Here is a 108749-nt window from a genome sequence, read left to right as displayed (position 1 = left end):
TTATACTAATTTCTTGTTAAGTTGCTCATTGCCTTCTTTCCATTTGCACAAGTTTCAAAGGGTTAATGCATTCATGCTTTTTTCTCTGAAATGAGCAATATTGCATAAAGGAAATACATAATAGGATGCTTTTATTTTTTGTAGGCCTACTTCAAGTAGACTATGAATACTTTGGTACTTTTAAGCCTACAATTTGAAATGCAGGACTTTTACTTATTACATAGTTTTTTTTTACATTGTGGCATTTTGTTTTTTCTAAAGTTAAATATCGAAGTACTTCTTCCACCACTGGAGTATATATGAATAGCAGATGCGGTAATGATGTGTACTGTGGGCCACACAGCTGGCTTGTGTAATTTCCTCACATTCTCCTACATTTCCCATCAACCCTTGCGGCAGGATAAACGTAACTAGCCGTTGCCAACAACTTTAAACAGCCCTTTCGGAGCCTGTCAGCGGTGTGTCGCCTGGCTGTGCTGCTTCTTCGTTTTGCCTGAGACCTGGAAACATGCTGTCCTTCGCTTTTAGACAACTCACACGGGTAAGGGTGTCTTTACAAAGTGTTTCTGTGTCATGGTCTTATTTACGGTGTGTTTGAGTTGGGTAACTCGGCGTTTCTGTGCGGTCGAACTGTTTGCTAGCTCAGCGTCAGTGACTACAGTCATGGGGGTTTAAGTTGCTCACCTGTGCGTTAGCAAGTCACAACATTAAGGTATTTTGCGACAGTTAACCACCAGCTGTCGTTTCCATCTTGCTCCTGTTGCTTTTATTGACGTCTTTCGTGGTCGTTGGTTAGCTGATGAGCTAGCAGGCTAGCTGTCAGTGCAGGTTACATAGCTGCAGCTGCGTAATGATGCAACAGCAACTGCTCCGTTTCATCATGTGGGAAATCATCACCGCAGTGAAGTCCGGCGCCTTTCTTTCTTTTACACGCCTTTTGTGCTTTACAAGTTTCTGTAACTGCATACAATTGTTCTACAGTCAATTAGCATCACAGACGCTGTTTTTTTTCACTTAAAGGGGTTACATGAGTTCAAGTGAAAGACTCAGCCACTGTAACTATGCAGACAATGTAAGATGAGGTTAAAAGACAAAGATACACTGAGGCCCCTCAATAACGTTCAAAGTGCAAAATGAGGCTGAAAACTGCTTCAGGGGCCCCAGGAAAATATTAACCTCACACTGTTACATAATTATGCAATAGATAAGTTTGTATTTTTGTTAAAGCGGGGGTTATTGTTTCAGCAGGGTCAGCAGATTATTGGCTATTGATTTACTACATTACTACCTTATACACCTAGTTGCCAGTTTATCAGATAACTAATATCAGAAAACTAATGATGAATACAAATAGGCTATTGAATCTATGCTAGTTAATATAAATGATTTGGGAAAAAATGTTTGAAACATTTGTAAGTGTAACAAATAATAATTCAACAGCACCACAGTCTGAAGCCACCAAAATGACTAAAAACGTGAATGAACCAAATCCAACAAAAACTGAACATTATAACCTTTAAGTATTCATTGCAATGACATAAATGGAACCTTAATCTCCAGTGAGCATCTTTGACGCCCTGCTAATAATTTAACTTCAACATTTTATGGCTTATAGGTTGCTTATAGGGTTGCTGCGATATATTGGTTTTAAGGTATACCGTGATATGAAAGTTGACAGTTATCATACCAGGTACATTTGCTTCTCTATGATATAGGGGAAAAAATGCTGGACAGAGAATCTCACTTTTTTTTAAAGTTATTTTCAAAAGGGAGACTCTTTATGCCTACTTCCGTTAGAAAAAAATGATTCAAGACTTAATTATAGTGATAAAACATTTGTTTAAATAAATCAGAACCTTCTGTTTTTATTTCTTTAGGGGTCATTCTGACTGATAAAAATAATAATTCTGTGATATTGTGAAATGGCAATATTTTCTGAGACAGTTATCGTACCATCAAAAATATCATACTGTTACATCTGTAGTTGCTTAACTACAGGACTGCATTGTGCAGTGGATTGTACCGTCTAAATTTTATGTCGCTTCCCACTATAGTCTGCACCAGAAATACCAGTCAGGTTTTATTATGATTTATGTCATTGTGTTCAACCAATGAAAATGCCATTGTAGTGATAAGGCATGTTTCCAAAAAAATTATTTCCCTAAATAATATTGTTTTCAGCAAATGTTAGTTGTTAACGTTAGGCTATTCAGTGAGTTGTGATGTTTGGTAGGATGATGTGCAATGTTAAGAAAGCTTGGTGTAAGTGCCACACATTTCAGAGGTACGTATGGTGATTCATGATTTTAAATGTATTTTATATAGCCTACTGGAGAACATTTAAACTTTACAGAATTACATCATGCTTAATGACTGTTTTCCGAGTGTTTACTTACTTGCAGGAAGTCGACTAATTTAAGGTAAAAAAATTCAGTTAAAATGTCAAGAGAATTACTTTTTCTGAAGATCCCTAACATGCATTTTGTTTCACATATTAGTTGCCCAGTAATCACATTTCAAAGTTAAAAAAGTTAAATTATTTGACAGCTCTTTTTTTAACAAGATGGTGAGACATTAGGGTGATGGAGGTGTTTGGGGGAAAAGTTCGTTGAGGGCTATTAATATCCTAATTCTGAACTTTATGAAGTGACCCATTTTGGAGGAGATAGTGCAGATTTCATGTAGTCTCTCAGAAACAACTAGGCTATGCCAAGATTGTGCCAGAATCTTGTGGCATGCATTCAGACCTAGTTTTATAAGTCACTGTCAGTGTGTTTGAAGTTTCCCATTAAACTGAGTGATTCACATGCTTGCATGCTTTTCCTGTTGGTGGTAATTGGTTAAGTGTGCATCTTCATTAGATTTCAAAAGATAGCACAAGACTCTTATTTCTCTGTGGTTAAGGCACACAGTGTCCTCATGTGATCTGTATATGAGAGATAGATTTCAGTCCTTGTGCAGTTATTTCTTGTTGCTGTTGACATACATTTTTTATGAGGACAGATTTTGGACTGGTGGTTAGAAAAGGGGAGCTCAACTTTTCTGACTTTTCTGTCTTAGAGAGTTGGTTATCTGTTGCTGTGGCCATTGTTTTCAGGATTGCTTTGGCCGTTATAGGGTGTTTTCTAAATAGGCTACTTGCTGCAGGCAATGGATTCCAAAGATTCCAGTTAGTCAATTAAATAATTAATCAACTCTAATCCCATTAGAGAAACATTTCTCCCAGCACTAGAGGCTATATAAGCAAGGTGCTCCGTTGTTACTAACTACAGTACACATGAAAGTAAGAGCGCAGTGATGTTTGCGACATCTGAAATAGTTGTATGTATTTTCAAACAAAAGTAACGAGAGTTTAAATACAGGTTTCCCAGCAATACACTTACAAAAGTTTTTCTAATCTCCTTTCTTGAAATGGCTTAGAAGTTTTTTCGGTGTCACTCTGAACACAGCCCGTTTGGCTTCATCACCTCCCTCACTGAAACCACAAGAATTCCAATTTAATGCTTTTGTACACAGCAGTTTTTGACATAACATAACACCGTCCCAGCAGAGTTATTCTTCAGCTATTCCAATTCATTTTTATTCATTTAACAGAAGCATAACAGGATATTTTCCAGGCCTGTTTCACAGCTTGATCTATTTTTTTCAGATCAGGGTTCCCATGGATCCTTAAAAAGCACTGAATTCGTTAAAATAGAAATAAGACTTTCATTGGTATCAAACTTACTTAAATCAGTCTTTCTAATTTTGAAAAGGCATGGGAAGTAGGACTTATAAATTATCCTTTTCTTTCATTGCATTGTAAAATCTGAAAATAATTGGTAACATCTGTTCTTTCAAAATTACCATATGCCACTTGCAGGATAGTGGAACCACCAACACTTGAGTTTTGTTTCCACGTGGGATGCTCAAAGAAGAGGATTCACTTTCTGCTATAGCTAGTTGTCACTGTAACCTGGATGATGTGGGGAAGTGCAGATTCAACATAAATTGGCTATTCAACCAGGAAATGGCAGCAAAAGTCAATACACAGCTCTATGTATTTTGTGTGAAAAGTTTTTCAAACTGTGCACGAAGGGAATCAAGCTAGTGGAATCCTAGATGCAGAGTGAAAAAACACGATATCACAAAGTAACTCTGCAACAAACACCAGGTACTTCCAAGTTCTTTTCTACCCTCATCTAAGCCGTGCGACAACATTTTTTTAAGTTTTATAATAATACTAATACTAATAAGCTTTACTTATAGAGAACTTTTCATACAAGGAATGCAGCTCAAAGTGCTTCACAATAAAATATGCAACACAAAAAACAAGATTAGACAATCAAAAGACAGTGGGTAATAAATAAGGTATAAGTCAAAGTTAAAAGTACAGAGACCAGCAAGAACAGTAAAAATACTAAAAAGAGAATTGATATAAAATAATTTAAAAGAATTTCATTAATTAAAAGACAGTTTAAAAAATTAGGTTGTCATTTTAAAATGTTCACAGAGCCTGATTCTCTCATAGTTATAATAACTATAAGTTTTATGTTATAAGAAACATTCTGGCAAAATTGTCTCTTTCCCTAAATAATAGGCTTTTGTTAATGTTTTTTATTTTTTTCTTCAATGCAGGTTATTGTAAAATTGTCATACATTCATCTCTGAATGGCATTTAAAAAGTATTAAAAGTCTTAAATCTAACATGCCTTAAAGCAGTATTTCACCGATATAAAGAGAGTCCTTGCATAAAACTAGGATGTCTATGCAGTAGATAGAAGCAAATACTTTTGAAATTGGTGCTACATGACCAAAAGGAAACAGAGAAAAAGGACACCTTTGCTCAAAAGGTAGACAACCTACAACTACCAGAATGCCCTGCACCATACCTGACCAGTGAACGCTGCCACTCGTGGGTGACTTAATGCGTCCCCGTCTATTTGAAACAATAATTTGGCAGCCATCAAGAAACAATCTTGAATAACACTTAAACTGTAAGCTAAAATATGTCAGTGAAAACATTCGAGGCAAGAAATAAGCAACTCAGTAACAGAATCTTTGTTTGTATTTGATCAGCACTGCTTAGTTTTGACGTTTGATCACAGTTTCTCGGCCCCTGTTTTACTGTGCAGAAAGTACTATGGCACCCACTTCCTGTTCATAAACTCCTGCTACATGGCATTAAATGTATTTATAAAAATATTTGAGGCAAGACATATAGGCATTATTGTAATATAATCCTGATATATATTCAGCTCCGTGTAGTTTGATTTGATTCCTTGATATGCTTTTATACTGTTTGTGTCCGCTGCAGCGGCATGGTTGGCTGCTATACAAAAAAGTACAGCCTGTAGTTTGAGCAACAGTCCAGATACCATCAGGGTGACGTGTTTTGCATAGATTTGCATCATCTGGGAAACGTTCGATCTGGGGGGTTAAGTTGGTTGGAAATTGACAAAGTATCCCTTTAAAGGAATATTCCTTTAAGATGCAGAAACCCTGATTTTACAGTGAATTCAACAGAACATTGATTTTCTCTCCTTTTATTGGTGAGATGATAAAGTGATAACACTTTATGACTCATTAAGCTGTGGCTCAAAATTGCTTTCAGGTGGCCCAAACGAGATTTTACAAGCAGAGAAGTATTTCTATTTGTGATTGAACAAACCATACTTAACAGAGACAATGAGATATTAGTGGGAACATCCAGTCAATGCCAACATGACAGGTCGCAGCATGAAGCTAGACTGCCTGAGACGCCAGGATGCGAAGAGTAAAGCTCTTTCACCATCATTACCATCACCACAAAATGTATCGTTCCACCGCCAACACCTCCTGAAGATTGGCTTTGTTGCTGGCATTGGTTAAGTCTCTGATTGTCACCCTGACAACCCTTTGACCCGTATAGAGTGGAGTCGCCCTGGACTCAGCCTCCGTCCCTTCACGCCTCTTCACCCCATCCAGATTTCTCAGTCTGGTGTTATCTGGACTGAATCACAGGGCAATTTGTAACGGACAGCCCTGCTATTAGTCAGTGACAGAGAAAGAGGCAACTACGTGTCAGTCTGACGGATGCTGCTGCCCTGTTGACACTTCTTCTCTCTAACCTTACATATCTTCTTTTTTTCCTTCCCTGTTTCTTCTCTCTAGTCTCTTCTGTTTTGTTTCTGTTACCTTGCTGATTGTTGTTTGGTATAGCCTCTGATGGACAGCAGTCATCTGTAAAATTGACTCGCCTCAGGAGCTGCTTTAGGAAATGGGCGAAAAAATGGGCGAAAAAATAATACCGAACGAGGATTAATGAATTTTCTTTCTTCCCCTTTCTTCTTCGCCGCCATTGGTGTTTGGGCACAGATGTTTGACAGGGAAGGTAAACTGCCAACAATTACCTTATCATTGTCACGCAGTTGCAGTGCATCTGTGAGTCTGCCATTATTGCATGCTCGGCACTCAGGTTGATGTGGCCTATCCCACCCCTTTTCTCACAGCACAGTTTTCGTCAAGTTCACCTTCAAACGACAGCATCATCTGTCGCCTAAAAATAGTCCCACTGTGACATATTTGCTGCTTGCATCTTGGCTCAGATTTTTCCTCGGATCAGTTTATTTTGTGTTTATTAATTAATCTCCCGTAATGATCAGGGATATGAGGCAGGAAAGCAGAGAGGCAGACCACAGGGATTGACCCGTGTGCTGTTTGTGTAACCCTTTGGAGCCAGAGAAATTTGGTTGAGTTGTTTAAAAAAAAACATGGGGAGAGAAGGCAATAACAGACTTGGTAAGAACTGTCCCACAAATTTAGATAATTAGATTTGAAAGAATATATATATATATAAATCTATATTTATATTCACTCTAATTTATATATCTGATCATATAGTTATAATAATTATGTTATGGAAAAACATATGGCCATGTTAAGTTGCTCATTTTCTTCTTCCCAAAAGAAATCTAACCAATTTGCTCAGGTTTCAAAGGGTTTGTTGTGAAGCCCAGTGCTGTCCCGTTTGGACGCCATGGAAGTGATACCCATGACAAGATGAAGTATAAAAAATGCCACATGACTGCTACTTGGCTGAGTGTGCATAACAGCGAAGGGTTAAATGACGGGGACAGGACGAGAGTGGGAAAAGGAAAGCGGGGATGAAGGTGGAGGCAAGGAGGAGGATGGGGGAGAAGCACCCTTGTCTGTTTTGCAGTCATCAGTTGCGCTATAACCGTGGCAGCGTTGGCTTGCGTTCGGTTTTTCTGCCACTTCTTTCCCCGGCCTCGGTGGGTCCCAGCAGAAGCGCAGACAGCGAAGGACAGTTCCCGTCAAGATTTAATGACCCGTGTGATTTCTCAGCGAGGAACTTGTCCTCAGAGGCAGCCCGACCTGTCTCCCTAGGCCCTCATCTCTTCCAGAACCCAAAGGGGGGGCCCTCTCCCCTTTTCCACCATCAACACTGCCACCAGTGACAGAAGGCCAGAGTAGAGACTGTTAGAAATCGGCCATTAATGTGCCAGTCGCCTCCCCTGGTGTGTCACCACTGCCCCCTCTGCAACCCCAGGGAGCAGATGAAGAGGCGGAATAGAGAGGGGGGGGCCTAACAGCGATGAAGTGGATAAACTATCTGCAAGCTATTCCCTTGGGATAAAGGGGTTTTTTTTTTCAAAAGATGTTGAATAATGAATACATGGTTGGTCAGGCAGCATTTATTATTTGTGCCCAACATTAACATTCTTAATGTTTTGTCTTAAAACGTGTAAAACCACACAGTTGGTCGCTAGATTTACAGTGCAATAAAGCCACTACAAAAGATGAAGTACCTGAACATTTTTTACACTACGTGGAATTAGCATTTTTTCTCCTCATATGGGTGTCCTCAACCAGTCCTGAGCATTGTGTTAATTGCTTTTTAATGGTGCTATTAAAGGGAGGTTGTCCCTCACACCCCAGCACACCTGTACAGATGACAACTATATGTTGGCAGTGGTAGCATTGATCTCAACACAGAGTCATCATCATATTGTTGATTAAATGACGGAGGAAGCCAATTTGTTCCGAATGCAATCAACCTGTCAAGGATTTCTTTTTTTCTAAGTGTTCCCCTGCACAGTGCCCTCCGTGTTGATTTTGGTTTATAAAGGGAACATTAGCACAGACGAGCACATATAGCTGTAATACAAGATAATCTTCAGGTGCCTACACAGGTTTTATATTATCTGTGCAAAGAATCTACACTGTGCCAAGCCAGAAAAAGAACCAGGGTTAAAGCCAGTATAGGATTCATGCTTAACTTAAAAAATACACAGAGACAGTGAAAATTGTATGAACTCTACACACTCACATGATGAGGCATTGCAGCAGCGGCAGCAGCAGCAGCAGCAGGAGAACTCGCCAGCTCCAGTCCAGATTAGATAAGCAGGAAGTGCTGAATCTGTTCTCTATATGCCTCCTTCGGTACACTGAGGCTGTAAAAGTCAGTCCCTCAGTTTGTAGAAGTGCTGATAGAGGCATAATTGAACAACCATGCTGATTATTGATATCATGCAAACACGCCAGTTTCTAATTATACTGCGCTACATATTAGGGTGTATGAGGAGCACAAGAGGGGACTTAAAATGTCTTAAAGTTATTCAGGACAAATCAGGGTGTCACCTCAAATACGTGAACTGATTGAAGACATTCTGTAGAAAAATATTACTCCATGTAACATGTCTCTTCATTATATTCTGGTCCTGCTTTATAGATAATATCTCCAAAATGAATGTTTTAATTTTATTCCCCTCCTCTACACATCCACATTAAACAATATATATTTTCTCATCTTGCTAAATATCCCTGATGATATCTTAAATCATCTAGCTGCAGCACATACCAGTCCAACTCTTTAACTGTACTTTTAATAAAGCTTTGGTAATTTGCATACAGTGGTAAGTTTTCATGAGATGGCAAAACTTGCAGAATGAACAAAAGCTTCCTCAAACTAAGTTAGCTAGTGTCAGTCCTCATGAGACCCATTAAGTGCAATGATCCAGTATTAGGAAATGTGCTTACAATAACTGTTATATCTATGTCGAACTAATAAACTCTCAATTGATTCTTTCCCCTCTCTCTCATCATACCCCCCCAACCCTGCCATTTCTCTTCTGCCCACAGCCACTGTGCCAGCGAGCCCCACTTCGTCTCAGTGTACGTGGCCAGCAGTCGCATGCGGCCACCCGCACAGTAGATGAGGATCGTCCATGGACGGGCCAGGAGAGCCTGGCTCAGGATGACCCAGAGATGTGGGATCTGCTGCAGAAGGAGAAGGACAGGCAGTGCCGTGGCTTGGAGCTCATCGCATCTGAGGTAAGACATCTTGCACAGATATGACTGATGTGATGCTTGAATCTCAAGCCTTATTATAAACTTCCTTTCTAGATGTTATACAGTATTATTAGACAATTATGTCTCAGACAATGACCAGATAGCCTAGTACTGCACAGACATTTTGTTGTATGTCTTGATTTTTCAGCCAAGGACATTTTTTGGCCAGTACATTACAAAGGTCGGCATGGACTTAACATGCTGGCAGATACTTTACTTTTTATCTAATTACAAAGTAAAATAGTTTTCATTCAGTCGGTCTTTATATAAAGAACCATCCTTTACCATTTTGTATTGACTGAGTTGACTTACTTTTAGAGAAAGGCAGTCAGTGTAAACAGTCAGTGCCTGTAATAACTGACAGCACATCCTCCGTATGTTGGCAGTGCAGATAGCTGAGAATCACCTCTGATTAATGATTTGTCATAATGAATGAATGATTCTGGTTGTATTTTTCCCATATTACTGCTGACAGCATGTTCAGAAAAGCCTTTATCAGGGGTTTACCAGAGCTCATACTGTAGATATTATAGTAGATACTGCACATACAGTACAACAAATTATGTGTTGTAAAGGAATTCTTTGCTCAAATTTATTCCTCAATCATCTTGTTGTGAAATTTGCTGTTTTTTAAATGTTTTCAGTGGCTTGCATGGGCAGTGAAACACTCCAACATGCAAGTAATCAAACGGATATCATGAACTCTGACAAGTGTTTTTTTGGGGGAAAAAAATTCAAGTTATTCAAACTTCTTTAATAGTGAAAATGGTCACAGGATGCAGCACTCTGTAAGCAAGGACAGCTCAGTTGTTGCAGAAACATTTGGCTTTACTCTTTGTTTTCATTCCTGGGCTGTATGGTGTGAAATGGAAAAATTTTACTATTCAGAAGAGCAGAAGAGGTTTTATCTTGTGTTCTTTCTCTCCCCTCCTGTTTCTTCTTCGCCACAGTAGTTGTTCAGTGGAGTATATCAGCCCCCTCACTACACAAAGCCTGACCGCTCTAGTGTGAGATAAAGCTGATATCTTCATTCTGCCTCCTCCCCACCTCACCCTGCAAGGCACATCACAGTACAGCCCAGGCAGGCATTCCTTGAATGAAAAGACATACATTTCACCACACGTGTCCACACACACACACACACACACACACACACACACACACACTTACACACTTCAAGACAGTGAGAAGCAAATGCATTTCCTTTTGTAATGTATGCACAGTCGTCGGCATGACAGACGGACGCAGCAGAGAGCTTTTACTGGAGCTGTTATCTCCCTTGATCTCCTCTTGGCTTCTAGGTGAAGCATTAGCATAACCACACACACAACACTCACACACCTCAATGTGAGAGAGAGAGAGTATGGAGACAAGACAGTTTGTATTTGTGTGTGTTGTGTCAGACTTCATTACTGGCCAGAGTGATAATGTACAGTAAGTTGATTACAGCTGTGTGTGGTGCTATTGTCTGAACCAAATATCACCTTGGGGACAATAAAATATGTCTTATGTTAAGTAGTACAGTAAGAGTTGTGTCAGGAGGCCATGCCATAAGAGGTATCCATTGTCAATTACACAGTCTGGGTTGCAGACATGTTTGCAGTTTATGTAACAGATAGTCACTTCAAGTTCATTTGTATAGTTCAGTACAGTGCAGTGTTTAATGGGCTTTATGGGGGATTTTTCTCAAGTATTTTTGGTGCTCATTTCCAATGTGAGTTTTCCTACATGGTATATTTTTTTGTTTATTTATTTATCTTTTTTTGTCACTTAATTTTGGCAAAGTTGGGACAGAGGTTGTTGCAGAAATTTATTATTTTTTTTTTATCTCCAGCATTAAAAAAAAATTTCTTCAGCTACATATTAACTTAAAGTTGTAACAGTTAGTAATAACTGGCAGCAGCTCATGATTGTTTTTATCATTGATTTTTAAAAAATAATATTTGGTCCTTAAAAAGTGTCTGTGACAAACACAGTTTCCTATAGCCAGAAATGACCTCTTTGAATTGTTTTTCTAACTAACAGTATAAAACCCAAAGATTTGCAGGTTTATTATCAGATAAGACTTCATTTAAAAAAACAAAACAAAACATAGCAATATAGTGTATGAAAATACTGACCAAAATTGGTCCAGCTCTAATGTAGGAAATCCAATTTTAAGAAGTTAGGAAATATAAATCAGGTGATAAGCCTGTTTTAAATGAAAATAAAATATGTCAATAAATAAGACCACTATCAGTTACTGGTATTGTGTATTAAACAGAAATATTTGACTTGTCTTTTTCATCTTCCAACACACGGACAAGATATGAAGAAAAACTTTTGGGATGTGATAATACTCCTTTGCAAAAAACATACTCACAAAAATTTGTTTTTCTTGAAAAATGCTTTGCAAAACGATTTTAAAAAGGCCACACTGATGTTTCTCAGCATGTGCAGAAAAGTTTATTACATTATCTTGTATCCTGCAGTAGCGAGGCGATAAGCATTGTGAAGTGCAGAGTGTTAGTCTATGGAAGTCCAGAGGTTCAATACTGTAATGATTGCCTTTAGCTGGAGGGGGATTTCTCACTATCACTTAACAGACTTTAATTTGCCGTCCTTGTCCCTTCTGTCCACTAGCGCCATTGATCTGTGTGTGTGCCTGTGTGTGTGTATGTATGTGTGTTTGCTTATGTGTTCCCACCACAGAATTTCTGCAGTCGAGCCGCTCTGGAAGCTCAGGGCTCCTGTCTGAACAACAAATACTCGGAAGGCTACCCAGGGAGAAGGTGAGTGTGTTTATTCAGCCACACCCCTGGCTGCAGCTTATTAACACTGTTGATATTCTCTGCTTTAGGATATTTGTTACACACACACACACACACACACACACACACACACACACACACACACACACTCATAAATACACACACACTGATTTATACTGTGTTCTCTAGTTTGCCCTATAATACTACATGCCAGCCACAAAGGCAATAATCCACAGCCTCTGCTTTGCCAAAGAAGATTCCTGAGGGGATACATTGGAGGAATTCGGTGCCCAGGCTGATAGTTGCATGTTTTCTATTTCCAGTGTTCCTATTTTCTATTATTTCCCCTCAGATAATTCACGTTTATCAGCAGCAAACAGAGAGCTGACATGCTTTGAAATGCTTCTCATTTGATGCCTTTGATTCCTGGAATACAAGCCTACCATAAATCTCCCTCCCACTGAATGTGCTTTTAGTTTTAATTCCCCCCCCCCACATCCTACTCATCTGCTGTTTAATGTAATGAAACAAAATGATGATCTCATTGAATGAGTAGTTTGTACTGTAGCCATCTGTTGCTCCGTCATCTGTAATTCCACTGAAAAGGTTTGATGAGTGTTTTCACCTGAGATGGCCCAGATCTGCTATGCTCGTTTCAGGATAACGCGCATCTAGATTACTCTAGATGTTAGTGACAAACAGCGCCACATAAATGGTAAATGTAAGATTGGTAACAGACATTGCTGATATGGACTGTGACTACAGAAACAGAGTGTAACGCATCATACTCTGAAAACCATCCCTACTGGAGGGGGAAACAATTGCCACCACAAAATGCAACCAAGTGCTGAAACACTAAAAAAAAAAGCCTGTAACACTAGATCTCAGCATGTCAAAGGGTTATTTTAGCGCCTTATGTCTATTGGAGAGGAAACGTTATCCTAACAAACTCAGTATTTTCAGTCTATGTCAGTGTCCCTTCTCCTTACATTGCCCATCTTGATAAAATCCTCCCACTGAACAGTCAGATGTGAAATACTTTGATATTAACAACTATTTGATCAAATAACCAGGTGAGATCATCATTCAACCCCACAAAGATCGAAATAGTAAACAGAAGACCAGACAGCAGACAAACAAGGTTAGAGACCAGCTGGTGAACAAAGTGGAGCATTCAGCAGTTAAAGAGCCAGATGTTTCTCCAAATAGTTGGTAGACACCAAAAACTGAGGCAAAAGAACGTGAAAACACAACTCCGAATGAATGATTATGTCCATAGCTCCAAACTGCTGGATGCGTAAATAAGCAACTGAGTGCTAACAGTTCTTACATACAATCACAATCTTAAATATCAGTTTAAAAGGTGATGATGTGTACATGTTGTGTTCATAACTTTCTTGTACTTTCCCCAAGTGGCTAAAAAAAAATCAGTTATTCAAGCTTAATCCAGCAGTTTTTTTGTAGGAATGATGCATCTTTGGGTGTCTTTTTTTTTTTTTTTGTCCATGCCCTCAGGTACTATGGTGGAGCAGAAGTGGTCGACCAAATTGAGCTGCTGTGTCAGAAACGAGCCTTGGAGGCCTTTGACCTGGACCCGGCTCTGTGGGGTGTCAACGTCCAGCCGTACTCTGGCTCCCCCGCTAACTTCGCTGTCTACACCGCAGTGCTCAACCCCCATGACCGCATCATGGGTCTGGACCTGCCTGATGGGGGACAGTGAGTGGTTACTGCTGCCTTCTTTTTATTCCTAACCTGCACTGTGTTAGTTATTTTTTCTTATTCTCACACTCTTCCAGGCTGCCTCTGTGTCTTTGTTGATCTACAGTAGTATGTCAGAACCTGAAGAATCAAGTTGTTGGCATTTGAATATTATTGATTGTTTTTGTTGCCTGTTTTTTTTTTCTGTCTGTTTACGTCTTTATTACCACAGTCTGACCCACGGCTACATGTCTGACGTGAAGAGGATCTCAGCAACCTCAATCTATTTTGAGTCCATGCCTTACAAGCTAAACGTAAGTAGGGACCCCTACTACTGACTTCAACCAACAACAGTTGGTCAATAACGATTGTGGACTGAATTGGCATTGGAACGGTGATAAAAACATGTTTTGTCAAAGTGTTATAAAAGCTGTGAGGCAGATGCAGTTTTGAATAATATTTGTTAAATATGTTTCTTATATTCAGATATTTTTGATCCTATCTCAATGTCAGATAGGGGAGTTTTCTTCTCATGAACTGACCACGATATGAACCAGTGCGGCTGGTCAGAGCTGCTCATGTGTCAGGGGCTAACGGTTTCTCAGATGTCTGATACTTGCAAGTGCAAAGTGTTGCTTTATTTCTGCTGCAGCACACTTTCAGTAGCACTACTGATCATCTCTACTACTTTGTCACTTTTTACCCTTTATTTTGAATTGTTGGGTGAAGTAGGAAGTTGTGCTGTCTTTTATAGTCAAACTGCACATTGTGACACTTTGTGTGAATGTATAAGATGTTGTGCGCTGTACTTGCAATTCACTGTAATAGGGATGTAGTTTGTGCATGTAAGCCTACTATTTGCCGCCTATTTCCGATTGAATTCTCCTCCTCTTCCAATATCTGTGTGTTACTATTTTGCAAGGGCACTGTTGCTGTGTCTTGGGCTTTGTGCTTCCCAAAACAATTGTGACTGTTTTAAGAAATACAATCAACTCAGAGTGATTGTTTCGCTTAGTGCGGAATTATGATGGCTTCGGCCAAACCTTTCTGCAGGGCTGGCCACAGCTAAAAGGAAGTGTGGAGATTGGTCTGGCTATATAGGACTACTCTAATAGTGACAAGGAGAAAACCGTTAAAAGACTATATAAAGATCATTGTGCAACTGGACCACCAAAATGTGTATCATATGTGCTGCTCACACTAAACCACTGATACTCAAATTGTTTATTTTTTAATTTCTAAAATTTTTTGCAGAGTCCACTTTTCCAAAATGACAGAAGTTCACGGCAAGTTCATGAAAAGCACAATTAGTTTATAAATAATTAGCACCTACCTCTGTAGAGGGGTGCTGGGAATCCTCCCCTGGCACTTAAAAAAACCCTGAAAACACTATTTTGATGCTTTTTATCCACTCTGGCAACTTATTTACATTTTAGGTACGAAAAATATCCCTAGTGTGAATCAATTTATATTCATTCATAGTTAATTAAGAAATGGGTGCCAGGTGAACTGCCAACCAATCACGGGCCAGATTTGCAGGGGCTGCAGGTTGAGTATCAGTGCACTAAGCCATACTTTTGTTTTTCCATTGCTATCATTATGTAGGCAATGTAAAATATTATTTTAGTCAGACTCATGAGTAATTATCAAGTGGGAAAACTTGGTCACACATTGGTCGTTTTGATTGAACTAAACAACTATTTTTTTTGTTTTTTAACTTTTGCTCTCGTTGACTAAAATAACAAGAAAAAAAGAAATTAGAAGTAAGCACAGATATCTTAATTTATGCCAAATACTTGACTTAGTCTTTCCTCTAAAAACAGTTTATTAACAGGATATTAATTTAAATAAACAGCACAGAGGAGACAGATGTAGGAGAAACGCTGTGATCCTTTTTTGGAAAATCCTGTTTGTATTTGTGCCCCCACAGGGACGACGCAAGGCAGTGTGGGTAGGTGCTTGGCGACAGACGGGCATAAACACAGGTGTTTTGGGCGATATACAGCCTCTTCACTCCCAATACAACCATATAGTCCTGTTAGTTTAGTATAATACATAAACATTCAAAGTGCTGCAGCAGTGAGATCTGTACTACCACAGTCCCTCAGATCTGGGTGCATTGTGTATTAGTGTATAGTATTTTATTCCTGGGGTCATAGTTGTGTGGTGGTGTTGGTAGCAGCTGATGGATGGCCATGAGAGTCTGCATGTCCAGGCCTGCTGATGTATGGGCAGGCAGGACCCCTCTGCGAGAGAGATAATGGGAAATCGACAGGCTGGCCAGCACCACTGGCTCTGTCTTCACAATGAGCAGCTTGATGGAGTGAGGGGGCATCCATAGATGTGCTCTGGAGATGGGAGATTATCAGGTTGTCTAAATAAAGCTTTCCCTCCTTCTTTTCTCACTTCTTTTTCTTGTCTGTGTCTCCCTTATTCTCCATCTTTTCTGTCTCTCACTTTGTTTTTCCGCTCCATCCTGCTCCTGATCTCTTGCCTGTATTGTCTCTCTCCTCTGATGCTTGGAGGAGTTGAGGGGTGAAACTAGAGGTTCAGGCACAAGATGCACTGGTCATTTGAGTGTTCCAGCCTGATCCCATTTCATGTGACTCGGCGTACATCCTCCGAACAATAGATTGCCTAACATGTAGCTCAAATTTTGTATTTCAATTTAAAGAGCAGTCTCCAAACCAACGTCTGATCTGTCTGCCTCATCATACCACTTGAGTAGATCCCTGAAAGGTTGAATTAGGATAAGTAGGGGTGCATTACGGCAATTGCTCCAGGTTGAAATGTCTCCCTTCGATAAATTCCTTCCCCTTTTAAGGTAGCCAAAGTACTTCAAATGCAGCTGCTTCAAATGAGCTTCAAATGGAAAAAAAAATCTTTTTTCCGTGTTGATATGTTTGCTCTTGATCCTCAAGATATCTGACAACTCTTTTTCATCCTCTCATGTTCCTTTTTTCTTTCCTCCTGACCCATACTCTTCCTCTAATGTTCTCATATTCATCCTACACTTTTCCTCTTTTTCTTTTTCTCTCTCTCCTCAATCTGTCTCCCTCTTCATCTCTCTGCAGACTGCAACAGGACTCATAGACTACGACCAGATGGAGATGACGGCCAAGCTGTTCCGGCCCAAGCTCATCATCGCTGGCACCAGCGCCTATGCCCGCCTCATTGACTACGCCCGCATCAAGAAGGTGCACGGAGAACTCTCTTTATTCAAAACTCACCCAGCTTTCACCCCATCTTTCTCTCTGTTTGTGTGCTCAGCTCTCCCTCTCCCTCGACCTGTTTTCTCATCTTGTATTATGAAGGTCAGACCATCTTATTTAAAACTCAGTCGACCTTTTCCACTGAACTGCCACACACACCTGCTCCTCTCACTGACATCGCCAGGATCAGTCCCAACCACATCTTCACTCATTTCTGTCCCACAGCAGAAACCTGCCTGCTCTAAATACAGAGCGTTCACTTTCAACATATCCAAACCATTTTTAAAGTTTTTTTCACACTTACACTCGACAACACAGAGGCTTTCTCTTGCCTACTTACCCGAACCAAACATGGACACTTGCACTGACTCACACGTACAACAGCAGCAACTTTTAACTGCACACTTCACTGCTCTCTTTGGTGGTGCACAAGAGGCCCCTTTATCTGTTTTGTTATACCCACCCGCTGACTCACTTCATTCACTCCATGACTGCTTCCCTTTGTTGCAGAGCCCCACTTTAGCTAGTACCATCAGATGGAGTGTCCCGCCATTACAGAGCTGTGTTTTTATTAAGCACCATAACTACTTTGCCACTAGGCCTGAAGTGGGGCCATATTTTCCCCCTGGCATGTCTCTGTGGAACTGTTCACTGTTTTATGGCAGAATCTGCTGGGCCGGGCTCCTCTCCAGACTTTTCAGTGTTGTGTTACCTAGATTGGAGAATGCTTTTTTTTTGTTTGTTTGTTTGTTTGTAATCTGAAATTTGTTTCACTATCGGCGCTCATCAGCTCCTGCACATCACCCTCTTGTGTTCTTTACCCCCTCCAGTAACCCTGCCATCTATCCTGCCTTTTAATCTAATAAACATGTGCTGATCCAGTTTAGATACGAGAAGAAGGGAGATTGTCATGATAATGAATATTAATTGGAGCACTAAAAAGATTGTTTACTGCTCTGATCATTTGCCAGCGAGTCATTTGCATGTTAGCGAGCTATTTATTGTCTGTGCCTTTTTCAATAAATGCTGGCAAGAGACGGCAAGGATTTACTGAATTACGCTGTAATATCTCGGGCCTCTGAAGACTGCCGAAGAGCGTAATAATACCAGCTCCGGTTTGATATATCTGCCCTTTGAGATGATAGGTAGTGCTTACAGATGTAGAGTTAGTCATCGAATCTTTAACCGTGGGGTAAAATGTAAATGTATCGGCGCTGAGATATTTTATCTCACACTTTTTATCTCACATTTTAACTTTTACAGCACACAGTCAAATAAAATACACAGCACAGTTTGGTCACTGATGACACAGAATGAGGAGAGTTAAAGCATGTAGTCAAGTTTTATTGTAACTATAGTGGTTCCTGGCACCACTCTGTATATCAAGAATAATGTATGCAAATACAGAGCAGTTCATAGATATTTGGACAGTTCACATTTTTGCTTTGGGCTCCAGACTCTGCCTTTGAAATCAAACAAGTACTGAACTGCTGACCTTAAGCTTTATGGAGGATTGAGTGTGTTCACAACTATAATAAACAGTGCAGGACTGTTGGCCCCCAATTAAATAAAAACATACTGGAAAGTAATGCTTTGTATTGGCAAGATTCTGATTATAAGAAATAACCATACAGGGGTTATGATTTAATAAATCATGATATATAAAAGGATACTGCAAGTACTGCAATATAGAGATTAAATCTAATTTTAGGAAAACTGTGATAATATAGAGAACACACCACCTCATGCATAAAATATATGTAAAAAAAGGTTTTCTGTGTATAAAGATGGAAAATGCCTCTCCACTTCCTTACACAATTACAAAAATGACACCGAAATATTTGAAGCAATAGTCTGTGCAGTTGTTATCTCCATGTTGCCTTGGTTCTTCCCATAAACACACCCAACCAGATGTGAACAGTGCCAATAAGTGCGAGCACACCGATTTGTGCACACAGCTGTCCATCATGTCATCAAGTCTCCTTTTTATTGTTTCAAAAAACAAATTAAAGCCAAACTTATCAGAAAAATGAGCACTTGAACAAACACCACTGTGTTAAGAACTACCTAAAATGACAGAAAAACAGAAACCATCTTTAGGGAAAATTTATTTGAGGTGTACTTTTTCCACTAACATGGAGGGGGCATGGTTTATGGCCTGTACTGCAGCCAGCCACCAGGGGGCGATTGAGATGTTTTAGCTTCATTTTTGGGGAACTGTCGTTTACTCCATAATGCATCTTTATTATACAGTCTATGATTTAGATCAGTGGGATCTGTATTTGTATTTTTCGCAGTCTCTATAACATGCTAGTGATATTTTGTTGTGCAGGAGTGGAAGAATCAGATGTCTGAAGATAGATAACAACACTGCTACCTGTCTATACAATGCTTTTGAGAATCTGCACAGTATCACAAAGCATAAAATCCTAAAGTTAGGTGTATCAAAATTTTCATACACCCCTTCTGAAAAGGCAGGTGAAGAGGTTTTTATGGTCACAAACTGAAATGTGAACCGATGACTGAGAAGTGTTGTTGAGGTTTTACGCTTTAGGTTGTTACTGACTGCAGCCAGTATGCAACGAAATATTAAAAGTTTACTTTATTGAACTTTTATCTGAACTTGTCATCTTAGTACACTATTGATGTGGATGCAATCACATTTAAATTAAGCTGAGAGTCAGCACTTCAGCCTCATATTCATCGTTTCATTTTAAATCCAATGTTCTCGAGCCAACCTGGAGTGTCGCTGGCTTAGACCTGACCACTTTTCAGTAACTATGATCTAAAGTGCAGTCAGTGTCATGATTTGGGGTCTTGTACCTAAAAGTTAAATGTCTTACCCTGTGAAATGAATTTTGAATCCTAATTTTACGTTCTCCTTTTTCCACCCTTTTCACCCTCAGCTGTGTACAGACATTAAGGCCTACATGCTCGCTGACATGGCCCATATCAGTGGCCTGGTGGCAGCCAAAGCCATCCCCTCTCCCTTTGACCATGCTGACCTGGTCACGTCTACCACGCACAAATCCCTCCGAGGAGCCAGGTAAGAGCAAAAGACATCTCATTAGAACTGCTGCACCAAACATCTTGAAAAATATTAGTTATTTTTTATTAATAATAGTTACAGCATGTTGTGATTCCCTCCTAATGAGACAGCTGATGTACCATGGGTGGTAAGGATGAAATCTTGTTGGGTTTTAGTGAAAAAGAAAATAGTTAAAAATGCTTTGTCAGTAAATTAGTGTTTTCTGTCCAGGGCTGGCCTCATCTTCTATCGTAAGGGTGTTCGCTCAGTGGACAAGAAGGGAAAGGAGATCATGTACGACCTCGAGGACAAGGTCAACTTCTCGGTGTTCCCCTCTCTGCAGGGCGGACCTCATAACCATGCCATCGCCGGTGTGGCTGTGGCACTCAGACAGGTCAGCACAACACACTCAACTAACACACAATTTCAATTAAACACTATCTTTGTATTGATGTGTGTGTGTGTGTGTGTGTGTTCAGGCACAGTCTCCCATGTTCAAGGAGTATATCGCCCAGGTACTAAGAAACTCCAAGTCCATGGCCACAGCTCTTCTCAGCAAAGGCTACACCCTGGTATCAGGTAATCTAACTTGTATTTAAGTATCCTTTTTTGTAATTTCCAGGGAGACGCTGACTCAGCAAAGAAAGAAAAACACACAATACAGTAAATAAAGAGAAATGTCCTATCACAAAATGCAAATTATGCCCCCCCCCCCTCAAAAAACCCCAAACAAACAAACAGAAAAGCATTTAAATTCATGATGTGCAAATAGGCTAATGTCAGTGTAGCTGTCCTGTCAGTCAACGAAATGAAACCAGATGAAAGTGGTCACTTTCTGGTTGCGAGCGAATGCTTGCATCTTGTACTGCATTTAATTCGCTGGCCTCAGCTCTTTTTTGATGTATAGCCTTCAGTTGATACCCTAAAAAATACAGACTTGTCATGTGCTTACACTGCAGTGTGTGCAAGCTCCCCTTTTTTTAATCCCGCTGTAGATGTTTGTGTAGAAAAAGGGTGTTGCATACTGTTACAGTCAATAGGAACGAGTAGTGTTGGTTACATCAATAGCTATAACACTGTGTCGAGCTGTAATATAGACTCAGTTTGCAGGTTACAAGGTACACCAAGCTGAAAATAAATGCTGTCCAAGTGTTAATTGAACTGTGCAATCATTTTTGAAGCAGTAGTTTGTGTGTGATGTAGCCTACTGTCTATATAAAAAGGGTGGACAAAATAATAGAAACATCTCTGCATAAAGCAGCACAGTTTAACAACACCATCAACTGCAGCCTCAGAAATGCGGTATTAGACTGTATTACCTGTATTATTACTTTTAGCTAAGTGCACCTAATAAACTGGTAACTAATTTTATACTAGATTATTATACCAGGCATACTGTATATGAAACAAATGCAAATAACCATAGTTTGAACTGTAAAAAATATCCTGTCAGTGAATATCCTTCCTAAAAATTGTCTTATATAGACTTACATGGTGAAAGAGACCTATGAAACTCAGCGCATACATTTTTTTAAATCCCATAATCATTTCATTATCAGAATTTGATAACTAATGGTGTAGTGGTAGTTGATACGGTGGGTGTCGCACTAGGTAGATGGGTAAGATACAGAGGAGGAAGAAGGCATTCTCTCCTGTTTATTGATAGGTGGGTGTCCTGTAAACAGCCAAAGGAGGTAGGTATGTCTGGTAAACCTGCTTACTGCCTTAACTACACCACTGTCAATAACATTTGGAAAGGCTAGAGGAGCCACATGATTTAATTGATTTATCTCCATTTAAGTTAGTGGAGCTCTAAACTTAAAGTATCTGGCAAGGCCGGTGGGAATCTCTAGAGCGCCAGCTCTATGGGCCACACAGTGCGGAAGCAGTTCCAGTCATCAGTACAATTTGATAAATAGCGGTTTAATTTTTTTGACTTCATGCTGAGCAACTTTCAATAGAATAGAAGGCTATATCCAGTTAACATTACCCATCCATGGTTCATTCATGATGGCAATCAATTTTAGTATCAGGATGTAGTGTAATGGCATTGTACATTTATCACAGAAAGCTCACTGAGCAAATAAGCCAGTGTTGCCCCAGAGTGGAGTAAAACTTAACATAAATACAGCGCTCAGATAAACATGGACAGATGCATGACAAAGGAAAAGATTTAAAACATTGAGGCCCCATCATTAACTGCATTTAGTTTATATCTTACAGCTAGCAGATCTAGTGACATTACCTCAGCCGTGTTTTTCTAAGGTTGAGGTGGTCCGATCAAAGGCTTAAAGGTGAAGTTTCATGTCTACAAATTCGGACTTTCCTCCTCTTCAAAAGTTTTTACTTAGAATGCTGAATATTTCAGGCGGGACCGACAACCACCTGGTCCTGGTTGACCTGCGGCCTAAGGGCATCGACGGAGCTCGGGCTGAGAGGGTGCTGGAGCTCGTGTCAATCACCGCCAATAAGAACACCTGCCCCGGGGACAAGAGCGCCCTGACTCCTGGTGGCCTCAGGCTAGGTGAGAAAGCTTCACATTACACTGCATTTAGCTTGACTGTGACAAGGTCTTGTCATGTTTATTAGGGACATTATGAGAAACTACATAAAAAAACATGGTGCTTATATGGAGGTCATATTTACATTGCACTTAGCATCCTCTTCATCTTTTCACGTTTTCAAAATGTAGCTCTGAATATGTAAATTAGTCACCCACCAATTAAGCCACAAGCACTGAGCAGATCATGATTAATTAAGTATGTTTGGGTTTTTAATCATCTTCCAGGAAGTTCAAGAGCACCACATCTACACTGCCACATTTTTAGCGTTTTAGCAAGAAACCTCGCCTTAAGACAATGCTCTGTACTTACGACCTTCTTAATCGTTTTATTGAGATTTGGACTGCACCTCAGCGACCCATCGGCTATCAGCATCAGTGTTGCTTTGACACGTCTGGCTGTAGATTCATTAGAGACTTTTCAAAAAGCTCCAGAGTGCTGTTTTTTCACCCCCCCAAAAAACATACGGTTCATAAATAGAAAAAAAGTTGCAGGAAAATTAATTAGAGACAGTTGAACCTGTAAAAGCTAAAGGAAGTAAAAACCAGTCATTACTTGGTATTTCAAGCTGCAGATTTTGTGCTTCTCTCCATCCCAGGTGCTCCAGCTCTGACGTCCAGACAGTTCAAAGAAGCTGACTTTGTGCAAGTTGTCGAGTTCATGGATGAAGGCTTCAAGATCGCCTTCGACGTCAAGAAAAAGACAGGTGGGCCTGAGAGGGGAGACAGACTACAGTGCAGCCAAGCATGTGCCTCACTGTTTTGTCATTTATTTTTAAAACTATTACGGGGTTCCTGCAGATCCTTTAAAAAAAATTAAAAATCCATTAAATTAATTTACATAAAAAATAAAGCTTTAATTGGTATTAAAATGTCTTAAATCAATCTTTTGAAAACTCTAAAAAAAAACAAACCAAAAAACAATCTTACACATGGTAGGACGAAGAATTTTTCAAATGGTAGATTTAGAAGTTATTTGGCTGCTTAAGTCACGCTTGTGATGACTTGTTTGGCATTTCAGGCTGGCTTAAGGTCAAGTGGTCATGCAGTTGATCAGAATAAATCAAGCCGAATCAAGACCAAAGAGGCAAACTCAGATGAAATAATAAGCAGACTTAAACTATTTAGAGGTTTTACAATAAACATTAAAATTGTTGAGAACTGTCTCTACTTTGTGTCTTCAAGCTTCAAACTGAGCACATCTGTCTCTATTAATCGGCTGGAGAATCATGGGAAGTGTAGTCCTGTAATTTTATATGGTCTATAGAAGCCACCACTAGGAAGCAGTGTTTTTAAACTATTTACACAGAACAAAACAGGCTCTAAGAATTGGAAACATCCTTTCTTCTGAAATAATTTACCGAATGCCTCTTGCAGTGCAGAGGATCCACAGTCTGCTCGCTGTCTGTGCTCTGTGGACGACACGGGAAATGCAAATTCTATAACTTAAATTAACTTAATATCCTTACTGAATTTTAGGTCATGATGTCTGTTGGCATATTTTTATGGTACGTGTTATTGTTTTTACTCTTTAGTGCGCACTTGTGTAAATAAAGGGGCAATAAATGTTTTTATTCATTCATTCAACAAAAATTGGCTATTTGACCATGATTTTGCAGCATGGCTAAACCAGGCGATGCATACAAGGCAAACCAATCATGATGGGAATCAAGAAAGTGAAATCCCACAGTGAGAAACAAAATTGCCTAGAAAACTCAACAAGCAACAAATACAAAGTATTTCCCAGGTGTGTTCTACCTTCATCTCTGCTGCAATAAAAAAAAGTCATGTTTTACACTAAAACTTCTGGTAAAATTTTCCCTTGTTTCAGTTCTTTTTTCCCCTCTATTTTGGATATTTTATAATTGGTCTCAACTTTAATGAAGTGCTTCATTAAAAAAGTCTCAAAAAGTGTTAAATATGACTTGCATAAAGCTGTAGGGACCCTGTATTAGAAAGGCAACAAAACTACAGTGTGCTGTATGTTAAATTAGAGTGCTGGATACTGAAACATGAGTGAAACCAAAAAGCCAGATGGTGATAAATCAAAGAAAACAAACAATTTAAAGCTGAGCCTTTTCCTTCTCTCTTCTCTGCTTTCTTCTCCAGGGAAGCTCCAGGACTTCAAGAACTTTCTTCTCCAGGACCCAGAGACCGTAGCTCGCATCGCCGAACTGCGCCACCGCGTTGAAGCTTTTGCCAGGCCCTTCCCCATGCCAGGCTTTCACGACCATTAAACCAAACAATATAGAGTCGACGGGGCCATAACAGCCAGGTGGCAGAAAGCTGGCAGGGCAAGGGGGGAGGGAGAGATGTCACGGTAGCGAAATGTGTTTGGTGCCTGTTAATCAGGATAATTCCCGTTTTCCTCATCAGATCTGGGAAACTATTTTTTTTTTTTTAACACTTCTTTGCAGTAATCAATCAATCAGTTCTTAGAAAAACTCGGCCTCCACGTTGAGGTGAAGAAACAATAAAATTTGACAGATTTTGTAGAGACAAATAGCCTATTTTCTATCGTAGGTGTAAAGATCTTTTTCAGTTGTCTTCATGCCGTTTCTTTAATGCGAGTGTGTGGGAGCAAAAAAACAACACGTCAAATCAAACAACAACCAACAGCTTTTTGTTTCTTAGACTCTGTGATTTGATTAGTGTGTAATTAGTGATTCCAGTAAGATACACTGAGAGTCTTAATTCTGTAAAGAGTCTGAACTAATGTCACTAATGTAGATATTCACATTGAGATGTGTGCGTGCATGATTCTTTATATGAAACCAGGAACACGAGGAGATTTTATGAGGTGGTGGGTTGTTCTGCCAAACAGTGTTGTGTTGGCCTTTAAATTTCTGTCAAGGAAATATGGTTGTAGATCCAATATTAACCCAAAATGTTGTCAGAGTATCATATTTGATGAAGTTAAACCTTTAACTTTGTAGAGTTTTGTGCAGCTTGTCTGCAAGGACAGATTGTACAGGAGGTGGACTAAATGGTTTTAACATCTTTTAATCTATTATTATCCAATAAAGCAACACTACAACTTGTGTTTATAAAAAATGTTTACACAGAGATGTTTTTTAAAAATAGAATATCATGCGCTTTCAGAAGCAGAATTTCACAGAGATGAGTGTAAGGATGCATTACAAAAATTATGTCCACCTCTATCCAAGAGTGTTAGTTTCTTTTGACACTGTTGCCATTGCATCTTCTTTTCCTTCCACAATATCACAGATGACAGATTTGAATTGCTATATATTTTGTTATAACAGGTAAATAACCAAATGGAATAATAACAGAAAAATCATCCTGGATTATTTTATACTTTAAGCACGTTTACAGAGAGTATATACTTTTCTATGTTATTTAAAAACAATAAACCATGTAACAGCCATCATCTCACATTGATCTTAAGGTTTCCAATACCAGCGAAGTTGTTGATCTAGAAGACAGACTATTAATAGTGCAGTCTGCCTGATTTAAGTGTCATTTTTTTCACCGTGGTGTTCAATGATGGAAACTGTGAGGCAGCTTGATTTGGAAAAAAACAGTATTTTGTTGTGGATCTGGCTCACAGATTGGAACAGTTGTCATTATCACTGCATCAGTGAGGAAGCAAGATTTTGGTTTGTGAAATGGTTGTACAGCACAATCGAGAAAAGGCTGTTAGAAATAACGTGGTTGTTTTCTTACTTTGCACAAAACAGCTTCCAAAGTGAACCAAATCATATGAATTATCCACATCAAAGTTTGTGACAGCCAGTAGAATAGACTAGCCAAAATAAACCAGTAAGTATTTTACTACGATGTTCATAAATCTTCTGTTTGTCTGTTATCATCTCTGATATGTTGCCAGCCTTTGTACATCAACCCAAGTTTGAACTAACTTTCTTTTACAGAACATTTTTATTAACATTGAATTAGCGTTAGCTGAATAAAATCCAATAATGCAAATGTAATTCATGTTGTGTTGTCTATCACTTGTCACAGACTTTGTCATAAGAAAGAAAAAAACATCTGGTGCAGAGGAAAATGTCATTCTTTTAAAATGATGATCTTTCAATCATGTTTGTTGTAATGTTGACTTTGATGGTGCGTATGTTATGTGTTGTAGAGAAAATTGGTCTCATTCATAAACAGTGCACAAATCTATTTATCCGAGTAGGAAGGTGGCTGAGGTGGGACTGAAAAAAATATAAAATAGATTTTATATATATAATAATAATTATATATAACTATTTTCATTACTTCATATATATATATATATATATATATATATATATATATATTTACCTGAAAAAAAAGCAAAAAGAAAGAAAACAAACAAAAAAGGTACCTCAAGATAATGCTAAAAAATTAATTATTTTGTAAAAAAAAAAAAAATTAATGTCTGTAATCTAATTTTAAATTTATAATCAAGAGAATTACAAATATAGTTTTCTGGCCAAGCCTGTGTTAAAAGGCTATGACAATTCTAGCCATGCTGGAAATTACCGCAGCCCTTCCCCTCAGGAGAACCTTAAAATGTGTCGCCTCATATGGAGAAACACGGCCGTTACAGCCGCTGATTGCAAACTGGGGCCAGCCGCCTGTAAATTTCCCCTTTTTTTCTCTGTGCATTTCACTAAAACTGTATTTGTACAATTTAATCTGTTACATTACTTTTAAAAATGTAAAAGGTTACATATTACTGCTAATCCTGTTAAAAATGTAATCCTTTTATACTTGACTATTTTCATTACTTCATCAGAGTAATGCCACTTATTAAATGTGGTTACTTTTTGATTAGTTTTCTAACAAATGTTTTAGGAAGGGCAATAATGCTTAAACAACCTAAAACATGAGTGCAAAATTGTTGCACTCAAATTTGTCTCAGTGACTTTGCTGAACTACGTTGTCAAAAAATATGCCAAAAAGGCATTCCTGCACAAGCAAGCAGTAGAAGCAACAGAAAAAAATGTTTCATTCAATAAACAATAATTTACAAAGAAGATCTTTTTCACCAACATTTTGATTAATAAACTTCTTTGCATATTTTCTCTCAGTAACTAACTGGTTAACTAGTTACATGTAACTCAGCATCTTAGTTACATGTAACTAGTTACTCCCCAACACTGCATGTGACAAATGAAGTGATAAATTGAATTAAACTGAATTTAGAGTGATTCTGACTCACTTACACGCTCATTGGCCGGTGCGCAGGTCATGAATCCGACCTTATTTTGCACATTTATCTGATGCACAAAAACATTTCTATGCACATATCAGTGAATGAGGCCCATTTCTTTTTGCATTGCTTCACTCACAAATGACAACCTCCACATACGTCAACACACACCTAAAGCCCCCCCCCCTGTAATGGGCCGGGATGGGCGGGATATGTAAGACGTTAACGCCCTGGCCGTATTTGGAGCTGCTCACGTGGGGCTTCCAGAAAACACCTTGTGCCTCCACTACTGCTGTGTTACCTCTCCACGTGTCATTTTGTAAAAACGCTAAAATGCCAGCAGATAATATAAGTTCATGTAAATAATATATATAAATATAAATGCGTCTTCCATCCATCCATTGTCTTCCGCTTATCCGGGGTCGGGTAAAGCCCAGACCTCCCTCTCCCCGGCCACTTCGTCCAGCTCTTCCCGGGGGACCCCGTGGCGTTCCCAGGCCAGCTGTGAGACATAGTCTCTCCAGCGTGTCCTGGGTCTTCCCCGGGGCCTCCTACCAAATGCGTCTTTGTGGAGGAAATATTTGTTTATGGCCTGCTGACTGCTGCTAACTTTTAGCTGCTTTGTTTGACAACCCTACTCACTTTTAGATTAAGACTGCCACTTCAAGTCGGAAAAGCTGCACTGGACATCTAACAGTGGGACTGTTGCACTCTTTCCAAAAGACTGACTGTCTTCTAAGACGCTGAGGACGAGTGCTTCACCGGGTAAGTGTCTGCTGTTTGTGCCGCCGTGCCTGCCATGCTGTCTGTCCCTTTGAATGCCTGGTTAGCTTCATATCTGCTGTTGACCTTCTGGGCTGTTTGCTCATGCTGGGCTGCTTTAAGTGATGTCTTCTTGTCTTCTGGTTGCATCTTTTGCTTCTGACTTTTGCCTGCGGTGTGTGCAGTATTTGTAAAATGACTCTCTCATTAGTGGTTGATGTTGCTTTTGTTTGGCACCTGCATGAGGATGCTGTCACTCTGTTAACTAGTTTACACAGCTGCATGTTGGAGTATGGATTCATGAGTATTAGCAGTGTTAATGGGCTGAATTGTGGCATAATTCCCTCCAGGGTGCTGCTGGTTTTTGATTTTGATATCTTGCACTGCACACAGCTCATTCACGTGTTATTTTCTTCCATGTGAATATTTCAGCTGAAGCCAGTGTGTTTACGTGACTGCTTTTCTGTTTTCAATGCCATGCTTGATCTAATGTTACTTTTCTGCGGTTTATGCTGCTGCTGCTTCATTGTCAATGATGAGCTTGAATGAGTATGTTGCTGCGTTCTGCTTCCAAGTGTTTCATAGCACAACAGTTTATAAAGTGTTTGTCTGCTTAAGACATTACTTAAAGTCATTTTAAAGGTGATGTGTGTAAGATTTGGTTGCGTATAGCAATAGATAACAGACTGCAACCTGATAAAACTATTCCTGGTTAGAATTTCCTCAGTGTTCATTGTTTAGGAGGTTTTTGTAAGGAGCTGAATTAACTGCAGAGGTCTCTTCCTTCCTCTCCAAAATACATAGACCTGGTGATTAAAATGCTAAAAACACAGAACAAAGCAGTTACGCGTTAAAAATCACATTTTTACGATGCAGTTTGGCATCTTGGCGATGGGCAGTTTACCCACAGCTAATGTGTGCTCACCTTTTTTGATCCAAGAATTCAGGAGGTTTTTACCATGAGCTTAATTATCTGCAGAGGCCTCCTGCTGTCTTAAACAAACAGACCCAGTGATATAAAGTGGTAAAAATACTGAATAGAGCCGTTTCACATTACAGATTGTGTATTTCCAATGTAGTTTGGCATTTCACTGCAGGGACCTCTTCCAGTGCACGCTATTATGTCTTCACCTGTTTCTGTTCGATAGTTTAAAATCCAGACGTTCAGGAGGTTTTCACCAGATTATTCAATTATTAGATCAGATAATAGACTAATTATCCACAGAGGTCTCTTTCTGAACAGACAGGGTGATTTAAACAGCTAGAAACGCTGTGTAAAAAGCAGTTTCACTTTACAATTCAGCTGGTGCTTATTGCAAATGGGCTTCTTACAATGGTGGCTGACGTCAAAACGCAAATGACAGTATCTGGAGCCGGCATTTGGTTTGTCCTTTCTGAGCTACTGTAGAAACATGCGTTGCAACATGGTGATGTCCATAAACCTGTTCCCTTTCTAGATATAAACAGCTTATTGTAAGGTAAAGAAAATGCAACAATCCTTATTTTCAGGTGATTATACACCAAAGAAATTATACTTACTATATCAAATTCAATTTCTGTCAATGTATTTCCCTAAATCCGACATACTGGACCTTTGAGGAACAAATCTTTACACTGAACTATCTGGAATCACCTTTGTGACTGAATCATTCAGTAGCTTTTAGCAGTGTTGCTCCCCCCGCTGGTGACTGAGCTACTAACCTTATTCAAAGTGTGTGTTTTTGGTCAGTTTTCTACTAAACTAAATGTATAAGCTGAAAAGGGACTGAGCTTTTTGGTTTAGCAGAGCGATTCTTGATTTCCACCTCTAAAGGACGTTTATATATTGGAGGTGTTGGATTGGGGAACGGTAAGATGACGGTGGCTGTAGGGTTAGTAGTAGATTTTACATGACAGCAGGCTTTGGGCTCTGTATCTAATACAGTTTTGGTGGTGGGAAACATTATTGGCATGTCTGCTTATTTACAAGCTCTTTTGTCAAACTGCTGTCTGTTTATCGTCATCCCCAAAATCTTTCTACTCTACACACGATCATTGTTAGAGCGATTTGAGTTAAGCATACAAGTATTTCTGTTTATTTGAGCTCTAGATGAAGCGTCCGTAGATGTATCGTCAGGGGGCATGGGTAAAAACACTTATTTAAAATGACTAATTGTAGCTGAGTTTAGGTGTTCCCTTATGGAAGCATGCATACCTGACATATTTTGAAATATAGGCGGATTAGCAGACGATTCAACTAATGTCTGGTGAGTTTAAAATAAATTTAGGTTCTTTTTTAAGGAAAACAGCAATTTTATCATGACAGAATCAAACACAATCAGTGTCCAGAAATTCAGAAAGTTTTTGCTGTGTATTGATTTAAAAAAATCTGTTCCCGATGTGTAGGCTGACAGAACTGTTTCTGCTTAAAATGGTGTGAAAAATGATGTATGAAAATGTAGTCTATGGGAGGAGTTGATCCTAAATTCCTGAACTGAAATGAAATAGTATTTTGACTGCTTTGGCATTTCTGCTCTGTAAATCACACATATCTGATATTACTCCTTTTTCTTCTTTCTAACAATGAAAAACAATCAATACTACATTACAAAATAAAAACAAAAACTGACATTATTTTTCCATGACAGAAATGGACGACTTGATTTGACTAGGACTTGAAAGTTGTGTCAATAGAGGAAGATCAGCCACTTCATCCAAAATGTGCTTAGATGGGGGGCGATTGCAACCAAACCCCCCCCCCCCAGAGCGCTGCAAAACACACACATTTTGTTCTTAAAAAGCAGCTGGAAACACAGTTTTATGGTCTTCAACAGTGGTCTGCAGTTTTCTGCAGCTTGGCAGACGTCTCACCGAGGTGCCTCATGCAGGAGGAAATGTTAATATGATACGTCTAAATAGGGGATGACTGATATTGGTTTTTCAGGGCTGATACCGATACAGATTATTAGCACTTAATGAGACTGATATGAGACCGATAACTGATATTTGGAACCGATATGCAAAATATGTCTGTCAATATTTAGAATTTGTTATATAAATATATATATATTCAAACCCCAACACAAAACTTTGCTCAAATACTTAAATGTTTAATCAAAACTGAAACTTTTAACATCATATGTAGAAAGTTCCCAGCATTTTTTTTTTATGAAATCAAGTGAAAATAATTATAAATATATATAAAAAAGCTCCCTGAGGTTTTGCAAAGTAAAATTTCTTTCCATGCGGACACTTTCTTTGCACTTTTTAATTAATTTATTTTATCAGTTATCATTAAAATAAAATACAGATACAGATAATCAGCAAAATGCAAAATATCGGCCGATTATCTGTTGACCCCTAATATAAAACTTACAGATGTCATGTATTCATGGTTTGCAGAAACATACAACAGCAACATTTTCTTGTGGCGCCTGGGCTTGGTTTTTAAGGCGCCCTTGCAGTTTTTTTGTTGGTCATTTTATATAGTGGAGCTTTCTCTTTACCCGGTGGGGGAGTTAACAACATTTTTCTATTCCTTAGAAGCCACACAGATGAGCGATATCTTTTAGCAGCAGAACAGATCGTAAAATCCCTCAGTAAAACAAATAGGTCCATGAGCGAGAAAAAGTGCGATGAAAAAGTACTCTTCAGTTGTAATTGTCATAATTGTACACAGTATTACCCATCTGGTACATTTCCTCATAATGTTGGTCGTATATCAAATTCTTAAAACTCCCCTCTGATCTGCCCTCTGCTGCTGTAGAAACACACACACAAACACACACACAAACACACACACACACACACACACACACTGTATCAAATGAAAAATGATAAAATTCAGTTCCCCGGGTTGCTGATCTGACTATAAATCATGTCTGTTTAATGAGGAGAGGGATAAATGACAATGTCAGTAATTAATTAGAAATGTATCGTCAGTCTGTCATATCTTTGTGTGTGTGTGTGTGTGTGTGTATGTGACAGAGTGCGTGTAGATACAGTATGCATGAAGTACCTCTGTCACTTCAGTACCTGTCATAATTAAACGTGGCAGGAGTTGATATGATAGTAAAAAGATCTAAATATAGCCAGGGAAGAGCTGTCTGAGTGTAATGATGTTCCAAGTCATATTTAGACATGCAAGCCACACTAATGCGTTGTAATTATCCCGTAATGAAACATGAGTGCTCCTCGTAGTGTTAGAGGCATCACTTTAGTGTGTATCAGTGTGTTTGTCTGTCTGTACAATAATCCTAATCCTCGTCCTAATCCTTTCCACAGTAACGCACCTGCTGCTGCTAATGACAATAATAAAGTACCACATTACTGTATCTGCTGTGTTACACAGCTAGGCAAATCATGCACAGCAAGGTATACCAACAAATATGGATAAAATTAAAAGGTTGCAACATTCGACACTCATAAATGCACACACAAAAAGACACTCAATATTAGATGCCCTCAGATGTACAGGAGTTTTTTTTTAACTTTTTCTGACTATTCTGGTTTAAGATGCACGGAGCAAAGAAGGGAAGGAGATGACTGGACTTTCTGTGCTAATATGATTAATAAATTTGAATGCAACAAAGATAACAGAAGTATCAGGATGATGTCAGTCAAGCGCAGGTACTGGCCGGACCGACTTTCTCAGCTAAACAGTGCACTAAAATGTGTTTCTGGAAACATTTGAGGCTAAAAATGGGCAATGCAGTAACAGACTCACACAGAATTTGATCAGCGCTGCCTTGAAAGTTTGACTGCAGTTTGCGAACAGTGATGCCGCAAATGTGATGATTGGCAGCTGAGACTCCTCGGCTCTGATTGGTTGTTTTCGATCATGGCCATTAGAAGCACTACGAAGCAAAAGAGTAGGCAGGTCTGATTTTTTTTTTCACAGATTTTCCATCTTGTTAAGTGCTGTTGGAATATTGAAATAGTTTCAGCAAATATGACACATCATTTTTTTATGATAGTTACCAACTACAACTCAATACCACTGTTGTTTTGTAGTTTTTAATATGTCACAGTAGGAAAAAAAGATATAAAAGAAAAACAGTTATCACTGCTTAAATACGTTTACAGTAGCTGCTTCATTCTCCGTCACCTGGTGTTGTAGGTGCTGGCTCATGTTGCGTGATTGTGACTGAGTAACTTTATTAGCCATCACTGATGTCATTACTAATATCTGACCAGGACGCATCAGAATGTTTTCAGTAGAAAAGGTCTATTTTGTCATTTTTTTAATTAAATTTTAGCTTTAAACTGGAATATTGTAGTCTTTTATTCATTTTAGTTATCATTAAAAAAAACATTAATAATGGAATGGATAATTTTCACTTTAGTATGCTATCGCTGCATTAATAACACTTTGCACACAGGAGGATTAGGAAATCTCTCCCCTTTCAAGGAAGCCAGATCTGTCACTTGCTGCAATACAGGTGCTGTGTGTGAGCGTGTGTGTGTGTGTGTTTATGCAGGTGGTGAGATTGTGCATGTCTGAAAGAGCCAGTTATACCTATTTTTTACCCAGATTTTCTTTTCTTTTTTTTTAACCTTAGCCTTAAGTAAACAAACACTTTGTCACACCTGCATTAAACCTTCAGCAGGGAGCCAGTAATTGAAACCTTTTTTTTTTTTCTCACCTCCTCCAACTTTATGGAAACTCTCTTAACTCCTGAAGCGATGAGGGATTCCAGGACTGCCAATGCAGCATAATTCTTTGTCCTGCTTTTCACACAACGCGAGCTATTCTCATGCTGTATATTATAAACATGCCGCTGGCATATTTAGAAATTCATATAGGCAGGATGTTACTTTGTACATTGTCATATTTTTAGCGTGATGTGCTGTTGTTGGTTTTCTCTCTGCAGCTGTGTTCACAATTTACTCACTTGTGCTGAGATTTAGCGATCTGTTGGTCATCTCAATATACTTTTTAATGGAACTACTTTCACACAGAAGACTGGAGTGTAAACCATGTCGCCATATGGCCAGCTGAAATGTCCTCATCCATTGCTTTCGTTAAGTTAATATTTAATTCCATTTATATATATATATATATATATATATATATATATATATATATATATATATATATATATATATATATATATATATATATATATATATATTTTACGACAGAATAATTTGTTTTGTTAACCCATTAGAACATTAAAGTGGCCTGTTAAACCATCACATTCCCACACAACATAGTTTGCTCAGGTTCTTGTAAGAAATTGAATACAAAACCCAACTAACGTTACATTTTTTTATGTGGTGTGTGTGTCCTTTTTTTATCATTCTGTGTCCTCTCTCTCTAAATTCAGGCATTTTTTGGGTCTGTGGGTGCAGCACAGGAGAACTTGTCATGAGTTCTTTTTAAAATTTTTGCTCAGCAGCAGTTTTAATTGGTCAGAGCTGATCAAATCGATGGATGAGAGGAGCAGCTGCTGCAGAATGAGCGAATGCAAGTTTTTGGAAAAAGTGCACTGGATGGTTAAGTTTCACTTTCAGTGCGCCTGGCGTTCTGCTGCCCCGTCTTTGCCCAGAGCAGCTCTGTTCTGCGAGAGTGTGGTGCAGTCAATTACCAAACAGCATATATTCAGTTCTTGTAATGAACCTTCCAGCTCCAAATATACCTGCCAGCAGGCAGCCATAAATAAACACATGTATGGGAAACTCTGCTACATGATGTTACAGGGTAACTTAGAAATAGGACAATAATCGGAATAAGTTATCTTTTAACTTTCTTGTCTTACCCTTTTCATTATATATATATATATATATATATATATATATATATATATATATATATATATATATATGTAAGAGGCCAATTAAATCAAATCAAAAGTCATGCTCATCAGAATTAACTATTAAAACCTTTTGAACCCTGAAACATGCTACACCAAGGTATTTTTCAGTTTTACTTTAAAACTGTAGTAACCGTGTTTGGAAATTAGCACCAGCCACGAGCCTAATACTAGTAAAATATGCAAGTGGCTGCTAAATTTGCTTTACTAAACAGCCACAAAAACAATGGTAATCTATTGAGTGGCTGGTAGATTTTGGAGTCCATCAGCCACAGTGGCAGGTGAAAAAAAAAAAGTCCAACCCTGGTGGAAGCAGATTTTTTTTTTTTACCTTTTAGCGTCTGCAGTTAGCATTAAAAAAGTGGAGTCAAACATTTTTGTTTTCCAAAACATGTTTTTGTACATCTGTCATCAGTAGTTAGAACCACTGATCTTGTCTCCTTTATATATTTTGTTTGAAATGACAACAAAATCTAACCTAACAACCTCTGTTTTACAAAAGGTCGCTCCATTTGGAGTTCTGGACAAACACTGGTTAGCTCTTTGATTTTGTTGTTGCACCTCTGGGAGAAAATATTAAAGGATGAAAGGCCTCGCTATCTCCACTGGATCAGTGGATCTGCCCAGGGCCTCGCAACAACAGCAACTTACCCCACCGCTGCCATCGCTGCCTCCTGTTTTGCGGCATGTCCTATTTACTTATTTATTCGTCCCTCCTCCACCGACGACTCACTTCTTATCTCACCCATTAAAATTAATCCTCATCTAAAAATATCTACTCTTGCTCATCAGAGAGGACGTAATCGAGGAGACGGTCTCTCTCGATCTCGCTCCCTCCCCCTGCCTCCTTGCTCTCTCTGACAAGTTATCTGAGAAAGTGCTCTCACTTCAACTACTGACGTGGAAAAATGACAAACACAACCTGTGTTTGTAAAACTGAGATCTTAATCCCACACTGCCATACTTTGTTTCCTACTGAGGCCTGATAGGGATTGCATGTCTGTTTTCATGTTTGCTGCTTTGGAAGAAGGACTGCGTGGGTTTGTTGACACAGACGCTATCTGTTGAGGCCATATGAATGTTGTAATTTAGCTCTTTAGTCCCATTTTACTGGTCATATGGGTCGGAACAATGTCTAAAAGGCAGGAAAGCAAAACATGTTATCAGATAAAGAAATCTGTGAACTGACATTTGAACAGACAGTGTGTCCAGGTCATGTTTTATAAAACAGATGCATCTGAAATAAATTGGGAGAACGTGAACGGCGTAAAAATGGTTCAGTGTAAGACATAAAATCACATTATATTCTCCCTAATTTGCAAATTGTTTGATGGCCGGCCGAGGTGTGCGTCACCCTCTTGGGCCTTAAAGTTTTATACTGATACTAACACACCGAGGCAATGTGAGCGCAACGACCTGTGAAGCTGCTCCAGTTGGATAATAACTGTCCCCCCTCTGTGTGTGTGTGTGTGTGTGTTTGTGTGACCTTGTGATTATGCCCCAGTGTGATGCTTTGGCCCAGCTGATTACCTGTCAGCAGGTTTTGTGCATCTGACATAAACGCACACACACACATACACACACAAATCACCGCCCGGCAACAGACGATACCCACTGGGCAGGTCAGCACACTGTTGCAGGAAGCATATTGCTGTTGAAAAGGAGCAGACGCACACACAGACACATAAATGGGCCCATGCCGGGTCTGGAACATAGATTGTCTATTAAGGAGTGTATTAGGAGAATCCAGGGGTCTGGCATTGAGACAGTTTGTGTGCCATTAGAGAGGGATTTTATGTTGTCGTCTGGTGCCCAGTGATACTGGGTGAGTGAGAGCGCACACACACTCACATATATGTATACGTAGGCGCGCACAAACATTCATTATTCAATAAACTCTCTTACATTTTGCCAGCAGGAGGCACATTTAGAGAAACTACTGATTCAGAGTCTGTCATTTTCCTGCTTCGTACCTAAAGTGAAACTAATGGTTTGGTTTTTTGCAGAGGAGCAGTGATCAAACAGTTCAGTGATTTGTCTCCTCGGACCGCATCTTTCTGGGACTGAAATCTGGTTTAAAAGAGCTCTATGACCCACACAGATGCTCGTCTCTCATGATTGATTTCTATTTTCGTCCTCTTCATCTGCAGCTTCATATCTCAGCATGTGTGACTTCCTTGTCCCAGCAGTGCTGGCTTTGTGATGTGATGAGCTCAGTTAATAATGTTTTTTCCCCTGGAAATTGAAAGCAAGATTTTAGGTTTTAGTGGCACATGTATGAGTTCATTGAAACAGTCAACCACAAATGTTTGTTGTTCATGGTATGCATAGCAATGTCACGTCCTTTTATCAGTGTAGCAGCAGGGTGGCGTTGTGAGCAGGGAGATTGTCCTTCACCTATAGGACCTGGATGTGGTGTCCTCTGCTGTCTGATTGAGAGACACTCCATAATTTATACTTTTGGAACCTGTGAAAATTTGGCAATAGATTGTGGAAATAGATTCTGATTCATGTCTCCATGTGTTTTACATACTTAGACACTCAGCATTCAACGTTAATGTTTGCTTGGTTTTTTTCACTTGCTTGGCTGGGCAGGTGGGTCCGGAGTCAATTTTTATTTGCCCCTCTTCAAATTGTTTTATTCATCAGCAGTTATCAAATAAAAACAAAGTATAGCTGAAATGCTCGCCTGTGCTTCAGCTCACAAACTTTACTCATGAGAAGGTCTGGACAGATATGAGAAAAAAATGTAATGAATTATTGTGTGTTTGATTTTATTTATTTATTTTTTTTGACCACTTTTACTTACCTAGGGTAATATAGTTGGACCCTGCTACAGTTTTTTTAAATGTTTGATATTTTTGACCGTCACTAGTGACTGATGACATCACTGCGTCACCTAGGAATGTGCACGATTAGTCGACTAGTCAGTAAAAATGTTTCTACACTCTATAGGTGATATCAGAAATACTGAGTCGGTTGAACTTTTTATTAAAATGCTAAATATTTTATTCAATTGTGATCACCTAGTGAAAGTGGAGTTGTAATAATCAGGCACCTTTCCTAAAGATTTATTTTCCATTTGATATATGAGTTGTTTATTAAAAAATGCGATAAACAATTTAAAATGGCTCTTTTGTACAGTGTTAAATTCTAGATTAAATTGTGCTAAATTTTGACTGTTTTTTTAATTTTTTATTTTTTTTTTTGCTTTTTGACTAGTTGGCAAGTCTTGTTTATATTTCCATTTAAATGTCAGGAAATAAGCTGTTAGCAACATTTCTAGTGTCACCCAAAGGAGTCATACTGCTAAATACACAGATTTACTCAGTTTAAATTGTAAAAATCCTCTCACCTTCAATTCGCGCAATTCAGCACGAATTGCGTTGTATATAAAAAGTTAAAGTTGCTGGTTTCTGACCAATTTTGTTTTGCTAAAAAAAACAAACACACACAGACACATATCAAGTGTCACTCTTGGTGATTCCTCACTACGTGCAACCCCTTTCACGTAATGCAGCATTTGATCCATTGCCAGTATAAAAAGTTGGATTGGTGCAGCCTTAAAAAAATACTGTGATTCACTAAGAATTTAAAACTTGCTTTTTCGGCTTTTCAGCATCAGACTGATTTTTGACCTCTCACACAAGAAAGAGAACTAACAGAAAATATTAACACTGATATTCAGCGTTATTATTACTGTGGCCTGAAATGGTTCAAGATTAACTTTTACCTCCAACAAAGTAAAATATTTTCTGCTAAATTCATCTTAATAATAGCATGCAGCCACATTAATCATCCACTGAAGAATTGGCTTCCGTCTCATGTAATCTTTAATAGTTTTTGGTTACAGGGTTACAGTGTTAATTCAGCGCTGCTGTCGTGGTGCATGAGGCGAATCTGAGGAAATGTTCAGGAAGACGTCTCGCATCACTGAGGCGACAGCAGGAGGTCCTGCCAAACTCGGTGCCCCCGGAGTTGCCTGGAGGACCTTTAGAAGTCAGGGCCCTCTTTCTTCAGGTTCTTGTAGTCTGTGTTGATGGCCACAAACTGTGTAAGGCAGAGGGAATACATTTAAATCTGTTTTGCTTAAATTAAATTCATCAGTGCTGTCTTTAGGAGGGAAAAAAGAGAGCCAGAGTGAACTTTTTTTTCTCCTCGAGTGCAAATATAGATGTAAGCTCACCCAAACACACTACACTGTATATACCATGATGCTTTCTAGCTCATTTATTTTCCAGATTTTCATCTTGCTGAGACTTTTAGGACAACAGTTTGCATAAGTCATGGATATATATATTTATATATTTATATATATATATATATATATATATTTTTATATATTTATATATTTATATTGTGTGTATATAGTGTGTTCTGCATACATCATACCACTCCAACCATGAAAAACACACTTTTTTTTGCACTGGGGGTGATTTTTTTCTTCCTGTGTATTTTTCTTGATTGGTCTGCCATTAAAACCCTCGCCTCCCTTCTCCTCCCCCTCTTTCCTACTTCCCCCTCCTCATTACGATCATTGTTTGGACTTCAGTGGAATTTTGATGCGAGACCTTTGCCTCGCTATCGAGAATTAAACATGCCGTGTCCTGACCTTTTGTCTGCAGCGACTTTCATTCCACTGGCAAGCAGTGCAGCCTTGAAACGCTCAGGAAAACGCTCTTTTCTATGAAAAACACATCAGCCAGATCTCCTCTGCTGGGACTTGTCAGTTGGTTGTTTTTCTGCTCTATTTTGGGTCAGCGTTGATAATATTTTCATTAGTTTGTCTGAGGCTCTGGCCTTGTTCAAGAGGTAAGGCAAATTATTACCGACCACTAAAAGCTCCGGGTTCCATCTGCCTTAATTTGTTTTTGAAAGACACTTTGTTTTCCTTTGTTTGAACAAAATGTGAAGAAAGCCAGAAGGCAGCCATGTTGATCTGACACCATTTTGCCAGCACTGGTTGGTCCAGATTTATTCTGGTAGGTTTTTGGGAGATTTACAGTGACTCAGGCAAATAATGACGTGCTTGTCTAGCTTAGTTTTCTGGCAGATACGATTGATGTGAGCATGCATGTAGTTGTTCAGTGGAGTTGGGGAGATTTTTGGTTTTGCCAGTCCAGCCTGGTGCTTAAACCAGTTTGCTATTATGCAAACTGGCTGAACTGAAATTTTGTCATTCTGACACGTTGTGGCACAATAAAAAAGTAGTCGACTTCTGCAATCTGTGCTGGTGGAGTAATACCGCTGAATCCAAGTTTTGTTATTTGTAATAAGCAGTATGACATTGTGATTGACTTAATACGATGTTTGTTTATGCAGTTTGCTGCTGAGCTGAGCACGGCGACATGAAACAAATCAAATGAGCGACGAGTGACACATATTGTGTTTCTTTACTAGAAAGTTCAAGTGTTTTATGGGGTGACCAGACGAGACATAGCAGAGTAAAGAAATAGAAGTGAGGGAAGTAAAACAAATGGCTGAAGTCAGGAGTGAGTGAGCTCAAAACAAACTTGTTAAAGGAAGGATTATTTACTTTGGCCATCGAGCTCTTTAGCAGGAAGTGCACAATGAATATACTTTCTTCTTTCAACATTAGGATGTGTTGTTAAAGTGCTAACTGGCTAACTAGCGTCAAGACGGCCTTCTGGTTTCTCTCTCATAATGGCAACTGCAGACGATCACCATCTGCTTGTATGGAGAGTCGTTTCCTCATAACGTAGGTGCAAATCGTACGTGCTGGTTGGCCGTCAACTGTAGTTCCTGCAGTGTGTTCATGTTTTGGCTGAGACACAGGCTAAGTGAGGCGACGCATAAGCAGCCTTTGCCGCTGCTAATTCTTTGATGTGGGTTTTGTGTGTCTGGGTCTTGAGTCTCTTAAGAAAACTAAAATGTTTCCATTATGGCAAAATTTTGAATTTGAAGCTCATGAAAGAAGGTGTCTTAACTGGCCGCAAGCAACGCGGTGAGCAGTTCTGAGCTGAACTTTTGTCAAAACCCTCGTTTATATTTTTTTCTGATGCCTGATTTGTGTGCTACAAAGTGCTACTATGGACAAAAAATGGCTAATTCATGAAGTTTAAATGAGAAATTATTTATACAAGTTTTTAAATTCACTGCTGAAACCAAAATAAGGCTGCAGCTGGCTGAAGGGAGAACACCAGGGAGCTGAAAGTTTCTGGCAAACTTCTGACCATCGCTATTAACAAGCGAGGCTACTTGCTGAAGGCTTTATTTTTTGTCATTTCTACAAAAATATCACAATATAAAATGTTTTGAGTTTTAAAAGTACAAATAATAGCAAGTAGACTACTCTCCCATCTTTAGTGGTATGTCTCCAGTCTGATCTTGAGCTCACAGCTGATATATGGTTGGTGTACATGACATCAGAGAAGGGCATATTTGATAGATCTAACGTGGACAGAGAGCTTCGATGTTGCGAAGCTAATGCGTGCGTTTGCTGTTAAGACATGATGTCATCATATTTCACTGGGGAGCGGCTGCTGAGTGAAGTGTGACACCCAGTGGTAAAATTTGGTAGTCTGGTCCGCTCTAGAGTTTGGCTTAATATCAAACTAATTTGAACTGTTTTCCCCCAGCCTCACCCTGTCCTTCAGTGCTACAGAGGAGTATATGATTACCTTGTATTGGTATGATGGGTCAAGCTTGTTCCAGGGCTCTGGATTGTTCTTCTTGTCCCACAGGCTGGAAATGTGGAAATATTCAGGGCATGCCCAATAAAAAAAGAAAGAAGACAGAGAAAAGAAATGAGGATGAGAGAGGCATGCACGATGGAGGCAAAGAGCAAAATGAAGAGCAGCTGCAGAGGAAAGGAAGACTTTGAGAAGAGAAACAAACCAAGATATTAACAAATAGCTGCGAAAATAGAGGAAAAGAAGGAGACAAACAGAGATGAGTACATAGATACTGGATGGAGACACAAGTTGGAAAAATAAGAGAGGTGATTATGAGATGAGGTGAACTCAGCCCAGTGACTTGGCAGTGCTACTCTGTTCATTAACCAAAGTCTGGATTGCACAGCGCTCCGCTGCGACTGTCCGTCCCTCCTCCTCTTCCCCCCCCTCTGGCAGCACGTCACAGCACCAAAGCACAAACAAAGAGAGCGAGAGAGGCTGATGGCAGCGCGGGCATGTCTCCCCCTCTCCCTCCATTACCACTAACACGAGACAGTCTCTGAGAGAGAGAGGCAGCCACAGACCGCAGCACTCATCATCAGCTGGTGATGAGGTCAGGCTTTATGGCTGACCCGCAGAACAAGTGGTTCTGTGTGGCCCGAAATAGGACATGAACAGCACACATTTACTGTATGTGTGCAGTCATTGAGTTCAGTGCAGCTTCTAAGGTATGACAGAGTAATACAGCAGGCTTTGTTTCTTTATAAACTGACACTCAGCATACAGGGCTATCAAAATAGCTTTGTCTGGATTTGATTCTGAGCACTCTTGGATGGTATTAGTGTTTGGGTTTTTACAGCATTTTATCAAATCTGAATTCAGTATCCGCTGATTGAAACCAAATCTTTTTCAAATTCCATGCTGAAATCGTAATGTTGCCCAACCTTTAAATCGGGGGGCTGAATTTTTTTGCAGATTTGAAGTTAGTTTTGACATTTGTCATTTCTTGAGGCAAAAGGCAGTGCAAGCTGAATGTGAGAGTCCTATTACCTGAATGTTTTATTCGCTGCTCTTTACTAATAAGAACATGTGTTTGCTGCCAAGATCAGCAAATCTGAGTTTATTCCCAGCCTGGACCAAGATCCAGAATGGGGCCAACCATCAGAAACCAACACTGTTGTCAGGATTAAAAATTCTCAAATGATGTAGCTTTATGTAATCAAGGTTTAGAATAATATCACAGTATCCAAAGCAAGGTGGAGGATTACTACAATGGCAACAAGATTAGACAGACGACTATCTTACGTGACATGAGGTCCTCTTGCCAGACGGATCAGATAGAGAGTGGCCCCTGTGATGCCCACAGTCAGGAAGACAAATTGAGGGATTAACTGTGAAGAGGAGAGCAGGAGAGCATTAGTCCCAGACCCAGACCACAGACATATGAAAGTAAACAAACATATTCCATCAAGTGGTTGGCTGTGATATATACCGTAAACATACACTTATGTGAAATACACACCCACACTCACACACACACACACACACATAGGTAGTTGTTATTCCTGTTTTTCCTCTCCCTGCCCTCCTCCATATGCATGAGGCCCAGGCCATGTGTGAGGCAGCTCACTGTCAGCCTGGGTTGAACGGGCAAGGACGCCATGGAAGCGAGAGCTGCTGCATCTCTGTGTGTGCACCAGCCTCTCCTCCTCAACACTATACCTGTCAGACTGAGCGACAGCATCACACACACACACGCTGAGAGCGAGACATATGCATATACTCGCACACATAACGCACACAAATGAGCTTACACACACCCAGTCTGAGCACTCAAACACAAGCGTAACTGTGCACGCCCACACACACACAGATGCACTTTTATTTGATGGCGCTGAGCGGTGATGATGACAGGAATTAAAATAGAAAGCACATTAGGGGGACAGGGGGATAATGTGATATGTCATCTTAAACACCTAAAGCTTAGCCGTGTCAATCCTCTCACCGCGCAGCATCTATTCATCAACACTACACTGGCATAAATTTCCTGTCGACTTTGCTACGTGATACTCTATGCATGAGACGGAGACAGTGAGCGGGAGAGAGTCACACCACTGTCGAACAGCTGTTCTCAGCCCACACAGATCCAGTCAAGCTGTTGAGAGATGACAGTTTGATCAGGTTGAACTGAAGGATGTCTCTACTCAGCTGCGTCTAGACATCTGTCTTCTGTCTGATTGTGTTGCCGCTTGCCTTGTTGTTGATTAGGAGAACGATAAAACTTTGATATTCACTACCTTGAAGCTGCAGGAGAGAGATGAGGAAAGTATCTCTCCACTTAGCACGCAACTGTTTAACAACTCCGACTTGGAGCATTGACGTCCTGCTTCAGGCTTTTATTCAAGTGATCAGATGCTGAGTGTCAGTATTGTAAAGAGTAAAGTAGAGATGCCTGACATTTGACATGCTGATGCTCCTGAGAGTTTGCTGTTTTTAATTTATGAATGACCTAGTGATTAACTGATTAGCAGAATTATCATGAAGTCATTGATTAACTGACTATTTACTGTATTTCAGCACCAGTCAGTTACTGTGCAGTGTGCTCAGCCAGCGCTGGTTTTGTATTTGCCGAATTCCTCTACAAGTTGGTTCATTGTGAACTTCTCAACTTCCCCAAGTTAACCTTGAAAAAAGTTCATCATATACACGCACACGCAAACACACACACAAGTGCCACTGACTGCAGACGCTCAGCTTCGATCATTGAAGTAAACACAAACAGCCATCACACACAAACACACGGAAGCAGGTCAGCTTTGATCATACACACACACACACACACACACACACACACACACACACACACACACACACAAAGCGAATAATCAAGACAGGCCTGTGTGTTGGGAGCTGTCCACTCCCCAGTGCTGATATCTTCATATCGTGCCACACAAGTGAGTGTTTCACATTTCACCATTGAGCGTGACCGATATAGGAAGTGTTTTATACTCGCTGGGGTTCGATACTGTTGCTGCCCTTATTACTTTTCTGGTGCACTGCCAAGCCAACCCCGTCAATCCACGAATTTGGGTCACCCTCAGCGTAGCTCTGAGGCAACAGAAAAAAAACAGGCACAGACAGCTGTGTCTTTCTTTTTTTGTCTTTCCTCATTTTATTATTTTAGCAATGAATCAAATTAACATACCAATGATACAAAGTAATTATGTGCTGTCACAGTGCCTGTTTTTAACCATTCAGATCAGTACTTATAGTTGTTTTAATGTTCTATGTAACAAAACAATCTAAGCTCAAATGTCGAGTTCTTAGTTTTTAGAGGTTTCAGCTACATCTCATGGCCTTTATTTAATTAATGGAGCTTGGTATGGTCTTAATATTATATTACTATAATATTGCATGTTTTTAATCCTTCACACTCAGGCTGGTCAATATATGCATATGATACCAGGGCCAGGAAAAGCAGCAACTCATTTTGGCTTGAATAATGAAACAAATAGATTGTTTTTGTAGAAGTATGCTGTAGAGTTAGATAAAGGATTGTTCCATATATGAGTAATGTAAGTAAAACTTAAAAAATCTTGTCTTTTAGTTATAGCAATAATGAATGTGTCCGCATTCTCTGCATCAGTGTTGTCACAATAGGGAAATTTCTAACCCATGACATTGATGGCATACAATTTAAAAGATAAATACAACAAGGCTATAAAATGTATTTTATGGTCAATAGCAGGGAACAGCAGAATGACCACAGCAAACATTAGCAATAATAGAGCGAGATAATGATACTGCGGGAAAGTAATATTAAAACTGTCTGAAGTATTCAAAATCAGTGTGTATCAGTGTATCAATTTTGGAAAACAATACTCTGCACATAGACTACACATCTGATCTTTTTAGACGTTATGTATACACACAGAATATGTACAGTATATTTTTTTTCAAAGAAAGTTAAGTAAGTCTTCCCTACCATTCAGTGAATTTAAATCTGATGTGAACAATTCCAGAAAGCTATACATTAAAACAAAAATAAAGTAACTTTCTGTTTGAAAATCTGTTTTTAGGCCTTGCGTATCGATATGTGACAGTAAGAGCTTAATGTTACTCATAGAAATACCCACAGAGCTCAATAGATCCATGAATATGATGCAACCTACCCCAGGATGTTTCTTTGCGTGTGCAAACATGGTCCTAATCATCTTTACTATTCCTCTAAAAGAAGAAGCGAGTAAATCCACCAAATAAAAACTGAACCATATAAAATGAAAAACTGACAGCTAACGTCTGACGAATATCTCCATGTGAATTAAAGTCTGCAGATTTGTACAAAGAGCTGTTTGTTAGCTGAACATATGAAGTGTGTTGGCCAGTGCAGTGAAACCTGTTGCCAATCCCCCTCCGCTCTGTCCCTCACCCTCCTCCCATCGGGTGAATGAGAGGGTCAGAGGGGACAGGGAGAGGGGTGGGGAGGGAGAGACAGTCCTAATCCCCATAATCACATCTGTTTAGGACACTGTATGTTTCCACTGGAGCTCATAGGGTACTCTGTGTCCCAAAATGTTTTGTTATACAACAACAAAACTGCAGGTACTTAAAATCAGATTTTTACTGACACAGTAGATACAGAGTAACATTTTCCAAACATTTCCTCCTGGAGGTGCAGCAGCAGTGCAGCCAACTGCTGTAATGACTTCATGTTTAGACCTCAAACCCAGAGTGCCACCACTATTTTTATGGATAGCTATCAGTCTAAATCTTCCCCCAGTGGCCATTAAAGGTTGCTGCTTTTACAGAGTATTTTGTTAAGAGGTGTCAAGAGGAGAGAGTTAATAGCAGCGTCCATCCTGTCCCCTGGGTTAAGACCTTTGTACTTGGCATGATGATGGCAATTGATTAATCACTGATGCAGCACCTGCAGACCTTTCAGGCTCCTTAACAGCACTTTGCTGTTAAGGAGCCTGAAAGGTTTTTTTAAGGAGTTATACTTTATGGAAAAACTGACTTTTTACTTAAGACTGGAAGCAAGGTCTCTGCATCAACGCTGGGAAAAATGGACCAGATTCATTGAACACTCACAGCCTCAGCTATCATGATGGAGAAAAGTATAGGGCATCATGGTCCCCCCCCCCCCCCTCCCTTTTTTGTTAGTTTATAATCTGTGTTAATGTTCCTTTCTCGTTACATACTCTACACTTATCACTCTCTGTAATTTGAAGCTGTTTATTCTCATTGTAGAGTGATGGAGTATGTGTCTTACTTATGTTGTTTTCTTCTTTGAAAAAAGACAAATAAAAAGTTTTAAAAAAAAAAAACAAAAAACAGCACTTTGCTGATATCTAATGTAATTAACACCAAAATGCCACACTGTGCAGAATGCACCGATCGTTACTATTTCTTACTTTCTTACTTACGTGTCGTGATCTCATCATTTGTCATGCTTAAGCGGATAAAGCAAAGTGGTTACATTGTAGGCCTAGCTAGTGTCATGGCTCAAAGGTCACAATCTGTCAATCAATCAGTCCACCACTAAGATCTAGACCGAAATATCTCACAAAACTATTGGATGGACAGCTGTGAAATTTTGTGAATGATGAATCCCACTGACTTAGGTTATCTCCTGAATTTTCTTCCAGACACACCATAAGGTTGACATTTATTGGAGATAATGCTGTGAAATTTGGTAACAGCGTTCATGGTCACCAGATGATGCATCCTATTGACTTTGAAGTAGTGATATGAGTAAAATTTTTGGTAGCTATGGAAGGATTGACATTCATTTGGGCTAAAACATTTATGTTTTCCATAAGATGACTGGAAACAAACTTGGTGAGTCTCTTTTTTTTTTTAAAGATTTTTTTGGGGGGCTTTATTGGCCTTTAATGAATAGGACAGAGTAAATGTGAAAGGGAGAGAGAGAGGGGACGACATGCTGTAAAGGGTCAAGGCTGAACCTGCGGCCGCTGCGGCGAGGACACAGCCTCTGTACATTGGGCACCCGTTCTACAGACTGAGCTACTGGGTGCCCCGAGTCTCTAAATTTAAATCTAGTACCATCGTTATTGACATGACCTTGAACTTTTTGCTGACCTCGATATTGCCTATTGTGTTTACATGCATGTATGTTTACATAAGAATATCACTTAGACTTAGGCTAACATGATGACAGTAAGGGGCGTCCAGTGGCTCAGTAGATAAAGCAGGCGCTCCATAAATGAAGGCCGTGTTATGCCTGTTTAGCATGAGCATGTTAGCACTGTCAATTTGAGCATTTTAGCATGCTAGCATTAGCATTTAGCTCGACATAATGTGGAGGTACAGCCTCACGGAGCAGCTTGTGTGGCTAAACCACAATTTTAGCATTTTAAGTAATTTAAAGACATGACCTTAAACAGTTTCCTAGTGAATAAAACAAATGCCTAAAAGTAGGTAAAGAGGTCATAAAACAAGGTGCTGTAGTAACATTAGTGTAGAGGCTAAATACCAAACACACTGCTATCTCCAGTAGCAGCCTTTGGGATAAATATTTCAGAGTTTAGCGAGATAACAAATTGCTCACCCATGTGTAGAGGCTCGGTTTGCACAGCCTGCAGTATTGGGGATGTGCACTCATTTTCTTAACTTTTTACTTCTGTTTACTGTATGAAAGTTGTCCAATATTTAGGAGTGATTTATGCTGCGGTGCCTTCGTCCTGCAGTCTTGTGAGTCACCATAAGTTGTTCCACCTGACGTTTGTCAGTCGAAAGAATGCTATTTCTGTATACCACATGACAAAAGTAATGGATGCCATTTTTCACTCAGCAAGGATAGAGAGATTGATGAGGGTTGATGGGGAAGGAAAGGTGTTCAGCAAAAGAGTATGGGGAGTTGGTGGGTGGGGGGGGGGATGCATTAAGAAGAAAGAGGAGCGAGAAAAGTCAATATATACTCCCCCTCCCTCATCAGTCTCCTCCATTGTTCCCCCTAACAGATTGCAGGCCGAGTGTTTAAAAGAAGAGGCAGAGTGCAATATCCAAATCTGTTTCCCACTGAGCTAAGAGGAAGAGTGGCTTTAATGAGATTTGTTCTGTGAGAACGGATAATGGGCTGGGCCTGAGTCCTGACCCCACCCCCAACCAAACCTCCACCACATTCATACACTTCTAACTGTAAACAAGTGTGTGTGTGTGTGTGTGTGTGTGTGTGTGTATCTCTCTCTCTCGCTTTCTCCATGTCTATATATATATATATATATATATATATATATATATATATGGTCGTATAAGGAAGCTGAGCAATGTACGGCCGTGGACAGAGACAGCAACAAATCATACTTTAGCCACCTAAAAGGCATCAATATCAGTTTAAGTGGATGCTATATTTAGAATATTTTCACCACTTAGCTGTGCCCTAAGACAGCCCTTTCCAATGGCTAACTGAAGCTCTTATCTATGCTCTCTTCAAAGCCACCAGACTCCTTTGACAAAAATGGTAAATTTACCTCTCAAAACATGGGAGTGTCTGGTCTACCTGCTGAAAAGGCTCTCTGACAGGTGAAACTTAATTGCTTGCTAGAAGCTATCCAGACAGCTTTTTTTGAGATAAGTTGGTACAAATTACTTTATGTTAATGTAACACTAAGCAATTGTTAGTTTGCCCCATTTGTTTCATTGAAGTCTCAAATAATGGTTGAATGTTTTAAGAATTAACAAGATGAAACTGAATGCTCGTTTTTGTCCCACATAAACCAAGAGCCCTTTTTAAGCAGAGATCACGGTATGAAGCTACTATGAGGTTCCCACTTTACACCGCCTCTGCATTTTTACAGAGAACCAAACAACGGCATCATAATGCAGCACCAGTGTGTGATTTTAGACAGCATGCTGGCATTGCGGAAGCAGAAGACGCATGACACGTAACTCAAAACAGATGTTGTTAATGAGACATATAACATACGCTTCAGCAGTGCTTTATTAACAATGACAATGGCATAACATTGCACTGAAAGGGGCACGCAATAGCTCATCTGGTAGAACAGCACCCCATATACAAAAGGCTGTGTCCTTGCTGCAGCGGCTGCTGGTTCAATTTCGCCCTAGGCTCTTTGATACATGTTATCCCCCCCACCCCGCCTTGTCATGTGGCAACTGATCTTATCTTCTGCTCAGAAGGTATGGAGCTCCATGACCTCATTGTTTTCCCTTTTTTTAAAAAAATATTTTTTGCCATTGTTCTTCTTTGAGTTATCTGTGCTGCAAGTTGCTTTTTAAATCTCCCGGCAGTCGGACGCAACCAAAACAAGTCATCAAAATGTCACATCCATCCCGCCCATCCGTCCCGCTGGCTGTCCCTTTCACACAGATGTCAGTTTGCCGCCATTACAACCTCCGTTGCCAGCTTTAAGGCGAGACTCTTTCCCCCAATTGTACCTTTTATACAGACTGGCGAGGCAGAATAACAGGAAGTGTAAAACAGGCTAGTGATTTGAGTGGGCCACACTGTGGCTGCAATCAGACTTATGGTAAACGTGTACCACAGGTCTACTGGTAATATATCAGTGTTATGTTCACAGTTTGGTTCCAAAAAGTCAGTTATTGCAGGTTTGAAGCATTTACTGTAGAAATGTATCTGTTATTTTTATCAGTTTTTTTCTCTCTCATTTTCCGTCAGTCTTATTCTCTCCTTCACACAGACATTCACACACACCTACACAAATATACACACTTGGAAAAATACACACCTCACCGCAGGTGAGGTCATGCAGCCTGCTGTATCCCAGAAATCCACAACGTGACCCGACACACACACTCAGAACTCCTATAAATTTTCAAAAAGTTTTTCTTTCATTTGCTAGAGAGAGGAGAGTAGCCACGAGTCCCCTCAGTGACACGACTGAAACATCCAGGGAATTCAGCAACGTTATCCAAACTCAGTCTCTACTGTACAAACAAGTGGTGACCCCAACATGTGATCTCTTCTGGACAGCTTCTGAATTATAGATGACTGTGTTACTGATTTCTCTGTCTGTGATTTTGTCTGATGATCACACAGAGATCGACTGCGATGTGTTAAGTCTAAATTTTATCCCATATTTCCACCTCAGATATTTAGCACAGGACCAGGCTGCCGCTATAGATTATTGGCCCAGTAACAAGATGAGACAGGCCCCTTACCCTGATGCATAAATGTTATACTGAACACACACACACAAAAAAATCTACGGACAGCTTCCTGATTTTATGTTATGGTTTTATATGCTACTTTTTGTCTTATTTACAGTGCCTTGCGAAAGTATTCGGCCCCCTTGAACCTTGCAACCTTTCGCCACATTTCAGGCTTCAAACATAAAGATATCAAATTTAAATTTTTTGTCAAGAAACAACAACAAGTGGGACACAATCGTGAAGTGGAATGAAATTTATTGAGTAATTTAAACTTTTTTAACAAATAAAAAACTGAAAAGTGGGGCGTGCAATATTATTTGGCCCCCTTGCGTTAATACTTTGTAGCGCCACCTTTTGCTCCAATTACAGCTGCAAGTCGCTTGGGGTATGTTTCTATCAGTTTTGCACATCGAGAGACTGAAATTCTTGCCCATTCTTCCTTGCAAAACAGCTCGAGCTCAGTGAGGTTGGATGGAGAGCGTTTGTGAACAGCAGTCTTCAGCTCTTTCCACAGATTCTCGATTGGATTCAGGTCTGGACTTTGACTTGGCCATTCTAACACCTGGATACATTTATTTGTGAACCATTCCATTGTAGATTTGGCTTTATGTTTTGGATCATTGTCCTGTTGGAAGATAAATCTCCGTCCCAGTCTCAGGTCTTGTGCAGACTCCAACAGGTTTTCTTCCAGAATGGTCCTGTATTTGGCTCCATCCATCTTCCCGTCAATTTTAACCATCTTCCCTGTCCCTGCTGAAGAAAAGCAGGCCCAAACCATGATGCTGCCACCACCATGTTTGACAGTGGGGATGGTGTGTTCAGGGTGATGAGCTGTATTGCTTTTACGCCAAACATATCATTTTGCATTGTGGCCAAAAAGTTCGATTTTGGTTTCATCTGACCAGAGCACCTTCTTCCACATGTTTGGTGTGTCTCCCAGGTGGCTTGTGGCAAACTTTAAACGAGACTTTTTATGGATATCTTTGAAAAATGGCTTTCTTCTTGCCACTCTTCCATAAAGGCCAGATTTGTGCAGTGTACGACTGATTGTTGTCCTATGGACAGACTCTCCTACCTCAGCTGTAGATCTCTGCAGTTCATCCAGAGTGATCATGGGCCTCTTGGCTGCATCTCTGATCAGTTTTCTCCTTGTTTGAGATGAAAGTTTGGAGGGACGGCCGGGTCTTGGTAGATTTGCAGTGGTCTGATACTCCTTCCATTTCAATATGATTGCTTGCACAGTGCTCCTTGAGATGTTTAAAGCTTGGGAAATCTTTTTGTATCCAAATCCGGCTTTAAACTCCTCCACAACAGTATCTCGGACCTGCCTGGTGTGTTCCTTGGTCTTCATGATGCTCTCTGCGCTTTAAACAGAACCCTGAGACTATCACAGAGCAGGTGCATTTATACGGAGACTTGATTACACACAGGTGGATTCTATTTATCATCATCAGTCATTTAGGACAACATTGGATCATTCAGAGATCCTCACTGAACTTCTGGAGTGAGTTTGCTGCATTGAAAGTAAAGGGGCCGAATAATATTGCACGCCCCACTTTTCAGTTTTTTATTTGTTAAAAAAGTTTAAATTATCCAATAAATTTCGTTCCACTTCACGATTGTGTCCCACTTGTTGTTGATTCTTGACAAAAAATTAAAATTTTATTTCTTTATGTTTGAAGCCTGAAATGTGGTGAAAGGTTGAAAGGTTCAAGGGGGCCGAATACTTTCGCAAGGCACTGTAAAAAGCTCATTTAGTCATTTAAAATTATTTTAAAAACTCTACAGACAGGGGCATTGGTGGCTGAGTGGATGAAGCAGGAGCCCCATGAATAAAGGCAGTGTCCTTGCCGCAGCGGCCTCGGGTTCGTTTGCCACTTGTGGCCCTTTGCTGCATGTAGTCCCCACTCTCTCTCCCCCTTTCACACTGTTGATCTGTCCTGTCTAATAAAAGGCTAAAATGCAAAAAAAATAATCTTTTAAAAAAAACAATCTAAAGACAAAAGCTTTTTTTAACTATAGTAAACATTCCTAAAGTTAGTTTTATAGTAGATATTTATACAAGTATTTATAGTAGATATAGAAAAATAGTCCTCTTACTTCCACAGAAACATGATCTGTCTGGTTGAATGTTGAGTGTAAGTTGTTTTTTATTTTACTCACTATATTCAGTATGGGCTGAAAAGTTCAGATCTTGCACTTGTTAGTCTCCTTTATGTTTAGACAAAACAAAGCAAAATATACATAAATATAGGATAACAGAGGATTGTGGGTCTCAGGTTTGAATGGAGACATTGCTCCGTCTTTCAAGAAAAACCTTGTTATCTGCACAGTCTGTAGCTTACACCTCAAGTATGTCTAAAAGAATTTAACTAAACATACATATTTTCCATAGGCAGAAGTTGTCCTGTGGAATAAATATATATACTTTAATCTTGCTTTTCATGTTTTATTCAGGTTTAGTCTAAAGTCAATAACCTTCCACAGAGCGTGATATCTACGTATGTGACCACACATTGCATCGGATACAGAATAATTTGAATTACTGTATGGAACAACACAATATGATGAATAACATGTAGAGAGCAATGCATAATCCTCCGGTGGGCTTAGCTTGGAAACAAAGACTTCAGGGTTTACAGTTTATAAACAGAACAGAACAATGTGGATTTGTCAAAAACACAACTGCAGTCAGTGAACAGAGTGAAGGTCTTTAAATAGATGACCATAGTGCAGTGGGATGCCATGGGTGTGATGGGCGGAGGAGGTTGACATGACAGTGACGGTGTCCTGCCAGACACATTTATTATCAGCTTATTTAAGCCTGTCACAGATACACTGATATGGGCTCACATGTCATAAAAAACTTATGAGAAAAGGAGAGAGAGACAAGACACAGATGTTTGAGATGATACATAGTAAAAAATACGGCATTGACAAGTATTTACTTGTTTGTTTGTTTGTTTTTCCCCCTGACTTTGACATGTCCTTCTGAGAACATCTGGGGACAACATTTAAGGGATTGTTTGTATTTGGTTATGTGTATGTGCTTATGAAGAAAATGATATTATAGCTGTAATGATTAGTTGATTCATTGATAAATCAATCAGAAGAAAGTTATGCCAGAAATTTTCTGTCTCCGGCTTCTCAAATGTGAGGATTTATTGCTTTTCAGTCTCAAATTTCTTAGTAAAGCAAATATATATGGGTTTTTATAAAGCAAGCAATTTGAATGTGCATCTTGGATAATAGTAGTAGAATAATGATGGTCTAATAATAATAGTAGAATACTAGTTATTTTTTTAATTAACTAACTTAGCTATCTATAAAACATGTTTTTTTTTAATATAAAAAAGAAACAATTAATATGCTATTACAGAGCATCATGTGCAAATAAATTGATAATACAAAACACACTAGTTGCAGCCCTGATGCAAATGATATGGCTCATAGATCGGGACTGTCCTCCAAAAACAGACCCCATGTACAAGCAGCTTATTACAACCCATATTTACATTTATTAGGCTGCAACCTTGAGTGGCCGCAGTAATTATGACGAGAGCAAAGGAGGGAGTCGGCTGATGTAGTGTATTGTTGCGTTCAAACTGGAGGTGTGAACTCGTAGGAAGTTGTTTACACAAAGTTGTGAACTCAGAGCCTACGAGGCTACACGGTAAACATGACCCCATTTGAATGCAGTTTAAAGATCAACAAAGTCTGCATTTGAAGGAGGTCGGGATACTTCTAAGCAGGAAGCCTCTTTTCGTGTCTCGTGTGGAATCAAAATTAAACATTGTTATTTTAACTTGCATAATGTACTTTACTTGTGTCATGTACATAACATAAATTGACTTACCTACATAACTTAAGTTGCATTACAGATGTACTTATTTTAACCCAAACCATGATTTTCCTAAACCTGACAGTAGTTTTGCTGCATAAATGGAACAAAGTTGCAACTGTTTCACAGCATTAATCACGTTTAAAACTGAGACTGTTAGGGGCGCTAATTTAGGAAATGCTTCTGTGGGTCGTGTTTGGTTTAATGTGCTGGAGGACTTATTGGATATCTTACTATGGGAAATCAAAAATCAATAACAGTTCCTACCCTAAAAACTCTATCATTCAAGCTTAACTTATAACATGTGACCTGTCTTCACAGAGAACAGACGCTCACTTACCAGAAACAGAGCAGATGTAATAATAGTAGCTGTAGTAGAAACAGCATGAGCTTAGCTGCTTTAACCACACAGAGAGATGAACTTCTTTTTCCTTTTTAGAGAAGTCTTGGCCAAGAATTACAAAGCAGAAGATGAGTGGAGAGGACGACATCTGTGGGGAATTATCCATCTGCGAGTGATCTCATTTCAATTCCTAACCATCAGCGCACTTGTAAAAAAGTCATAGTTAGACTGTGGCCATCGTTATTTGCGATTTCTGCAAGCAGAAGGTGGAGGAGAGAGTTTTTCTTAAAGCAGAAGGCATTTCAGCTAATAGCCATGTGTGAATGTAAGCATGAAAAACAACACAATCTGTTTCCAAGTTTTTCAAGAGGCATGAAAAATACCAGTCAACGCCGCTGACAAATTGTTTCTGTACACAGTGACACGCACACGCACACACACGCACACACACTATACATCTAAACATGCACAACCATAGAAATTACAGGAATCTGTGTTACCATGGTCTGGCAGGGCACTTGTTTTTATTATTAAGTAGCACAGTAGCGCATTTCAAACCCTCCACTATAAGCAGCAGCTCCCTTCCATCCTCACCACTGAGGTTTGGATGATGGTCACGACTTTGTGTGCCCAAACCCAGTCCCACGAGTTCTGCAATTGCTTTGATGCATTTTTCAAAGGGCTGTGACATGAATGCCAAAAACACATAGATTCCAATTCCTCCAGACAGCACACACACTATCCTCACCATTTCTCCTTTGTCGCATTTTCTTTGCCATAGCAGAATTTTTGTAACAATATTATAAGTTCTGTAGAGAAGCAGCTATACTGTATCTCCACACTGCCAGCTGACAGTGTCGTGGCAGTGCTGAAGTTCTGTTTTGGTTCACTTTGTAATGAAACTCTCTCTTTTTTCTCTTTGTCTCTTTTGCTATGTTTTGTAGGTCAGACCTGATTTTCTGTAGGTTTATGTTTTTCCAGGTCTCTGCAAAGATACACCTGGAATACCTGGATATTTTCTGCTCACAATATCCAACTTTTGCTAATATTGATGCGTTTTTCTTTCGTGTTTTACTGTCATTTTAAACTAATCTCCCATCCCTGCTATGTAGGTGGATTGATTTATTTCCAGCCTCAATAATCAATATCTTTATATTAACATGAATGAAACAACAGTGTGTAACGTGAATGGTATCACCCGTAGATAATTGTTGTAAAGCTCATTTCTTAACTCATTATTTTGTTTTTCTGGCTCACAAACTGCTCTCACAGCTATTTTTCTCTCACATTAATTAACTCTCTGTGCACTACCTGCACAAAATTGGCCTGTGCATCGTGCTTTACTGACCAAATGTTTTTACCTTTTCAGCCTTTGGTGAAGTCAGAGATTCAAAGACTCAAAGATCTGGAACCAGCAGCCTGTTGCACCAGCTGTGCGTAAGTTCAAACAGAGCTTAACTCATAATGTAGGGGTGATTTCCGCTATCACTCAATTTCGGCAGTTGCACCATGCAAGTTAGTTCCTACGAAAGGTTAAGCTATAACTTAGCTATAAAATTTACACCTACCCCCTTCTGGAAGTAAAGTCTTAACTCAACTGATGACATGGCAGAACGACTACGTTATTTGGAGAGAGGGTTTCTTTGATGATGATGATGATGATGATGATGATGATGATGATCACTTTCTGTCTCATCTACCTTGGCCGTGCCACTTGTCGGACAGACTGCATCCTTTTGATAATCGTGATGATGCTGATGATGTATACCTGCCTTTTTTGCTGATGGCGTAGCAATGTTAAATTGAGCACGAGACACACTATTGAACATGACGGTTTTAAAATCACATTAAAAACAAGCGTAAACAGTGATTGACAACACAAGTAGCTTATGTTATTTTCTGAGAGGATATGGGAAATTACAATAAGATGAAGATGAAGAGTGGTCACTACGGATAGGCTATAACCAGACTGAGCTAGCCTAGTGTTTGAAAAATGAAAGAAACCTGCTGACAGACTGGGACAGTGTTCAACATAACCTTCTCATTAACACCACATAAAGAAATGCACTTTTCACTGAACATAATTTGCTGCAGCAATATTTTGGTTAGTGTGGACTTTACCCCGGTGTAACTAAGATCAACCTCACGTCCTTTAGTATCAAACTAACTTGTTTCAGCGTAGCCTTTAGTGTTGACTTTGCTCTCTAACTTAAGAGAGAAGTCATACAGAGCGTTCGCTGACCTGCATGTTTGGTAGTTGTGCAGTACGTTTTTAATTCTACGAGAAAAACAACCAAGCCATTCAAAGCTTTGTTGGCGTGATTAGAAATGGGACATAATCTTCCTGTTTCCAAGCCAGAATCAGTGATCAACATAAAAAATGTTAGGCTAGCACTGGACAACAGCTGTCTGTACTTTTACACATCCATACAACTTTATACAATAAAAAGTTGTATATTCATATATACATACAGTATATATATATATCAGCCACTTCTGTTAAGTATACAATGCATAACTTGCAATAAAATGTGTGAAGGAAGGTGAATTCACACTTTCTGAGGGAAGAAACATTTTTAGTTTGCTTGCAAAATCAGCCCCAGCATGTGCTGCTTCAGGTGTATTAGGGCAAGCAAAAACAAATGTATGAAAGTGAAAGGAAAAAGATTTTTCTCATATCTCAGTTCAGGAGTCATGGTTCAGTACAGTGGAAAGAAATATATCTGAAAATATTTCTCTTTTAATTTATTTTGAACGGAGTCGTGCAAGTGTGAAAGACACACAAAGTCCTCTGAAGGAAATATTCTATACAACACTAGCAACACTATTTTCATTTAAAAAATAATTAGCATTTTAAATACCTCTGTATTACACTATATGCACACTGAACAGACATTTTCCCAAAATGCAACAGCTCTCAACAGTCTATAAAACTGTAAAACATCTCTTATGATATAAAATAGGAGTTCCAACTTGGCTATTTTTAAAAATTTAAAGCACCAAAACATTTATCATCCTGGTGATCTGCACACCTGGTTGATGCTGTCAAATGTGCATTCACATACTCCATAACAGTGGAGCAACGCTGACACACCGTCCTCGTCTTACACACAACTCTCTCTCCGTTATTAGACCCTGTCTCTGCAAATACAGATATTTTTGAAAACAGATATTTTACCCTTTGTTTAAATAAATAATTGTTGTTTTACAAAATATCTTTGCCCAACCTGAAACACAAAAACGAATACAAACTCACCGGCGTTGGCTGTCTTAAACAATCTCTCCCTGCTGCAAAGTTTTTGTTTTTACACAGAATTTTGAAAAATTTGCACCTTAGAAACTGTTTTAGAAAATCTCTTTTTCAGTGACCAAAAACTCAGCTTGGTTTGGATGAGAGGCCAAAACATAGAAAGAAAAAAAAAAACAAACGTGTTTTTAAAAAATATCTGTATACATGTATAGACAGGGCCTTTGTGTGGGTTTTCCTTTCTCCCTACACAATATAGCACGACTAACATACTAATTTGAAAACACTAACCTACTCACCTACATTATATTCATAAGGTGCCAACAAATACAGCCGTTTCCTTATTGTGTTAGATTTCTGACACCACAAGTTATTATCCCTCAACGGGTGCAGCATGAAACACGGTAAAACTGTCTGCTATTGTCAGTGGGGGAAACCTTTCAGGAGCATTATGGATTGACGCAAGTGTCATAAATTCTGCCAAATAGCCTAATATCATAATATTAGAGGCAACGTCATATCTGAATATGAGAGGAATAATAGGTTTTCCTCCCTCTGTCTGCAGGTCTTGATGAAAACCTCATTTTATTGCCACAATCATAATGGAATTATCTCCAGGTGTGATGAGGGCATTTAATGAAATCATTACAAAGGATTACTTGCTCTTTTTCATGGGCTTATTAAAAGGGCCTTTGTGATGGGAGGCTGAGTAAGAGAGGCTGTGTTTTTCTCCCCCCCCCCTCCACTCTGAGTGATTGCGTGTTTGTCAGTCTGGCAGTCGCACCATTTGTGGCTGGCATAAAAGCCTGCAGGGAGCCACCAGATCTGATTGGGAATCTTAGGGAAAAGAAGAAGTAGAGAGAAAAAAAGAAAAGAAATACATTGGCTGCTGCAGTGTTGTATTGATGTGTTTGAACATAGGGCTCTCATTTTCATGCCCTCAAAGCACACATAAAAATGGTTTTTCAATAAACGCTACACTTTGATGCATAGTTTATCTGTTCAGGCTATAATAATGGAGTTTCTCTTTCTTCCTCCCTCCCTCTCTGCCTCTTCTCATCTCCTTCTTCCTTCTCCTTTTTTTATCTGTCCCACTTCCTCTTCCTCTCCATTTCTTCTTACCCCACGTTGTATTCGTCTACCTCCTCCAGCCACCTTTATTAACCATCGTGTGACTTCACCTCTCCCGAGTATTGAACTGTATTTAACCTACGCCTGTAAATCTTATTCCTACATTGCCAGGGGGAAGACATACACTGTGGATGTTAAGCTTAATGAGCAGCAAAGGCAAATCACAGTAGTATTGCCATCCATAATTCTCTTTGATTGAGTCTTGAATTGTAAAATCAATGTCTCTTTGCTCCCCCCGTCACTTGTAGTTAATATTTCTTTGTATGACAAAGCAACTTTGTTTCTTCCCTCATCAACCAGTGGTGGCCTGAGGATTTCCCATACATCAGCGTTTGATGGCAAATATACTGAATAAATTATTCATCTTTATTGTTGTTATTGGTATTGCTGTTATGTCAGTTTTTTCCAGATGGAAAAGTGGCATATCGCAAGTTTTTTTTTTTTTTTGTTTTTTTTTAAGATTATCTCATCTCACTTAAACTAAAACTGCTCATTTATTAGGGTTTCCACAGTCATGGAAAACCTGGAAAAGTCATAGAATTTTATAGTCACATTTTCCAGCCCTGAAAAAATCATGAAATGTAACATAATGGTAAATTTGTTTTCTGTAGCTGTCAACGTACCGTTGCTCTAATATGCGTCAGTATGCGACGATATTTTGTTTACATCACGTACGTTTGTCCATTTCCTCTCCACGTTCTGTTTCTCCCTTCATACTGTAATATCCCAGCTTACTGGAATTATGTTTGAAAAGAGTTTGAATCTGATATGTTTGAAAAACACCAAGCAAGGAACAAATATTATTGGTCCTTAAAAAGTCATGGAAAAGTTTAGAAATTTTGTCCATAAAAATTTGTGGAAACCCTGATTTAAGTGCAGTCGTGGGAGGTACTTGTACTTCATTAGTTCTCAAATTTGATGGTACTTTTTTAAAATGATGATTTTACAAACACACCGTGATCTTCATATAAAAAAGTGTTTGTTACAAACTACATTGTAGACCTTTAAATAAGTACCACCCACAACTACAACTGTAAAATGTTACTTACATATTGCAGGAGTTGCACGGGACATGAGTTTATATTGTGATTCGTTTGTTTCCATGTATTGTGTTTGTTGTTTCCATTGAAGACTACTTTGGAAAAAGTGTTTTCAGTAAAGCGTTTAAAGTCCTATCCTCTGGGATTTTTGTGTCATAATAATCCTTTGAGTTGCTGTGCTTTACATTTCTAACAAAAATTGAACCATAAACCATGGCCAAAATTATTTGAGTACAATTTTCAATGACATAAACTTGTACTCTTTTTTTCTGTGCAGTATGGTGACGGTGTCACGTTACTGGAAGTTTTATCTTTAAAAAAATACCTTGAATTTTACATTCAATACCTTTTTTTTTTGTACCGCAGGGAAAAATTGACATTGAGAAATTGGCATCTTTTTTTTTTGTTTTTTGTTTTTAGTTAAATGATAAATAAAATGAGGTGCTAATGGGACATTGATGTCTTTTTCCTTTCTTGATTAGTAGTGCAGAACAGCAGAATGACTTTAGTAAACATTAACAATAAAAAAAGAGCAAGAAAGTGCAGCTGGTATAGCTGTGTATCAGTACTGCAGAGAATGACAAAAATTATATTTCTTTACAACAGTGCAGTTTGGTATTGCTACTTTCAGAAAGTTATGGATCTAAATACTTCTTCCAGCACTACTTAAGTCAACAGCCCTTTTGACAATGACACGGAAAAACGTATCATTTAGTTTATCATCTTAAAGATGATAAACTAAATGATAAACCACTCACTGGCCCGTTTTGAACATCCCAGACAAAAAAAAAATCAGTTTTAATTATAGTTGTAAATTCCCATAAAACATGCAGTGTGTATATATATTTTTTTGAAATTTAAAGTAATTCAGTAGGCAGCTTAGTGGCAGAATCTTACTCACTTCTGCTGACACCGGGAGCTGAACGATGGTTACGTTCACAGCTGTTGTCAAGCTGTGATAAATAGCTCCGCCTAACTACTCAGGAATAATGCTTAAAACAGAAAATGAATCCAAGATGTGAATAAATGTATTAAACATTTGGGTTGTGCCTGGTCAGCACTGATTCCAGTAAGCTCAAGGAAGGAGGGAAAGCAAGGAGGGGGGAAAAAGAAAAGAAGAGCGTGCGAGTGGTATAGTGGCACAAAATCAAGCACTCAGCAGCTCCACAATACCCCATTAGTCTTCATTTTCAGCAGGACATGCAACAGGGCCCTTACGTCTTGAGGAACAAACTAAAATTTATTGGGCTGGCCAGTTCGGGCTAATTGAAAGAAATTGTCTGTCTGTTTGCTTTCCATTAGGTTTGCAGAGGGTGGAGGGTTGGGGTGGGGCGATGATCTGGGGCCTGAGCTTGTTGCCCTCTGCTCGACACCTCGGCCTGGTTTCCTGTTAATGGTTTGATCCATGAGCGCCCTCCACTGAGCAGACAGTCTGAGCTGTGGGAATCATTTAAGGAGGAATCGTTTAAGGAGGATTTATGAGATGCATTCATTATGAAGTGTGTACAGGCAAACAGGCTTCGATCGGTAATGGCAGCTCATTGGTGGTTTACGGCGCCGTCTCTGTACTTGCTGTAGTTCTGGTTCACTCTTCTCCCACAGTGCAAACATACTGATCATGATTGATCATCTCGGCACTGTGATTTTGAAATATTGTTTTAAATGCCACAAGGGGGACTCCGATAAATGGTGATTTGGGATCATAGCTGGTTTTACTGCAAGTCAGCGGTGTATTGCTTGTCATTTTTATAGTTTCCAAACAATTGGAGTCAATTGTGAACTTTTTTGTCTTGAAATCTGAAGGTCACTCTTTCAGTATCCATCAAGTCTTAGAGCAACACCACAACAGCAGCAGCGAGTTCAAATGATCTTTGCCCTCATCTCTCATCTATTGTTCCTCTGTCAGAGAAAAAGAGAATATGATAATATAGAAGATTAATTTAAGATTAAAAAAATATATATCTTGAAGATAAACACAACTTGGGTCTTAAAGGGACAGTACATACCAAAATCAAAACTACATATTTTCCTTTTATCTATAGTGCTATTAATCAGTCGGGATTGTTTTGGTGTGAGTTGCAGAGTGTTATAGATACCGGCCATCAAGATGTCTGCCTTCTGTCCAATATAATGGAACGAGATGGCACTCGGCTTGTGGTGCTCAAAGCGCCAAAAAAAATACATTTGAAACATTCAGAATTTCAGAAATCATGACCTGATTACTCAAGACAATCCACAGATCTTGTCGGGAGCAATGTCATGCAGGAACTATTGTCTCTCAACTGACCTACACCCGCCAACCATATCATCAGGCAGAAGGAAGCGTGAATCGGCTTATGGATGAGAGGCTTGTATTCGTGACGGTGCGAGCTGTAAACATTGTTTGTTATGGTGTCCTCCTCGGTTGAGCTTTAACATTTGCTATCTGATTAGTACAAGGTGAGGTAGCACTGATGCATATTTCCTTCTGAATGGTGATGTGGTTGGTGGGTGTAGTTTGGTAGAAAGAAAATAGTTCCTATAAGAAACTGCTCACAACAAGGTCTGTGGAATATTTAAGTAACTGGGTTATGATTTCTTGATAGAAACATTGCTGTTTTTTTTTTTTTTTTTTTTTTGGCTCTTGACTTCCACAAGTGCCATCTAGTTGCATAATAATGGAGAAATGACAGACGTCTGTATGACTGGTATCTCCAACACTCTGCAACTCACACCATGTTTAATAAATTAACACTTAAGGTGGAAAATGTGTTTTTGATTTTAGGGTCATCGCCATTTGATATGCTTTTGACCTTTGTTTCTCTCTGTTTTGATAACATTTTATTCACCAGCTTTACTTCTGAGATCTTCTAACCTAGTATTGCTACAATGGGGGCACTTCTGTTAGATCTTGCAGAGCTAATTTTCAAAAATGGACACTTTTGTTTTAGCATTCAAATAAGGGAATTAGATAATTAAACTAATCTGATAATTTCTTATCAGAGCTCACACTTTCTGCCCTTGTGGGCCTGGAAAGGACTAACAGGTTGTAAAAATACAGAGTATTTCTGCAATTCAGCACTAAATCGTCCCAAAAACATCATACTGTTAACTAATCCTATTATCGACCTAAGAAAAGTGCTTTTAGTGTGCTTTTTCATTCATATCTCCAGGTGATTTAAGAGGAAATGAGGGGGGTGGAAGAGCTTAACACCTTCCACCAGCATTACAGCACAATTCATGCTTATTAAAAGCATCATTGTTAACATGAGATTTTGGTGGAACAGGGGAAGATTATTTCCTGGCTTGTGACTGTGAACCCTATTTCTAAATCTCAATGTCACGCACTATGTAGAGTACATGTAGGAAGGAGACAGAATGAAGCAATGCACTGCAAAACATCTATTAAAGGTCAACCTGGATAAGAACAATTTAGAGGTAAACAAACCAAATATATGAGGAGTAGCACCTAAACTACCATTTCTAATGTAATGTTAAGGGATGGAAATCGACAACTGGTTCCAGCTGAGAACCGCTTCCAAATCATCTGATCCATCAGAATCGTGTGCCTCCGAGCTTTTCATTTCTTTTTATCAATGCTGGCATGTTTTTCTGGCAGTTGGGCTTTGCAAAATAATGATGTTGAACTTATGCATCTACTTTAGGCAACCTCTCGCTCACCTGGTGCGCCCCTATAGTCCTTTTCAGAGGTCTGGACTCATGAGTCTACACTGATGCATGCTAGAAGAAAGAATTATAGCAGAACTGATCCAAAGGCTTAGTTTCACAAAGAAGATAGCAACAGTGCTGATTATAATGTCTCTAAATGATAATTTCGAGTAAGGGTGGAAACACCAGCAATATACTGAAACATCCTTTATTCTCAGCTCTTTGCAGATGATGTGGTTCTGTTCGCTTCATCAATCTGTGACCTCCAGCATGCACTAGGGTGGTTTGCAGCCGAGTGTAAAGCTGTCAGGGTGAAAGTCAGTACACCTACTGTAAGTCTGAGGCCATGACTCCCTGCCGGAAAAAACTGTATTGTCCACTCTGTGTTTGGAAAGAGTTGCAGCCCCAAGTGAAGTTCAAGTACCCCAGGGTCTTGTTCATGTGTCTGAGTGTAAAATGAACCATAAGATGAACAGGCGGTTTGATGCGGCATCAGCAGTGATGCGGGCTTTGCACCAGACCGCCGTGGTGAAGAGGGAGCTGAGCTGGAAGGCCAAGCTCTGGATTTATGGGCTTTGTATAGTGACAGTAAAAGAATCAGATCAGCCGTGATGAGGTTCCTCCGTAGGGTGGCTGTACAATCAAACCCTGTACAGATTTGCTGAATATTGAAATTAGGTATAGAAAGCAAAGATGTTTTTAGCACCAGGCTGTAAACATGCATTTCTGTTGTAAAATTTGGCAGTTTAACATGGGTGTCTGTGGGGACTGACTCTGTTTTGGAGCCTCAAGTGGCCAGTTGATGAACTGCGGTGTTATGGACTTCGCTTCATTTTTCAGCCTCTGAGGTTGCCGCTTGTTTCGAACTGACCAGTAGATCTGTTAGTGACGGCAAATATGTAATAGTAAAAATTAGCACCATGCAGCTGCACTGTGCTCCGAGATAATCAAACAGTTGTGTTGACGCTGAAAACCTGTGTAGGCCTTTTTTCCACAGAGAAAACTGATGAGTAATCAACGAGCGAATCATTTAAGAACTGGACCAAAGAGCAGAATTAATAATGGCACTTGTATCAATAACGTCTTATCAATTCCCATCTCGGGTGATGTTAGAACATCATAATTGCACTCTCCCAATTCTGGATGAAAACATACAAAATCTGTAGATATAGTAGAGCTGGTTGTTTTTGTTTTGCCTGCGGTCTGGCATCCAATGCTGAGTTTGTTTCATGTTTATTGTGAGTAAATCTTCACTAGAAACTCTTTTGAGGAAACAAATCCTATTAGCCATTCAGCCAAAATCAATATTTTCTTGCCCAGTACATCTGTGTACTTTATAAAAACATTATTTCAAATCCACTGAAGGCAAAATGGAGGCCGCAGTTTGACTGAGAAAAGGAGCGTTAATTGGAGCGAGAAAGGATGGAGGCGTCGCAGCTCACTGCGTCTAGTGTTCTGAAGTGTTGCATCAACAAAGCGCAAACTGAATGACCCGGCCTGTTGGACAAGTGACAGGCATTCAGCTAAGTTACAGTAACAGTCAAAAACGTAATCCACGACTGCCAAAATCACTTTGACAATTTATGCCTTCTGTCTCTTCCTCCCTCCTCTTTTTGTCACAGGCTAGATAAACCCTCTGCCTCTCCGTCTCCAACCTCGCCTCCCTCTCTGCGCGATTATAATTGCTCACATTTAACAGCTGAGCTTCTGAATCCTGAGGAGCAATGAGAATGAGGACGAGGCGGCGTGCAAAAAAAAAAGAAAATGCACGTATCTCTGGTGGAAATTGACTGGCACTGGTGTTTAAAATAATAAGATGCAGCTGTTGATAGTAGCGACTGTCTCCAGGTTTACTTCCCCGTGGCCCCTGTGGCAGCAGAGGAGCCGTGATGAAGGCAGACAGCTGACAGGTGCTCCAGGATGATGCCGCCATCAGGTGCATCTGCTAAACTTAACTCGGAGACAGGAGAGGAGAGATAAGGAGAGGGAGGAAAAGAAAAAGATGCTTGAGCAAGAGTGAGTGAGTGGGGGGAGATGGGAAAGGAGTGGCCAAAAAATATGAGTAAAAGAGGGTTAAAGCAAAAAAAGATGGAGCATAGAGAGCATGCAAGAGAGCGGGAGAATAAGGGTGCAGACGGTGTGTATGATTGCCTTGAAACTTCATGCCAGCCCCTTCCTGTAAAAAAATTCACAGGATGTCTTTGAACCCGCGAGGTTGACGGAATAGGTGCCTCTCCGTCTAGACGCTGACACTCTGGAGGGCTAACAAGTTTACCGAGCAGGTCAGGAGATGGGGAGATGGTGGGGGAAAGGTAATAAGGGAAGATAATGAGCAGGTGCAGAAAATGATGGAGAGGAAATAGTAAGAAATAATAAGAATGAAGAAATTAAATGAAAGAGGGTGCGGGGGCGGCTTGTCAGGGAGTGTGTGTGTGCTTTTGCCATATGTTTATTATCACTGCATGCATCAGCACTTTGCAACTATTGTATGCACACTTGCCTTTCTAACTCTTGTGTCAGAGAGGCAGCCTGGGTCTGAATATATACAGCCTTAATGGATTCACTGCGTGTGCTGCTTCGACAGCGGTGACGCTGACGGTGTATCCAACTTTAATAAAAGGTGCAGCGGGCACAAGTCAGGAGCTGAGGCAGGGATTTGAACCCCCTTGAACCCCCCTCTCATGCTGGGGGAGGGGCCCTTCATCAAGCTCGAGGCCAATCCGATGAAGTGTTCACCCATATCACGACTCGGTTCTGGGCCGAGCAAAAGGTGACGGGGAGTGTGACCGAGGAGGTGATCTCCCCTCTCTTCCTTTTCTCAAGTGTCTGGCTTTCTCTTTCCACACACACACACTCCAATACGCAAATGCACAAAAGTGTGTGGAAGCAGAGGAGCCTGACAGAGCCCAGTGCATCGCAGGTAGCCCGACAGAGTGGCTGGGAGCGCTGTCACCAATTTGTTCCTAGCCATGGGGGACATGCAGGGGATGGAGAGGCGATGGCAGCTCCCTGTCCTCATCATGGCTAATGAGGCCCAGGCTTCTTCCTTTCCTCTTCCCTATGTGCGGATCTTTGTGTGTGTGTGTGTGTGTGTGTGTGTGCAAGATCACTTTGCATCACTTGGTGTCACAGTGCTGCCACAGCTCCTATTCCTGAAAAACGGGGGTTGATATCCGGCACAGACCACCATGCTCTCTTTTAGCTCTCTTCTATACATCTCTCCTGGCTGAATTATTTACCGGGCAGAGAAACACACACTCAAACAGAGAGAGAGACAGAGAGGGGAGATCAGGTCTTACTCAAGGTAGCTACCATTCAATATAGAGCAGATCTTAAGGGACACCAAACCAGCTGAGGTTTGCTTGCTGACCCTTCAAATCATCAAGGAAAGAGAGAGGAAGGACAGGAGGTAGAGATAGGAGAGATGTTGCATCATACCTGCTGTGATAAAATACAGCCAGGAAAAATGAATTTTTATGAGGACTAAAAGTCAGAGCATGATGACATATCCTCTTCAGACCATAAGGAACACCACCATGATGGTGTTTTTTTATTTTTATTTTTTTTATTCAGACCAGTGTTTTAACTTAAAGTATCATCCAGTTCTGTGACCATAAAATCTTTTAACTGTTTTATGTTGAGTAATCTCACAATATTTGTACTTTGACGTTGCTTTGTAGACACGGATCTGTCACATTGAACAACACTGAAGAAATTTGGGAAGCATTTTACTGCATCATATCTGTTGGACGTATAAGGACTGATGTTCTGTCTTGTGACATAATGCTGGTATCCATCTTGAAGACAATGAGAGTACAAAGACATTCAATCTTATGAGAGATGAGACCTCTGTGATGCGGTTGTATCAGAGGAGTGGAGGAAGAGCAGCTCTGTATTTGTAGTTCAGGAGCTCCCCAGTGTGGTAGGAAAGGAAAAGTGCAACTAGATGTTGCACCTCCTCATATAACAGGTCGAAAAGTAATGCTATGACATAATTATAAGCCCTTCTTTGCACCGTCTTTGCATTTATACAACAAAACAAATAACTGCAGCATCTTGCTGCTCCTGTGTGTGATTTTAGACAGCATGTCGGCATTGTGGAATAAAAGCGTCATGTCAAAAGAGGCATGATGGGCATAGGACCGCAGCGTCGGTCCTAGTGTGATATGAAATAGTTTCAGCAGCACTTTCTAAACAACAACAATGGCATTGCATGGCTATAACAATCATTTATTGTCTCTCTTATATGTTGGTGGATCTTGTCTTCTGCTTGGAGGGTAGTGAGCTCCTCAGTCTCAATGTTTTCTCAACATGCAGACATTTATGGCTGCTTTTCTTGCTCTTTAAATTAGCTGCTAACTGCTGTTTTTTAAATCTCCCATGGTGGGTAGCATGCATAACATTTCAACAACGTCACATCTGTCCTGTCCATGGTCCTGTCCTGCCAGCTGTCCGACTTACATAGATGCCATTTCGGTGCCGTGTCAGCTCAAAGGTGAGACAACTCTGTCCCCCATTAGGCGATTGCACCTTATATACAGAACAGCAGACGGAGTAATGATGCAATACTTCTGCCTTGAACAGGCAGTGTAAACGGGGCTATACTTAAAACCTCTGAAAGCCTCTACTGTGAGAGTTCACTGGTCCCCAGCCTGGGGGTCCTAACACACACAAACACAAAAAGGGTCTATATATTGCTACATGTAGCAAAGGGGCCAAGGCTGGAATCGACCCTGCTGTCACTGCCAGGCCTGTTTCTCAGCATTTCTTTTATTTCTGTGAAGAAAACTAAAAGCAAATTTTTCTAAAGTTTAGATTATTATTCAAGATATAAACTTCTTTAAAAAATTCTAACTCTAAGGGCACGGCAAAGACCTGAACACAAGCTATATTTGGAGCCCTCATTTTAATTAACAGCCTTGTCCTGCATTATAAAAGTACACGGTTAAAACAACCAAACAGCTAAAATAACGATATGGCAGGAATGTGTCAAGGACAAGACAACACTGAAGAAGCCTATTAAGTATGTATGATTGAAAAAAACAACAACAACGTAATACAGACAGAAAACTGGATAAAAAGTTCTTAAAAATACCAGGAAAATATTAAATAGGTAACAGTCTATTTGAAATTTATCCAAATCGCTTGTTTCACACAAACTTCCTGCAGTAATTGTGGTGACTCTTTAGGCTAATTGCTCAGTTTATCAGTTATTCTTTACTGTTATTTTTTATTTATATGATATACCCATAAAAAATGTCACTTATTTAAGGGTGGTTAGTTAACTCAATGATGGATTAATGTGTCTTAAGGAAAAAGGTTGGGGACCACTGTGTGTGATGGTGTTTTATAACAAAAACACAAATGTAAAACAGAAATTTCCTTTTTAATAGTTAAATACAGCCCACTAAATCAGAAAAAACCCTCACAATCCAACATTCTTCATCCAATGCTCGCAATAAACTACTATCAGCTTCACTCGAGGATTAATGTACTTGACATTACTGCTTGGGCAGTGGCATTTGCAATATTAAAGAACAACAGGGAGAGAGGAGAGAGGAAAAAAAGGTAGAGGAACAGCAAAAGGATGTGAGGGGAAGAAAATGAATGCCAGGAGAGGTGTTGAGGAGAAAAAATAGCAGGGAAGCAAAACAACAGCAGAATATGAAAACAATGTGGGAGAGAAAGGAGAGGAAAGGATAGAGAGAGGAGCGAGGTAGGAGACAGAGAACCTGAATTATTCTGCTGATTCATATAACACCAGAACATGACCTAGTCAGCTAACAGGGAGCAGTGGAGGAGAGATCAGCTTTTTCCACTTATCCCCACAGGGGACCTTCACAGCATTAATAGACAAACCTGCCCACTGAAAGAGCTTAAAATACCTGATCATACCTCTGATTGTAAATAAATATTTGAGCTTTTTCAACCTTTGTTTCTGCTTTTTGGAATGCACACACATTAAGTCTCCAAACACTGGTGTTTTTCAGAGAGCCATTACTCTTCAGACGTTTTAATCGTACAGTAACACAACTGAATACTTTGACTCTACTGCAGCTGGAACTAATGAACGCAATGTTTCACCTGAATTCACAATGACAACTCAGAAACAATGAGGCATTTCTAGACGAAGGCAAATGAGTAAGGACATGTACAGGCATTTTTAATTATGGCTATTAACAGTCAGGGTGTTTGTTGCTTGATGAGGTGGCAGAGGAGCAGAGGAGGGTCATCAGGGTGCAGGTGTAGGCGGTTTAAAAAGACCAGTCTTTCTGAAGTAGCGCACGATGAGAGGCACGGACACCAGAGTGATGCTTATGCGCACTGGAGCAAAGAGCTTGTGGATGGCGTAGGCCAAGACGAACGTGCTTGTCCCTGCTGCCATTTTTGACCGAACAACTGCTTCGCTGAAGCCCACTTTGCACAGCACAGCTGCCATATCGATCCCACTGGGGAGATGGATGACACAGAAAACTAGTTAGAAATACATAGAATTCATGTTAGGCAATCACTCAAGCATTTTCTTCTTAGATTTTTCTTTGTTTTAAATGATTGGTAACAGTCCTCTATGCACGCACGCAGACGCTTCAGGATATGCCCTCCTCAATGTGTATGTTTGTGTGTGTGTGTGTGTGTGTGTTATATTCACGTCAACTTTACCCCTTAATTACAAAAGAAAAATCAATATGATAAAATAAAGTTAGAACAATTAAATATACAATACAAGACATTTAACAAAGTTAATTTTAAAAATTAATTTAAAATACACTCAACAAAAAAAGCATTTAAAAAAGTAATGCATAAAAATCTTGCATATTGAGAATATAAACATAATGATAATAATAATAATAAATAATTTGTTGTAATTAATTATTATTAATTAGATTTTCTTTTTAAATCTGCATTCAAAACAATTTCAAAATTTTGAAAAAAATTTAGAAAAAGTTCCATATTGAGAATAAACACACAATAATAATTATAATAATAATAGACATTGGACATTTTCAGCTATATAAACCCACCTTGCACTCATGCAACTCATCAACAACAATGTAAATCTCTAGGGGCCATTATATGTGTTACTATGATCCACAAACCCAAAGCAAACATTTACACAAAACATCTGAGGAAAACATTTATACTTGCGGGTGCTTTAGATCCTAAAAAAAAAAAAATCCTTGCCACCTCATACTGCAACAACTTCTTTTTGCTACCTCCAAACCTTTGCTACTGGCTGGTTGCATCCTCGAGGATTTCAGCAAATTAAATACAAAGTAAACAACCTCTTCCAGTTTTGCTTGAGTGGTTGCACATGCAGTTCAACCTGTATCTCCACCAGAGGGAGTTGTGTTCAATACAGACAGGTGTATAATTGTATATTTTGTAGCCTTTTGTGCCATTTACAAATGATGCCTCTGGCATAAGAGGCCCCCCTGTCTAAGAGTGTGTGAAACCACCCAAATAAGACGGTTTTGTAGAGTCGTGGCTATTTCAGCTGGGCTATTTTTAGAAATAAATATGTAAAGAATGTGCTAACATTAGGCTTAGAGCTGCTTCAATCAATATAGCATCTCTCTCTCTTTCTCACACACACACACACACACACACACACACACACACACACACATTAACAGCTCTGTTGCACTCAGAAACTTCAGTCAGCTAAATATAAGGATCCATCTGCACCCTGGCAACTGTTTACCCAGCACACAGCACTGCATTAGCAGGCCACATGCCTGGTCTCTGTGGCCTCACAGTGATAATGCTCAGTGGTTGTTACAGTCAGTTTTTTTCGGATCAAGGGTCATTATCAGCTATGCGAGGAAATGTCTGAGCTGTCAGATAATCCCTGCCAAGTCTCTGTGGTATTCAAGCCCCTGGTATGTGGCCACACAGACAGACAATGGCCTGAAAACTGTCTGGACTTATATTTTGGCAAGAACTAAGGTTTTAGTGTTTGGCTTTCACTGTCTGTCACCATCAATAGAAGAATACCAATTTTATAAGATAGATGAATGAAGTGTCAAAGATTTTTAATTCTGCATGTGTTGTTGTAAAATTACATGTCTAAAAGAAATGCTTGCAAGATGAGAAAATGAACTCATGTTTTATTCAGCAAGATTTTAGGGTCTGACTCAGCCAGTAGTAGCATTTCAATAACAGCAGGGCTGGAATAATGTGGCCGACTGAGTGGACATTCTCAAGAGCCCGCATTTTGCTTTCTCTCATATAACAGGTCCCATTTTCTGCCAATTTGCACCAGACATTTTGCATTCCTCTGTGTAAAAGCAGCCCACGGGTCAGTAATTTCCTGTGCACATCTTTTAGGTTTATATGAAATGTTACACTCTGATGCTCTCACACTGCTAGATAATATTAGTAAGAGATGTTTGGTAATTTCCAGTTATTTTGTATTGTGTTGTAGTCTTGCATTTTGACACGCTTGTAGTTTCCTTTCCCTTAAGCCTGCTTTTCAGTCAGTGATTTCTTATATTTTCATAATATTTAGGGAGTTTTTCAGAACATGTTACCTTAAGCTTTAGGCTGTACACAGTCAGTGTGGAATTTGGCTTGTTGTAAACAGAGGGATCTTCTCTTTAGCAGACATGTTTCCTGATGGTTTATGTTACTGTTCATGGTACACTAAAAATATGCTTTGTTCCTTCAACTCTGGATTTGGTTGTTAATGTATTAACAGGCTAACTAGCATCTTTCAGTTTGCCTTCTTGAATGACGATTGGTGCCGTACGTGCTAGTTGGCTGTTGCTTTTAGTCTTGGCAACTTTTCAACAGGGACACAGGCAACGTGAGGCGACACAGCATGGGGCTGTCATTGCTACTAGTTCTCTGATGTCGGTTTGGTGCATCTGGGCTTAAAAAATGCTGATAGGACCTACGATATGTTGGCACTGGTCCCCCACCTGTATAAAACGCAATAATTTGATGGTTAGTCACCTGGATATAAGGAGGTAGAACATTCCCAGGGACATGAGGGAGATCCCGATGTGAAAGCAAACTCCCACCGCTCCATACTCTTTAAAGACTTTCTTCAGCTGCTGCGTCTTGTTTGGTTTTCCTTCCTCTGGCTCCGGCTCCCCCGGGGCCTTCGCTGTAGATGAGGAGGCAGCGGAGGCCTCTTTTGAATGTTGCTCATCCTGGACAACAAGAGAGAGAGAGAGAGAGCAGAATTGGTGGGAGCGATCAGGACAAAATGAAAGTGGAGGATGAATTGAGAATCAATCCATGGTTCTGTAGGAAGCACCAGAACAGAACGTGTCTGAAAGAAGACATCCTGACAAAGACGGAGACAAGATATGAATCGTGAAGAGGAGGTGGATTAAAACTGTGGGGACAGTTTCCACTTGGCATACAAAATTGTGAAACTTTTCATTTTAGTATTCCAAGAGCTCCCTCAAACTACAAAACTGACAAGACGGAGTCTTTCACTTCTGGTTGAGCTGATATCACGGTTCTTGAATTTTTTTTTTTTTAATTTTAACACACGAGGCAGAAAAGCTCAACCAACCAATCAGTTATTTTCTTTAATATCTACTTGACATGAGTTGACAGTGTTTGTTTGTGGGTATGATTGGTGACACAAAGGCCTGAAATTCATCTATTACTCTTGACTTGACTAAAAGTGGAAATAGTTTTTTGTTTTAACTCATCATTATGAAGTAAATGTTGACTGCACAATGTCATGGCAATAATACAAGAAACCTTTTGGGTTTAGATTAGTTCTCTATAAGCCCTGTTTCAAGATTCAGTTCTGTCTGACAACGGGCACAATCTCCCAGGAAAATGAAGGCTTGATTAACAGCAAGTGGAAAAGTGTCAGCCATTGCATAGTTAAAACAGGAGGATAGCATTTTTGTTTTCCTCCGTAATCACCAGTTATATAAGAGTTCTTTGCTGTTACTAACTCCAGTGGCAGAAACGGCAGATGGTGGAATAACCGAGGTAACTGGAGAAGTGGTAGTTGCTAGGCTCTGAGGACAACAGACAGCGATCCTGTTGTCTTTGCAACAGCGGCGCTGACAGTTAAACGGTCAAAAAGCTGTTCGTTTCTACTTTAATACCATTTACAGGCGCAGTAAGTATGGAAAAATCCAAATCACCCTTTGACCTTAAATGTCAACAATACTGCTATTTGCCTTTGCTTTATCGTACAGAGCCACCCTGCGTGCTAAATGCATTTCAAAACAAATACCACAACTGCAGCATGTTTATCTTAAAACAGGTCCAGAATTTCCATTTCCTGATGCCCCGCAGAGTCACTAAACAAAGATGCATATTGAAGACTTTTTGTTCAAACTGACCTTTGACAAACATCCTTTTTTTATTTTTAGGTCGGAAACAGAAATGCATGCATCATCAAAATATTGAAGAAACTCTGTGTGCTAGGAATTTGTGCATCATCTAGGTCAAAGTTTAGGTCACACAAATAGGTCAAACAAAGCCTGGACCTTTACATACTTCCTTTGTTCATCTTGCACCTGAGTCAGCTGATTAAACACTGACTGCTGCTGTGTGGTTTAGGTAATTCACATTGTCACTAACCCTTTCTTTCTCACACACACACACACACACACACACACACACAAAGTCATTCACTCTCTCTTACACACACACACACAAACACAAAGAGCCTCTCATAAGTGTATAAACACACACATTACTCTGTGTTTGTGACTTCCAGACACATGAACAAGCACCAGACACTATCTGGCTGTCTGGCATGTAGCAGGGAGCAGGCAGGTCACTCCAGTGTGTGCTGGCTATGAAACGGTGTAGTGAACTAAAACACACCCAAAAAAAAAAAGAAAACAGACTGTAATGGAGCATTGATGGTGTAGACGTGACTCACGGAGCAGCTTAAGAAGCAGGAACTCATAGAAAGAGAGAAAGCGTGCGGTTTGTTGACACTACAGCATGTAAATAAAATAAAATCCTCCCACCTGTATCATATAGGGGCTCACAAAGTGTTAAAATAAAGTAAAGATGCAAGGCTTTACAATTTGATAAAAGGGGAAACTCACTTTAAGTACAGAATGTTTTTAGTACTGAGTTGAATAACAATGTTTGTGATCATTTGGCCTAAAACTGTTGTCATGTGTGCAAAACTTTCATCACATCCCTTCCTCAAAATGTAATTATAATGTTGATTTGTTTCTGTTGATTTCTCGGGCACTTATTAAATCAGTGTCCTGACACTGTGTGTGATAAAAACTGTGTGAAACTGCAAACTACTTTTTAAGGCAATACAATGTACTCCTTTTGGCAGCATATTGATAAAAAAACACCTCTTTATCTCTTCAAACTTCATTTATATATTAGTTATATTTAGCTTTGACCAGAGCCCTAATTGCAACATAAACCACAGACCAGCTTGACTTTTAAAAGTGACTTATTAAATGCTATACCTTATTTTAGAAGTTACTGGGTATAAGGGACACTGTAAAACTAAGGGACATTAGTGTAAATAGGGTTGTAATTCAAGATGGGAATCAAGAACCAGTTCAAGTTGAGAACAGGTTGCCTCTGAGCTTATCAGTTCCTGTTATTGATGCCAGTATGCTTTTCTGACAGTTGTGCATTGCAAAACAACACCGTCAAACTCACGTGTCTACACTGCTGGAAGCTTTCCATCAGGAATTAAAATGGAGAGAAAAAACAGTCCAAAATGTAGCTTCATTTCACAAAGACAGATTACAACAGTGCTGCTAGAAATGTCTGTAAAATGATTACTCAAATTAGGGTAGAAACACCAGCAATATACGGAAACATCTTCCTACACAACATGGGCTTAAATTCCAACTATGCCATTTATTTGACACATTTCCGAGGATTCCCAACCAGGCGGCATGTCCGTCACCGAGGGTAAATATCCCGATGTAATAACATTAGTGCCAGAATCACACAGAAATGCAGCATTCCTAAACATTTCAACCCACAGAGAGCTGCCCAATAGTAGCCCTGTGTTAAAATAAAATTATGACTTCAATTAGGAAATATCTGACAAAAGTATGAGTAAACAAGACCAAATATGTGACCAAACATTCATTTTTTTAATACCAGTGCTTCGGACACAAAGTTAGGCTGCTGTCATAATGCAGTTACAGCTAAATATATTTTATTGAGCCGTTTCAGGTTAATCAGAGGTTTTGATTGTGATTGAGGATACTGGAGGAAAAATAATTTCAGCTTTACTGTCTACTGTTTTTGTCTTTTTGATGATGACGGTTGTTAAACTGAAATTGAAACAGTAAAAAGTGCAGCTGTTAGGAGGACACTGTGTCCGGTGGTTCCAGCTGAAGTCGAGTTATTCAAATATATATTCATATCGAGAGGAAACACAGTGCTCCCCTGAGTAAACAGGAAGTAGCTTGAGCCTGTATGTAATCAATCTGTTATTAGACATAATATTGACTTTGCGCCTACAAAGCTGAGGCAACTTGGTAATAACAAAGAATACTGCAGTGGCCTCTTTAACTGCCAATTTCTTATTATAGTAGACTTTCAAGTCAAGGTCAACTTAAAGTGATGAGGACAAAATGTAGGCTGATGGAAAATGTGTGCCTGAGCATGATGCTCCTGATAATTATGCAGAAATGTGCAGATGAAAGAATACAGAAACAACTATGGTGATTATATGCATTAAAAAAGTAACTTTATATCCTAAGAAATTAAAATAGGGCACATTACACACATGTAATTTAAATATACAATATAAAGGATATGATATGTTGCATATGTAAAACTCTAAATTTTGGACTGAAGGGCTAAAGCACTGTATTGAAATTTGCAGTTACATAGCTAAAATATGTGTTAAAGTGAATTTTTACTGCACAGTTGTTCTCCATTCAGAACTTATTACGGTGATTTGAAGTTATTATTATCTTGATTTATAATTTTGACGTGTTCAACTGCAAGTTCAAACTTGCTGAGTGCTGCAAGGCCTTCAGTGACATTTACACAGGGTTCCCACGGTCATTAAATTCCTGGAGAAGTTATGAAATTAGAAAAACTGTTTTCAAGGCATGGGAATGGTTTGGAAATAACGATGTTTTGGAAAAGTTTTAAATACACTGTTTTAGCTATTTTTTAAAATATGTTTATAAAATTCCCAAAACATTTCTAACATTATGCAAAAAAACATTCCTTGTTAAAATCTAGAGCTGTGCAACAACTGGAACATTACTGGAATCAAATCTGTCAGTAGATACACGTAGACCAGACCAGCATCACATCGTTGCCAACTTCGCACCCCCTTTTGTGAGAAAGAGACATGCTGTCAAATCAGGAAAGTAACAGGAAAATGCTTCAAAGCTGTTGTGTAGCGGGTTAACAAAGGCTTGAGATTTGAGTCACATAAGATACATGGATATTTACTGTCAGAGATACATGATGCTGTTACCAGTAATGGATAGCTAATGTTTGCTTGCGTGTGAGGCCTCTGCAGTACAGTCATGACATGACGGCAATCAACATAAATTTATCAGGGTATAGTGTATGCTCTGCTCAGGTTCAGGCAGATCGCAAAACAATAAGTAGACATATCTATGTGACATAAGTTTAACAAGAAAATGGATACAAACCAAGCATTGACAACAGCGGGATCTTTGGTTCTAGTCTGATCTATTGGCTTAAGAAGCCAGTTGGTGGGTGAAATGTCTAATGATTGACTGAAGTTAGGAGGTGCTGACTGTTTACTAATCTGTAAATACAGCTTGTATTAATGGCTGTTTTACTGGCGAGGCTTACTCCTTTTAAAACCCCTAAATAAACTCATAGAAACAGGGTAAAATATTATGGAAAAGCCATGATAACATTCTAAATTCGTTGGTTAAAATGTGTGATAAACCTGTGTAGAGTTAACTATGTGGTCGTTAGACAGAAATTGGGCTGTTTCTAGAAGTTGGCCACTGTGAAAGGCAGACTTAGCTACTATCCATTCACTCCCATTTACCCTAACATACAATTACTTTCATTCATATCCCTGCATGCTTGTTTTGCTGCGCTGACTTTCTGCTTCAGACTGTCTTTCTTTGTAAGCCTGAGTCAGACAATTAATCACGAGGACGGTAACAACGAAGAAGAGAGCAGGAGAAAAACACGCTGATCTTTTCTCTTCCCTGCAATCTGTCGTGCTAAATTTTGTTCCAAGCCCTCCTGGGTGAAGTCTCGGTGACGTATTCAGTGGCATGCCAACAATGGACAATAGAAAGGCCAGAGTGGGCGAGGGAGCAGGCCTTTTGCCTTTCAGAGGCAAGTCAGGCCGAACTCAAAAGTAAAGGCAGGCAGCAGCGTGGAAGGGTCATGTGAGTGAACGGCCGAGGGGAGTTGTGACTGGGAGGGTGTATAGGAGGGGAACAGTGGTACTGCTGTGTCTGATAACAGCTTTTCAGAGGCAGGAAAACACATGCAAAGTCACAGTGGCACACAAACACAGACTGAGTGGGAGGGGAATGTTAAAGTGGTTTATCCTGCCTGTCAGGGGCTCAAGCACAAGCTAAAAAAGTGACAGGTCTTGAAAAGAAAAGAAAGTCAAATTGAACAAGAAAAAGTTGTATAAGTTGTATTTTGTGACCTCACAAGGAGCTGCATGAAATCTGATAAATTGTTGTGTTTATCGTAGCTGAAGACTACAACACTGAAAATGAAAATCTTGGGGGGCAGAGTTAGAAAGAAGTGAGCTCAGTTTTCAGACCTCTGGAGCCTGCTGCTCATGTCTGCTTGAGGCTAAAGGCTTGAGGCTACAATAGATACTACCAGTAGTAGGGGCGTCCCGATCAAGTTTTTTTGCCTCTGATCCCAATCCAAGTAATGTCATGTGGAGTATCTGCTGATACCAAAACCCATTCTGATACTTATATTTTTCTAGATACTACAGTTGCACAGTGCACAAAAGTAAATTAATGATATTAAAATCAATCCAATGTATATGCTACGTACATATATATATATATATATATATATATATATATATATATATATATATATATATATATAAACTATCTATTTGTAGTGGCAGATGTAGCAGATGTTTTGACTGTGGTGGACACATGTGTGGGAAGTCATAAGTTTTAAGTCATAAAAAGTAGGAAGTTCAATAATGTTGTTTTTTGTTTTACAACAAACAAACAACAAAAACTTGCTCCTTGCTGCTGTCTCAGGGAATTTTTTTTTTGCCGCTGCTCGCTTACACTGTCATGCAGCCTACCGTGTACCTTGGTGAAAGTTTTACATCCCACCCAAGCCTATTTTGTACAGAGATTTACAGTGCTCAGATGATGCAACCAGTTATTTTTTCTAGATTTTCCTTTGACACCATCATCAGATTAAAATTTGTAAACTTTGTTTTGTAATCTCATCCCTTCAAAGCTGATTCCATCGGCCTCATCTGTACTATGTGCTAATTGGCAAATGCATGCTAATGGTGACAGTGAACATGGCAAACATCAGACCTGATAAACATCAGCTTGCATGTTTGTAATGTAACTGTAAGCATGTTAGCATGCTGGTGTTAGCATTTATTTCGAGGCAACACTATGCCTAATTACAGCCTCTCTGAGCTGCTGATATGGTTTTTGAGCATTGATTCCAAACTAGTCCAGTAATGGGGTCCAGAGGTCCCCCTAGTCATTAGTTCAAGGTCCCTACATTGTAAATGACCATATATTCAATTTTTAACACAAATTGTAAACAACACTTTAGACTTAAAGCACAAAGAGATAAACAGAAATGGCATTTCATAATAGAAGCTCTGTGCTGGAAATTCACTGTACTTCGAAAACAATGTGTTTTTTTCAAAACTTGACACATTAATGAATTACTATCAGTCCATTCAGAATGGACAAGAGACCCACTTTTGGACCGCAACCCACCAGTTGGGAACCACTGCTTTCCACTCTTAATTTTGTAATTATCTAAAGAAATAATTATGTAATTAAGAGAAAGCATTAAAGTCAAATCGTGCAATGAGACTGAGGAGTAAACCAGTATTACAGTGATTGTTATGCAGTAAGAACTGTTCATTGCAGGTCAAGATCCCCCACATTTTTATCTACAGCTCTTTCTCATTACAGGTGCTGACTCACCACTTAAAGGGAACACGCTAAAGTGCTCATGTAATTTCCATCGTGCTCAAAATAAATGGACAGAGTGACTCACTCTTATGACTCTATGAAGGAGGATGACTTTCCCAACCAGTTTGAGCTGTCAGGTCTCTGTGAGCAGGTTAAACCGTGACTCAGCATGTGCTCTCTCAGCGGCGAAAACACTTTTCCTACTTCACATTCAAGTTGTGAAGACAGATCAATTATGCATGGACGACTGTGGATTCCCTGCAAATGTAGACAACCCACACAGCTGAGCGCGTCATGCAGTGTTGTATAACAAGCCTGCCTGCTTTCATGATGAGGCCCGGGCAGGCAGTCAGGCAGCTTTTTTCATATTTTATGATTTTTGAGGTTGAACCCTGGAACCACCGGGTCTAGGACGCATATGTGGGCTTCCCCCACTAGTTGAACACTGTATGGACACAGGCTGGGACCTGCGCGCTCTTATTAACCCCTCAATGGGTTAGATAAACACTTGAGCTGAATAGTTTAAATTACCCTTTTGTTGTTAGCTGTCTGCTCCTCGCCGGCGTCGCTCTTCTTCGTGGATAAGGCTCTGGTCTGCATTGTCCCTGTCGAGCAGAGTCGGCTGGAAACCCCCCAGTCACCTGTAAACAAACCATTACTAACCAGCTCTCCTCTGCTGCCGTGGCGCCTGTTTGCATGCACTAGCGGCTGCGTGATAATATCTACATTACCGCCTTCACTTTGCACGCGCTTGGAGAGATTCACAGCTATCGTAGCCACCCGGTCTAAGTGTCCCCACTCAAAAGCACGCGACGAGTCCAGCCTCTGGACGGGTTGTGGGTCCGGTTGTTGTTTCCCTAGCTGCGCAGGAGTTGCATCGAAACCCCCGACGTTTACACAAAAACACCGGTATTGCTGAAACGTGTTACCCTTGCGTAATGTCAAAGTGACGTCCCTCAGTCTGTTTGCTTTGACTTGCACGAGGAACGAGCACTTGAAAGCCTGATCCAGAGCCGCTGCAGACAGCCTCCCCGTGCGGCACAAAAACATTGTCGACGACCGCCCCGAAACGAGCTCAGTGTCACCGAACAAATCAAATAAAGCGAGTTAATCGTTCCGAACAACTAATTAGCGCTGTAAGTAGCTGTAAACATGCTGCCCTGCGCCCTGCTGCCTCCCTCCGGTCCTCTTGTTGACCGATTATCACCGACAGCCAATGAGAGCTGACGCGCAATCGCAGATAGTAAAGCTTAGCGCGGAGGGAGGGGGTATTTAAAGGTGTAACCGTGTTTAGTCTTACAATTGAGTTATATCATGAAGCCTCTCTGGAGTATATGTAACTAAGTCATGCTGCTTTGTTTCATGTAGGCTTTTAATTATGCTGGTACTTTACTCTGCAGGTTGAGGCAGTTGTCTCACAAGTTAAAATGGAGAGGTCAGTATAAATGGGATCTGTTTGTTATATTTTACCATGATTTTTTATTTATATTATTTAAGATTAGGTAGAGAAGGGCCAGGTTGAGTCTTGGATATTGCTCCAGGTTCTGGTTGGGCTGATCCAAGCTCCACAATCAGCTTATTCTCGCCAGTTACATTCAGACCTGCTGCTTTTAACATAAAACAACTGAGGGAGGAAGAGGGCAGAGCAAGGCACAAAACAACATCAAAAGTTGAACAAACAAAAGGAAACCATTTCAATAAACACAATCAAGACATGAAAAGTCCTTCAAAAGGAAGAAATGTCCGAGTATGAGCTTGTTAAAAGTAAAACAAAAGACACAATTACACATTGGCTTATACGTATGATAAGCAATATAAAATGTCATAGTTTTCATTGTTGACCCTTATCTGTGTTTTTAGATGTTGTATGTTTTGGGGAGATAAAGCAAAGATATCAAATTCATTTTTAACTGTTGTAATGATGTTTCCTTTTTTCTTTTTTTTTTTTGGCATTTTAGCCTTTATTAGATAGGACAGATCAAAAGCGTGAAAGGGGGAGAGAGAGGGGGAGCAGCAAAGGACCACGAGCGGGAGGTGAACCCGAAGCCGCCGCGGCGAGGATACTGTCTTCATTCATGGGGCATAAGCTTTATCCACTCAGTCACCGGACACCCCTATCATAATGTTTAAAACACAAGTCCACACCTCACATGACAAAAAATCAAATGAGGTAATGTTTTTACCAGTCATGATGGCTCTTATTGGTATCTTGGAAGACTGTGTGTGTGTGTGTGTGTGTGTGTGTGTGTGTGTGTGTGTGTGTGTGTGTGTGTGAGATAATGGGAAATGGGATAATGGGAAACTTTGGTCATGGAGACACCAATTACACAGGAAACTACCACAGAAAACATTTGTATCTTTAACATTTTACTTTGCAAGGTGTTTTTAATGCTCCGGGGATGACGTTTATTTGTAGGTCAAAACGGAGGTTAGCGTCACCCTGGTTCCTTCGACAAAAAGCCAATGGGATTTTTCCATCGGATTTAACATTATTGCAGAAAAAAAGCTCTGTGTTAAAGAAGTGTTTATGATGCCCTCAAGTTTTGTTAATCAAGATAATCTTCACAAATGAACACCAGTTTTGTGATTTTTTTGAAACATAAATACAGTCGTAAAGAGGCTGTAAACAAACTACACCACCGTCGCATGACTTCAACGTTGCCACAACAACGAGGCTGTAAAGCTGTGTACTTCATAGTCTCTTTTAGCCACTTGTTAGCAAACATCTTTTTTAAGACATGTACATGTTTCAAAATTATCCAATAGGGTTTAAACTGATAGTGAAAGTGAAAGCCTCTTAAGCTTAAGCTCCTAACTCATTTCCGAGTTTTAGGACCATGCACTCTATGTCTGTGTGTGGACAGATTTTTGTCATGTCGATGATGTTGCAAAGGTGCAAGGTGCAGTCATGAAACATTACGGGTGTGTTCTTGAGATCAAAATAAGGGCTGAGTTTGAAGATGCCTGTGCCGAAAGTAGGAGGGTAGGAAGAAGGGATGCGACGATTGCCCCCTCCACTTGCTAGTTTCCCTGAAGTTTTCTCTCCTCTTTTGGATGACGAAGTATTGAGAACCTTTTACTTACTACCATATAATCACAAGCAAATATATAAAAAAAATAGTACCAAAATGTACTTTAAAACGAGTAAAAGTACTTGTTAAATAACCAATGTCAAAAAGGTCTTATATCATTTGGTTATCACTATTTTAACGTTTAAGCTGGTTGAGGAGGAACTTAGAGTTTGTGGCTGTCAAATACATTGAGGTATAGCACAGTGTTTATGTGAATGTACAGTATGTAGTGACTTTGCATTTAATGTTTCTCACGTAAATATGCATACCTTTGCAAAACCAAACCGAAGTGTTAACAAAAGCCCAACTTAAAGAGGAAGTTGTGGGGAAGCAGGGAAAGCACAACATCAGAGATCTAACCCTCAGTGTGAAAAAGTTTGTTACAATTCCTTAAATATTTCAGTGTAATATGGCTGTGGTGATTGTTGCATTATGTGATAAACATGACCTGCTTTCAGATGTAAGTGGGTTGTTCTTTCCTGTGACATTTACAGCTTTTTTTGTTAAACACAGATTACAGTGAAAAATGAGTGCGTGCAGAGAAAGTAAAGGGCGGAGAGAAACAGTGAGAATGAGGAGGAGGTGAGATAAAGAAGAGGGTGGGATGTTTGGCAGCAAGCCACAGAAAACAGCAGCAGTCAGCGCAGCAACGGAGAGTCTGACCTTTAAAAGCCACAAGATCAACATGTGGGCTGATTTAAAAAAAGCTATTAATTTTAAGCCTCCTCTTTATATTTGTAGTTGGGTAAAATATCCTGTTATTACATAAAGACTGAAACATTTGCCAGTGTGGACCATCACTGAGTGTTGAAAAGTGACATCAACATTTATCATTCAGGTGTGGCACTGTTACTCCCACAGCTAAACGAAAAGGGAGGATGTTCACCCCAGTTCTTATCTGTGGTAGAAACTTGAACACAGCACAGTCATAGAGAGGGAATGGAAAAGCTGATTGTAACTCCCAGAAATATTTTAGATCAGAATAAATATATTTACACTCTGATGAATGTCACATGGGGGTAAAGATTCAGACAGAGCTCACAGAAAGTCAGTCTCTAATATTTGCTAAGTGCAGCTCTTGGATTAAGGGCAACTTTTCTGCTAAGTAAGCATGATTTTCAGTTCAGAAAATATTTAAACATCAGTAAAAACTGAGCTAAATTAGGCTGAAAAGGTTTTTTTTTTTTTACTATCAAGGTTATTAAGTAACTATGTTGTTTCAACAGAAATTCAGTGACTAAATTTCAAAATTTACTGTGGTTACAAACAGAAATATAGTTACTGAAATGCTGTTTAAACAAGGATTCAGATTGTTTCGAGTGTTTCCCAATGAAGATAAAGGGAGCCAAAACGAACGCACAAAGTTACCGTCTATCACTTACTCACCCCATACCTTCTTAAGTTTTCAGTTCAACTGTTTTGTCAGTTTGTCAACAGGATTGCAGAAAAACTACTTTTCATGAAACGTGGTGGAAGGGTGTAGCACAGGCCAAGGAAAAACCTATAACATTTTGAAGCAGATGTGAATCACGTGGTGAATACAGGAATAATTTTTCATTTGTTAACATTGTGATAGAGGGCATTTAGCCCTGGTGGAATAAATGCCATAGATCTTAAAATCCAGTGAATGGTAGTAAAGTTCAAATGGAAATATATTCAGACATGCAGAGTGGTTGCAGTTACATATTTGTATATCACAGACTGGATTATTGATCTTGATGGAGGTTTGTGCTTTCCAAGTGCCGCTCTAGTTCAAAATTTGGTTTTATGTTTAATCATCTTTCCAATAAATGATTAACCATCAGTGCTTTAACTGTGGATTATCGAGTAATGTGTGTGACTGTGTGTTTTGAATGTCAGACCTGACATCTAACTGATGCAGAGAAAAGAGGACATATAAAAGAGTTGCACATACACAGTTATTTATTAATTTATTTGGGACACTTAATAGGCGGACTTTTGCTGTGTAAGGACGGAAGGGTTGCAGCTCTGGTGACACACTCAGCAAACCAGTTAATCCGGCTTGTTGAAACGAACCTAACTGTTTGTTAACTGATACATTTCGTTCTTTAGTTGAAGTTGTTTGGAGGTTAGATACTGGACTTTTGGTGTGAGTCCTGACTCCAGCTGGTGGATCTCTGTAGTAGGGTCTCTTGTACAGTGTAATGTGCAGTGCCTTAATGGGAAAAATATTTCAACAGGTGTTGGTCCTTTGGTGGAAAATTTTGACCTTGAGGAATACAACATTATCAAATTGATGGTCATAATTACCATGCTAACATACTAATGTTCAATAGATAATGGACTGTTTTGTTGCTATTCTGTTGCTAGGGCAACAGCTTTGGTCCCTGCTTACTTCCTGTCAGCTACAAAGAAACCTGTTACAAACTTTTAGAGGTCCCTTGTCAGCTGCAAAGACTGCTCTGTCCAGTTTGTAATCTGTAATCTGTTTAAGAAGGGACAATATAAATTAATCTAAATTTCGATTTACCCTAGTTAGCTGGGGTGTTCATTTTCATCGGTTGGCCTTTGCCTGATGATAACAGACATCCGAAAATAATTTTAAAAAATACAATATGAAGATACAATATCTACAGTAGTTAAAGACAAACAATATTAAGATAAAAAAAGCACACAATATAGTTAAACATGTACACAATCAGAATATATACAACAGTGGGTTTTTGGTATAATGCCTGAAACAATGACTGTAGTTAACACAAGCTGCAGAGATTTTGACATTTTGTTCTAAAACATGTCTGTTGAAGCTTTTACATGTCCTAAAAAAAGGTTGCGCGCATGTTGAGAAATCCGACTACAGGTTGTCTGGGGCATTAAACAACATCATGCCGAGCACAGCCTTCACTGCCTCTTATGATGGTGATGATTAAGTCATGCAACTGTGGTGTAGTTCGTTCATAGACTAATGTTAACTTAAACATTAGCTTTTTTTTGACACTTCAAAAATCACAGAAGTGGTGTTCATCTCTTTGCCACAGATCTTTTTATCTACAATCCAAAAGCCAATCAAAAAATCATTTTTTTTTCTCTTGTTGTTGTTGAGGGAATTAGGTCAATGTTAGCCTTGGGCTGCCTACAAAAAAACGTCATCACTTCAGCACTCCATTTATTAAAAAAATGGAAGTATTGGAAATATTCAAACTTTGATGGTGTTACATGAAAAAGTCAGAGGATCACCAGAGTTATTCCAGTTAATCCTAAAGGGAACATAAATCCCCTCTTCATCCAGCAGTCTGATATATTTCACTTGTGCTGTACTGACTGACACTGCACTTCCTGGAGCCACGCCACCAGTGTAATGATTAATATTGTGATAAAGATTTCAAATTTATCACTCAGCATTAGTGTCAGTAGCTCTTGCACTGACACCATATCTCATGCCTGAGAGTGAGTAAGTGACTTCGATCTCTGAGTGTAAATCCCCCGGTCAATAGGCTTTTATCAGTGGTTTGGCAGACGGATACCGACTGGCTGTACTTAGACATCTTAAATTCAGGTCAAATAGGACACTCAGGCTCAGTTAACAGATCCTGGGAACGGTGCAGACGTTCTGGCCCACTGAGCCATCCATCCGTTCTTTTTGTACAGCTTTTCTATCTGTCTTCTAACAAGCTGGCAGAATAGTCAATAGTTATGGCCTCCTCCTAGCACAGCCCCACTTTCAGGCCCGCCATCCATCCTTCATTTGCATGCCGTCTTTATTTCATCAGTGCCAACGTCCCTTCCTCTCCCATCCCTCCATCATTGCGGACAGTGTCTTAGCAACTCCTGGCATCGGTTCATTTTCCTACTTTCTCGTCCTTACCCTTGCTGCTACTCAGTGCCGTCCATCATCATCCCTCTGTTTATGTGTCCAGCACAGTGGTCAGTGTGCGTCTGTGTGCTCTCTCTGGCACAGATCCACTTCGTCCTTCAGTGAAGAGGACTGAAGGACTGGGACCTGAGCCAGCTGGCGTGGACTCAGTGTAGCTCAGGCACAATAGCAACGGCCAGGCCCCACAGAGGAGGTCAATGCAGCCGAGGATCATGTGTTTTCAGCACTATTGTCCTCGTCTCTGTCTATATGCCTTAAACATACTGAAGGAGCTTCAGATAAAAGGATGATTTCTCCAAAGATTTGCTCAAGACACATCAAGGAGCACAGCCTGAAGTAAATGACAAATTAGTTAATGTCCATGGTTTCAAACCCCTAGGTAACCCCTGTTTTATAACAACCTGATGTGCTGTAAGTACTGATAAGCTTCTCCATAAAATACTATAAAAATAACATCAATGCCAAAAGGCCTAAAATAAACAGCCATTAAAGTGGAGAAAGGAATGAATAAGCAGTCATGGTAGCCAGTGGCTGCTGTTTTCCTTATGAACTGTCACTGAGGAGAATCTGAAAATACAGAATGTTAAATGGCAGGAAAACATTTCTAAAAATCCCACAAATGTGACTCACAGTCAACATCAAGAAACATAAAATATACTAATACTTTTTCCAAACTGTCTTCTTTACTTGTCTCTAACCTTCTTTTATGTGTCTTGAAACTGACTGCTGGGTGCAGCCTGTAGAAATATTGACCCTGCTGACCCCACAGCCAGTGAATGAGAGGGAGTTCAGAAAGAGAGAGGAGAACAAGACAACACAGAAAATCATTGAAGGAAGCAGTTGATGCTGGGCCAAGACCCTGACAGCTGTGTGGTGAAGGACGGTCCTGCCTCTGCCTGTTTCAGAACAGAAAAGAGCTGTAAAAGTAGGGCAGAGAAAGCAGACGTGTCAGGGTGAAATAAATTGTTAGTAACCCTCTTATAACATAAAAACGTGAGCTGCACACACTATATTCATTTGACTTCAGCGATAAGGTGTCTGAAGAAAAAGTGGTGCTTTTATAAGATCAGCAAGAGTAAAGGGCCGTCCACACCAATAGCGATGAATACATCCATGACTTATTCTCTAAATTTAGCAATACATTGTTCACATTCTAAAAACCAAGACTGTTTATTTCTAATCAAACAAATGCCCAAAACAACCAAAATGAAGATGCTGTCATGAAAAAACTTAACAAATCACCATAATTCTTATGAATACTGGTTCTATTATTTGTAACATTAGTGCAGTTCTGCATTTGTAGTTTGTGCAAGTGGTGTTGTCGTACCCCAGCAGAAGCCATTGCTTGACTGCTGTGTATAGGTACAATCAATGTTAAACACTGTACTGTCAATTCAAAACGATTTCCGGTTCAAAATCAAGTCCTGATTCAAAATATAGGAGGTGTAGTTTCATGAAATACTCCAGTCTGTTTTGCCAGTGGCATATTATGTTATGAAAGCAAAGTGTGTATGAAATTATGGAGGTTTTATTATGTACAAGCTTTTTGGTAATTTTTGTAATTATAATAGTTTAAAAAATTGACACACTTAAAAAAAAAAGTCCCATTATTGCTTTGCAGTTGTTTGTGTATCCCATTATCTGTGCCATTCTGCAAAGCAGCTCCTATCTGTGAAGATGCAGAGGGCCACATCACACTCCTGACACACTCCAGAGAGGGGCCTGATTCTCCTGCCTGCTCTGCCTGCAGTCCACACAGAGTTTACATCCATATGAGGCCCTGCTGCTTGATACAGTGTCTCCTGATTTACCCTTGTCTCATTATTATTATTAGTATTATTAGTAGTATTAGTATTATTAGTATTACGATGATGATGATGATGATGATGATGATGATGATGATGATGGTGACAGGGGCTACCAGGCTTTAATTTAATGCACGAGGCGCTACCAATCACACGTAGCGATAGATACAGCAGGATTAGGTCAATCACAGTGCAGTTTGAACCAGATGACGTATGGCATACGTAAGCGGATACATAACGTCTGATCGTCTTCCGATTGGTGGACAAGACCAAAACAAACCTCTGACCTCACTCTAAAGGAACTATGGGAAACAATATGGCGTTTAACATCAACGCTAACGTACTTTTCTCATCGAAATATGGACGGAAGACACACAATATCGGATCTGTCATTATGGATTCATTGAACAAGGTCCCGTAAAGACACCTGTATTCCCAGGCTGGACACTGAGGCTTCTGAAAGAGCTACGACGTATCCGAGAAATCCCTCTGAACGGCAGCTTTCACTGGCGAAAAAAGTAAGACGATCCGACAAACGGTCTCAAAATTATTAAGATGAATGAACTTTTGAAAGAAGTATAGACCATATTTAGTAAATATAGTTGGTTATCGATATTTAGGACCGTTGAATCGATTCTGAATCGTTAAAAATGATAATCAAGATTCTTATGTGAATCGATTTTTTCCCCAACCCCTAGTTTTTGTTGCCATTTGGGACGACATGCTATACTATGACGTTTTTATTGACATTTGGGATCACATACCATACTATGATGTTTTTTTTTTTTTTGTTTTTTTTTTGCTGTTTTCGGACAACATACTATGCTACGACATTTTGGATGCCATACCATACTATGACATTTTTGTAACCCTATTGGACGACATAGTAGACTATGAAGTTTTTGGTGCCATTTCAGAACACATACTTTGGTATGATTTGGTGCCAATTTGGATGACATATTTTACTTGCACTTTACGTGCAATTTCGGGCGGCATACTATGCTATGACATTCTTGGTGCCATTTCTGATGATACACCATACTATGATGCGTTTTTTTTTTTTCTTTTGCTCTTTTGGACACCATGCTATTGTGTGATGATCTGGAGCCATTTGTAATAATATAGTATGATGTTTTTGGTTCTATTTCGGACGACATACTATACTATGACGTTCTTTAAAACATTTCAGAGGACATAATATAATTTTAAGTTTTTGGTGCCAGTTTGGATGACATACCATACTACTATGGTTTACTACTAAGTTGGTTTTTTTTACCGTTTTGGACGACATAGTATACTTTGGAGTTTTTGGTGGCGTTTCTGACCATATACTATAGTGTGATGCTTTTTGGTGCTATTTTGGACAACATAGTATTCTATGACTTTTTTGACGCAATTTTAGACAACATACATACTATGACGTTTTCTTGGCATTTCGTATGGCATACCATATTGTGACGTTTGTTTTTTTTAACATTTGGGATGACATACTTTACTATGACTCTTTGTTTTCCAGTTTGGGAGAACATGCTATATGATGATGTATTTGGTGACATTTTGGACAACATACTATACTATGATGTTTTTGGTGCTATTTTTAATGACATACCATACTATGATTTTTACTATGATTTGTTTTTACCATTTCGGACGACATAGTATACTATTAAGTTTTTGGTGCTATACTATACTATGACATTTTAGGCAGATTTTTTTTTATGACATACTATACTATGACCTTTTGGTCAGATTTTTGACAGCATATTATGCTATGACGTTTTGTGGCATGTTGGGTCATTTTTGACAATATAGTACACTATGACTTTTTTGGGTCATGTTTGTCGACATACTGTACTATGACGTTTTGAACAAGGGTATGCTAATAACGTCTTTACCTTACAATTTTTCTTAAAGCTAGCTTTATTATTCTTAGTTGTGTAATGTATATGTACTGTATGTTATAAGTGGAGGTAGTACACTTCCACTCTGTGTTTTTTTTTCCTCAAAATAACTGCTTTGTATTTGTACATAGGCTATGCACTCAGAGGTTGCGTGAACCCCCATTAACGTCCTGGGTGATCATCAACAAAAACAGTCACAGATGTGCCAGCATACTGGGTTCTGCCAAGTAATTTAAGATCCATGCTGAAGTGGAATACAAGATTGGCTACACTTCTTCAGCTCTGCAAAAGAAGGCCCTTGACCAGCGCATCAGTGAATGCTCCTCTACACCAGTTATAAGGAGTCGTGCATCAAAAAGGAAAACTCCATCAGCCAACCTTAAGGACTTATCACCACTACTTGATACACTGCTGCAGCATAGCACGGATGTTGTTGGGATAGAGTAATATTACACGCTGTAAACAGAAGCTGTGCAGCCCTCTGCAGTTCCTCGCAACATCTCTACGTGATACAGCCATCGACTCACATGATCGAGTGCAGTGTTGTAGAAAGCATCCAGCAGGCCGCTGAAACAAAGGATAAACAATTCTGCTTTGAGTTGTCCAATGATGAGGTTCGATTCAAGAAAACACATTGTTTCTATGCACAAATACAAACACACATCTTTGTAACTGTGACCTTGTTGTTTGGACTCTAAAAGACCTCGAATTCTGTGAGCTTCGTTTACAGAAAGCACAAATGTGTGCCTTCCAGAGCTTTTGGCCAAGTATTACTCTCAGAGCACACCATTTTTGCAAATTTCAAATTTGCATACTTGTTTTATTGCTTGTTTTTCATTCTGAACCTGGTCTGTTATATAGTTATTTATTGTTCATGATTTGCTTTGTTATTTAGGGCCAGATCAATTAATGAAATAACTGACAGAAATGTTGCACATTCTTCAGTGTTTACTGACACACCAAACAACAAAGTTGTTTGTTGCAGCCATTCTGGAACTTATGCATTTAGTTGAACTGTTAACATGTAACCTCACTATTGTTGCACTGAAGAAGCCTACTGTGACAATTATATTGTTTCCAATTAATGCTTGAAAAATGTCATGTAAGGAATGCAAGGAAAGACAACAGGTATTCATTGTATTTTAAAAAACATGTTTTATTAAACCAGTTTTTCAATTTTAATATTCTGCAGTCAGTTCATTTGAAGCATTTATGTGTACAAAATTTCCTGGACAAAACTGATGCTACAATCGAACAACCAGTGGCGGGATATAAATAGATACAAGTACTTATTTAAGTTGAATTTATATTCAAGACAACTCTTAATGAAACATTGCATTCCTGTCATTAAAAAAAAAAACATTCCTTAATTTTGAATGATAAGGGTGAAGTGTTTTATGTACTGAGAACAATTTTAAATTGTTATTTCAGTTCCTCAATCTTATTCCAAGACTTTATAAACCTCTCTTGGATTGGCTGGGAAACAAGTAAAAAAAAGACTTTGCTGAAACCTGCAATAAATTGCAACAGACATTAATGCATCAGTAATAGTCATAGAAAAATATATCCTTATAAAACATTGACAGGGAACTTTAATGCAAAATAAGTCATTTTACTTTTCATACTACGAAGAAAGGCTTCACAACATTTTGAATTATAAGGTCCTGGTTGACTGAGCACATTTAAATATGTAAAATTATTTTAAAAAATGTTTCAGTCTGACCACTTGATAATACCGCGCCACCCACAGCCCACTTAATGGTGCTCTAAGGCCCACTGATTGAGATTCACTGCTTTTAAGTCCAATTCCGGTGAAACCCAAGCAAATGTCTACCTAGAAAGCCCAGGAAGTTGCATATACACCCCTTATTCAAAGTATCACTTTTCCAACAGACATAAACATGTTTACAGCCTGGTTCATAAAATAATTTTGGTCCGAATAGCCTTGTCTTTGCTGGTACACACTGTGTCGGGTGTGCAGTGCTAACCATGCGTCATGGTTAGCACTCTTGCCTCACAGCAAGAGGGTCCCTGGTTCGAAACCCGGTAGGAGCGGGATTCGGTCTGTGGGCAGGGGCCCTTCTGTGCAGAGTTTGCATGTTCTCCCTGTGTCTGCATGGGTTCTCTGCGGGGTCTCCGGCTTCCTCCCACAGTCCAAAGACATGCAGCTCAGGTTGATTAGTTACTCTCAATTGCCCGTAGGTGTGACTGTGAGTGTGTATGGTTGTCTGTCTATGTGTGTCACCCTGCAATAGTTTGGCAACCTGTCCAGGGTGTACCCCGCCTTCCGCCCGATGACAGCTGGAATTGGCTCCAGCCCCCCCACGACCCTTTGACATTGTTGCCTATATAATACCATAATATTATTATGCCATACAATTATATTATGGTGTTTTTGGCCATTTTTGCATGTTTTAATGCTATGGTGTATCTCAGCACGCTATTTTATGCTGTTTTGAGGTGTTTTCAGCTGTTTTTATGACACGTCATTTTTTGACAAATTTGCCATACTATAGCCTTGCTTCTTTGGTCATTTTACGTACATGCTATATTATGCTGTTTTTGGCCATTTTTGCACGTTTTAATGCTATGGCGTTTCTCAGCACGCTATTTTGTGCTGTTTGGAGGTGTTTAAAGCTCTTTTTGGGACATGTCATTTTTTGACATTTTTGCCATACTATAGCCTTGCTTCTTTGGTCATTTTTTTTTACATTGTGTATTAGGCTGTTTTTAGCCATTTTTGCACGTTTTAATGCTATGGCGTGTCTCAGCACGCTATTTTATGCTGTTTGGAGGTGTTTTCAGCTGTTTTTATGACATGTCCTTTTTTGACATTTTTGCCATACTATAGCCTTGCTTCTTTGGTCATTTTATGGACATGCTATATTATGCTGTTTTTGGCCATTTTTGCACGTTTTAATGCTAGGGCGTGTCTCAGCACGATATTTTATGCTGTTTGGAGGTGTTTAAAGCTGTTTCTATGACACGTCATTTTTTGACATTTTTGCCATACTATAGCCTTGCTTCTTCGGTAATTTTTTTCGACATGCTATAATATGCTTTTTTTGGCCATTTTTGCATGTTTTAATGCTATGGTGTGTCTCAGCACATTATTTTATGCTGTCTTTATGTGTTTTCAGCTGTTTTTATGACATGTCATTTTTTGACATTTTTGCCATACTATAGCCTTGCTTTTCTGGTCATTTTTTCGACATGCTATATTATGCTTCTTTTGGACATTTTTGCACGTTTCAATGCTATGGCGTGTCTCAGCACGCTATTTTATGCTGTTTTGAGGTATTTTCAGCTGTTTTTTTGACACCCCATTTTTTGACATTTTTGCCATACTATAGCCTTGCTTCTTTGGTCATTTTTTTTTACATTGTGTATTAGGCTGTTTTTAGCCATTTTTGCACGTTTTAATGCTATGGCGTGTCTCAGCACGCTATTTTATGCTGTTTTGAGGTGTTTTCAGCTGTTTTTATGACACGTCATTTTTTGACAAATTTGCCAGACTATAGCCTTGCTTCTTTGGTCATTTTTTTGACACTGTGTATTATGCTGTTTTTGCCCATTTTTGCACGTTTTAATGCTATGACGTGTCTCAGCACGATATTTTATGCTGTTTGGAGGTGTTTTCAGCTGTTTTTATGACATGTCATTTTTTGACATTTTTGCCATACTATAGCCTTGCTTCTTTGGTCATTTTTTCGACATTGTGTATTAGGCTGTTTTTGGCCATTTTTGCACGTTTTAATGCTATGGTGTGTCTCAGCATGCTATTTCATGCTGTTTGGAGGTGTTTAAAGCACTTTTTGGGAAATGTCATTTTTTGACATTTTTGCCATACTATAGTCTTGCTTCTTTTGTCACTTTTTCGACATTGTGTTTAATGCCGTTTTTGGCCATTTTTGCACGTTTTAATGCTATGGCGTGTCTCAGCACGCTATTTTATGCTGTTTGGAGGTGTTTAAAGCTCTTTTTGGGACATGTCATTTTTTGACATTTTTGCCATACTATAGCCTTGCTTCTTTGGTCATTTTTTCGACATGCTATATTATGCTGTTTTTGGCCATTTTTGCACGTTTTAATGCTATGGCGTGTCTCAGCACGCTATTTTATGCTGTTTTGAGGTGTTTTCAGCTGTTTTTATGACACGTCATTTTTTGACAAATTTGCCATACTATAGCCTTGCTTCTTTGGTCATTTTTTCGACATGCTATATTATGCTGTTTTTGCCCATTTTTGCACGTTCTAATGCTATGACGTGTCTCAGCACGCTATTTTATGCTGTTTTGAGGTATTTAAAGCTGTTTTTATGACATGTCATTTTTTGACATTTTTGCCATACTATAGCCTTGCTTCTTTGGTCATTTTTTCGACATGCTATATTATGCTGTTTTTGGCCATTTTTGCACGTTTTAATGCTATGGCGTGTCTCAGCACGCTATTTTATGCTGTTTTGAGGTATTTTCAGCTGTTTTTATGACACGTCATTTTTTGACATTTTTGCCATACTATAGCCTTGCTTCTTTGGTCATTTTTTCGACATGCTATATTATGCTGTTTTTGGCCATTTTTGCACGTTTTAATGCTATGGCGTGTCTCAGCACGCTATTTTATGCTGTTTGGAGGTGTTTAAAGCTGTTTTTATGACATGTCATTTTTTGACATTTTTGCCATACTATAGCCTTGCTTCTTTGGTCATTTTTTCGACATGCTATATTATGCTGTTTTTGGCCATTTTTGCATGTTTTAATGCTATGGCGTGTCTCAGCACGCTATTTTATGCTGTTTGGAGGTGTTTAAAGCTGTTTTTATGACACCCCATTTTTTGACATGACATTTTTGCCATACTATAGCCTTGCTTCTTTGGTCATTTTTTCGACATGCTATATTATGCTGTTTTTGGCCATTTTTGCACGTTTTAATGCTATGGCGTGTCTCAGCACGCTATTTTATGCTGTTTTGAGGTATTTTCAGCTGTTTTATGACATGTCATTTTTGACATGACATTTTTGCCATACTATAGCCTTGCTTCTTTGGTCATTTTTTCGACACTGTGTATTATGCTGTTTTTGGCCATTGTTGCACGTTTTAATGCTATGGCGTGTCTCAGCATGCTATTTTATGCTGTTTTGAGGTGTTTTCAGTTGTTTTTATGACATGTCATTTTTTGACATTTTTGCCATACTATAGCCTTGCTTCTTTGGTCATTTTTTCGACATGCTATATTATGCTGTTTTTGGCCATTTTTGCACGTTTTAATGCTATGGCGTGTCTCAGCACGCTATTTTATGCTGTTTTGAGGTATTTTCAGCTGTTTTTATGACATGTCATTTTTTGACATTTTTGCCATACTATAGCCTTGCTTCTTTTGTCACTTTTTCGACATTGTGTTTTATGCTGTTTTTGGCCATTTTTGCACGTTTTAATGCTATGGCGTGTCTCAGCACGCTATTTTATGCTGTTTTGAGGTATTTTCAGCTGTTTTTATGACACCCCATTTTTTGACATGACATTTTTGCCATACTATAGCCTTGCTTCTTTGGTCATTTTTTCGACATGCTATATTATGCTGTTTTTGGCCATTTTTGCACGTTTTAATGCTATGGCGTGTCTCAGCACGCTATTTTATGCTGTTTTGAGGTATTTTAAGCTGTTTTTATGACACCCCATTTTTTGACATGACATTTTTGCCATACTATAGCCTTGCTTCTTTGGTCATTTTTTCGACATGCTATATTATGCTGTTTTTGGCCATTTTTGCACGTTTTAATGCTATGGCGTGTCTCAGCACGATATTTTATGCTGTTTGGAGGTGTTTAAAGCACTTTTTGGGAAATGTCATTTTTTGACATTTTTGCCATACTATAGCCTTGCTTCTTTTGTCACTTTTTCGACATTGTGTTTTATGCTGTTTTTGGCCATTTTTGCACGTTTTAATGCTATGGCGTGTCTCAGCACGCTATTTTATGCTGTTTTGAGGTGTTTTCAGCTGTTTTTATGACACCCCATTTTTTGACATGACATTTTTGCCATACTATAGCCTTGCTTCTTTGGTCATTTTTTCGACACTGTGTATTATGCTGTTTTTGGCCATTTTTGCACGTTTTAATGCTATGGCGTGTCTCAGCACGCTATTTTATGCTGTTTGGAGGTGTTTAAAGCTGTTTTTATGACATGTCATTTTTTGACATTTTTGCCATACTATAGCCTTGCTTCTTTGGTCATTTTTTCGACATGCTATATTATGCTGTTTTTGGCCATTTTTGCATGTTTTAATGCTATGGCGTGTCCCAGCACGCTATTTTATGCAGTTTTGAGGTATTTTCAGCTGTTTTTATGACACGTCATTTTTTGACATTTTTGCCATACTATAGCCTTGCTTCTTTGGTCATTTTTTCGACATGCTATATTATGCTGTTTTTGGCCATTTTTGCACGTTTTAATGCTATGGCGTGTCTCAGCACGATATTTTATGCTGTTTGGAGGTGTTTAAAGCACTTTTTGGGAAATGTCATTTTTTGACATTTTTGCCATACTATAGCCTTGCTTCTTTTGTCACTTTTTCGACATTGTGTTTTATGCTGTTTTTGGCCATTTTTGCACGTTTTAATGCTATGGCGTGTCTCAGCACGCTATTTTATGCTGTTTGGAGGTATTTTCAGCTGTTTTTATGACACCCATTTTTTGTTATGACATTTTTGCCATACTATAGCCTTGCTTCTTTGGTCATTTTTTCGACACTGTGTATTATGCTGTTTTTGGCCATTGTTGCACGTTTTAATGCTATGGCGTGTCTCAGCATGCTATTTTATGCTGTTTTGAGGTGTTTTCAGTTGTTTTTATGACATGTCATTTTTTGACATTTTTGCCATACTATAGCCTTGCTTCTTTGGTCATTTTTTCGACATGCTATATCATGCTGTTTTTGGCCATTTTTGCATGTTTTAATGCTATGGCGTGTCTCAGCACGCTATTTTATGCTGTTTTGAGGTATTTTAAGCTGTTTTATGACATGTCATTTTTTGACATTTTGCCATACTATAGCCTTGCTTCTTTGGTCATTTTTTCGACATGCTATATTATGCTGTTTTTGGCCATTTTTGCACGTTTTAATGCTATGGCGTGTCTCAGCACGCTATTTTATGCTGTTTGGAGGTATTTATAGCTGTTTTTATGACACCCCATTTTTTGACATGACATTTTTGCCATACTATAGCCTTGCTTCTTTGGTCATTTTTTCGACATGCTGTATTATGCTGTTTTTGGCCATTTTTGCACGTTTTAATGCTATGGCGTGTCTCAGCACCATATTTTATGCTGTTTGGAGGTGTTTAAAGCACTTTTGGGAAATGTCATTTTTGACATTTTGCCATACTATAGCCTTGCTTCTTTTGTCATTTTTTCAACACTGTGTTTTATGCTGTTTTGGCCATTTTTGCATTTTTAATGCTATGGCGTGTCTCAGCACGCTATTTTATGCTGTTTTGAGGTATTTTAAGCTGTTTTTATGACACCCCATTTTTTGACATGACATTTTTGCCATACTATAGCCTTGCTTCTTTGGTCATTTTTTTGACACTGTGTATTATGTTGTTTTTGGCCATTTTGCACGTTTTAATGCTATGGCGTGTCTCTGCACGCTATTTTATGCTGTTTGGAGGTGTTTAAAGCTGTTTTTATGACATGTCATTTTTTGACATTTTTGCCATACTATAGCCTTGCTTCTTTGGTCATTTTTTCGACATGCTATATTATGCTGTTTTTGGCCATTTTTGCACGTTTTAATGCTATGGCGTGTCTCAGCACGCTATTTTATGCTGTTTTGAGGTGTTTTCAGCTGTTTTTATGACATGTCATTTTTTGACATTTTTGCCATACTATAGCCTTGCTTCTTTGGTCATTTTTTCGACATGCTATATTATGCTGTTTTTGGCCATTTTGCACGTTTTAATGCTATGGCGTGTCTCAGCACGATATTTTATGCTGTTTGGAGGTGTTTAAAGCACTTTTGGGAAATGTCATTTTTGACATTTTTGCCATACTATAGCCTTGCTTCTTTTGTCACTTTTTCGACATTGTGTTTTATGCTGTTTTTGGCCATTTTGCATCGTTTTAATGCTATGGCGTGTCTCAGCACGCTATTTTATGCTGTTTGGAGGTATTTTCAGCTGTTTTTATGACACCCCATTTTTTGACATGACATTTTTGCCATACTATAGCCTTGCTTCTTTGGTCATTTTTTCGACACTGTGTATTATGCTGTTTTTGGCCATTGTTGCACGTTTTAATGCTATGGCGTGTCTCAGCATGCTATTTTATGCTGTTTTGAGGTGTTTTCAGTTGTTTTTATGACATGTCATTTTTTGACATTTTTGCCATACTATAGCCTTGCTTCTTTGGTCATTTTTTCGACATGCTATATTATGCTGTTTTTGGCCATTTTTGCACGTTTTAATGCTATGGCGTGTCTCAGCACGCTATTTTATGCTGTTTGGAGGTATTTTCAGCTGTTTTTATGACACCCCATTTTTTGACATGACATTTTTTCCATACTATAGCCTTGCTTCTTTTGTCCTTTTTTCGACACTGTGTATTATGCTGTTTTTGGCCATTTTGCACGTTTTAATGCTATGGCGTGTCTCTGCATGCTATTTTATGCTGTTTGGAGGTGTTTAAAGCACTTTTGGGGAAATGTCATTTTTTGACATTTTTGCCATACTATAGCCTTGCTTCTTTTGTCACTTTTTCGACATTGTGTTTTATGCTGTTTTTGGCCATTTTTGCACGTTTTAATGCTATGGCGTGTCTCAGCACGCTATTTTATGCTGTTTTGAGGTGTTTTCAGCTGTTTTTATGACACCCCATTTTTTGACATGACATTTTTGCCATACTATAGCCTTGCTTCTTTGGTCATTTTTTCGACACTGTGTATTATGCTGTTTTTGGCCATTTTTGCACGTTTTAATGCTATGGCGTGTCTCAGCACGCTATTTTATGCTGTTTGGAGGTGTTTAAAGCTGTTTTTATGACATGTCATTTTTTGACATTTTTGCCATACTATAGCCTTGCTTCTTTGGTCATTTTTTCGACATGCTATATTATGCTGTTTTTGGCCATTTTGCACGTTTAATGCTATGGCGTGTCTCAGCACGCTATTTTATGCTGTTTTGAGGTGTTTTCAGCTGTTTTTATGACATGTCATTTTTTGACATTTTTGCCATACTATAGCCTTGCTTCTTTGGTCATTTTTTCGACATGCTATATTATGCTGTTTTTGGCCATTTTTGCACGTTTTAATGCTATGGCGTGTCTCAGCACGATATTTTATGCTGTTTGGAGGTGTTTAAAGCACTTTTTGGGAAATGTCATTTTTTGACATTTTTGCCATACTATAGCCTTGCTTCTTTTGTCACTTTTTCGACATTGTGTTTTATGCTGTTTTTGGCCATTTTGCATCGTTTTAATGCTATGGCGTGTCTCAGCACGCTATTTTATGCTGTTTGAGGTATTTTCAGCTGTTTTTATGACACCCCATTTTTTGACATGACATTTTTGCCATACTATAGCCTTGCTTCTTTGGTCATTTTTTCGACACTGTGTATTATGCTGTTTTTGGCCATTGTTGCACGTTTTAATGCTATGGCGTGTCTCAGCATGCTATTTTATGCTGTTTTGAGGTGTTTTCAGTTGTTTTTATGACATGTCATTTTTTGACATTTTTGCCATACTATAGCCTTGCTTCTTTGGTCATTTTTTCGACATGCTATATTATGCTGTTTTTGGCCATTTTTGCACGTTTTAATGCTATGGCGTGTCTCAGCACGCTATTTTATGCTGTTTGGAGGTGTTTAAAGCACTTTTTGGGAAATGTCATTTTTTGACATTTTTGCCATACTATAGCCTTGCTTCTTTGGTCATTTTTTCGACATGCTATATTTTGCTGTTTTTGGCCATTTTTGCATGTTTTAATGCTATGGCGTGTCTCAGCACGCTATTTTATGCTGTTTTGAGGTGTTTAAAGCTGTTTTTATGACACCCCATTTTTTGACATTTTTGCCATACTATAGCCTTGCTTCTCTGGTCCTTTTTTCCACATGCTTTATTATGCTGTTTTTGGCCATTTTATGCGTTTTAATGCTATGGCGTGTTTCAGCACGCTATTTTATGCTGTTTGGAGGTGTTTAAAGCTGTTTTTATGACATGTCATTTTTTGACATTTTTGCCATACTATAGCCTTGCTTCTTTGGTCATTTTGTCGACATGCTATATTATGCTGTTTTTGGCCATTTTTGCACGTTTTAATGCTATGGCGTGTCTCAGCACGCTATTTTATGCTGTTTTGAGGTGTTTTCAGCTGTTTTTATGACATGTCATTTTTTGACATTTTTGCCATACTATAGCCTTGCTTCTTTGGTCATTTTTTCGACATGCTATATTATGCTGTTTTTGGCCATTTTTGCATGTTTTAATGCTATGGCGTGTCTCAGCACGCTATTTTATGCTGTTTGGAGGTGTTTAAAGCTGTTTTTATGACACCCCATTTTTTGACATTTTTGCCATACTATAGCCTTGCTTCTTTGGTCATTTTTTCGACATGCTATATTATGCTGTTTTTGGCCATTTTTGCACGTTTTAATGCTATGGCGTGTCTCAGCACGCTATTTTATGCTGTTTGGAGGTGTTTAAAGCTGTTTTTATGACATGTCATTTTTTGACATTTTTGCCATACTATAGCCTTGCTTCTTTGGTCATTTTTTCGACATGCTATATTATGCTGTTTTTGGCCATTTTGCATCGTTTTAATGCTATGGCGTGTCTCAGCACGCTATTTTATGCTGTTTCGAGGTGTTTTCAGCTGTTTTTATGACATGTCATTTTTTGACATTTTTGCCATACTATAGCCTTGCTTCTTTGGTCATTTTTTCGACATGCTATATTATGCTGTTTTTGGCCATTTTTGCACGTTTTAATGCTATGGCGTGTCTCAGCACGCTATTTTATGCTGTTTGGAGGTGTTTAAAGCACTTTTTGGGAAATGTCATTTTTTGACATTTTTGCCATACTATAGCCTTGCTTCTTTTGTCACTTTTTCGACATTGTGTTTTATGCTGTTTTTGGCCATTTTTGCACGTTTTAATGCTATGGCGTGTCTCAGCACGCTATTTTATGCTGTTTTGAGGTATTTTCAGCTGTTTTTATGACACCCCATTTTTGACATGACATTTTGCCATACTATAGCCTTGCTTCTTTGGTCATTTTTCGACACTGTGTATTATGCTGTTTTTGGCCATTGTTGCACGTTTTAATGCTATGGCGTGTCTCAGCATGCTATTTTATGCTGTTTTGAGGTGTTTTCAGTTGTTTTTATGACATGTCATTTTTGACATTTTGCCATACTATAGCCTTGCTTCTTTGGTCATTTTTTCGACATGCTATATTATGCTGTTTTTGGCCATTTTTGCACGTTTTAATGCTATGGCGTGTCTCAGCACGCTATTTTATGCTGTTTGGAGGTATTTTCAGCTGTTTTTATGACACCCCATTTTTTGACATGACATTTTTGCCATACTATAGCCTTGCTTCTTTGGTCATTTTTTCGACATGCTGTATTATGCTGTTTTTGGCCATTTTTGCACGTTTTAATGCTATGGCGTGTCTCAGCACGATATTTTATGCTGTTTGGAGGTGTTTAAAGCACTTTTTGGGAAATGTCATTTTTTGACATTTTTGCCATACTATAGCCTTGCTTCTTTTGTCACTTTTTCGACATTGTGTTTTATGCTGTTTTTGGCCATTGTTGCACGTTTTAATGCTATGGCGTGTCTCAGCACGCTATTTTATGCTGTTTTGAGGTGTTTTCAGCTGTTTTTATGACATGTCATTTTTTGACATTTTTGCCATACTATAGCCTTGCTTCTTTGGTCATTTTTTCGACATGCTATATTATGCTGTTTTTGGCCATTTTTGCACGTTTTAATGCTATGGCGTGTCTCAGCACGCTATTTTATGCTGTTTGGAGGTGTTTAAAGCTGTTTTTATGACATGTCATTTTTTGACATTTTTGCCATACTATAGCCTTGCTTCTTTTGTCTTTTTTTCGACATGCTATATTATGCTGTTTTTGGCCATTTTGCATCGTTTTAATGCTATGGCGTGTCTCAACCACTTATTTTATGCTGTTTGGAGGTATTTATAGCTGTTTTATGACATGTCATTTTTGACATGACATTTTGCCATACTATAGCCTTGCTTCTTTGGTCATTTTTTCGACATGCTGTATTATGCTGTTTTTGGCCATTTTTGCACGTTTTAATGCTATGGCGTGTCTCAGCACGATATTTTATGCTGTTTGGAGGTGTTTAAAGCACTTTTTGGGAAATGTCATTTTTTGACATTTTGCCATACTATAGCCTTGCTTCTTTTGTCACTTTTTCGACATTGTGTTTTATGCTGTTTTTGGCCATTTTTGCACGTTTTAATGCTATGGCGTGTCTCAGCACGCTATTTTATGCTGTTTTGAGGTGTTTTCAGCTGTTTTTATGACACCCCATTTTTTGACATGACATTTTTGCCATACTATAGCCTTGCTTCTTTGGTCATTTTTTCGACACTGTGTATTATGCTGTTTTTGGCCATTTTTGCACGTTTTAATGCTATGGCGTGTCTCAGCACGCTATTTTATGCTGTTTGGAGGTGTTTAAAGCTGTTTTTATGACATGTCATTTTTTGACATTTTTGCCATACTATAGCCTTGCTTCTTTGGTCATTTTTTCGACATGCTATATTATGCTGTTTTTGGCCATTTTTGCATCGTTTTAATGCTATGGCGTGTCTCAGCACGCTATTTTATGCTGTTTTGAGGTGTTTTCAGCTGTTTTATGACATGTCATTTTTGACATTTTTGCCATACTATAGCCTTGCTTCTTTGGTCATTTTTTCGACATGCTATATTATGCTGTTTTTGGCCATTTTGCACGTTTAATGCTATGGCGTGTCTCAGCACGCTATTTTATGCTGTGTGGAGGTGTTTAAAGCACTTTTTGGGAAATGTCATTTTTGACATTTTTGCCATACTATAGCCTTGCTTCTTTTGTCACTTTTTCGACATTGTGTTTTATGCTGTTTTTGGCCATTTTTGCACGTTTTAATGCTATGGCGTGTCTCAGCACGCTATTTTATGCTGTTTGGAGGTATTTTCAGCTGTTTTTATGACACCCCATTTTTTGACATGACATTTTTGCCATACTATAGCCTTGCTTCTTTGGTCATTTTTTCGACACTGTGTATTATGCTGTTTTTGGCCATTGTTGCACGTTTTAATGCTATGGCGTGTCTCAGCATGCTATTTTATGCTGTTTTGAGGTGTTTTCAGTTGTTTTATGACATGTCATTTTTGACATTTTTGCCATACTATAGCCTTGCTCCTTTGGTCATTTTTCGACATGCTATATTATGCTGTTTTTGGCCATTTTTGCACGTTTTAATGCTATGGCGTGTCTCAGCACGCTATTTTATGCTGTTTGGAGGTATTTTCAGCTGTTTTTATGACACGTCATTTTTTGACATTTTTGCCATACTCTAGCCTTTCTTCTTTGTTCATTTTTCGACATGCTGTATTATGCTGTTTTTGGCCATTTTTGCACGTTTTAATGCTATGGCGTGTCTCAGCACGATATTTTATGCTGTTTTGAGGTATTTAAAGCACTTTTTGGGAAATGTCATTTTTTGACATTTTTGCCATACTATAGCCTTGCTTCTTTTGTCACTTTTTCGACATTGTGTTTTATGCTGTTTTTGGCCATTTTTGCACGTTTTAATGCTATGGCGTGTCTCAGCACGCTATTTTATGCTGTTTTGAGGTGTTTTCAGCTGTTTTTATGACACCCCATTTTTTGACATGACATTTTTGCCATACTATAGCCTTGCTTCTTTGGTCATTTTTTCGACACTGTGTATTATGCTGTTTTTGGCCATTTTGCATCGTTTTAATGCTATGGCGTGTCTCAGCACGCTATTTTATGCTGTTTGAGGTGTTTAAAGCTGTTTTCAAGACACGTCTTTTTTGACATTTTTGCCATACTATTGCCTTGCTTCTTTGGTCATTTTTTCGACATGCTATATTATGCTGTTTTTGGCCATTTTTGCACGTTTTAATGCTATGGCGTGTCTCAGCACGCTATTTTATGCTGTTTGGAGGTGTTTTCAGCTGTTTTTATGACATGTCATTTTTTGACATGACAGTTTTGCCATACTATAGCCTTGCTTCTTTGGTCATTTTTCGACATGCTATATTATGCTGTTTTGGCCATTTTTTGCGTTTTAATGCTATGGCGTGTCTCAGCACGATATTTTATGCTGTTTGAGGTTTTTAAAGCACTTTTTGGGAAATGTCATTTTTTGACATTTTTGCCATACTATAGCCTTGCTTCTTTTGTCACTTTTTCGACATTGTGTTTTATGCTGTTTTTGGCCATTTTTGCACGTTTTAATGCTATGGCGTGTCTCAGCACGCTATTTTATGCTGTTTGGAGGTATTTTCAGCTGTTTTTATGACACCCCATTTTTTGACATGACATTTTTGCCATACTATAGCCTTGCTTCTTTGGTCATTTTTTTGACACTGTGTATTATGTTGTTTTTGGCCATTGTTGCATCGCTTTAATGCTATGGCGTGTCTCAGCATGCTATTTTATGCTGTTTTGAGGTGTTTTCAGTTGTTTTATGACATGTCATTTTTGACATTTTGCCATACTATAGCCTTGCTTCTTTGGTCATTTTTTCGACATGCTATATTATGCTGTTTTTGGCCATTTTTGCACGTTTTAATGCTATGGCGTGTCTCAGCACGCTATTTTATGCTGTTTGGAGGTGTTTAAAGCACTTTTTGGGAAATGTCATTTTTGACATTTTGCATACTATAGCCTTGTTTTTTTGGTCATTTTTCGACATGCTATATTTTATGCTGTTTTTGGCCATTTTGCATGTTTTAATGCTATATGCGTGTCTCAGCACGCTATTTTATGCTGTTTGGAGGTGTTTAAAGCTGTTTTTATGACACCCCATTTTTTGACATTTTTGCCATACTATAGCCTTGCTTCTTTGGTCATTTTTTCGACATGCTATATTATGCTGTTTTTGGCCATTTTTGCACGTTTTAATGCTATGGCGTGTCTCAGCACGCTATTTTATGCTGTTTGGAGGTGTTTAAAGCTGTTTTTATGACATGTCATTTTTTGACATTTTTGCCATACTATAGCCTTGCTTCTTTGGTCATTTTTTCGACATGCTATATTATGCTGTTTTTGGCCATTTTTGCACGTTTTAATGCTATGGCGTGTCTCAGCACGCTATTTTATGCTGTTTTGAGGTGTTTTCAGCTGTTTTATGACATGTCATTTTTGACATTTTTGCCATACTATAGCCTTGCTTCTTTGGTCATTTTTTCGACATTCTATATTATGCTGTTTTTGGCCATTTTTGCACGTTTTAATGCTATGGCGTGTCTCAGCACGCTATTTTATGCTGTTTGAGGTGTTTAAAGCTGTTTTATGACACCCATTTTTGACATGACATTTTGCCATACTATAGCCTTGCTTCTTTGGTCATTTTTTCGACATGCTATATTATGCTGTTTTTGGCCATTTTTGCATCGTTTTAATGCTATGGCGTGTCTCAGCACGCTTATTTTATGCTGTTTGAGGTGTTTAAAGCTGTTTTATGACATGTCATTTTTGACATTTTGCCATACTATAGCCTTGCTTCTTTGGTCATTTTCGACATGCTATATTATGCTGTTTTGGCCATTTTGCATCGTTTAATGCTATGGCGTGTCTCAGCACGCTATTTTATGCTGTTTTGAGGTGTTTTCAGCTGTTTTTATGACATGTCATTTTTTGACATTTTTGCCATACTATAGCCTTGCTTCTTTGGTCATTTTTTCGACATGCTATATTATGCTGTTTTTGGCCATTTTTGCACGTTTTAATGCTATGGCGTGTCTCAGCACGATATTTTATGCTGTTTGGAGGTGTTTAAAGCACTTTTTGGGAAATGTCATTTTTGACATTTTGCCATACTATAGCCTTGCTTCTTTTGTCACTTTTTCGACATTGTGTTTTATGCTGTTTTTGGCCATTTTGCATCGCTTTTAATGCTATGGCGTGTCTCAGCACGCTATTTTATGCTGTTTTGAGGTATTTTCAGCTGTTTTATGACACCCCATTTTTGACATGACATTTTGCCATACTATAGCCTTGCTTCTTTGGTCATTTTTCGACATGCTATATTATCCTGTTTTTGGCCATTTTTGCACGTTTTAATGCTATGGCGTGTCTCAGCACGATATTTTATGCTGTTTGAGGTGTTTAAAGCACTTTTGGGAAATGTCATTTTTGACATTTTGCCATACTATAGCCTTGCTTCTTTGGTCATTTTTTCGACATGCTATATGATGCTGTTTTTGGCCATTTTTGCACGTTTTAATGCTATGGCGTGTCTCAGCACGCTATTTTATGCTGTTTGGAGGTGTTTAAAGCACTTTTGGGGAAATGTCATTTTTTGACATTTTTGCCATACTATAGCCTTGCTTCTTTGGTCATTTTTTCGACATTGTGTTTTATGCTGTTTTTGGCCATTTTTGCACGTTTTCATGCTATGGCGTGTCTCAGCACGATATTTTATGCTGTTTTGAGGTATTTTCAGCTGTTTTATGACACCCATTTTTTGACATGACATTTTTGCCATACTATAGCCTTGCTTCTTTGGTCATTTTTTCGACACTGTGTATTATGCTGTTTTTGGCCATTTTTGCACGTTTTAATGCTATGGCGTGTCTCAAGCATATTTTATGCTGTTTGAGGTGTTTTCAGCTGTTTTTTATGACATGTCATTTTTGACATTTTTGCCATACTATAGCCTTGCTTCTTTGGTCATTTTTTCGACATGCTATATTATGCTGTTTTTGGCCATTTTGCGTTTTAATGCTATATGCGTCTCAGCACGATATTTTATGCTGTTTTGAGGTATTTAAAGCACTTTTTGGGACATGTCATTTTTTGACATTTTTGCCATACTATAGCCTTGCTTCTTTGGTCATTTTTTCGACATGCTATATTATGCTGTTTTTGGCCATTTTTGCACGTTTTAATGCTATGGCGTGTCTCAGCACGCTATTTTATGCTGTTTGGAGGTGTTTAAAGCACTTTTTGGGAAATGTCATTTTTTGACATTTTTGCCATACTATAGCCTTGCTTCTTTGGTCATTTTTTTGACATGCTATATTATGTTGTTTTGGCCATTTTTGTTTTTAATGCTATGGCGTGTCTCAGCACGCTTATTTATATGCTGTTTTGAGGTGTTTTCAGCTGTTTTTATGACATGTCATTTTTTGACATTTTGCCATACTATAGCCTTGCTTCTTTGGTCATTTTTTTCGACACTGTGTATTATGCTGTTTTGGCCATTGTTGCACGTTTTAATGCTATGGCGTGTCTCAGCACGCTATTTTATGCTGTTTGAGGTGTTTAAAGCTGTTTTTATGACACCCATTTTTGACATTTTGCCATACTATAGCCTTGCTTCTTTGGTCATTTTTCGACATGCTATATTATGCTGTTTTGGCCATTTTTGCACGTTTTAATGCTATGGCGTGTCTCAGCACGCTATTTTATGCTGTTTGGAGGTGTTTAAAGCTGTTTTTATG

At 39.1% G+C, this 108749-nt stretch overlaps 3 protein-coding genes and 1 long non-coding RNA gene across 5 annotated transcripts; 2 read left to right on the top strand and 2 right to left on the bottom strand.

Annotated features, from left to right (window-relative positions):
- Positions 1 to 381: 381 nt before the first annotated feature.
- Positions 382 to 26534, top strand: LOC121957171 (serine hydroxymethyltransferase, mitochondrial). The gene is made up of 12 exons (XM_042505699.2): positions 382 to 541; positions 9124 to 9315; positions 12025 to 12104; positions 13599 to 13799; positions 14014 to 14095; positions 16856 to 16978; positions 19900 to 20039; positions 20253 to 20415; positions 20501 to 20600; positions 22390 to 22545; positions 23181 to 23288; positions 24691 to 26534. The coding sequence occupies exons 1-12, from the start codon at positions 509 to 511 to the stop codon at positions 24816 to 24818; spliced, it is 1506 nt and encodes a 501-aa protein (XP_042361633.1). The 5' UTR covers positions 382 to 508; the 3' UTR covers positions 24819 to 26534.
- Positions 26535 to 28017: 1483 nt separating this feature from the next.
- Positions 28018 to 92221, top strand: LOC148190216 (uncharacterized). The gene is made up of 2 exons (XR_015778987.1): positions 28018 to 28507; positions 91171 to 92221. It is a non-coding gene; the product is annotated as an uncharacterized LOC148190216 (long non-coding RNA).
- LOC121948626 (cytochrome c oxidase subunit FA4) lies at positions 39114 to 46320 on the bottom strand. Its single transcript, XM_042494024.2, has 4 exons — positions 46106 to 46320; positions 43239 to 43324; positions 41940 to 42003; positions 39114 to 39348 (listed from the first exon to the last, which is right to left on the bottom strand). The coding sequence occupies exons 1-4, from the start codon at positions 46145 to 46147 to the stop codon at positions 39292 to 39294; spliced, it is 249 nt and encodes an 82-aa protein (XP_042349958.1). The 5' UTR covers positions 46148 to 46320; the 3' UTR covers positions 39114 to 39291.
- Positions 69707 to 81622, bottom strand: mims2 (mitochondrial inner membrane scaffold 2). Of its 2 annotated transcripts, XM_042511386.2 has the most exons (4): positions 81159 to 81622; positions 80959 to 81068; positions 73295 to 73494; positions 69707 to 70788 (listed from the first exon to the last, which is right to left on the bottom strand). In XM_042511386.2, the coding sequence occupies exons 1-4, from the start codon at positions 81475 to 81477 to the stop codon at positions 70572 to 70574; spliced, it is 846 nt and encodes a 281-aa protein (XP_042367320.1). In that variant the 5' UTR covers positions 81478 to 81622; the 3' UTR covers positions 69707 to 70571. The 2 variants fall into 2 exon arrangements, with proteins under 2 accessions (XP_042367320.1, XP_042367312.1); XM_042511378.2 differs by having other exon boundaries at positions 80959 to 81622.
- Positions 92222 to 108749: the final 16528 nt, after the last annotated feature.

Source organism: Plectropomus leopardus, chromosome 2 (genome assembly GCF_026936395.1).
Source record: "Plectropomus leopardus strain MGB_pleo_1.0 chromosome 2, ASM2693639v1, whole genome shotgun sequence".
NCBI classification, from domain to species: Eukaryota; Metazoa; Chordata; class Actinopteri; order Perciformes; family Serranidae; genus Plectropomus; species Plectropomus leopardus.
This window is presented reverse-complemented; position numbering and strand designations above follow the sequence as displayed.

What these genes read in the sequence shown, in the direction of transcription:
- LOC121957171 (XM_042505699.2), top strand. Translation starts at nt 509, where the DNA reads ATGCTGTCCTTCGCTTTTAGACAACTCACACGG. An exon ending in TGGAGCTCATCGCATCTGAG is followed by an intron (nt 9,316 to 12,024) that starts GTAAGACATCTT and finishes TTCCCACCACAG; the next exon opens with AATTTCTGCAGTCGAGCCGC. An exon ending in CGACGTCAAGAAAAAGACAG is followed by an intron (nt 23,289 to 24,690) that starts GTGGGCCTGAGA and finishes TTTCTTCTCCAG; the next exon opens with GGAAGCTCCAGGACTTCAAG.
- mims2 (XM_042511378.2), bottom strand. Translation starts at nt 81,477, where the DNA reads ATGTTTTTGTGCCGCACGGGGAGGCTGTCTGCAGCGGCTCTGGATCAG. An exon ending in AGACAGCTAACAACAAAAGG is followed by an intron (nt 73,495 to 80,958) that starts GTAATTTAAACT and finishes CTTGTTGTCCAG; the next exon opens with GATGAGCAACATTCAAAAGA. An exon ending in TTCTACCTCCTTATATCCAG is followed by an intron (nt 70,789 to 73,294) that starts GTGACTAACCAT and finishes CCATCTCCCCAG; the next exon opens with TGGGATCGATATGGCAGCTG.
- LOC121948626 (XM_042494024.2), bottom strand. Translation starts at nt 46,147, where the DNA reads ATGATTAGGACCATGTTTGCACACGCAAAGAAACATCCTGGG. An exon ending in ACGCAAAGAAACATCCTGGG is followed by an intron (nt 43,325 to 46,105) that starts GTAGGTTGCATC and finishes TCCTCTTCACAG; the next exon opens with TTAATCCCTCAATTTGTCTT. An exon ending in GCAAGAGGACCTCATGTCAC is followed by an intron (nt 42,004 to 43,238) that starts GTAAGATAGTCG and finishes CCACATTTCCAG; the next exon opens with CCTGTGGGACAAGAAGAACA.